Here is a 123,194-nt window from a genome sequence, read left to right as displayed (position 1 = left end):
TGCCAGCAATGATGAAGTTTTCAATTAGAAATTTCCTAAGGAGTCTAAAACTTAAATTGTTTACATATTTTAAAAAATTTGTTTTAATGTTTTTATTTTGAGAGAGAGAGAGAGAAAGATTGTGAGTGGGGGAGGAACAGAGAGAGAGAGGGAGACACAGAATCCAAAGCAGGCTCCAGGCTCTGAGCTGTCAGCACAGAGCTCGAACTCACAAATTGTGAGATCGTGATCTGAGCTGAAGTTGGACGCTCAACCAACGGAGCCACCCAGGCGCCCCTGATTGTTTACATTTTTTTTTAAAGTTTATTTTATTTATTTTGAGAAAGAGGTGGGGGGCAGGCAGAGGGAGAGAGAGAATCCCAAGCAGGCTCTGCACTGTCAGCACAGAACCTGATGCTGGGCTCAATCCTATGAACTGCAAGATCATGACCTGAGCTGAAACCAAGAGGCAGATTAACTGACTGAACCACCCTGTTTACAGGGCATCCCTTTTTACCTATTTTTTTAATTAGAGCTAATTAACTTATCCTTTCCACTTGTACCTCTAGACTCTGGGAATTTAACACCCTTTACCATAAAGTATCAGCCTGCAGCGGATTTCATTAGGAGCCGTCTCTGAGAGGCCACTACATTCCACAGCATCCTCCACGATGTGCTCTCAATGGAATATGAAAATCAAAGTAAAAAATTATGCTCTCTGAAAATATTTGAGAACTTGACGATCTTTTCTCTGAAAGCATTAAACATTTAAATAAAGTTTTATATATTAGCACAAAAGATGCCAAATATATAACACCTATCACTTCCTCCCCAAATTTTAACCACACAATTAAACAATTTTTTCAATGGGGACCAATAGAACTCTAAGTTGAAGGCTGAGAGCAAGCTATTCTACCAGGTGACAGGTGACGTGAAGCTGGATGCGATTTCATCCTGTGAAGCCATAGGGACCAGTAAGTAGTGCAACTAAACAGCCAGTGGAACTAAGCAAGGATGTCAATGGACTCTTGAGCAGGTTTTTGAAAGAGGGAAGTAAAGGGGAAAAGAATGATAAGGATAAAGATAATAGGAAGAGTAAACAAATGAGGCCTAAGAAAGGGTTAGGGGGGTGCCTTGGTGGCTCAGTTGGTTAAGCATCTGACTTCAGCTCAGGTCATGATCTTGAGGTCTGTGGGTTCAAGCCCCACCCCCACATCAGGCTCTCTGCTTGTCAGCAGGGAGCTCACTTCAGATTCTGTCCCCCCCCACCTCAAAAATGGATAAATATTAAAAAAAAAAAAAAAAAAAAAAAAAAAAAAGGCCGAAAAGTGCATGGCCAGGAACTTCCCTTATGCTACCCATGCTGGAGGTTGCCTACCCCTAATTGCATTTTCTATTCAGTTATCTATTCACGTAAGCACAAAAGTCATTTGGACATAAAGTGGTTTGTAAATAACAATGGTACAAATTAAAATATTCTTAAATGCAGTTGAAAGGATTAGAAGTACCATAAGTAAAGACAAACCTATGTTTATTTACAATTAGGTGTACATTTACTTTAAAAGTGTGGAAAGTTGAAGCCAACAGAGTTAAGGTTTTCTTCATACTTGGGAGGGGATCTTCTGCAAACATGTATAAACAGATACAATGGATCAGGAAGTACAAATGAAGTCTTGTTTCTATTTACGGATAGAATTTGAAGCTTAATGCAAGCATGATGCAATTTCCAGTGGATATTACAAGTCTTGTCGTAGGACTGTAGACTAAGGATTTTAACTGGGATCAAAGAAATTTATAAATTTTGAATAAAGTATCGATCTGGGTGGTTTATTACTACTGAAATGGATGGATCCTAATAATGTCTACTGCAGTAAAATTTAACTGCAATGTTTCTGGAAGATCCATAGGCAATAGTACCTGATCCAGAGTCTCTGTAAAGGGAGAAAATAGTTGCTCCCTTTATGTTGTTGGCCTCAAATACCAGAACCTTTGAATTTGAGAATTTGCTGAGTTTTATCAGAATTAGGATGATGAGATAGAAAGCAGAGTTCTGACTCTATTCTTTTCCTCTCAAAAAAGTGTCTGGATTGAACCAAAAAATTTAGGCCCATCGAGTCACTTTATTGCAATAGTAACACTCTGTTCAGAGATTACAAAGGATTTACTTTGAAAGATTATGGTACTCTTTCTTGTCTAAAACACAAATCCTTATGAATATTAGTATTTTTCATTTTATCCTTAAACTTCAGACTTCTAGAACTTTTTGTACCAAACAACATATGTTATGAAATATGCATTTTATAGAATTCAGCATCGTTTATACTTTTTAACTTTATATTATTACAGCACAGACCTCCCCATAACAGTCTATTATAGTGGAGCTCTTTTAGTATCATAGATCCCATTTAATTCATTCCATTAGACTGAAAGCTGCATATGTGTAATATTGTACACAAAATATTCTGAGATCTAAATACTATACTAAATACTATTAATACTTCAGTCACTTTGCTCTTTTATTATGGAAACTAACCAAGCAAGAGCAAGTCAGATTGTTACTTTTTTTTCTTTCTAAAATCAGCCAAATTTTGAAAGGGAAAACATTTTGGAGGTCTTTACAGAGCAAATTTTCTCTTTTAGAATTCTTTCTGTAAAAAGCGGATTTTCTTTCTGTAAAAAAGGCAGTCTTAGGAGTCTATGCTAAAACTATCAAAAAAAATTTTTTATAATGGCAAGTTTGATGATTGATCTTAGTTGTATGTTCTCAAAAGTACTGATAATAATCAGGAAATAATGTTTTATGTAATTGGGTGTGAATAAATGAATCCGATAATATCTTACCTTATCATTTCTAAGTCATTTTCTAAAAGCTTTAAAATAAGAATATGAAAGGGCAGTATGGTCAAAATATAGTTGTTCTTTTAAGCAACAGAACCTTCCAAAAAACAAATTACCCAAGTTTCCTAAATATGAAATATAGAAGTACTGGAAGTTGCAACCATATGTATGTAGTAGATGGCTAAGTGATGTCTTCACAATAAAAAAACCACTTAAAATCCTATTAAAAATAAATTCCGCATTCAGCATTCCTACTTTGAACTTTTGGGTTTTTCTAGCTGTTTAATTAACTGCCTCGCTTCCCTCCAGCCCCCTGTGTGCCCTGCCCCACCCTCGTCAACAACTACAAATTCATATGCTCTTCAGGTACCTATATCCTCAGCTAGAGGCAAGGAAACAATAGAAGCTGAAAAGAAAAGCAGGGAGATAATAGATTAAGTTTCTGTCCATCCAGAGAAGTTAGAAACCTATGGATCCTGAAGGTGCTTTAGAAAAAGACAGCATTCTTCCCAAGCAAACAAGCTACGTTTGAGGAAGCTCTAATACACATTTATACTTAGGAATTAAATATACTTTGCATATTATTAATTTTCAAAGACATAAATAAGAAACATGTAGTACTAAAGTATAGTTTCAGGATGAGGAAATTGTTCTTAGTTTTTTGTAGACGAGTATAGGTCATGGCATGACTTCGGTTTTAATGTTTAGGTCCTTAAAACTTTAATAGCTTTCATACAAGTGTTTTTGTATAAATAGAAAAAATATTGGGAATGTTAATGGGGGAGCATGCTAGGATAAATACTGATGAGTGCAAATTTTTGCCAGAAAGTTTGAGAAATACAGAAGTTATTTCTCTTTATAAGTGCTTTTAACCTTTCAAGACCCATTAATTTTATAAACCAATTTGAGCAATTATTTCCATCAGAAATACCTTCTGCATGATTAAAAGATTTTTTTCGCCATTTGCACCTGAAACTGCATCTTGATAACATGCTCGGTAAGACTCTGCTGAAATGTCAAGTCTAGTGCCAACAAAGTCAGAAGCCAGAAAAATTCTATGTTAAAACTGCCAGAATCTCTTTCATTCGTTCTATTTTACTTTATTGTTAAAATTTAAACAACTTCAGAAATTTGGGGTGTTTCTGGCTACCTGAGTAAAACATACTGCAAACCAAAAGAGAACAAAAAGTAAGTGGAAGAAGCGCCTGATTTCCAAATTGCTCTGCCCTAATGAACAGGATCCTTTTCATCTCACATATACTGAATCTGAACACAGTGTTACCATCAGCACCAAGAAGTTCCCTTGACACTGAAGCAAGTCAGGATAACTTAATTTCATATCTTACTTAACAGCAGGCAAGCAACTTTAACATAGACTTGAGGTTTAGGTAGGTCTGACATTATCTAGAATCCAGGCTTAAAGGTAAAAATTTCCAAATAGCAGAAGAAATTAAAACGGAGATACCAGAACTAAAAACACCATGTGAGACGATAAACGTTATTTCCAGTCCTAACCAAATTGCAACCCTTTCAGTATAGCGTGAGGTATTTTTTTTTATTATTTTTTTTTAAAAACATTTATTTTTGTGTGAGAGAGAGAGAGAGAGAGAGAGAGAGAGCAAGCAGGGAAGGGGCAGAGAGAGGGAGACACAGAATCCGAAGCAGGCTCCAGGCTCCAAGCTGTCAGCACAGAGCCTGATGCGGGGCTTGAACCCACGAACAGCAAGAACACGACCTGAGCCGAACGAAGTCGGACGCTCAACCAACTGAGCCACCCAGGCGCCCCGAGGTATTTTTAAATATTTGTATAAGCTTATTAGCATTCACAGTTTCCAAAGTTGCTTTGGAATAGCTTCAATTCTCTTAATATTTGACTTCCAGACATGTTTTCATATACCATAGTCTCTGCCCCCAAACTCATGGAAATATCAAACAGCTAGCTATTCTGTGGCAGAAATGGTTCTTGCAGTAATAAGGGTTCTATTTCCCAATTATTGTGCTATTCTTAAGATGTAATTAAAAAAATAGGAAATTTGCAATTCATATAAAAGGGAAACTTGCTTAAACTTCCGAAAGCAAGTCCAGTCTGGTGGAGGTATATAAGACATTAAATAACAGAGTCAGATTCTTTCTTAAAGATTCCAGGTGAGCTTGACAGCAGAGAGTTCTGGTTCTCCAACATTTTCTCCATCTTTTCTCCTCCAGTGGTTTTACCAATCTCTCTTTGCTTCTTACTGTGGATCCATGGGATAAAACAAAGGACAGCACCTCCAATAAGGGGAGGAATTCCAGCGAGGTAGAATGCCACATCGTAGGAGCCCAGCTTGTCACGAAGTAACCCTGGGAAGGGAAAAAACTGTCACCAAGAGAGAACCAAGTGTGGCTTTTAGGGGTCTCGGATCAATCACACTGATGGCCTCCTCCTAAGCTAACAACTTCATCTCAGCAGGACTAGTTCAACCATCTCAAATATCAGACATTGCCTAGGAAATGGGTCTGAGGTAAAAACCTTTCCTGATAGGAGGAAGGAAAAGATCTTAGATCTTTAATCTCGTCACAGACTACAAGCCTATGGGTTTTCATACCAAGTTATCACATGGAAAAAAATATTTGCAACCAAGCTTTGGCTTTCTCGAAACCATTCAAAGGCCATTTGGGGTATTCTGACCTTTGGTGTAATGGTCCTTACAACGTCTACATTTCACATCTTTCTTAGGCCTATTTGTTTATGAAATAACATGAAACTATATTTAAAATTATGATCCGAAATCGTAACAAAAATTATAGATCTAAGAGGATGAAAAAGTTAGACTGTTACATACATTTATCAGCACGTGGGAGTAAAACATAAGAATATATGTTTGCACTTTAATAGATCCTTGGGCTCTGCTTCTAAAAACGGTTATTTTGAATACTCCTTATTTCTAATTTCTCTAACAAAATCCAGTTTTTTTTTAAAAGATTTTATTCTTGCGGGGCACCTGGGTGGCGCAGTCGGTTAAGCGTCCGACTTCAGCCAGGTCACGATCTCGCGCTCGGTGAGTTCGAGCCCCGCGTCGGGCTCTGGGCTGATGGCTCAGAGCCTGGAGCCTGTTTCCGATTCTGTGTCTCCCTCTCTCTCTGCCCCTCCCCCGTTCATGCTCTGTCTCTCTCTGTCCCAAAAATAAATAAACGTTGAAAAAATAAATTAAAAAAAAAAAAAAAGATTTTATTCTTGGGGTGCCTGGGTGGCTCAGTTGGTAAAATGTCTGACTTCAGCTCAAGTCATGATCTCGTAGTTCATTAGTTCCAGCCCCCCATCGGGCTCTGTGCTGACAGCTTAGAGCCTGGAGCCTGCTTCAGATTCTGCCTCCCGCTCTCTCTACTCCTCTCCCACATGTGCTCTGTCTCTCTCTGTCAAAAATAAATAAAAACATTAAAAAAAAATTTTTTTAAGATTTTATTTTTTAAGTAACCTTTACACCCAACATGGGGCTCGAACTTATAACCCCAAGATCAAGAGTCACATACTCTACCAACTGAGCCAGCCAGACACCCCACAAAATCCAGATTTTAAAAGTTATCCTAGTGGTTTTTTTTTTTAACGTTTATTTATTTATTTTCGAGAGAGATAGAGCGCGCACACGCACGCAGGGGAGGGGCAGAGAGAGAGAATCCCAAGCAGGCTCCTCAGTGTCAGTGCAGAACCCAGTGGGGCTTGAACCCACAAACCGCGAGACCATGACCCAAGCCAAAACCAAGAGTCGGACACTTAAGCAAATGAGTCACCCAGGTGCCCCTATCTTAGTGTTTTTAAACTTTTGTAACTTTTACCATAAGACCTAAGTTATCAGAAATGTCCAGGGAACAAACCGTATGGAGTATCTGACTTTTCTAAATAAACAGCTGAGAATCTGTCAAGTACCGACACATGAAGTGTGCATTTATTCTAGATAGAAACATAAAATATACAATATATCTAAATCTACAATTTTCTTATCTTCTGAGTCAGAATATTCCTTATATACTGACCCTTTCCTTCCTTATGAACACCAGTCATCATGTTTGGACTGTAATACTATGATCCGTCAGAAGCTCCTGAGGAGTCAAGAGCTTTCTGCTGCCAGTTGCTGGGTGCTGTTCTGCCAACTTAGGAAGTTTCCAGTTATCTCCTTATTCTTGGTCTGTTATCAGTTATTTCTAGTTGCAAACACCATTCCTACCAAAGTGCTGCTTATTATCTGCTTTTGACTTGGAAACCCTAGAAACCTACGTTTGTAAGGTGTAAAAATAGTGTGAATAGTCTATTACCTGCAAGCAGGGGAAGAAGGGCTGGAGGGTTCTCCTCCTACAGGGAGACTGTGACCTTTAGTGACTCTGTGTGCTTGATTCGTGACTAGGTTCCCAGCAGGAAAAGTTGCTAGATATGTGCAATTCTGGACACGAGAATGAACTTTCTCTGAGCCCCTTACATGCCAAACACCAACGATAATAAATACATTTGAATTTTATCCTAATTTTATCAAATTCTAATCTAATAATTCACTGGCACCCCAGTGATATTGAACATGAGACAATTTTACGCTATTGAGAAGATTTCTAAAGGTGAAATGCATCATAACATAAATTAACCATTTCTGTGGCACTTACCACATTCACAGTGTTGTATAACCGCCACCTCTATCTAGTCCCCAGATATTTTTATCACACCAGAAGGAAATGCCATACCCGTTAAGCAGTTATTCCCTACTCCCCCTTCCCTCCAGCCCCTGGAAACCACCAATCTGCTCTCTGCCTCTGTGGATTTACCTATTCTGGATATTTCATATCAATAAAATCATACAGTGTGTGACCTTTTGTATTTGTGCTTCTTTCACTTAGCATAATGTTCTCAAGGTTCATCACCTGGTAGCATGTATTGGTACAATACTTCATTCCTTTTTATGGCCGAATAATATCCCGTTATGGCTGCACCACATTTTGTTTGTCCATTCATCCACTGATGGACATTTGTTTCCACTAAATGGTATTTTTCATTAATTATTTCTAGGGGGGATACAATCTCTTGCCCAAAGCATACATATTTAGAAATCTTTTAGAATCTTCACCTCTTTTTTTAAAGAAACTATGTTCCCATTTCTCCAAAACACATACTAAGTGAAATACAGGAATTGTAAAAGCTTAAAGCCCAGAAGATTGCAATTACACATTTTACTGAGTGTGTCAGATTATCAATAAGGATAAGAGAGACTCCTCAGCAAACTTTTTCAACATGCCATTTACAGCTGGTCTTATTAAAAATGTTATCAATAAGGCACATACAAAAGCAAAAGACCACCAACCAATAAATCATAATATATTTTACATATAATTACTGGAGAACCATTACATTTACCTGCAATAGGTGGGCCCACAGTCATGGGTATAGACATGAATCCAAGTAGAAATCCAATTGCTTGAGAAACATCCCGGGCACCAACTAACTCAAAGGCAATGGGAGCCATAATGGAAATGAAGCATCCATCGAAGAGACCCATGATGAGACAGACAGCAATGAGGGCCCCAAAGACACCACACAGAGGAATCATCATGGACATCAGACCAATGAAGAAAAAGGAGAGTACCTAGAATAAGACACCACCACAATGTCAACTCTGCTCTCAGGAAAAGTATATGTTGCAATATACTGAGCAACATGCATGCCTAGGAATATTAACTGACTCCTCCCTGGAAGAGTTGCCTCCCTGGCCCAATTCACCTTGATTTTATGTAGTCAATCCCCATAATCATCTCCCCTAAGTTCCCCTAGCACTTTCTTAAAATTTCCATTAAGAATAAAGTATTTTTACATATTTACGTTCCCCTCCAGTCTGTAAGTTCTTTGAGGTCAGAATCTGTACAAGTCCTCTTTGGACTAGATATTCTAAGGATTAAGAATCTTGCACCTGGTCAGCGCTCAATAAATATCTGTTCTTTGAGTATTGGCTCAAATGCATTCATCAAAAATCTGATTTTGAAATTATATATACTCTACTGGTGTTAGTCCTTTGCAAAAGGAAAATATGCCAGCAAGATCAGATCAGATCACAAAGCTTCCCATTCGGGGAATGCAATGATGTAAGGTTTAGATATTTAAATAATTTAGAATACACTGCCTGCCAATATTCCAGACATATTCCAGATATTCAGACCAAGTGAGAGATTAAAATAAGTAACTATGATTTGATAGGTATTATACAAATATGTACTGAATTTTGATTATTCAAATTCTAATTAAATTCTGACGGTCATAGGAAATATGTATAACATGCAATGAAAAACAAATTATTCTGCTATAACATTGAGGAACTAAATTTTCTAATCCTATTTTACTTGACAGTGTAAATCAATAAGATTAACAAATGATACTTTCAAACACTGTTTTCTGGTGATACAGCATAGGTATATCCTATTTAAGCCTCCAGAGTTAAGGTTTGGAAATACTTTGAGCCATGGAATACTTTCATTTTAACGTTAGAGTAGTTAATAGAACCGAACACTTAATTTTGCCTGCCATTTGGTAGCTCTGTGCTGTGTGCTATGTGAATAATACCTGGTCCCTACCCTTGGGCTGTGGGGAGATGAACGCGTGAAACAAGTGCACATCAAGTGTTCTAGATGTTGCCATAGTTGTATACTCCAAGTATGGTGAATACAAAAAAAGAAGCAAACAATTCAATAACTTTCTTTAGGCAAAGAACGAATTAAAACTGGACAAGTCACTAGGCAGCAGAAGAAATGTTTCAAAAATGCATCAAGCTTTTGAAAAATATGCATATAATAGCAGCTATCATTTATTGTTTATTAAATGCCAGGCACTGTTCTAGGCACTTTAATAATCTCCTAACAACTTTATGACGTGGATACTAATATTGTGCCCATTTTACAGATGCAGATAGTGATTCTGGAAGAGGGGTAGTAATGCGCCCAAACGTGCCCATCCTGGAACCCTTGGTCTACACAGGTAGTAGTAGAGAGCAGAAGGAACTACTGTTCCTAGAGGATACGCTTCAATGACAGGGAGGTGGGGGGGAAGGGAAAGACCATGAAGCAGCCATCTGGATCACCATCTTTGCCTATCCTGTTTTTCCTAGGACCCACTAGGCACACCTACAGCGTACCAAGCTCGGTAGCTCACCTCAGGGCAGCCCCTCACAACCTAGTACACATCAGGATTACCTGAGGAGTTCCTGAAGCTGCAGACTGAGTGAAGGGATACAGGAATAGCAGTCTGGCCAAGCTCTCCAGATGACTTTAATACAAGTGGTCCACTGACCCCACAATAAGAAACATGCTCTTGAAAAAAGTTTCAAACTCCAGGTTAGATCTCTTTTCGACACCATCACACCATGCAACTGAAAACTTTTCTTCATGGTTAAAACATGGCTTTATGGTATAATGATTAGTATAAGACTCCGAGTTGGTTGTTGAAAAATAAGCCTGGCACTCACATTTCCCAAAGAACACAATCTCCCATTCTCCTGATTTTTTATTTTCTACTTAAACATCTTCGTCTCTACCCCAACTTCAATGAAACCACATACAGAATTTCTTGCATGGATATTATTGGGCTTGCAGCCTGATAGGTTGGAAAGAACTAAAGGCCCAGAGGAACAAGACCAGGTTCCAGCATTCTGTGACCTTGAGCCAGTAAAAAGGCTTCCTGATGCTTCCCATCTATACAAACAGATCTAAAAATAAATCAAAATGTAGAAAGTGGGTTGAAATTCATAAGTAGGTAAAGATTTCAGGAGTTATTGATAAAATAACCATACTTTAAATAGTCTTAATTGTATATACATTTTTTAACTCTACCTGCAAAACATAAAAGGAGATAAACATGGAAAGTCATTTGAATCTTAGAAACTTATCTCTATTATCACAAACTCCAGAGGATCTACAATAAAACTTCAGGACACTGTGGGGCCACATTGCCACAGACCAAACATTCACAACCATGCCACTGTAACTATGCTATGTGTTAGCTTTCAAGAATATTCTTTTCTTTGAATGTTTCCTATTCTTTTACTATTTTGTTTAGTACAAATCTCTTCCAAGATAAGAGAACCAGAGTGAATTAGTGAAACCCTAGCATACTACTTGGCACAAAGTCAACTGTGCTCAATAAATGAATGTTTTTCTTGGACAAACTTATGTAACATGAGACCCAGGTGCTTTACTTTCGGTGGTTATCCTGATTTTTCTATACATCGTTGGCCCCTTGCAATTTTTGTTCTTTGGTTAGTTTTGTAAAAAATCATTCACTTAAGAGTTTCGAATTTATTACTATATATTTGAACCATATCATTTCTTAATACTTTACCTGACTACAAGTTCTCCTCAATCCAAACTATATTATCTTCTTTTTTAATTACTTGGCAGTAATTGTTAGTTATTATTTGAAACTGTTAATTTTAATAACTTAAATAGAAATTCTTATTTAAAAGTAAACTTTCTCAGTTTTTCTTTAAGAATGGAATTCACAGGAATTTACACATTTATTCCTTAGCATTTCTCAGAAAATAGCTTGCAAACTGTTCATATGAGAGGTTCCATACTTCATCACTTCCCCAAATAAGTACTGATCCAGGGGTACCTGCCTGGCCCAGTCAGAAGAGCGTGAAACTCTTGATCTCAGGGTCGTGAGTTTGAGCCCCATGTTAGGTGTAGAGATTGCTAAATAAATTAAACCTGTTAAAAAATATATTGATCCATACATCAAATATTGATTTGTAGATGCCCCATTTTGAAAGATGAATACATTTAGTATTACTACAGTCTGTTTTCCTCTCCTCAAACACAGCAACTCTGGTTAGATTTAAATAAGGTATTCAGAGGCTCCTAATTCTCCTCTAATCTCTGGCAATGACATTTAATTTAATAAGGCATTGACTGTTGAGATGTATTTCTTGCTTTTGTTTTCTTAAAACCATCCAAGGAAATACCTTCTGTCATAATATTATAGGCTTTAGAAGAATAACCCCTTGCTTGAGTTAGTTTACATACTTTAAGAACAAAAAAAAATTGTTTTTTTTTTTATATTACCCTTCCCTATTTCTATCACAAAGAGAACATTCTTGGAGAAATGTCAGTTTAAGTTCTGCTCAGGAATCTAAGTATAGCTCAAGAGGAAGAATGAGCTGCACCTGAATAAGCAGGAGGCATTTTCAGAGGCAGGCATGAAGCTGGCCAGAGTTAGGTTCAAGTGTTGCTCCTACAAATTTATTCAATATAAAGTTTCCAGACTTTCAGGGCCTCTGGCTAGGAACCCAGAGCAGAAAGCCTTTCACCATTATAATTCCATATAATGCAATTCAGTCATCTCTTCAGCATTTAAAACTGTTAGGCTGGGGGCGCCTGGGTGGCTCAGTTAAGTGTCTGACTCTTGATTTCAGCTCAGGTCATGATCTCACGGTTCATGAGTCTGAGCCCCACATTGGGCTCTGTGCTGACAGTGTGGATTTTCTCTCTCTCTCCCTCTCTCTCTGTTCCTCCCCCCCGCCTTGTGCTCTCTGTCCCTCTCTCTCAAAAGAAATAATAAACTTAAAAAACAAAATGTTAGCTGAAAATACCTGGAAACCAGGACCTTGATAGAGTTTAAATTCAGAACTCTTAAGCAAAATGTGAGTATCTATAAGCTAAGTGATCTATAAGCAAAGATCTCTAGTTCAGGATAACCAAAGTCTCCTTTCTTAAGATCTGTTCCAAATCAGGATTTGCTTCAGTATTTGATGAAATAAAAAGGGGACGCCTGGGTTGCTTAGTTGGTTAAGCATCTGACTCTTGATTTTGGCTCAGGTCATGATCTCACGGTTTCGTGAGTTCGAGCCCTGCGTTGGGCTCTGTGCTGGCAGCTTGGAGCCTGCTTGGGATTCTCCCCCTGTCTGCCCCTCGCCAACCACACAATAAAAGGAAGGATGCATTAATCCTCCACTCTGGGCTGGCACTTTACATAAGTTGTCACCATGAATCCTTACCACAGCCCTCTGCCAGTTCTGAACACGGCTGGTGCAAGGACTGGGCTGAACTCGTGTCTCCAGAGCCTGTGTGCTTTTCTGCTGCGCAGCCTCCCAAACCCAAGATGCCTGTGACCAGAAATTAGACCATGTGGGAGGCTGTGAGGTGTGATCTGTGCCCAGCTGCTAGGAGACAGGGAGGAGTTGGGCTATAACAGACAAAAGCAGGCAGTGGGCATGTCTGCACCACCAACGACAGCAAGGTAAGGAGTGGGAGCATTCCAACTTTTAAAGGCTAGGCCAAAAGGCAGCCAGCCATTGAGGGAAAGAGAAAGAGGAGGAAGCAAACAGAGCTGGAGCTGGCAACAGCAGAGAACAGCCAAGAATCAAAAGCCACACCGAATGGTTGGCAGGTGGGCAGGGAAGCCAGGAAAAAGGAGAGACAGAGGAGGGGAGTGATACAAAGGAGTGAGTCCAGTAGCCACACGGGCAAGGCCTGTGTTGGCTCCTGTGCCACTGTGTTCACAGGAGGAGCGCACTCCCAGCAGCCACAGGACACGCAGGACACACTGAAGGCCTTTTTTCTCCTTCACAGGCTCTCTGAAATGCAGTCATGTCACTCGTGACTCAGCATATGCTGCTGTGGAGAATGGATTATTGCTTCCACCCCAGTAATCTATCCTCCAGAGACAGAACAACCACAGTGACTTAAAATGTGAAATCAGACCACTTCATTCTCCAACAAAGACCCACAACACTTAAAGCAAAATCTCTTCAATTTGACTTTCAAGGCCCTGTATAATCTGGCCCCTCCTAGCTTTCCAACTTCTTCCCTTGTCACTCTCCCTGTCTTCCTGAGTTCTTCATTTTTCCTGCCTCCAGTATTGCTCCAGGAACTCAGGGACCACGTGTGTCTTGTTTGTATCACCCCACCAAGGTCTAGGCTGGAGCACAGTAGACACAATCCTTTGCATGAATGAAAGGAAGCTGAAAGTCTGTAATACAAGGGCGCCTGGGTGGCTGCACTGACAGCGTAGAGCCTACTTGGGATTCTCTCTCTCTCCCTCTCTCTCTTTGCCCCTCCCCTCCCTGCTTGTGTGCTCTCTTTCTCAAAATAAGGATTTTTAAGTCTGTAATGCATCGAATGTCCATTAGAGGGTTCTCTTGACACTTGAGAACAAAACCAAATGTTCCACAAGAATACCCACAGTTAGGTTCTAAAAAAGGGGGGAACGATCATAATACAGTAAATACTTGTAAAAGTAGCACTCTACCAGCTGTCTACTCTCCCTTCTGCTATGTGACCAGACTCCTTTCTGCAGCTGGCTGCCGGGACCTCTACACAGACACCCACAGTGAGTCAGCCTCTGTTCCTTAGGGTTTGTACCTCTGAGTGGAAATAACAACGATACTTTCCTCTTAGGGCTGGTGCAAGGAACAAGGGAGATTGCATGTGGGGCACTTAGTTCATTGTGTGGCACATGGAAGTACTCAATAAATGGCGGCTGGGTGATTTCAGATCATCTAATGGAAGCTTCTTTATCTGTAATGAATGCCTTTTCCAATCATTTTCCTGCACCTAAATCCCAGCTCTACTTCAAAGCCCAGCTCAAATACTGCCTCCCATCTATACAGTGAGCTGGCACGCTCAATTCCCCAATCCCAAATTGCCCCCTTCCCCGGGCTCCTCTTCACTCTCCTCCCACAGCCAAGGTGTTGGGCAAAGTAGTCTACGTTTCCGTTTTTTCAGCTAATCATGATCAGTCTTTAGCACCTGCCATGCCACTGAAACTCTGTTGCTAAATGCAATGAAAGCCTTTTAGCCTTTAATGTGCTTGCCCTGTCACTAGCTACCGACACTGTTGACCACTGCTGTCCCTGAAACACTCTGTGCCCTGCTTCTTTCCCACTAAGCTGGCCACTCCCTTCAGTCTTCATGCACATCCCTCGTCCTCCGCTTACCCATACAGCCCACAAATGCCGAAGTCCCACAGGTCCCTCGGGCTCTCTCAGGAGCTCCAGACACAACATGGCTCTCCCATGAGCACCAAAAATTTAACATGGCAAAAGTGAACTCCACATCTTACTCCGATTTACTGAAATGACTCATCTTAAACGCAATAGCACAACCATCCATTCTGTTACCAGAGCCACAAATCTCAGACCCAGCTTTGGTGGCTCCATCAAACTCTTACTCCCATATCCCTATTTTACTGCTGTTTGATTCCAGTGTTTCTGCCTTGGTTCCTCCTGCTTAGACTGCTTCAATGGTCTCCAGCTAGTACCCCTGCTTCCACTCTGTTGTTGTTGTTGTTGTTGTTGTTGCTGTTTTTAATAACAGCTTGATAGAGATAAATTCACATACCATAAAATTCACCCATTTAAAGTAAATAATTCAGTACGTTTTACTGAATTTACAAAGTTGTACAACTATCACTACTGCCTAACTTTGGAATATATCACCCCAGGAAGAACCCCCATAGCCTGTAGCAGTTACTCCCCATGGCACCCCCCCCCCCCCCCCCGCCAGCCCCGGGCCACCAGGAATCCACTCTGTCTCCGTGGCACTGCCTATTCTGGCCACTCCACCAAAACAGAGCTGCACAACATGTAGCCTTTTGTGACTGCCTGAGCTCCTGCCCTCCCACGTCATCCACCCTTCATAGCCACTGCATTAAGCTTAATAAGATACAACTCCTGTCATGTCACTCCCTCGGTTAAAACCCTCTAGTGGCTCCTGGTAGATTTCAGGATAGTGTCATCCTTCTCCTAACCCAGCTCCTGCCTCTCCCCCCCCTCCCCCCCCCCCAGCCAGTCAGTTTATCGCTCTCCCTTTATTCCATTCAAACACTCAGTTTCGCAGACATAATATACTATGTCACACCTCCACCTCTTTGCCCATGTGGTTTCCTCTGCTTGCAACACACTTCTCTATCTTCCTTCTCTTTCTGACTGCCACTCACCTCTTAATACCACACCAGCCCAGGAAGCCTGCTCAGAGCCTCACTAGTGATTCAGATAGTCCGTGCCTATGTTTCTAGCACCCGTCTAGCATAGCCATTATTCCACTTTGCTGCAACACTGTCTCCCCATGAGACCATTAGCGACTAACTGAGGGCACAGACCATGTTTCATGCTTCATCCGCAGCATTTAGCACAGTGTCTAGCACGGAGGAGTCATTTAAGTGCTTGTCAAGTGAGTGTCCGTGTGAGCTTGGAATTAGCATTTGCGTAGTGCACAGCCCTCAAAACCCAGGAGGCAATCTGCAGTAAAAAAGTTCAAAAGAAACAGGCCCCTGAATTTCACAAGGAGGTGCAAAAGGCACATGACTATGAGAACTGTGCCAGAAATAAAACATTCTTCTTAGAAAAAGCAGTGGGCAAAAACCATCTCGATTTGGTGGAGTGCCGTGACAAAACAAGTAAGCTTGTTGTGTGATCGCCAATTTCTCATGTTGAAAACCCAAAATTCATAACTGAGTTTGGCCTTGAAAAACTGCTGGTAGAAGTTAGGTTCTAGAAAACATTTGTAATTTTTACGGAAGAATTTAAGCAAACACATACATACGTATAATGAGACATGAAGTGACAAAGATAATTCTGCTGGGGGAAAAGCAGCTTAAGAAAGTACCTGAAGATAAACCTTCTTCACACCAGGCATATAATCTGCGATCCGGCCAAAGAGCAGCCGTCCGACTCCTGAAGTGATGCCAATGCACATGAGAACCACCTCTTTATTTTTTCCATCTTGAAATCTTTCATTCACATATTTCATCTGTGGACCATCAAGACAGAAGCAACACTAAATACGGTAGGAAAAACTGACAAGTTTTGACACAAAATGCCTTTGTGTCTCCACAATGTTATGGATTCTCACCCCCTTCCAATTCCAAATATTTATACAATTTCTTCTGTGATAATTGTTCGTCAGAACATACGAAGACAAAGCTAACATGATTTAGCTTGCACAAAAGAAGAATTGTTAGGAGAGGTCCTATTTCAAAAAATGACGAATGTACATTTTATAAGTTAACCTTGAGCCATTAGCTAAAGGAAGAGAACATACTTTGAACACACCATACGGCCTTCTCCTCTCAAGGTCCCAATTATCTGTTCTCCTTACAGGCTATTTAAGGCAGTTTTATCTCTTGTAGGAGGACCTGAACCAAACTGACACCCCTGAAACAGCTGGAGTGGAGCTTCCAGGATAAAGCAGAAGTTAGGTTCCCTACCTGTGAATTTGCCTATCTGTGCGACATCAGAACAGACAGATACACAGTTTAACACAGCGGTTAAGAGAAAAGCCTCTTAGACTGCATGGGTTCAAGTCTTGGTTCCATCCCTTATCAGCCTTGTGACCTTGAGTAATTTCTTAACCTCTAGGTCCTCAGTTGCCTTGTCTGTAAAATGGAGATAGCAACAGTACCTCAAGTATTTAAAATATACAACCTATCACTGATACACATATCCATTGTAAAAAAGATCCCCCCCCATCAAATTAGTTAACACATCTATCACCTAACGTATTTACCTTTTTGGGGGGAGGGGGGTGAGAACACTTTCTATTCTCTTGCAAATTTCAGTTATACAATACCCTGTTGCCAACTATAATCAACAATGTAATTAGATCCTCAGACCTTATTTATAACTGAAAATTTTAATTTTAGCCTTCTTTTAAAGTTTATTTATTTTGAGAGAGTGTACATGCAAGCAGGGGAGGGGCAGGGAGGGAGGGAGAGAGACAATTCCAGGCAGGCTCCACGCTCAATGCAGAACTCGACACAGGGCTTGATGTCATGACCAACCAACCAACCAGGTGATCATGACCTGGGCTGAAATCAAGAATCAGTTGGTTGGGGCACCTGACCTGGGTGGCTCAGTTAAGTGTCCGACTTCAGCTCAGGTCATGATCTCACGGTTCGTGAGTGCAAGCCCTGCATCAGGCTCTGTGCTGTCAGCTCAGAGCCTGGAGCCTGCTTTGGATTCTGGGTCTCCCTCTTTCTGTCTCTGTCTCTCTCAAAAATAAATAAACATTAAAAAAAAAAAAAAAAAAAAAAAAGAATCAGTTGGTTAAATGACTGAGCCACCCAGGCATCAGGCACCCAATTTTAGCCTATCTTTTTTCAAGGACCTTTTCCCTCTATTTGCAGTGTACTTAATGACTGTAAAACAACAACCTGACTATGTTTTAAAAGGAAGTGTGGCCAGGCAGTTGTTATACTGGGTGAAAGAAAAATACACAGCAACTCAGCACCCACTAACATAAGCTTTGCTCCCACAGCCCCAAGTTTCATCCCTATCTTAGGGATCTTATCTTATCCCTTTTCTCAATGATCATTTATCTGTGCTCACAAGGAAAAAAAGCATGTCTCTACTCCCACTGTTTTCTCTGCAATCGCAGAGATGTTTTAACTAACCCCAACAGTTGTTTCAAACAATCAGACTTGCCGTTCCCTATACCAAACTTTGGCCTGAATTCTAGAAGCCTGCAAAGCAAATTACTCAGCAAACTCAACGGCCCATTGATTCCCAAGTGTTCCTAGTAGCCTGTAGGGATGACGTCTTCTTAAGAGACTTCCATTTCACATTTTTAGGCCCACTTGGATATGCCAACACCATCACTCTGTCTTTTCCCTTCCCAAACTGGTAACTCTCCTCCCTAACTTCTCTATTTCCGCACTGCTCCGGAATAATTCTCCTAAATAGGACTTTAATCTGATCAATCCCTCATCCATTAGTTACCCACCACTGACATTTATATTCGGTTTGGTATTAAAAGCCCTTCATAACCTGTCACCAGTCGTCTTTGTGCCTTTATTACCTATTGATCCTTGACTCAAAAGCAGAAAACTCAAATATCTACAGGACTCAGGCAAGTGGCATGAAGGAGTGAAAGAGACTTCCTGGAAAGAGGGAACACATACTCCAAGCCCCCTTTTATTTTAAAGGGAAGTCAGAAATTTTTTGTGGAAATGTTGGCACCTACCTTAAATTTACAACACAGCAGGATCCAACCCCATGCCAGTCTGCAAACTGCATTAGGCTGGCTTTGATCTCAGCCCTAATCCCATCTGGCCCAGCGGGACAGGTTTATTCAAATAGTGTTGCTTAAACACATCTCATACTTTCTTACCTCTCTACATTTCTGCTGTCTCTTCTTTGACTTTCTGAATCCTACCCATTCTTTAAGACTCTGCTCAAATCCCACCTTTTCTATAAAGCTGTCCTTGATGACCTCCACCTTATATCCCATTCTTGTTATTGCCTAAAGTTTTCATTGGCACCTTAAGTATTGATTGTTCCTACCCAGCCTTTCTAGCTTCTAAGGCTACACATTCTGTTGTATAAACTCTTGCATGTCACCCTAGGCCTATCTACCCGTCTGTTCCAAAGACACCTCATGACTCATGCTGAACTCCTCTCCCCCTCACAACCTGCCTTCCCTCCACTACTACTTTTGGCCCAACTCTCCAAGGGAGAAACCTGAAAAGCATCCTAGATTGCAGATCCAGGAGTCACCGCCACATTCTGATGATTTTACCTCCTCCCCCCTCTCAGACACACTTCCTTTGGTCTGTGTTCCCTGTGTTTCAGTTCGGGCTCCCATCACGCACTTAGACAACAACAGCCTCCTAGCATGCTTCTGGCTTGAGCCCCCCACTCCTGCATCTTTAAATTCTCTGAGACCACCAGATTAAGTTCAAAACGAAAAACACTTCTCTGAGATCCTTTGACGGTTCCCACAGCCTTCAGGATAAAGCTCCCGCTCCTGCTTCAATAGATAAAAGCTTTGCTACTGCAGCCTCACTTCCAGCTGCCTCCTTACACACACGCTGTTAACACTGTGCTGTTCAATGTGGTAGCTGCTAGCCACACAGAGGCTACTGAGCACTTAAAAAGTAGCTACTTCAAATTGAGATGCGCTCGAAGTGCAAAGTACAGAAAATTTAGAAGACTTAGTGGAAAAACATGCAAAATATCTCAATAATTTAAAAATTGATTCCATGTTGAAATAATATTTTGGCTACATTAAATAAAATATATTGTATATATCATGAAACTAGTTTCATTTGTTGTTAATTTTTTTAATGTTTATTTAGTTTTGAGAGAGAGAGAGAGAGAGAGAGAGAGAGAAACAGGATGAGCAGGGTAGGGGCAGAGAGAGGCAGAGACCCAGAATTTGAAGCAGGCTCCAGGCTCTGAGCTGTCAGCACAGAGCCCGACGTAGGGCTTGAGCTCACGAGCTGTGAGATCATGACCTGAACTGAAGTCAAGGCTTAACCGAATGAGCTGCCCGGACGCCCCGGTTTTTAATTCTTTTAAATATGGGAAGTAGAGGGACGCCTGCATGGCTCAGTAGGTTGGGTGTCCGACTTCGGCTCAGGTCATGACCTCGCGGTTGGTGGGTTTGAGGCCCGCATCGGGCTCTGTGCTGACAGCTCGGAGGCTGGAAGCCCTGCTTCGGATACTGTGTCTCCCTCTCTCTCTGCCCCTCTCCCCACTCACACTCTGTCTCTCTCAAAAATAAATGGACATAAAAAAAATTTTTTTTAACTATGGAAAGTAGAACATTATAAATTATATGGCTTACATTACATTTCTATTGAACAGTGCTGGTCTAAGAAATCCACTTGTGGCTGCAAAGATAAGGTAGCTGTTGATAAAGGTGACCTCAAACTGGCTTATTCCTCCAGGCCTTTATCACTCTTGGTAAGTGAAATTAGACAAAGTGGAAAGATGGATTCCAGCTCAATTCCGAAGAAAATGAATAACATGATTTAAGGCACGTAGAATATAATTATGTGTATTCATCAACTTATTTAGAATTTGAATCCAGACTTAATGTATTAATCTACTTCAGTAAGTACCCAAAGGATCTAACTTTTTAAAAGATATTGTTCAGTATTAAAAACAAAAAAAAAAACCCAAAAAAACAAACAAAAAAACTAAACTAAACTTACCAGTCATTCTTTTGATGAAACTAAGAACACTTGCCTGCCAAACTGCTATTTTCATTAGTGGTTTAGTTTAGTTTTCCCCCTGCTCTACTTTAAGATCCTTAAAATGGATAATAAGGTGAATTGTTTTGGGCCTTTTGAAAGTGGGTGAGTTTGTTAAGTCCAAATTATGCTTAAGTGGAAACTTAGTTCTTCAACTATAAGGGGTGTTATTTCATTGAAATGTGTTGCTGTTGTTGCTGTTGAAATAAAACAAGGACTTCAGCTTCCAATACACCTCCTCACCCTCGGCCCAAATCTGCAAGCTCAAAAACAGTCGGTAAGTATGGGAATCTAGGGGGTGGGGGTGGGGGGGGGTCGGAGAACAGAGTCTAGGGATGCTAGTCTCTGGGTCCTAGAGATCCTTCCTTAATTGAGGTAGCAGTTCCCTGGAGATCTGGTGCGTTCTACTTCAGCCTGGTCTCCCATGATTGCTGCAGACTATTTGATGAATCTCTGCCAATGTCTCATCCTCTGGAGACTGCCATGCACTTTAATTTAGCGGAGCGCATGACTATTAGGCCAAATTCGTATCTCTCAAAAAGCGTTACATGGATAAGGACGTAAAAATGTTGGGTAGATGTTTCCCTATTTAACCTAACTTTATAAACGAACACAGAACTTACAACAGAGGCCACTATCTACGTAAAAAATAACCTCATTTTATAGAGCAGTTGTTTCAAGTTGACTTTATCTGAATGTATTTTCAGGGTAGGAATTAGTCCTTTATTTAGGTCCTCAAACATTGATTTACTCCAGGGCTGCACGCCTGTCAGGGATTACCAAAACCTTGCTGACAACTTGAATGCTGCCTGCTCCTAAAACATTTTTTATCATTCAAGCAACATTTGCTACCCATAGAAGCCATTTGTGGGTTGTGTGAAACCCTTTTATTGTTTTGTCATCCAAGAACTCATATCCAAAAATATCTGTTCATTCTACGTCATGCATGAAAGAAAGAAAAAAAAAAAAGAACAGTTCACAGTTTCCCCTTCCTCCCAACCATCCCCACTTCCAAGTAAACGGCAGTTCAACCGTTCATTCATCTATGGATGACATGTTTCTTTTTTTTTTTTTTTCAACGTTTATTTATTTTTGGGACAGAGAGAGACAGAGCATGAACGGGGGAGGGGCAGAGAGAGAGGGAGACACAGAATCGGAAGCAGGCTCCAGGCTCTGAGCCATCAGCCCAGAGCCCGACGCGGGGCTCGAACTCACGGACCGCGAGATCGTGACCTGGCTGAAGTCGGACCCTTAACCGACTGCGCCACCCAGGCGCCCCTGGATGACATGTTTCTGACCAGCCAGAGGGAGTGGTTCCTCTCCCCTCACTAGAGCCTAGATGCGGATTCCCTTTTGAGAGGTTGAGGTAGGAGCCTGACAAAGTCACCTTGTGGGACGCCTGGGTGGCTCAGTCAGTTAAGCGTCCTAAGCATCCAACTCTTGGTTCCAGCTCAGGTCATGACCTTATGGTTCATGGGTTCAAGACTCACAGTGGACTCTGTGCTGACAGCACAGAGCCTGCTTGGGATTCTTTCTTTTTCCCTCTCTCTCTGCCCCTTCCCTGCTTTCTCTCTCTCTCTCTCAAAAACAAACATTAAAAAAGAGAAAAAGTCATCTTGCTGGGTTGGCTTCTTTCCTCTCTACCTCTTCCTCTTCAGAGGAGTGACAGTGCCAGACACAGGGAGACATCAGACAGTGTTTTTCCATGGAGAACCCAGCCCAAGTCCTCTGGCTTTTAGTCAACCATGAAGAAAATTAAATGGGTGACCACAGAATAAAAACAGCTCCTATAAAACTGATGTAAGTGCAGCAGAAACTCAAGTTTCTCCTTGACAAATAGTTGCACGATAGAATACCCAACAGAAGGGAACCCTACATAACTTTACTTACAGAAACCCTTAAAACCCAGTGGTGGCACACACCAGCAAAACAAGGAGGTCACTGGCCAAAAAAGGTCCAATAATGATCCACAGTATTTTATAAAATTGTGGTATTAGCCATTACTATGATGGTCTTCAGCCTCAACTGCCCTTGCCTCCAGCGTTTTAAGGGGATGGGTGGTTTTAGCTTAGTGTCTTTTATGTAACGTGTATAATTTATTACATAAAGAATATGATAGGGGCGCCTGGGTGGCTCAGTCGGTTAAGCGTCCGACTTCGGCTCAGGTCACGATCTCGTGGTCCGTGAGTTCGAGCCCCGCGTCGGGCTCTGGGCTGATGGCTCAGAGCCTGGAGCCTGCTTCCGATTCTGTGTCTCCCTCTCTCTCTGCTCCTCCCCCGTTCATGCTGTCTCTCTCTGTCTCAAAAATAAACATTAAAAAAAAAAAAAAGAATATGATAGAACTTTTGTACATAGAAGTTAAACTATATATCTTTGGGGAATAATTAATTAAACAAGAGGGACTACAGGCTACTTAAAGATGTGGACTTGAAGTAACAGCTGCTGACTCCACTATGGAGTGCTTAAAAAAAAAAAAAAAAAGGCAGTAACTTCGGGAGGCCAGGAAAGCAAGACAAAAACAGCTTCACCAGAGCATTGCAGGCTCTGGAACTGGTAGAACTTCAACTACCTTTGCAGAACTGAGCAGGAAAAAATCAACAACAGTTATCATCCACGGCTGTTGCAGTTACTGTGCCCTCTGAGAGATAAACAGATTCCCATAATGCAGTCATCAACTGTCCTTGCCTGTGAAGATTTTGATTTCCTGATCTCCTGCCCTTCCTCTTCAGATACACATCGTCAAGCTGGACACCAGGTAAACATCAGCACCCATTTTGTCGCTAGAAGAATAAACTCTGCTGGGCAGGTCAGGGGACCTGTAACTTTTACGTTTACATGCTATATCCCAAAACGGAGTAACAAATGCGACACGGTATTTTCAGTGGTTCTGTAATAAAGAATGATTTCTGCAGCTCCCTACTCTCCAGCAGGGATATGGAGTTCAGAGCAGTTTCACTCACTTGCTATTCACTCCAAAGATCATTAGCAGCTTCAACCTGTTGCCTCTGATTCACCTGCAGGTTAGAGTAGGTTTCTGATACATCCATTCAACATTTGAAAAGCTATTCCATCAACTCTAAAAGATCATTCTGCTTAAAATACATTTTTTAAAAGATAAACTCAAAGAAAAGAGCCTGGCCCCTTTAAAAATTAGATGTACATTTGAAAGGAAGTAGAAAGCTTGCTAGAGTAGTTAATGGATAATCTTAGAATTTGTTGCAAATCAAAACTTTACACTACCCTTTGACTTCCAAGTAAGATGAACAGAACTCTGAATGGAATGAGGGTTTGGTCTGGGTCCTTTTTTTTTTTTTCCTGTCTTTTTTAAACAAGTATGTTTTCTCTACCTCTGTTTTTGCTAAGAAAAAAAAGTAAAACAAGTGAGGCATTCACTTAGAAAGTTTTTTCACAAGTACATTGTACACCAGCAAACCCAGTGAGGCGATCAAATGTGGAAGAAAACTAAACTCCTAGATTTGGGTACATAAAAATCAAGCCCTTTACACCATATAATATTGAAATAGGACTTTATGGCTATTAAGATAGATATTCCTTGATTAGGTCAGCCTCAAATGCCATTTTAGCTTGTTAAATCTGATCAACTGTGCTTTCAGAATAAAGCTCTAAGATGTGCTTGAAATGAAAACATAAAATTCTTTGCCCACTAACATTTTTAAGAACATCTTAAGGCAGCCCAGTGTCTACCTACTAATAAGATGTCTCCATCATGACTAAACTTGTGGAGCAGGTGCCCCCCGGCCTCCAGCAGCTGACCAGGTAGAGAGCAGAGCAGACCTTTGACCTAACAGGGCCATTAGAGGTACAAGGAGCTGACTCTGCATGGTTTCTTAAATGGCCAGTCTTTCCATTTCATGAAGATGGGCTTCCACGTTGCCGGTAATCACACATGGCACTGTTAAGACACGTAAAGGTGGGGACTCAGAAAAAAGAGGGAAGGGTTTCCAGAGTAAAGATTACTTAAAGGCCACCAAGGGACAGAAAAAGAAAAGTTCAGAAGGATGAAAGATGGCTGATGGCTCAAAAAACCCTGGTCTAATTTTAAAAACATTTTCTAAGATTTCTTTAAAAAATTTGTTATTTTTCTGGTTTTTGTTTGTTTGTTTGTTTGTTTTTAATGATTTCCCTTGGGGCACCTGGGTGGCTCAGTTCGTTGAGCATCCTCTGGCTCTTGATTTTGACTCAGGGCATGATCCCACAGTTGATAAGTTCAAGCCTCTACATCGGGCTCACTGCTGTCAGCTCAAAGCCTGGAGCCTGCTTTGAATTCTGTTTCCTCTCCCTCTGCCCCTCCCCGATGTGTGCATGTGCGCGCGCGCGCTCTCTCTCTCTCTCTCTCTCTTAAAAATAAACATTTTTTCAAAAATTTCCATTAGGGGTGCCCGGGTGGTTCAGTCAGGTGAGCATCCAATTTTGGCTCAGGTCATGATCTCATAGTTCTTGAGATCTCATAGTTCTTGAGCCCAGTGTTGGGCTCTGTGCTGACAGCTCAGAGCCTGGAGCCTGCTTAGGATTCTGTGTCTCCTCTCCCTGCCCCTCTCCTGCTCATACTCTGTCTCTCTCTCTCTCTCAAAAATAAACATTAAAAAAAATTTTTTTTCCCCTTAGGTTAAAAAAAAAAGGCAAAACAAAAGTCCATTCTTGACATAGCATTATTTTTAATTAAAAAAATTTTTTTTAATTTTATTTATTTTGAGACAGGGAAGGGGCAGCGAGAGAGGGAGAGAGTGAATCCCAAGCAGGCTCTGAGCTATCGGTACAGAGCTCAACACGGGGTTCCATCTCACAAACTGCGAGACCACGACCTGAGCTGAAATTAAGAGTTGAATGCTTGGGGAGCCTGGGTGGCTCAGTCGGTTAGGCATTGAACTTCAGCTCAGGTCATGATCTCACAGTTCATGGGTTTGAGCCCTGTGTTGGGCTCTGTGCTGACAGCTCAGATCCTAGAGCCTGTTTCCGATTCTGTGTCTCCCTCTCTCTTTGCCCCTTCCCTGCTCGCACTCGTGTGTCTCTCTCAAAACTAAACATAAATTTTTTTTTTAAAAGAGTTGGATGCTTAACCAACTGAGCCACCCAGGCGCCCTTGACATAGCATTATTTAGATCAGATCTAGATTTGGCAAAATGTTCTATTGGAATTATCAAAACCAATTTGGATTTAGATGACAGTTCAAATAATCCTCATTTTAGAAGATGGACTTCAACTTAAAATAGAAAATAAGGGCACTTGGATGGCTCAGTCAGTCAAGCGTTGGACTTCAACTCAGGTCATGATCTTGCGGTTCATGGGTTCAAGCCCCACGTTGGGCTCCATGCTGACAGCCTGGACCCTGGAGCCTGCTTCAGATTCTGTGTCTCCTGCTCTCTCTGTCCCTCTCCCACTCATGCTGTGTCTCTGTCTCTCTCTCAAAAATAAGTAAACTTAAAAAAAATTGTTTAAAAAAATCTCTAGGATTTTGAGGTAACTTGAAATTTAGTGACCCTGACAATTTCAATGCCAGATATTTCACAAATTACCAAAAATTGTTCTAGTCTTTCCTGAACAATGAAAGATGTTTAATCTGTTGGTTTATTTTAATTTTTATTCATTCTACCTAAATCCAAATTTGATTCTGAACAGTTTCCTTCTTGGAGTCTCATTCTTGGCATAGATTCAGCACTCTCTCAGATCCTTGGTTCCTGGCTAGTTTGGATGAACACCATGAACTGTGAATTTAGACAGTATCTGTCTTTGAAGGAGTTAGACTACCACCTCCCTCCCTTCTGGTAAGATGGTTCCAGAGGGCTTAGCCACTGTCCACAGTCTGCATGCATAACCAGTACTTGAAAGAGCACTCTGAAAATACATTGTGGCCACAAAAGCTTTGCAGATGTGGATCCTGTTTGTGATGACTGCTCTTTTTTGGGGCATCATGTTTCCACGTTTGTATTTCTTTAGAAAAGGGAATATGTCTCCTCTCCTTCAGTCTTTGTAAGGCATACAGGGATGAGTCTTCTGTCAATTCTAAGAGTTATCTAATTGCTAACCTTCTCCCTAGTATCACATCAAAGTAAAAAAAAAAAAAAATGTATCTGAATTGTTAGGATTGAGCCTAGGTCAATTTTCTTCCCGCTGTTGTCATTTCCATATACATATTTCTGACTGTCTACCCCCATTTTTTTTTCAATTTTCTTAAGAAATAAGCCTATTTCAGAGTTTTGGGGTAGGTGGAGGGGGTGTGTGATTAACAGTATTTTAAACATGTTCAGCTCTGTCTTGTGATTTTAAAGGTTTCAGGAAGAAAAAAAGCACACCCCTTTAGGAGGATAGGTAAGAAAATGGAGGCCCTGAGTGGTCTGGATTAAGGATGCCAGCATAGCAGTGAGAAAACTTGTGTGACTGAGAATTGGAAGGCTGAGTTAAATTATGAGCACTACTCCTTACTGATTTTAAGATCTTGGCATCAGTTTCCTGATCTGAAACAAATACTGCACATTGGCTCACAGCATCTTTTCATGTGTCTGTTAGCCATCTGGATGTCTTCTTTGGAAAACTGTCTGTTCATGTCTTCTGCCCATTTCTTCACTGGATTATTTGTTTTTTGGGTGTTGAGTTTGATAAGTTCTTTACAGATTCTGGATACTAACCCTTTATCTGATATGTCATTTGCAAATATCTTCTCCCATTCCGTTGGTTGCCTTTTAGTTTTGCTGATTGTTTCCTTTGCTGTGCAGAGGCTTTTTATCTTGATGAGGTCCCAATAGTTCATTTTTGCATTTGTTTCCCTTGCCTCCAGAGACATGTTTAGTAAGAAGTTGCTGAGGCTGAGGTCAAAGAGGTTGCTGCCTGTTTTCTCCTGTAGGATTTTGATGGATTCCTGTCTCACATTTAGGTCTTGCATTGATTTTGAGTTTATTTTTGTGTATGGTGTAAGAAAGTGGCCCAGGTTCATTCCACTGCATGTCACTGTCCAGTTTTCCCAACACCATTTGCTGAAGAGACTTTTTTTCCATTGGATATTTTTTCCTGCTTTGTCAAAGATTAGTTGGCCATCCATTTATAGGTCCATTTCTGCGTTCTCTATTCTGTTCCATTGATCTGTGTGTCTGTTTTTGTGCCAGTACCATCCTGCCATGATGATTACAGCTTTGTAATACAGCTCGAAGTCCAATTGTGATGCCTCCAGCTTTGGTTTTCTTTTTCAGGATTGCTTTGGCTACTCGGGCTCTTTTCTGGTTCCACACAAATTTTAGAATTGCTTATTGTAGCTCTGTGAAGAATGCTAGTGTTACTTTGGTAGGGATTGCACTGAATATGTAGATTGCTTTGGGTAGTATAGACATTTTAACAATATTTGTTCTTCCAATCCATAAGCATGGAATGCTTTTCCATTTTTCTTTGTGTCTTCTTCAATTTCTTTCATAAGCTTTCTATAGTTTTCAGCGTACAGATCTTTTACCTCTTTGGTTAGGTTTATTCATAGTATCTTATGGTTTTTGGTGCAGTTGTAAATGGGACTGATTCCTTGATTTCTTTTTCTGTTGCTTCATTATTGGTGTATAGAAATGCAACCAATTTCTGTACATTGATTTTATATCCTGTGACTTTCCTGAATTCATGGATCAGTTCTAGCAGTTTTTTGGTGGAGTCTTTTGAGTTTTCTACATAGAACAACATGTCATGTGAAATTTGACTTCTTCCTTGCCAATTTGTATGCCTTTTATTTCTTTATGTTGTCTGATTGCTAAGGCTAGGACTTCCAGGACTGTGTTGAACAACAGTACCGTTTTTACTATTTTTTAAGTATACACTTGAGTGGCATTAAATACATTCACCCTCTCTGCAGCCATCACCACCATCCATTTCCAGGACTTCCTCATTTTCCCAGGCTGACACACTATACCCGTTAAACACTAATTCCCCATTTTGTTAAAGCCCTGGCAACCGCCATTCTACTTTGTTTCTATGGATGTGACTACTTTAGGTCCTCATCTAGGTGGAATCATACAGTGTTTGACCTTCTATGGCTTATTTCACTTAGCATAATGTCTTCAGGTTTCATCCATGTTGTAGCATGTGTCCCAAGCATTAACAATAGAGGCTCCTAGTAGGCAACAGGCTTGAGCAATGGCAAAAAGACCCACAGCGACCACCAAGCTGAATGCAAACAGGTTCATTAAGCAACCAACCCTGAAATAGCCATAGGCCCTAACTGACCAATAATAACCAGGCACAGCTCCTAAGATTACCAAAAAAGAGAAAAATCCAGAAGTCCCCATACTTCCTCACTCTGCCCTAGAACTGTGGCCCCTCACCACCACCTCATCACGGACAGTCTCTCCCTTTGCTGTCCTGCCTGCTGCTCCCTTGTGGGGTACTCAGTAAACTCCTATCTTTTTTGTTCTGCCTTGGATAAATTCTTTCACTGCCTGCGCCACTGACCCCCCACCCAATTGGGATGCCCCACATTAGGTGCCCCCCCATCCAATTGGAGCACCCCACATTAACTTTTAAAATACATATGATTTTTAAAAAAAATTACTTCCTTTATTTTTTCTTTATGTTAAAAGTAAGGTATTATTTTTTTAAATTATGTGTATGGGTAGTTTTTATGAACTAGTTATTTTATTTCAGAAGAGAAAAGGAGGTCCTGGGTCTGACATATTACTCTAGATATGTGACAGGGTTGTTGTGAAGGTAAACTTGATATCGAGCTTAGAAAGCACCTCACGAGGAAGAGGTGGGACAGGGACAGAGTAATCCTGATCCCAGGATTGAGAATGTCTTGCAAGCTGAAGAGCATGAGCAAGAGACATGTGGCAAAAACTGTGAAAAATCCCTGAGGCAGCTCCTGAGTAAGAAACATAAAAGAAAAAAACACGTGTTCACGTAAGTAGAAATACAGTTAAGTAGGGACAGGAACACCTGATTTATGTTGAGGCTATTAAAATGCCTCATAAATTCAATAATCAATATATGGTGATATTTTAAACTCCACAGATGTATGTGGGGGTCAAGATTGGCACGGCCATCTGTTAGCCTACTTTCTGGGCTGTTGTTACCCTCAGTCATCCCAATCTTCTGGAAGCAGCTAGAAGGTACAAGGCATAGGAGGTAACGCCTCGCCTCAACACGGTTAACTATGTACTTCTTACCACCCATTTCCAGATCTTCCCATTACTCCACATTGAAACTAGATAAGGGTACTTTTCTATTATATAAACCTCACCCTGTCACTATATGTGTGTGATCAGAGAAAGTCTCTAAACCAGCTAATGCCTTTCCATGTAAGATGGAGATAAAACTGTTGTCACCTTCAAGGTTTATATAGTGAAGACCAAAAGAAAGAAAGAACTTAAAGAACATAAAGTGCTATTAGAAAAAGAAGTAAGCATAAGTAGAGAAATTAGTAGAACTCATACTTTAGCAATTCAACCAATCTATAAGCTCAGGGTGGAAATGGTCAAAAAATATTTTGAGTGCCAGGCACAGGCTAGGTGCTGGGGATGGAGCGGCAAAGAGGGGGGCTCTGTCCCTACCCTTTGAAGTATCCAGTCTACTTTACCCGTTTATTCTTTGCCATTTCCTGAGGTATCAAGACAATTCCCACACAGAACTCCCCAGTGCATTTTGTAGAAAAACTCAGTTTTCATCAATAAAATCAAATATGTTGTATAGTATAAGGGCTTGACAAAAATACACTATTGCTGGTTTTCAGTTAAAGTCATTTAGTTTGGTATTTAAAAATGTCTGTGGATTTTTTTTTTCTCCCCCACAATTTCAAAAGCTCTTAGCAGTTTGGAACCTACATTCTAGGGATAATTTTCGTACTGAATATAAATTATGCATCACTCCTAAAAACTAATTGAATTACCTGTACACACTTGTCTTTGTCTAAATATAATTTGGAATACATGATAACTTATTGTCTTACTAAAAGCAGCAGCTCTGCCTTAGTGTACTTCTTTGTAAATGATCAGTATTCTGTCCTGTCAAGTTCCTATGTTAGTATATTACAGTTTGGAAGAGAAAAAAAACACACACACAAAACAAAACAAAAACTAAAAAGCAGACAAACAAACCAAACCCAACTAGCTTGTTTTGATGAGAGTGTTCTGTAGTTCTTTAACTTCTGCCATTAATGAAGTACAAGCGCCCGAAGTAAAGATCCTTATTCATCTTCAGTAGGAGAATACTGGTGAATACTGCCTAAGGCACAAAACTGATAAGTGAGCAAATTTTCACTAACCTGAGCGGTCAAATTGCAGCAGATGTTGAGATCTGCAGGGAAATAAGTGCAAGGTTAGAAGGGCAAGAAAAGCAGAGACACCATTGGAAAAAATCTGGAAGAGGAGATAAAGTGAAGGAGAGAAGATGTCTCATCGTTAATGTAATAACCACAAGGACTGAGGAAGAGTAGTGTATTTTTAGAAAATATACATAGTGGGTAAAGTATCTGAAGAAAAAGCAATCCTTGGGCCCTGTGCAAGATTTTAAAATTTTCAACATGCAGATTTCAATATAATACACCAGATAAAAAGTAGGCTAAAAGAATCATCAATCATTGGCTGGCCTTAAAGATAGAAACTAGAGGGATTCTATGTCCTAGGCTTCCCAAGGGCAATAGGAAGCAATCTTGCTTTTATATTCTCTACATAGCTAATACCGTCCCTCATCCATAGAATTTACTGTCACCTCAAAGTTGTCGCTGAAGTGACCTTCCACCATTACCTTTCATCTCTTTTTATTTTCCTCAAAGAAAACATCACTATTTGAAAACTACCTTGTTTATGTGTTTATGTGTGTACTTATCTATCAAGCTGTTCTCACCACTGCATCCTCACACCCAGCAGGTACCCAGTATTTGTCAAATGAATGAATGCTTGAATCTGTTCAACTGAGCTGTAATTAGAGGAAGCCACACACATGCAAGGGAAAAATAAAAAAAAAACCTGGCAGAATAATGGGAATAACCCATTCTAATTCTAGTAACACCCCTTCCACTACTGTGCTACCTTGAGCAAATAAAACCTCTGATCCTCAAGGTTCTTAATCTATTCAACATCAGTACTGCTTTCCTCCCAAAAGGTTGCTGTGAGAAATGAATCAAAAAGCGTATGTTTGTGGGGCACCTGGCTGGCTCAGTTGGTAGAGCTTATGACTCTTGATCTCAGGGTCATGAGTTCAAGCCCCATGTTGGGTTGTAGAGATTGCTTAATAAATGGAAATTTTTAAAAAGCCTCTTAAGAGAAAATACATTTACAGTACTATACTGTATTTATTGAAAAACATCTGTGTATAAATGGACCCACACAGTTCAAACCCATGTTGTTCAAGGGTCAAATGTAATTTTTATTTTATTTTTCATTTTAAAACAGCCTTATAAATTTGACACAAGAATATCTCTTTACATTTCTTGTGAGTTTTTTTGTTATGTGGTCTGTTATGTGGCCCTTCTCTTACAATTTTCTTAATATTTACTCTAGCTTATTTTATTGTAAGAATACATTATATAACACATGTAACATATAATATGTCTTAACTGGCTGCTCATTATCAGTAAAGCTTCCTGTCAATGGTGGGCTATTAGTAAAGTTTTGGAGAAGCCAAAAGTTATCTGCAGATTTCTGACCACATGGGGGTCCAGTACCCCTAACCCCTGCATTGGTCAAGTGTCAGCTGTACTTAAATTAGAAAACTTGGGGTTGCCTGGGTGGCTCAGTCAGTTAAGTGTCCAACTTTGGCTCAGGTCATTATCTTGTGGTCAGTGAGTTCGAGCCCCACATCGGGCTCTGTGCCGACAGCTCAGAGCCTGCAGCCTGCTTCTGATTCTGTGTCTCCCTCTCTGTCTGCCACCTCCCCCCACCCAACCCCACGCTCATGCGTGTACTCTCTCTCACAAAAAATAAACATTAAAAAAAATTTTTAAAGGAAAATTTGGTGGAAAAAACAATGTGATTACTTTTTATTCTGAAAAGTACCAAAACATTCTGCATAGCTAATAAATGTCAAAGTAACAATCAACATAAAGATAATTAGAATAAACCAAAACCAAGAATAAAAGAAGGAAGAAAATTAAAATGTTAGCCCCTAGTATTTAGTCTCTATTGTTTTAGCCTCTAGACTAAAAACAGAATTCAAATATTAACTCCATATCAGCAACCTGATTATAGTGCAAGCAAGACTGACAGGGAAACTCTTCAGATTATACAATTCCATCATAAATCAGTTTAAAAATGTTTCCAAAGCACAGCAACCGTCACCCACATGGCTGTAATGAGCCCCAAGGCTTTTCTCCTGTCAGAACCTTACCGTGATCAGTGATCAATGCAGCAGGAGAGATCAGCTCAGCAGCCCAGTCCTGGCCCAAAGCACAATAACCTTTGGTTTATAAGGATCCTACTGTGAAGTCTGCATTCTCTGCACTCTCTGGGCTCAACAACCTCGACCCTGAGCTCCAAATAGATCAGCAAAAGAAAAAATAAAACAAAACCAGGATAACTGCCATTGGCAACTTTGAAGAACTGAAATGTGTCAAAATGGCAAAGGAACCCTGGACTAGGAAATGAATCCTATGAGTTGACTAGGGTTACATTTCGTGAGAAAACTATGTCATTCCTCTAAAAATTCTGTTTCTGGGGTGCCTGGGTGGCTCAGTCGGTTAAGCGTCTGACTTTGGCTCAGGTCATGATCTCACAGTCTGTGAGTTTGAGCACTGCGTCGGGCTCTATGCTGACAGCTCAGAGCCTGGAGCCTGTTTCAGATTCTGTGTCTCCCTCTCTCTCTCCCGCCGCTTACACTCTGTTTCCCTCTCTCAAAAATAAATAAACGTTAAAAAAAAAAAACAACTAAAAAAAATTTTTTAATAAATAAAAATAAATAAAAATTCTATTTCTACTATATACACATTTATATTTTAGGCTATAATAGGCATCCACTTATTTTCTATGGATACTCCTGGATGTTATTACAGTGGTTCTGCAGCTTTATAACGATGTGACTTTTGGCTAGCAACTTAACCTTTCTGTGCTTTAGTTCCTTTTCCTTTTAGTTTCCTTTTTTACTCATTAAAAAAGTGCAACTAAATCACCCATACGATGCCTTTCAACTCGTAAATGACTGTTATATCTTTGCAGGTACATAAATATCTTATTTAAAAGTCACACTCTTCAGAGGAGCCAGGCTCAAGCCCTGGCCATACCAGCTACCAGCCTTGCATGATTGCCTATCTCACAGTGTGGCCCTGAGACTCCAGTGAAAGATAACGTTTGTGGGAACTTCTTGTATGTCAAACGTCAATAAAAAGGTGGGAAATCAGTAAATGTTGCATTTGTTTAAGAAACTGGTGGTTTTAAGCAAATCCTTCCATGGCTGTGAGGACTGGACACGCTGAATCCTAAACCACATGCTCGGAGCTCTGGACGCGGCAGCTGTTCCTGCCGTGTTACTCCAAGAATGAATCTGTTCAATTAGACATGGGTGCAGACACAGCTGGCCTGTGGACCTGCACACCAGCTGTCCATGTTTGCAGTTCTGCCTCCACATGGCAGGCACTGCCTACCAGTAAATGGGCTTTTCTCCAGTTTGTTACAAAGGAATATAAACTTCCTGATTATGAGTGAGCTGTAAAAAACTAGATACAGATAACGGGGACAGAAAGCAGGAAAAGCAAAGGGGAAATGGACAGTGGCATGGGCAGTCCGGGGGCTAATACATAAGAGATGTGCATCCCTCAAACTGGCTTTGGGCACTAAAGACTCTTCCCTTCAGGACAAATATATAACTAAGGCCTATTCTGCTCTGTAATCCTGGAGTTAGTGTCTACAATGGCTTCTCCAAAAGAGATGCTCCAGAATTTGGAGATAAGGATAAATTAGCAGAAATGTACTCTCAATGGATCAGACAACTCTGTCCACCTGCCAGAATCACCCAGTAAATATGGGGTAAAGCCAATGTCCAAGTATAGCCTCACAAAGGGAAGATTCTTCAAACAATATTTTTATTTCTATTCATCGTCTAATTGATATAAAAACCACAATAGGACCCTCACCAGCTAATTTAGGTCCTTCAAACTTCAACAAACTTTAATTTGATACTAATCCAAACAATTGAGGGATAAGCAAATATCCACATAATGGTTAAATTTTGAAATTATTCAAAAGTATATTTTAACAAATAAAACCTGAGATACTTAAAAACAAAACAAAAACCCTGGTGACACTAGACATTAACAAGAGAGAGGGAACAGCTTTCCAACACCAGGACTCTTTAGGGCCTTCTCAGGACACTAATGATCAGTGATGGACGGATACTTTATAACTCTAAAATATAAGCAATTTACTTTTTTTCCATTTTCCTGTAATAGTACTTATGTTAACCAAAAGAGGCTGGATCTTGTAAATTTTTACATTTGTCCATTTTTTTCTTCTGCTATGCTTAATGTTTATTGTAGAACTCAAAACCTAATGCAAAACTGTGTATATTCCCTATTCTGCTTGTCACAGGTTGTGAAAAGCGATTCAGTTTTCTCATATTGACAATGTAGTAGAGATGAGAAGAGTTGACGTACGGCTGGAAATACGCTTACATGACACCCTCTCCTTTACATCACATCAGAACAGAAGCCTGTTTCCTCCACGGTCCTGTCCATGGCTGCACAGCAGGCTCTGAGAGCTGCACTGGCCCAGCAACGCCTCTGTTCTTAGTTCTGAGAATGGAAGGGAAACTTCCAAGGCAAAGGAAACTTGGCCTGATAACAGGCAGCACTCCATCTGTGGGGTGACTTGATGAAGGGACAGCAGACTCTTTCATAAAAAGAACATGAGACTTAGACTCCAACACTTGTGTTCAAATCCCAGCTCTGAGCATAACTCAGTGAGTGACGTTGAACTCAGCACAGTCATTTCCTTAGCCCTAACTTTGATACACTTGATACACTCATCCTTGTGATGGTTATGTGAGATTTTGTGAAAATGCCTGATACATTATGGATTCTCCCTGAATCTCCCTCTGATGAAGCCTCAAACTGATGAAAGCATGTATGCTGTTCTTGTTTGCATGGCTCAGCACCCTGAGGTCTGGTTTACAAAATTCCTGCTTTCACAATATGAAGAGAAGGGCCCTGGCCAGTGAGGTCTAACAGTGACATTTCTGTATTGGCCCATGAGAACATCTGGCATTAATCAAAGCTATAAAATGTCTCTTGAGGTACTATATGCCCTGTTTATTGGCATATTGGTCTTAAATTTTCACTCCTAGTTTAAAAATATAAATTGTTTGTCCCCAATTACCACTGGACTTGGTGTCCACTTAATTGTCCTGTCAGCATGCAAATGACCGTGACCGTGTCTTTGATCACAGTATCAGATACACGGGTCTTTCTACAGATCAAAGTTTCTTTTGAGAACAATTACTTCCTGACACAAAACTGACACATTCCTATCTTATCATGAAGTTTTGAAAACAGGCTAATCAACACATATATTGCAGATTACGACACGAGTCAGTCATCTTCTCCCTGATAGAGAACTATGTGGGTCGAAAGCTTAAACACTAAAACTCAACCCCACTACCATGTTCTAGAGTCAAGGAACACAGGTACTAAATAGCTGCTTTTCAAGATGAGTAGTGGTGGAGAGATGTGAAAGTAATTAAAACTAAATCATGATCCTCGTATTGAGGATGGAGTACTTCATGTTACCTAGAAAAGTTACATTATCATTGTCATTCTTAGGCATTTATCAGTCATCTGACTGACGTGGCCCTGTGTCTTACCAAAGCTACGTAGACCTGTGGTCAGACTATGGCTCCTGCATCCAACCCTGTTCCAACACGCACCACCCAAGGCTCTTTAAGATTTTCAGTCGCTACTCAGTAGGGCAGACACTAACTGTCTAGCTTTCCTAGTTAATGGGGATGGCTACCAAGCGTTCCTATTCTCTCCTTCCACATACTTACAGTAGTGACAAAGACACAGAAATTTCTCCTATTTATCAAGTTATAATTTCAACATAATGCATATAAAGATGTGGGTCAGGGCAAAACACATAAATTACTTTCTCCGTTAAAATATGGCACTTGGAGTGGTGCCTGGGTGGCTCAGTTGGTTGGGTGTCCAATTTCGGCTCAGGTCATGATCTCGCGGTTCGTGAGTTCGAGCCCCGTGTCGGGCCCTGTGTTGACAGCTCAGAGCCTGGAGCCTGCCTCCGATTCTGGGTCTCCTTCCCTCTCTCTCTGCTCCTCCCCCTCTAGCATTCTGTCTCTCTCTCAAAAATAAATAAAAAACATTACAAAAAAAATTTTTTTTAACCAGATAAAAGATGGCACTGGGGTACCTGAGTGGCTCAGTCAGTTGAGCGTCCAAATCTTGATTTTGGCTCAGGTCATGATCTCATGGTTTGTAAGTTCAAGCCCCACTTTCGGCTCTGCGCTGACAGTGTGGAGCCTCCTTGGGATTCTGTCTCTCCCCTTCTCTCTGCCCCTCCCCCCACTTGTTTTCTCTCTCTTTTTCTCTCTCAAATAAATAAACTTTAAAAAAAGATGGCATGAGTGTTGATTATTCTGAAGTTTGCTGAGTTTGAATTATTAACTGTTTAATGAATATGAATACTATCATGTCCTATAAAATGAGAAAAATATATAAACATATGTGGAAAATCATTATGGCATCAAATAGGGAATTTTAAAGATCAAAATGGTGAGAAAATGAATTGCCTATATAATGTCGCTTTAGACTTATATATTCAGTCACTGGACAAATACTTAAGCACCCAATGTGCTTTCTGCTAGGTGTCTAGGATCTATTGCTGAACGAAACAAAAAAAGACCCTTGGCTTCATGAGGTTTATATTCTAGCAGATACATATATACAGATAGCCAAAAATAATCATAATAATTAAATTATGTAATATGTTAGAAGGTATTGGGTGCTATGAAAAAAGGAAAAGCAGTGTGAGGGTGTTTGGAAATGCTGTGGAGGGGAGAAGGAAGGAGGGAGTTGTAACCAGGTGGTCAGGGTATGTCTCGTTAAAAGGTGAAGAGTGGGACGCTGGCTGGCTCAATTGGAGGAACGCGCGGCTCTTGATCTCAGGGTTGTGGGTTCGAGCCCCATGATGGGTATAGAAATTATTTAAAAATAAAATCTTAAAAAAAAGGGTAAATAACAAAAAGGACAGTGTGGCAGGAGCAGAGTGAGCAAGGGGGGCAAAGATACAAGATGAGATCAGAGAGGCAGGAGGGGCCAGATCATGGAGTACCTTGTAGGCCACTATAAGGACATTAGTTTTTACTCTCAAAGAAATGGAGAGCCATTGAAGGATTTTTGAGCAGAGTGAATTATGTATTGAAGGAACCCTGGTGGCTTCTGTGTAGAGTACAGACTGCAGCAGGCAGGGAAGGTAGCAGGGAAACCAGTTGTGAGGCAACCGCAGTGATCCAGGCTGGGGATGATGGCCTGGTCTAAGGTGTAGCAGTGAGGATAATGAAAGGTGGCCAGATCCTGGATATATTTTGAAAGGAGAACCACCAGCATTTCCAGACCGGATCAGGAGTGTAATATGAAAGAAAGAAGAGCCAAGGATGACTCCAAGGTTTGGGGCCCAATCACTTAGAAAGATGAAATTGCCATCTCCTGCGATGGAGACTGCTGGGGGGCAGAGAAGTTTTGTGAGGGGGTAAGATCAGGACTTTAGGGTTGGACATATTAAATCTCAAACAGGTAGCAGTCATTCAGGTGGAGATACTAAGTAGGCAGTTGGTTCTCAAAGCCTGGCAGAGTATTCAGGAAAGAGGTCTGGGTGAGAAATACAAATTTAGAGTCCCCGGCATAGATAAGATGTTTGGACTCTGGAGACTGGAAGAAACCACCAATGGAATGAGTAGATAAAAAGATCAGGGACAGGCCCTGGAACACACTGATATGAAGAGTCAGGGTGGAAAAGGAACCAGCAAAGAAACTAAAGAGTGATGGAGAAGTAGGACAAAAACTAGGAGTGTCATACTTTTGGAAGCTAACGAAGAACTGGATAAGGAGAAACCATAAATGTGTAGCCCAGAAAATAACATAAAACAACTCTCAGGCAAAAGGGGCAAATAATAAAAACTGAAGCAGCTGCCAATAGGAATGTTTATTTAGAAAGTTAGGCCTCACTTAAACTGATCTAGAAGATTTGTACCCTCACAGTGGAGACTGTAAGTGGGTAGGCCTAAAAGAGAAATCATTTCACAGCTTTCAGGAAACAATAGGATTCTTCATCTTTAAAAGTCAACTACTGGGGCACCTGGGTGGCTCAGTCGGTTGGGCGTCTGACCTCAGCTCAGGTCATGATCTCGCTGTCTGTGAGTTCAAGTCCTGCATCGGGCTCTGTGCTGACAGCTGGGGGAGCCTGGAGCCTGTTTCAGATTCTGTGTCTCCCTCTCTCTCTGCCCCTCCCCTGCTTGTGCTCTGTCTCTGTCAAAGATAAACATTAAAAAAATAAAGAAATAAAAGTCAACTACTAAAAGAGAAAACCTCCAACCCTGCTTCAAGAGCAAGACTGACACAGAGCATGCATATTTTCTCTCAAGTCTCATGTACAGCCTAGCAGGTAAAAATCTTAGAGTTTTTAACCTAACCACTTCATTGTACTTCTGGATCTTCAAAGAAGACCTAGATAAATTAATTCCCTGCTTGACTGGGGATCTGAATGTAACACCAACCTCAAGCTCAAGGCTCAACTCCAATCCTGGGAAGCTTTTACTAAGCCCTTTTCCAAATGGGTATCATCTCTCTCCTTTGACTCTTCTATAGCCCTCACTTAAAGCCACTCAATCAGCAATCACATTGTCTTTAATTCTCATTTTTATACCAGGACTGGATAGATGCTTTACATACATTTTTTTCTAATCCTTACAACTCTACACAATTGGGTTTATCCCTATTTTATAGATGAAGAAACTGATGCTCACAAGAATTACTCAAGGTCATGCAACTAGTTAGGGACAAAACCCAGATCTGTCTTACTGCAGAGCCCTTACCTTGACCCAATATACACTACTGCCTCTGGAATAGAAATGCCACACCAGTAATTACCAGTAACTATTTTTGTGACCCTAGACAAGTTTTTAAATCTCTTGGTGCCTCAGTCTTTTTATCAGTGAAATAAAGATGTTGTATCACAAGTACCCCCTGTTGTGAAGATGAAATAAGATAATGTATGTAAAAGTTGTAAACTATACAACAGCTCTTATTATTATATTTACTAGATTTTATCCTCTTTCGACAGGTTCTTATACCTTGTGTGTGTTCCCTTCAATACACAACAAAGGGTTTAATGTGAATTGAATATCATCTACTTGTGTTTGGAAAGATGTAAGACACCTTTTCCTCCTCTAAGGGGAAGGCTGGATCCATGAAGCCTGAATTAAGCAAGCATCCACAATCCAAACCTTAATTTACAACACGAGCAAGCAACTTGGTGCACCCATTAAACACGAGACTCCAACAGCCCGCATGGCAACAGCCCGCAACTGTCTGGTGTTTCGTCTCCAACACAGCTTTTAGTGTTATAACTGTTCGACAATGCGAAAAATCACAAATGAAAAATATCAATACATTTTCTAAGAAAACATGCCTGGAAGGAAGGACAGCAGAAAAAAGACCTGGTTTGTTATTGGAGTTAACAGAGACCCTATTGTTTTGTGTACTATCTGATTTACAGCCTCCTGATGACAATAATATCTAGAATACCATCTAACTCATCACTCACTATGAAATTTGATTTACTTTAAGGTTAGAGAGGGAGGGAGCTAAAACATAAGAGACTCTTAAAAACTGAGAACAAACTGAGGGTTGATGGGGGGGGTGGGAGGGCAAGGAGGGTAGGTGATGGGTTCTGAGGAGGGCACCTGTTGGGATGAGCACTGGGTGTTGTATGGAAACCAATTTGACAATAAATTTCATATAAAAAAAAGAGAAAAAGACCAATAATATATTTATCAAATTTCCTTAGGCATACTCACTTCACTTAACATTTTTGAATATGAAGAAGTCACTTAACATCTTTGCTAATGATGGATCTGTTTTCCAACCTACACAGTAAGGACTAATATTATTTTGCCTATGTCACAGGTTTTTTGTAAAGGTCAGATGAAATAACATATGTAAAATTAATTTACAAATTATAAATGTTACAAGAATAACTAGACAGTCACCCACCACTTGTCCTTTGGTAAATGTCTGGTATTAACAAAACAGGGGCGCCTGGGTGGCTCAGTTGGTTAAACGTCTGACTTCAGCTCAGGTCATGATCTCACAGCTCATGGGTTGGAGCCCTGCATCAGGCTCTGTGCTGACAGCTCAGAGCCTGGAACCTGCTTCAGATTCTGTGTCTCCCTCTTTCTCTGCCCCTTGCCTGCCCACGCTCTGCCTCTTTCTCTCAAAAATAAACATTAAAAAAAAAATCAGTCATAAGTTGCAGAAAACCTTTATTTAAAAAAAAAAACTGAGATACTGATTTCTCTGTGTGCGCTCACTTTGTAGTAGTACCTAAGAGAATTTTTAAGTTTTTTTTAATGTTTATTTATTTGAGAGAGAGAGAAAGAGCGTGAGCAGGGGAGAGGCAGAGAGAGAAGGAGACACAGAATCCAAAGCAGGCTCCAGGCTCTGAGAAGTCAGCACAGAGCCCGACACAGGGCTCGAACTCATGAACCATGAGGTCATGACCTGAGCTGAAGTCGGATGCTTAACTGACTGAGCCACCCAGGCACCCCCCTAAGAGAATTTCTTTAAAAAAATCTATCCATCTATGAAAAGGACACCACAAATGTTTTAACTCTAGAAGCTATAGAAGAGATAGTTGGTAAAGTAGATCCTCCCACAACAGATCTATATTCCAACAACAACAAAAAAGCTTCAGATGGTTCAGATATGCCTTCCTAAAAGGGTAAAAATGGACTGTGAAGTCAGAATGTAGCCACATACTAAAAAAAAAAAAAAAAAAAGATATAGTCACACACTACATATGTGACAGGTGTCACATATGAGGTCATTTTATCTACTACCTCAGTCTCTGCAAAATGCCGAGTGACTCAGAGTACTAAAAACCAGTCCTTTTCCCTGCCTCCCATTGGTTACCCCAGTGCTTCTTCAACACCTCTGGCAAAACAGGAATTAGGAGAATAGAGAAATCAAAATTAGTTCTAGATCCAGGACTGCTTACCATTTCTCTTCCTGTTTCCTTGACTTAATTCTTTTCTGGACTAAGCATAGGAAACCACAAAGGACTGATGTCATAGTTTACAAGCTGACCGCTTGAGCCCAAAAATCCTTGAGCTGTGTTACCAACTTCCACCGAAACTTTAATGAAAAGTTACACAAACATCCAAAAGAAGACTAAGAGCTAGAAAAGATCCAAGTTCTTACACAGTATACATACCACAGAAGGATGTACCTTTGCATCATTTTGCTTGTCACTTATCAACTATGTTGAACTATAAATATATTTTTAGCCACAATAGCAAGAAAAAAGGAAGGGACGTAATAAGCACTTTAGAGCAAATTTTGCCAGGGGAAGATACTTTAGACACTGCCTATTCTTGTTTCAGTATAAAGAGGCTTAAATTTGCCTTTGTGATAGAAATAAACAAAATAAATTGCTTGAGTACTTGAATTCTAAATCTCCTATGAAATCTTTGCTCTCCCCTCATTTGAAATTGCTAACTAACATTTCTCAAATAATCCTCTGAATAAAATCCCCAGTTTCCCAGAAGTATCCCACAAGTAGGTGTAATGCTTCTTTGTGTCAAGACCATTTGGCTTTTACAGCCTACCTAATTTCTGTACCATTCTGTCAAAAAATAATTTATTGATGTGGGCAAAATCATTGCCCCATCTTTGTCCCTGATTATGATTTGTAAGCTACTTAAAGAAAAAGTGACCAACTAAGTTTTTTGTATTGATGACATTTGTTCCTGTATTTTAGCCTTCCTTTTTTTTTTTTTTTTAAGTTTTTTTTCCATTTTTTACGGTTTGGCAATTTTCTAAATTCCAAAAGCACACCACAAAACCTATCCTCTATTTAATGATCTGATGGATGTGTTGACCTCGTCTTAAGGGACCTTGAATTTCAAGAGTCCCTGAATTACAACCAGGATAATGTTTAAGACCAACCTCCACGTGATCTATCTTGCTCTTCTAAGAAATTTTCCTGTATGAAATAACAATACCCGTTACCAGCAAAGCCGGAGAAGCATACTCACCAAGTGAACATAAGGCACAAAGTATCCGAAAAGTGCAAGCGGTATTCCAACTGCCCAAACCGCATAAGCGGTCACCTTGAAGAGGGCAAAATTGAAAAATTTTTTTGGAGGACTAAACTTCCTCCTGGAAAAGAGGGAGAATCTGTTGTTGCCTCCTTTGGTTCCACCCTCTTTATCTTTGGCACTTGGAGCAAGAGGTCGGTACGTAAAGCTAGCCAGAAAGAGAACAAACATGAAGATGCAGAGGACCCTCAGTGTGTGAAAGAGGCCCACGGTGTCGGTCAGAACCCTTAAAAGGAAAGGCAGCAAAATTGTGAAGATGCTGCTGCCCGCGGTGACAATGCCATTCACCAGTCCAAGGCGCTTCTTGAAATAGTGTCCCAAAATGACCAGCGAAGGCTGGTATGCAAAGGAGCAGCCACAAGCAAATATGATTCCATAGGTAAGGTACAGAGGCTCGATGGAGCTGTGGGGAGATGAAACAGAGAGAAAGCAGCTTTCATTATTTTTATCAAGTGCTTGGTAGAATAAAACCTTCTAGTAAGAGTGGGTTTTAGCTCTTCAACCGATTTTACACAAATAAAAATTTAACAGAAAGAGGTGAAAAACTCAATATGCTAAGAATATGACACTAAAAATATTTTCACGTCATCTGAATGGATAATAAAATGCCTCAACTATGTGAAAAATGACCATTAAGGCCATCAGTGATTTTGTTCCTCTTCCTCTTTTCATGGATTCCAGGTGAACCGTGCAGCACTCAGTCAGAACTGTTGTGCTCTCCACAACTCAGAAAGGACAGTGCCAGGAAGGGCTTCAGTAAAATGACAGTGATTAAACTAACGAACAAAAAAACCTAGTCTCAATAAAAGCTTTTGAAAATTATAATTTTACTATAAAAACTCATTATTTTATTGAGACTTCCCAGACACTTACTAAGCAATCTATTCAAGGGAAAAGCTGCATTTGATATTTTCTCCCCAAGGTTATGTCAGAAACACTTGCACAGAGAAGCAGTTGTGTCTCATTTCTGCTGGCCTAACGGCTGTGGACCAACCTTCGCCCCTGTACTGCACGGCTCTCAGCATTGTGCAAGACAGCAAGAGACCATGTTCTGACTGCCGGAAGACGAAGGGAAGTGTGTTATTAGTGATCCCACCTTGTAAGTTTTAAGGCCACGTATGCCTCAAAACAATAATAAAGGATTGAGAATTGTATAGTTTCACCAAATAACTTAATTACATATCTCTTAGGAACATCAAGGATATTATTACATTCTTTGAAACAATTAAGGTAAGGAGTAAAAGAATACTAATTTTTTTTCTTTTTGAAAAGCCCAATTCAAAAGGCTGTATCTCAGTAGCAAAGGCAAATTATTTATTAGAAACTAAGACAGATAAAGTCGGTTAATAATTAAAATTTGAACAATAACACTAGTCTAGCAATATGCTAAGGTAATCATAAGGAACTCTAGAATCTGATAAAATCAAGGCAGGTTGGCAATCTTCTCTGAGATGCCCTTCCCCCATTATTAGTCCACAGCGAGCACAATCTCCAAATGAGGCTCAAGAGTCACTCCTAGGTTTTCCCAGGTTAATTTTACTTCACTCTGATCACCCTCTACTCAATCTCCACTCTATTCCATAAACATATATTCAGCAGCCATAGGTTCCAGGTACTTGACGAAAAAAATATTAAACATGTAAAAAACACCCTACTCATAATCTTTGTGAAACAAGACATCTACCCAAACAATATAGAACAAAATGCTTCATTCATTCTGCCTCAGTGCCTCAGTTTTTCCACATAAGTAGTTTTCAAGATAACTGCAACTTACTACTTAAGGTGCTATTTTTATTTAACAATTTTAAAGGAAAAATCTAAATCCACTGTACATTTCTCTGCCTTTTTCAAAACATATATTAAAAACAGTATTGACAACACGGTACAATCATGGACACCTGTATCTATACAATATGTCACAGTACTGTAAATCTGTCAGTTGGAAAACCTGAGAGCCATGGATATAAACTGGAAACATTCTCTTGGGCACTATTTTAAATACTAAGTGCTGCGTGATATTAAGCTTTGCATGTCTCCTACAGAGTAAAGCACATAAGCACAAATGATGGCATTTTCAATGCTGCTCAGCATCTTTCACTTCTAAGTTTTCACCTCAGTAACAGCTGGTTCAAATCGTTGAAGTTTGACAACTGGAAAAGTGCAGTGTACATCAGTAAATATCAACCATGTGTGTAAAGAGGATCCCGAGAAGGGATGTGATGTGACCTGGAGTTGCTAGAGAAGGCTTTCCTAAGAAAGCTGAACTTGAACTATAGGAAAGTGAGTCCACTGTTCGACACCTGGAATTTATACCACGTGACCCCTCGCTCCCCTTAAAGCTTGATAGCTTTTGATCAGTGGGTTAAAAAAAATGCAACTGAATAAAAAATATGAGAGAGGTGCAAACAAAAGCACTCAAATTATGAAGCTCTCTGACTTGCTGCCATGGATAACACTGTGTAAGTCATAGTGCTTAAAGCTTACGCAATGAAAAGAGGATTTTTTCCTTGTAAACAGCAAAGTTTCTGAAAGCACAACTTTATGGTATCTAACAGTTCTTGAAAAGCAGCATGAAGAACCAAGTCCTTACCGGGGCGCCTGGGTGGCGCAGTCGGTTAAGCATCCGACTTCAGCCAGGTCACGATCTCGCGGTCCGGGAGTTCGAGCCCCGCGTCGGGCTCTGGGCTGATGGCTCGGAGCCTGGAGCCTGTTTCCGATTCTGTGTCTCCCTCTCTCTCTGCCCCTCCCCCGTTCATGCTCTGTCTCTCTCTGTCCCAAAAATAAATAAACGTTGGAAAAAAAAAATTAAAAAAAAAAAAAAGAACCAAGTCCTTACCTTACAAAAGAACTGGACAGGAGTCCAATGAATCCAACAGCAGCACCCACGACAGCTGTCTTCTGACAACCAAACATGTCTGTGAAGACGCTGGCTATTGGGCAGCAAAAGAAAATCATCCCCATGGACAGAGAACTTACCCACGCTGTAAAAGAGGGACAAAAGGGACATTATGTTATGGCAAACTGCATCTGTAGTTATCCCATAGGATATAATATGTATTTAGAATAACATTAGTACAAAAAAGCTACTACTTTTTTGGAATGGGAAGAAATTGGAATAAATTAGAAACAGATCTGAATCACAGCCCAAAGGACTGACCAATACTAATTATAACTGGCACAGCAATTATTTGTGTTTAACTGAATTTTTAGTTTGTTTCCGTAATCAAATCAAACACTCTTCTATGACCCAAACTCTATTAATCTCTAACCTGGTATCTATGGTTTTAAGCAACTTCTAGTCTATGGAAAGAAAGTCATTTAAAAAAATTTAGATACATTTACTAATGCATGCTTAGGTGGTCAAACTGCGAAGAAATGATGACCACTGGAAGTCAGGATAGTGGTTAACGCTTAGGGGGAGGAAACAGAATTATAATCATTTGGAACCAATAGTTAAGAACTGAACATCTGCCTAGAGTCTGGGCTTAGTTCTTGTGCTAAGGCAATCAAGTCATACACAGGTCGACTATCTGTTGACCTGGATAATAGTTACTGGGTATCCCTTTATTGATGAAACCACACACACATTTTATCTTCTTTTCCGAAAGTATGTTATCTGTCACAATTAAAAATAAAAACAAAACTTAAGAATCAGAAGTCATGGGGCACCTGAATGGCTCGGTCAGTTAGGCGTCTGACTTTTGAGTTTGGCTCAGGTCGTGATCTCGCGGTTTGTGGGTTTGAGCCCTGCATAGGGCTCTTCATTGATGGTGTGCAACCTGCTTGTGATTCTCTCTCCCTCTGTCCTTCTCCCACTTGCATGTGCACACTCTCTCAAAAAATATAAACATAAAACATTTTGAATCAAAAGTCATAATTTCCTGTTCTGATTCTGTAAAAGCCAAAACAAAAGGGAACCAATAACAGAGAAATACTGAATATAAATTACAATTTTGTGCAAAAGAAACAAGTGATCTCACAAGATACTAAGTCTATAAATTCTAATTAAAAAGTATAATAAACTAATGGGACCTAAGTGCATGGGCTAATAAACAGACAGATTTGGGTCCAAATCCCTTGGCCCTATAACTACAATACATCCTTAAGCAAGTCACTTCTGCTTAGTCTGTTTTCTTATCTCGAAAGGGGATCTAACACATACCTTTCCAGAATTATTAAGAATTAGGGAAAATATATCTAAACCTCAATATCTAGCACAGAAGACCTTAATGATTTAGAGTTTTAACAACAACAAATTGTCTGTCTTATACATTGGAACAGATGATCTCTAAAGCTCCTTCCTCTAAACCGAAAGTTTACTAGTTAGTATATTTCCTCAGCAAAGGAAGTAAGTCCAGACCCTATGTAAATGATCACTTCTTCATAATGGGGTACAAAAAGAAGACTTTATCAGGCTAACAATTTAATGCTTTGCCTTCTTACATTTTAAATTATGCATATTTTAATCAGTCATATTTTGATCTTCTTCCTAACCTTACCAGAAAGGAGACTATGTTCTTAGAACACAATGAAGAGACTGTACAAACAAAGCAATATTTTTTTAAATTTAACAATAATTAACATACAGTGTTCTATTAATTTCAGGTGTACAACATAATGATTCAATAATTCTATACATTACTCAGGATTCATCATGATAAGTGTATTCTTTTTTTTTAATATGAAATTTATTGTCAAATTGGTTTCCATACAACACCCAGTGCTCATCCCAAAAGGTGCCCTCCTCAATACCCATCATCCACCCCCCCTTGCTCCCACCCCCCATCAACCCTCAGTTTGTTTGCAGATTTTAAGTCTCTTATGCTTTGGCACTCTCCCTCTCTAACCTCTTTTTTTTTTTAATTCCCCTCATGGTCTTCTGTTAAGTTTCTCAGGATCCACATAAGAGTGAAAACGTATGGTATCTGTCTTTTTCTGCCTGAATTATTTCACTTAACACTCTCCAGTTCCATCCACATTGCTACAAAGGGCCATATTTCATTCTTTCTCATTGCCACATAGTATTCCATGTGTATATAAACCACAATTTCTTTATCCATTTGTCAGTTGACGGACATTTAGGCTCTTTCCATAATTTGGCTATTGTTGAGAGTGCTGCTATAAACATTGGGGTACAAGTGCCCCTATGCATCAGTACTCCTGTATCCCTTGGGTAAATTCCTAGCAGTGCTATTGCTAGGTCACAGGGTAGGTCTATTTTTAATTTTCTGAGGAACCTCCACACTGCTTTCCAGAGCGGCTGCACCAATTTGCATTCCCACCAACAGTGCAAGAGGGTTCCGGTTTCTCCACATCCTCTCCAGCATCTATAGTCTCCTGATTTGTTCATTTTAGCCACTCTGACTGGCATCGGGTGATATCTGAGTGTGGTTTGATTTGTATTTCCCTGATGAGGAGTGACGTTGAGCATCTTTTCATGTGCCTGTTGGCCATCTGGATGTCTTCTTTAGAGAAGTGTCTATTCATGTTTTCTGCCCATTTCTTCACTGGATTATTTGTTTTTCGGGTGTGGAGTTTGGTGAGCTCTTTATAGATTTTGGATACTAGCCCTTTGTCCGATATGTCATTTGCAAATATCTTTTCCCATTCCTTTGGTTGCCTTTCAGTTTTGCTGATTGTTTCCTTTGCTGTGCAGAAGTTTTTTATCTTCATGAGGTCCCAATAGTTCATTTTTGCTTTTAATTCCCTTGCCCTTGGGGATGTGTCAAGTAAGAAACTGCTGCGACTGAGGTCAGAGAGGTTTTTTCCTGCTTTCTCCTCTAGGGTTTTGATGGTTTCCTGTCTCACATTAAGGTCCTTCATCCATTTTGAGTTTGTTTTTGTGAATGGTATAACAAAGTGGTCTAGTTTCATTCTTTTGCATGTTGCTGTCCAGTTCTCCCAGCACCATTTGTTAAAGAGACTGTCTTTTTTCCATTGGATATTCTTTCCTGTTTTGTCAAAGATTAGTTGGCCATACTTTTGTGGGTCTAGTTCTGGGGTTTCTATTCTATTCCATTGGTCTATGTGTCTGTTTTTGTGCCAATACCATGCTGTCTTGATGATGACAGCTTTGTAGTAGAGGCTAAAGTCTGGGATTGTGATGCCTCCTGCTTTGGTCTTCTTCAAAATTACTTTGGCTATTCGGGGCCTTTTGTGGTTCCATATGAATTTTAGGATTGTTTGTTCTAGCTTCGAGAAGAATGCTGGTACAATTTTGATTGGGATTGCATTGAATGTGCAGATAGCTTTGGGTAGTATTGACATTTTTACAACATTTATTCTTCCAATCCATGAGCAGGGAATGTCTTTCCATTTCTTTATATCTTCTTCAATTTCCTTCATAAGATTTCTATAGTTTTCAGCATACAGATCTTTTACATCTTTGGTTAGGTTTATTCCTAGGTATTTTATGCTTCTTGGTGCAATTGTGAATGGGATCAGTTTCTTTATTTGTCTTTCTGTTGCTTCATTATTAGTGTATAAGAATGCGACTGATTTCTGTACATTGATTTTGTAGCCTGCAACTTTGCTGAATTCATGTATCAGTTCTAGCAGACTTTTGGTGGAGTCTATCGGATTTTCCATGTATAATATCATGTCATCTGCAAAAAGTGAAAGCTTGACTTCATCTTTGCCAATTTTGATGCCTTTGATTTCCTTTTGTTGTCTGATTGCTGATGCTAGAACTTCCAACACTATGTTAAACAACAGGGGTGAGAGTGGGCATCCCTGTCGTGTTCCTGATCTCAGGGAGAAACCTCTCAGTTTTTCCCCATTGAGGATGATATTAGCTGTGGGCTTTTCATAAATGGCTTTTATGATGTTTAAGTATGTTCCTTCTATCCCGACTTTCTAGAGGGTTTTTATTAAAAAAGGATGCTGAATTTTGTCAAATGCTTTTCAGCATCGATTAACAGGATCATGTGGCTCTTTTATTTTATTAACGTGATGTATCACATTGATTGATTTGCGAATGTTGAACCAGCCCTGAAGCCCAGGAATGAATCCCACTTGATCATGGTGAATAATTCTTTTTACATGCTGTTGAATTCGATTAGCTAGTATCTTATTGAGAATTTTCGCATCCATATTCATCAGGGATATTGGCCTGTAGTTCTCTTTTTTTACTGGGTCTCTGTCTGGTTTAGGAATCAAAGTAATGCTGACTTCATAGAATGAGTCTGGAAGTTTTCCTTCCCTTTCTAATTTTTGGAATAGCTTGAGAAGGATAGGGATTATTTCTGCTTTAAATGTCTGGTAGAATTCTCCTGGGAAGCCATCTGGTCCTGGACTCTTATTTGTTGGGAGATTTTTGATAACTGATTCAATTTCTTCACTGGTTATGGGTCTGTTCAAGCTTTAAATTTCTTCCTGTTTGAGTTTTGGGAGTGTGTGGGTGTTTAGGAATTTGTCCATTTCTTCCAGGTTGTCCAATTTGTTGGCATATAATTTTTCATAGTATTCCCTGATAATTGCTTGTATTTCTGAAGGATTCATTGTAATAATTCCATTTTCATTCATGATTTTATCTATTTGGGTCATCTCCCTTTTCTTTTTGAGAAGCCTGCTAGAGGTTTATCAATTTTGTTTATTTTTTCAAAAAACCAACTCTTGGTTTCATTGATCTGCTCTACAGTTTTTTTTAGATTCTATATTGTTTATTTCTGCTCTGATCTTTATTATTTCTCTTCTGCTGGGTTTGGGGTGTCTTTGCTGTTCTGCTTCTATTTCCTTTAGGTGTGCTGTTAGATTTTGTATTTGGGATTTTTCTTGTTTCTTGAGATAGGCCTGTATTGCAATGTATTTTCCTCTCAGGACTGCCTTCGCTGCATCCCAAACTGTTTGGATTGTTGTATTTTCATTTTCGTTTGTTTCCATATATTTCTTAATTTCTTCTCTAATTGCCTGGTTGACCCATTTATTCTTTAGTAGGGTGTTCTTTAACCTCCATGCTTTTGGAGGTTTTCCAGACTTTTTCCTGTGGTTGATTTCAAGCAGCATAGCACTGTGGTCTGAAAGTATGCATGGTATGATCTCAATTCTTATATACTTATGAAGGGCTGTTTTGTGACCCAGTATATGACCTATCTTGGAGAATGTTCCATGTGCACTGGAGAAGAAAGTATATTCTGTTGCTTTGGGATGCAGAGTTCTAAATATATCTGTCAAGTCCATCTGATGGAGTGTATCATTCAGGGCCCTTGTTTCTTTATTGATCTGTGTCTAGATGATCTATCCATTGTTGTAAGTGGAGTATTAAAGTCCCCTGCAATTACCACATTCTTATCAATAAGGTTGCTTATGTTTGTAATTGTTTTATATATTTGGGGGCTCCCGTATTTGGCGCATAGACATTTATAATTGTTAGCTCTTCCTGATGGATAGACCCTGTAATTATTATATAATGTCCTTCTTCATCTCTTGTTACAGATTTTAATTTAAAGTCTAGTTTGTCTGATATAAGTATGGCTACTCCAGCTTTCTTTTGACTTCCAGTAGCATGATGGATAGTTCTCCATCCCTTCACTTTCAATCTGAAGGTGTCCTCAGGTCTAAAATGAGTCTCTTGTAGACAGCAAATAGATGGGTCCTGTTTTTTTATTCATTCTGATACCCTATGTCTTTTGGTTGGAGCATTTAGTCCATTTATGTTCAATGTTATTATAGAAAGATATGGGTTTAGAGTCATTGTGATGTTTATAGGTTTCATGCTTGTAGTGATGTCTCTGGTACCTTGTCTCACAGGATCTCTTGTAGGGCTGGTTTAGTGGTGATGAATTCCTTCAGTTTTTGTTTGTTTGGGAAGACCTTTATCTCTCCTTCTATTCTAAATGACAGACTTGCTGGATAAAGGATTCTTGGCTGCATATTTTTTTCTGTTCAATACATTGAAGATATCCTGCCATTCCTTTCTAGCCTGCCAAGTCTCAGTAGATAAATCCATCACTAGTCTTATCAGTCTCCCTTTATATGTTAGAGCATGTTCATCCCTAGCTGCTTTCAGAATTTTCTCTTTATCCTTGTATTTTGCCAGTTTGACTATGATATGTCATGCAGAAGATTGATTCAAGTTACATCTGAAGGCAGTTCTCTGTGCCTCTTGGATTTCAATGCCTTTTTCCTTCCCCAGATCAGGGAAGTTCTCAGCTATGATTTCTTCATGTACACCTTCAGCACCTTTCCCTCTCTCTTCCTCCTCTGGATCCCAACTATGCATATGTTATTACGTTTAATTGTGTCACTTAGTTCTCTAATTCTCCCCTCATACTCCTGGATTTTTTTTATCTTTTTCTCAGCTTCCTCTTTTTCCATAATTTTATCTCCTAATTCACCTATTTTCTCTGCCTCTTCAATCCGAGCTGTGGTCACCTCCATTTTATTTTGCAGCTCATTTATAGCATTTAGTTCCTCCTGACTGTTTCTTAGTCCCTTGATCTCTGTAGTAATAGATTCTCTGCTGTCCTCTATACTTTTTTCAAGCCCAATGATTAATCTTGTGACTATTATTTTAAATTCATTTTCTGTTACATTGCTTAAATCGTTTTTGATCAGTTCGTTAGCTGTCGCTACTTCCTGGAGTTTCTTTTGAGGAGAATTCTTCCGTTTCATCATTTTGGATAGTCCCTGGAGTGGTGCAGAACTGCAGGGCACTTCCCCTGTGCTGTCTGGAGTAACTTGCATTGGTGGGCGGGGCGCAGTCAGACCTGATGTCTACCCCCAGCCCACCTCTGGGGCCACAGTCAGACTGGTGTGTACCTTATTGTCCCCTCTCCCAGGGACAGGACTCACTGTGGAGTAGTGTGGGCCCTGTCTGGGCTACTTGCACACTGCCAGGCTTGTGGTGCTACTTCGATGGGATCTGGTGTATTAGCCGGGGTGGATCCGCAAGGTGCACAGGGACGGGAGGGGCAGACTCAGCTTGCTTTGCCTTTGGTGGTCCACTTCGGGAGGGGCCCTGTGGCACTGGGAGGCAGACCCATCGGAGGGATGGATACGCAGAAGCATAGCGTTTGGTGTTTGTGCCGTGCAAGCAAGTTCCCTGATGGGAACTGGTTCCCTTTGGGATTTTGGCTGGGGGATGGGAGAGGGAGATGGTGCTAGTGAGCGCCTTTGTTCCCCACCAAGCTGAACTCTGTCCTCTGGGGCTCAACAACTCTCCCTCCTGTTGTCCTCTAGCCCTCCTGCTCTCGGAGCAGAGCTGTTGACTTATAACATTCCAGATGTTAAGTCCCGCTGACTATCAGAACACACTCCGTCCTGCCCCTCCGCTTTTGCAAGCGAGACTCGGGGGCTCTGCCTTGACGGGCAGGCTGCCCCTCCACCACCCTGGCTCCCTCCCCCCAATCCGTGTAGCACGCACCACCTCTCCGCCTTTTCTACCCTCTTCCATGGGCCCCTCATCTATGCTTGGCTCCGGAGTGTCCGTTCTGCTAGTCTTCTGGTGGTTTTCTGGGTTATTTAGGCAGATATGGGTGGAATCTAAGTGGTCAGCAGGACACGGTGAGCCCAGCATCCTCCTACGCTGTCATCTTCCTCCAGAAAGATGTTAAGTGTATTCTTAATGCCCTTTATTTCACCTATCCCTCCACCCACCTCCTTTCTGGCAACTACCACTGTTTTCTGTATTTAAGAGTCTGGGTTTTGGTCTATCTGTTCATTTGTTGTTGGGGTTTTTTTTCTTAAATTCCACACATTAGTGAAATCATATGGTATTTGTCTTTCTCTATCAGACTTATTTCACTTAGCATAATACCCTCTAGTTCCATTTGTGTTGTTGCAAATGGCAAGATCTTATTCTTTTTTAGGGCTAATATTCCATTGTGTGTGTATACATGTTGTATATGTATTTTTACATGTATGTGTATATATGTTTACACATATAACCTACATCTTCTCTATCCATTCATCTACGGATGGACACTGGGGTTGCTTCCATCTCAAATAATGCAATCTTGACTTAGATGTTGGTAGTGGGGGACTCACAAGTGGAGAGTACAAGGAAGAGACTGGCCAGGTTAGGTCTGTAGGTGGATTAGAAGATAAAATTATGGAAAAAGAGTTAGTGCAACCCCAGCCCAGGTGGGCAGAGCTGTTCAGTATGGGTCTACTTCAGGAGAATTAAGAATTTTTTAATCTACTATCTTATATAAAAATGTCACTGATTAATAATAATCCAATCTAACTTAAAAAGTTCAGTCATCTATCGTGTTTTTTTCATGAAATAATCTAAACAATCTAGGCAAAATAGAAGAATAACATCCTGACATTTATTTTTGGATAAAGGCACTTTTACAACAAAGTAAAATCTCAACACTAAATAGGATCCCACATTAAGAAATCAACACTAAATAGGATCCCACATTAAAAAATCCAAAAGCATACACTTACATTGTGTGTAATGTTCATATAAATCAAAGTGTTTTTAAGAATAAAAACAAGTCTTAGAGCACCTGGGTAGCTCAGTCAGTTAAGTGTCTTGATTTCGGCTTAGGTCATGATCTCATAGTTCATGAGATCGAGCCCCACTGTGGGTCCACACTGACAGCATGGATCCTGCTTGAGATTCTCTCTCCCCCTCTCTCTGCCCCTCCCCTGCTCATACTCTCTCACTTAAAATAAATAAATAAACTTAAAAAAAATACAAGTCTTTACTCATTTAAAAAAAATGCATCATTGTTTAGATTTGGATGCTATACCAAACATGAAAAATTTTACAGATTTTGATGTCCATTGAACAAGCACTAACTGCAGGATATAATCAAATACAACTTTATTTTTGTCCCAACTATCCTCTTAAAACTTATGTGGGGGAAAAATGTTACCTTGCAACTGGATGACCACTTCAGCAGGTCCATATAATTCTTCTAGCCAATGTTAAATAACAGAAAGGCCTAAGTTCGCTTTCGGTAACAAACCAATCTTCACTTGGTTATCAAATCTTTTTCTCCAGCTCCAGCTTTGTCTCTTTTCCATGACCTCTTCTCCACTTTCTAGCTGCCATATTCTCTAAAGTAGGCATGGGAAAGAGGGAAGCTGGGACAAGGAAGGTAAGGAGATTTTTCTCCCTTCCGCTTAAAAGTGCCTATATGTTCTAGGCACTATCCTAGGCTACTGAGAATACAAAAACAACTAAGAGATTTCTCTACCTTTCAATAATTTTCAGTCTAGTAACATATATGCAAATAGAGGTCCAACAAGACCACCACATAGAAGGTGATAAATGCCTTAAGAGATATAGATGTCAAAAAATGCATAATAGGGACGCCTTGGTGGCTCAGTTGGTTGAGCATCCAACTTCGGCTCAGGTCATGATCTCGCGGTCTGTGAGTTCGAGCCCCACATCAGGCTCTGTGCTGACAGCTCAGAGCCTGGAGCCTGTTTCTGATTCTGTGTCTCCCTCTCTCTGCCCCTCCCCCGCTCATGCTCTGTCTCTGTCTCTGTCTCTCTCTGTCAAAAATAAATAAACATTTTTTTAAAATGTATAATAAAGAAACTCTTTAAAATGTGTTTGTATACTCTTATTTGAATATATGTATGTGTATGTGATATTATAGAAGGAAACATCCAAGAAAGGCCATGCTGGGGAATCTTTGCCAAAAAATACTAAGTAGCTTTCCAATTTCCCCATCCAGATCCTTTGTTTCCTCCTCCATATGGAGAACAAATCCTCAGCTTTCAGTATATGGCCAAAGGAGAATGCAAATCACTGAAAGGAAGTGGTTAGGTTTAATATATAAGATTTTCCTGCATATTAAATAAAATAAAGGTGTTATAATAATGCAGACATAAATGATTGCAAGGGCAAAGTGTTTACAAATGAAAATACTCAAAGAGAGAACTACTGTGGTTAGTTTAAGGTTGATATTCTTTTACCCTTTTTTGGTAGTTCCAACCCTCATTTTCACTTGATCTTGGTCTCTTTTCAAGATATCTTTGCTTTCTAATATCTCAACATTGTTTTAATAGCTTCAAGTAAAATGAAATAATACAAAACTGAGATTAGAATGCAAAATATCATTCAACAAAGTTCCCATGACTCTTGGGGCATAGAGCTATCTGGCAAATACACAAAAATTCAAGAATGAGTAGACTGTACTTGACCATTTCCTTGCTACCCTAAATGTTATTTCGGAGTTATACTTCCACTAACGAGGGTTTTTTTTAATTACTTGCTATCAACTTCTGTTAATAGCATCAGAGTGAAATGGTCAAGCAAACCCTCCTGCAGAGAACAATTATGGCATGTGTGCACTGGAAAAAAAAAAGTATTTAAACACACTAGAAAATGTCTAAAGCAGATAGAAGGTGGAGAAGAGTTTACCCTTGAAAAGCTGAAACTGAAACTAAAAACTGTAAGTCTGTGGGCTTTTTTGAGGATCAAGACACAATACAAGTGCTGGATAGACTAGTTAGGGGCCAGACTAAAGACAAGTAACAGCTAGAGAAAAAAGAAAAGCAGCAGCTGAAGGCTGTAAGAACTGAGCAGAGATTATCAGTTGCTGCACATCACAGAGTGACAGTTTGCAGGAGTCCAGGCAAGCTAACTGCCTACTAGGAACAAAAACTCAATAACCTTGGAAGAATACAATAGAATCAGAGTTACTTCAAAATAGTATCTATAATATCCATGTTTCAACCTACGATTATCAGACATTCAAAGAAATAATAATATTAATGGACTCTGAATGTGCTCAGATATTGCATTTAGCAAAGATTTCAAAACCTGTTATAAATGTTAGAAGTATTAGAGGATACCATTTGAAATAATTAAATGTAAATATAATCTTATTCAGTGTGCAGATAGGGAATCTCAACAGTGAAATGCAAACTACAAAAAAATGGAAACTCTATAGTGATGAAAAGTACAATAACTGAAGAATGCATTCATAGGCTCACTAGACTGATAACAAAAGATAAAAAAGTATATGGAAATTTGAAGACAGGAAATACCCAACCTCAAGAACAGAGAGAAAAATATTTTTTAAAAAGGTACAAAGTGTTACAGGTCTGTGAGACAAAAATCCAAAGGACCAACATGTGTATGACTGAAGTCCTAGAAAGGAAAAACAGGGGCAGAAAATATATATGAAGAAATAATGAAACCCCAAAGTCACATATTATGTGAAAAACTAACTTACAGATCTAAGAAGCTCAAAGAACCTCCTTAAGCAAACCACTCCTAAACACACCATAAACTTCAGAATGTCAAAGATAAACAGAAAAATTTGAAAGTAAAGAAAAGGATAACCTATTACATACAAGGAAAACAATGATATCATTATCAGTTGGCTGCTCATAAGAAATAATGAAGGACAGAAAACACTGGACCAGTGTTATTTAATGGGCTGAAAGAGGAAAAAACTGTCTACCATGGATTCTATATCCAGCTAAACTACCCTTCAAAAAATGAAGGCAAAATAAAAACATTTTTAGATAATAAAAACAGAGAATTTGTCACTGGGAGATTTCCACTACAAGAAATATTAAAGAAAGTGTTTCAGGCTAAAGGGAAATGATACCAGCTGGCAACATGGGTGCAAAGGAAGGACTGAAATACACATACACATGCTTTTTCTTTATAATTTCTTTACAAGAACTTATATGACCATTTAAAGCAAATTATAACAGTTAGTATATAATAACAAAAAAACTAAAAATGGAGATAGATGTTACATACTATTGCAAGTTTCCTATATTTCACCTGCAGCAATCCTACATTAATTTAAGATGCATTTGGACAACTTAAAGATGCATATTATAAACCCTAGAGAAAGCATTAAAAAATAATGCAAAGAGATATAGATTAAAAGTCAACAGAGAAACTAGAATTGATTACTCAAATTCTTTGACTAGTGCAAAGGAAGGCAGAAGAGAGGAACAGAAGAACAAAAAATGGATGAGACAAACAGAAAACAAATAGCAAAATGTCAGACCTGAATATGACCATATCAGTAATTACAGTAAATAAAAGTAGACTAAAGACTCTAATCAAATGAGAAAGATTTTCTGACTAGATTTAAAAAATCAAGAACCAATTATATCCTGTTTAAAAAGATGCACTTTAAATACAAATACACAAGCTGAAAATAAAAAGATGGAAAAAGATATGCCACATAAATAACCCTAAGAAGAATGGAGTGGCTCTACTCAGTTTAGACAAAACAGGCTGAAGACAAAAAGTATTACTAGAAACACAGAGGGATATTTTATAATGATAAAAGTATCAATGCATCAGGAAGATATAACAATGATAACTTTATACACATTTCATAACAGAGCTTCACAGATACAGGAAACATTAAAATTTGATCCCTACTTACACCATCTTTAAAAATTACCTCAAAAAGGATCATAAAACTTAAATGTGAAACTGAAAACTTTTAAAACTTCTGGAAGAGAACACTGGAGAAATCTTTGCAACCTTAAATTAGGCAAAGATTTCTCAAATACAATACTAAAAGCAATCTATAAAGTAAACCTCACAAAACTAAGAATTTCTCCTTGAAAGACACTGTTAAGGGGCACCTGGGTGTCTCAGGGAGTTAAGCATCCAAGTTGTTTGTTTTTTTTTTTTACACATTTAGTTTTATTGTAACAAAGCAACTTGTACACTTTTAACATTTGAAACTAAGCATCATCTTTCCTTTCTAGTGAAACAAAAGGAAATTTTTAAAATAAACAGGAACAAAATTACAAGAAGAATGTCCATTCTAAATAAGAACCTACAGATTCTGCTAATTGTCCCATAGAGTGGCAGGGAAGTAGTCATCATTAGGAGGGAATTTCATTTTAAAAGTGTCATCTTCAAGAATGCCCATTAAACATCACAATTAAACATGCCAAAGGAGAAGCCATGTTGTTAAAATGCCCACTTAACCCACCCAAACATTTCGAATCCACCCATAAGCATCCGACTCTTGATCTCAGCTCAGGTCTTGTTCTCAGGGGCATGAGTTCAAGTCCAGTATGGAGCCCACTTAAAAAACAACAACAACAACAAAAAATAAAAGACACTGTTAAGAGGATAAAAAGAAAGTCATACACTAGGCAGAAAGATTTGCAAATGATGTATCTAATAAAAAACCTGTACCCAGATTATATAAAGAATTCTTAAAACTCCACGAAAACCATGCAACCCAATTAGAAACCAGGCAAAATATTTGAAAAATCACTTCACAAAAAAAGATAAGCAAATGGAAAATATGCATATGAAAAGATGCTCAACATCATTAGTCATAAGGGAAATGTAAATTAAAATAATAATTAAAAAACCACACATCTATTAGAAAGGCTAAAAGGAAAAGGACTAATCATATAAGTGCTAATGAGGTCATAGAGCAATTGGAACCATCACACGCTGCTACAGGGAATATAAAATTGTTCAACTACTTTGGAAAACAGTTTAGGAATTTTTTTTTTTTTTTAAGTTAAACATACCCCTACCATATGACCTAGCCATTCCACTCCTAGGTATTTACCTAAGAGAAACTAGTATATGTCCATACAAAAACTTGTAAACAGCCACTTATAGCTGCTTTATTTCTAATAGTCAAAAACTAAAAAGAATCTAAGTGTCCAGAAATAAGTGACTATATAAACAAATTAAGGTGTATTTATATAATGGAATACAACCCAGCCATATATACAGGAGTGAACTCCTGATAAATATATCAGGGATGAATAGCAAAATAATTATACTCAGTGAAAGAAGATCAACAGAGCACATAAAGCATGATTCCATTTATGAAAAATGCAAATTAGGGGCACCTGGGTGGCTCAGTCAGTTGAACATCAGACTCTTGATTTTGGCTCAGGTCATGATCCCAGGGTCAAGGGTCGAGCCCGACATTGGACTCTGTTCTGATGTGGAGGCTGCTTAAGATATTCTCTTTCTCTTTTTCTCTCCCCCCGCCGCCACCCCAGTCACACACTCTCGCTTTAAAATTAAAAAAAAAAAAAAAAAAAATACAAATTAATCTATAGTGACAGGAGGCACATCAGTGTTTACCTAGAAGGTGGGAAGGAGCTGGAAAGAGGGATTACCAAGGGACAAAGAAACCTTTGAGGGTGATGGTTATGTTCATTAGTTTGACGGTAGTAGTGGCTTCACTGGCATATACATCTGACAAAACTCATCAAATTACATACTTTAAACATGCAGCTTATTACATGTCAATTACACCTCAATAACACTGATTAAGAAATGAACTTATATGGAAGATTTCAACAACAACAAAAAAAATAGAGGTCATAAAAAACAAATACACAAAACTAACAAAACTAGACAAATCCACAATCATAGCTGTATATTTAGCATATCTGTCTCAGTAATTAATAGAAATGAAAAGACCAAAAAAAGCATTAAAATATAAAAGTTTGGATGACACTATAAACCATCTTAACCTAATGACATTACAGAACACTATATCCAACAATGACTGCAAAGAATTGTCTGCTCTGCCAGGAAAAATGTTAATCACTGGTGAGGGTGGGGTGGGGACAGACGGGAAAGAGAACATTTCTGGAACGTCTCCTAATCCTTGGAAAGGACCTGCACAGAATTGTCATTAGCTCCTCAGGCAATCTTGTGAGGAATTATCTTCATTTTAAAGATGGGGAAGAAGAGATTACAGGTCCTAGGTAACTTGCCAAGGTTATGCAACATTGGTGGGATTCGAACTAAATATCCAGGGTGGAAACAGGAATAAGAAGACATGTCCAAGAGTCCTTCATTAAAAAACAGACACTGGGCACCCACAGCTAGGTGCCATGTTTGATGTTGTTGATAAAAAAATTTGCCCTTCCTGGGGTGCCTGGGTGGCTCAGTCAGTTGGATGTCATCATGATTTCAACTTAGGTCACGATCTCACGGTTGTGAGACTGGGATCCACGTGGGGCTCTGCACTGGGCTTGAAGCCTGCTTAGGATTCTCTCTCTCCTCCTCTGTCCCTCCCCAGCTTGGGCATTCACACACTCTCTCTCTCTAAAAAAAAAAGAAAAGAAAAAGAAAAAGAAAAAGAACAAGAACAAGAACAAGAACAAGAACAAGAACAAGAACAAGAACAAGAACAAGAAAAAGAAAGAAAAAGAAAAAAAAAAACGTAATTTAAAAAGTTATCCCTTCCTGGAGAAGCTCACAATCTAGGTAAATTAAGACAAAATCCAAATCCCAATCAAGGCGCACAGTGAATTCAAGTTCCATGTATCATCCTCTGTTCCAAACACAAAATAATGATAGAATTAGAATATACATACATATTTTTCAAAAGATACCAAAAAAACCTGTCATGGGCTACAGACTACCTGCAAAAAGGAACGGACTAAGTTGGGCCTGTCTAATGGAGTCCAGGTCTGTAAGCAGATACTAGGCATTGTTAAGAGGACTAAAAGTACTCCCTGTGAAACAGAAAAAAGCCAAGCTCACTGACTGAGCCCAGAGCTGGAACTCCCCCCATACACCTGCAAAAGGAGACTGGAGAAGGCAAGAGTGAGCTAGATGGGATTTTAGTAATGTTTCCTTTTTAAGTTTTTATTTAAATTCTAGTTATTAAGGTATTTTAGTGATTTCTATCCAGATTAAAGATTTAGAACTCTACAAACTTCTAGGGGAAGGAGAATACAGACTCAGCCTCATGACTAGGCCTGAAATAAGGTCCTCACTGGCTCTCTGGCTGGTCTGTGAGATTTTTAGTGCTACTGTGGAACACGAAGCTTAAAAGACCTTATTCTGAAACTGGGAATTCAGGGAGCCTAACAGAAGACCCGTTAGGGAGGGAAGGTGAAGAAGGAGAAAACAAAACAATATACCTCCCACTAAGAATGATTCTGTAAACTCAAAATTCCAAAAAATTGAAGTCAGTCCAATGCTAACAAAGACAGCTAACAAATCACCAATTAGCAAATATAGTCACTCCAGATGAAATTAATTCTGTAGACCAGTGTAACTACCACTCCAAAATGAGTATATTTAGAACTTTCAAAGAAATAAAATGAAAGAATATTTTCATTTAAAAAAAACCTATGAAACAAGCAAAAATAAAACAAGGGCAAGTGTGTTTAAAAAAGAGTATTAACTAGAAATCCTGGGTATTAAAAATTGTCACTGAGATAAAAAAAATTCAATAGAGAAAAATTTTTATCCCCAGAATACAAACCTAAAATATAAAAAAAATTACACATCTTAAAAAAAGAATATCTTGAACTCATGATAGAAAAGTATTTCCAGACATAAGCACAAACCATGAAGAAAAATATGGATAAAATTTACAATTCCTAGGCAAAAAAAGACACTAGAACCAAAGCAAAAAGAGACAAGCCACAGAATGGGAGATCACTGCAGGGCATATAAACAGTAAATTATTATCATCTTGCATTTGTAAAGATAGGCTATAAATCAACAGGACAAAGAAGACAACCCAACCGAAAAATGGACAAAAGAGTTCAGAGGAAATACACAGAAAAAAAAAACCCAATGGCCAAGTGACATTTGGCTCAGATGCTCATTAGTAGAAAAATGCAAATTAAAAGAATAATAAATGACCATAATTTGGCAACAAATAAGAAGTCTGAGTTTTAGTGAGACAATGGGAAAATGGGAATTCCTACGCATACCAGCATAAATAGAAATAACCATTGTGAGTAGCCATTTGGCAGCATCTAGGAAAGCCAAGGATATGCATACTCCATATTCTTGCAATTCCACTCCCAGTTATGTACTCCAGAGAAATTTTATGCAAAAGAACACATGAATAAGAATGTTTACTGACGCATTGTTTGTAATAGTGGTAAAAAAAAAAAAAAAAAAAGCAACAACCTAAATATCCATCAGCATTTGAAAAGAAATGTTGGTATTAACATCCAATGGAATATGGATTCACACATATGTAGTAATAGTATAAAACATGATGGGACTCATATGTGGATCCTGAGAAACTTAACAGAAGACCATGGGGGAGGCGAAGGGGGGGAAAAAGTTACAGAGAGGGAGGGAGGCAAACCATTGGAGACTCTTAAATACTCAGAACAAACTGAGGGTTGATGGGGGCGGTGGAAAGAGGAAAGAGGGTGATGGGCATTGAGGAGGGCACCTGTTGGGATGAACACTGGGTGTTGTATGGAAACCAAACATACAATAAATTATATATAAAAAATAATAAAATAAAATAAAACATGATGGGAATAACAAAAGCCAGTAAGGCATAGTTATTACCTCTAGGAAGGCATGGATGAAGAAGGGGACACAGGTGACTACAACTGAGTCTAATGTTTTGCGTTTTATTTATTTATTTATTTATTTTTAATTCAAATTCAAGTTAGCTAACATATAGTGTAATAATAATTTCAGGAATATAATTTAGTGATTCATCAATTACATATAACACCCCATGCTCATCCCAACAAGTGCACTCCTTAACGCCCCTCACCCACCCAACACCCCACCAGCAATCCTCATTTTGTTCTCTGTATTTCAGAGTCTCTTACAGTTTTTCTCCCTGTTTTTATATTATTTTTGCTTCCATTCCCTTATGATCATCTGTTTTGTATCTTAAATTCCACATATGAGTGAAGTCATATGATATGTCTTTCTCTAACTTATTTTGCTTAACATAATATACTCTAGTTGCATCCACAGTGTTGCAAATGGCAAGATTTCATTCTTTTTCATGGCTGAGTAACATTCCATTATATATATATGCGCCACATCTTCTTTACCCATTCATTAGTTGATGGACATTTGAGCTCTTTCCACATTTCGACTATTGTTGATAGTGTTGCTATAAACATTGGGGTGCATGTGCCCCTTCGAATCAGCATTCCTGTATCCTTTGGATAAATATCTAGTAATGCAATTGCTGGATCATAGGGTGGTTTTATTTTTAATTTTTTGAGGAACCTCCATGCTGCTTTCCAGTGTGGCTGCACCAGTTTACATTCCTACCAGCAGTGCAAAAGAGTTCTTCCCCTTTCTCTGCATTCTCTAATATTCCGTGTTTTAGAAAGAAAATCTTAGAATCTGAGTACTGAGTAGTAGTTATACAGTAACTTATATATAGTAGTTATAGTAGTAACTTATATGGTAGTTATATAAACCATGCATTTGTTATCTTATTTTTGAGAGAAAGACAGAGCGTGAGCAGGGGAGGGGCAGAGAGAGAAAGAGAGGAGACACAGAATCTGAAGCAGGCTCCAGCCTCTGAGCTATCTGCACAGAGCCCAACATGGGGCTTGAACCTATGAACCACAAGATCATGACCTGAGCTGAAGTTAGATGCTTAACTGACCAAACCACCCAGGCGCCCATGTAAACAAAGAACTTTAAAGCAACACTAAGTTCATGCAAATGTAAAGTGAACTAAAGCTTCACTTCCCGGTATCTCCAGGTCCTGGCATACATAGAAAATATTAACACTTGTACAGCTCACTAAAGTAAAATGGACAAGGTTGCTCACGGCTGCAGACAATGGCTCAGAAACTTGGGACTCAGGAGGTGATCAACACTCATGCTCACCTGTAACCATTCACCTCACTTGGGAAGCACTAAAGTGAAGTAACAGCTACAGAGATTTCTGGAATCATGTATCACATACTATTCCAAAAATATGAAAATTAACAAAGTCCAAGGTTTAAAAATTCACAATACATCATACCCATACCAATTGCTGGGGTCTTCAGGGTTCATCTTTAATTTATAGCTCTCAGAAATCCAAAGTAGCATATAGGTAGTTCTGAGTTTGTGTGATTTTTTTTTTTTACTCCTAAACATAGATTCACAGTACCAGTCTCTAATACAAAGCTCCTCACCCCAATTTATTGAAACTCACACTAAGAGTAATGAACATTTTCTAATCTTGCCATTGTTCAAAGTAGAAGATAAAATCCCCCAGCCCACATCCATAATGCAGTGTGCTACTCATACACTAAATGTGAGTCTGCTTAGGCCTCTCAATTTCCATGAGAGGATGCCAACCTGACAGTCTGCTAGTTTGATCTCTAAGGGAGATAAATCCAGTGTAATTCTACAATAAAATACCCACAATACAAGTCCTAAACTCCTGGGCAGCCCTTATCAAACGCCCTGTTGAAAGCAATGATATCTAAAGATGGGGAAATTGTGTATTATAGTCTCCACATTACCCTTGGATTAGGCTACACTTGGAACCTGTAAATTTGGTCAGATCACACTGGCCCCTGATAGAACTGCTTTCAGAGTTGTCTCTTGATGTCATAAACTCAACTGTCATCAACAGACACTTACAGAAACTGTCTAATGAAATCTATTATTACATCTACCATAAGGGTAATGCTAACATTCATTCGTTCATTCATTCATTCCTCAGTGCTCCCTACAAGAAGCTAAGGGTTAGGAAACACTTTACACTTTACTTCCTAGAGTAATGAGTAAATTTCCTCTTTAACCACCTCCATCATGCCTCCCTTTTCACTTTGGTTTCCAGGAAGCTTAGAGTCATTTATGTTATTGTATTATAACAATACAGACCCTTAATGGTTTATGTATTAATTAGGTACTATTTTCCCATACTATTAACCACATACCATATTTCTTCAATGTTCTGATTTCTTATTTTCTGCTCCTATCTTACCATTTTATTTGTATAGTATTCCATGCTTCTGAAAACCACCTCAAATCCTTTGTGGAATGAGGTAACATAAGTTAATACACATTTAATCCTATTGTTACTATATACAGTAATGACAGGATTAATGGCCTATAGTGGGCAACTTAGTTAAAGAGAATTTTTTACATTCTTATAGAAGATATTGAAAAATATTCTCCAAAAGAAAACAAACAACTACTCTTTCCCTGAATATCATTTTCTTATAAGACTCTATGATGTAATTTTAAATTCTAGGCCATCAAGAAAAATAATTTTCAACGTTTTTATTTATTTTTGGGACAGAGAGAGACAGAGCATGAATGGGGGAGGGGCAGAGAGAGAGGGAGACACAGAATCGGAAACAGGCTCCAGGCTCCGAGCCATCAGCCCAGAGCCTGACGCGGGGCTCGAACTCCCGGACCGCGAGATCGTGACCTGGCTGAAGTCGGACGCTTAACCGACTGCGCCACCCAGGCGCCCCAAGAAAAATAATTTTCTAATTAGATCCCCTTCAAACATCCATTCTTTCTATACCCACTTCTGTGTTCCTCTTCTCCACCATGGCGAACTTTTCTCTTTTTTTAGCTGCAAGAACCATATAGATCATAGCTACTAAATCATAATCATACCTAATAACTGTCAGTAGGAACACTAAAAAATTACTCACGACAAGCATCTTATCTTTGTAAGGAGAAAGGAAAACTAACATTCAGTGAGCACTACCATGTGGCAGACAATATGTGGGGCACTTTATATACACCACTTTATTCAATCTTTGAGGCAACCCCACGATTTGGACAATATCCCTGTATTACAGTGTCTGAAATAGCCCAAAGCACAGAGATTAAGTGATTTGCCTAAGGGTGCTCAGCTCTTTAAGTGGAAGCCTCTAGATTTATACCCCATACTGCCTGGTTTAAAGCTCTGTTCTGTCCATTCTTTCACCCCTTAAAAACAACCACACTGCTTTTATAAACTCTTGTCAGTGCACCTAAGCCAGGGAACATTTTTAAGGTGGGAGAACAAGTTAGAAACTTTCAACAGGATGATAAGGACCCAAAAAAGCTACTTAGCATGCTTCTGTGGAGGAATAGGTCAGAACCTAGCTCTTTCAATTGGCCTTTGGTGTTCTTTCCCTCCTCTGCTCTTCTGCAGCAGCTTCTAGTTGGTGCCACTCACTGTCACTGACCCAAGGTTCTTTTACCTTGTCTGTGCATTGTCTACACACACACACACACACACACACACACACACACACACACACACACGTCTCTCCAAGTCTCAATTCCTTAAATACCACCACCAGAAGTGCTGGGTGGCTTAGTCAGTTAAGCAACCAACTTCAGCTCAGGTCATGATCTCATGGTTCATGGGTTTGAGCCCCACATCAGGCTCTGTGCTGACAGCGCAGAGCCTGGAGCTTGCTTCGGATTCTGTGTCTCCCTCTCTTTCTGCCCCTGCCCCGCTTGCCCTCTCTCTCTCAAAAATGAAAATAAACATTTAAAAAAAGCCACCACCATGCCTTACATATGCTTTCCCCTTCCATTCTCCATATTATAGTAGGCAATCAAATAGTTATCAAATAAGTGAATGGGAACATTCAATCGTTGAGAAGGAAGTTATTGCCAGATATGCAATGTTAGTTACCTCAAAGAGGGCTGGATCCAAATCTACCTCCTTTGTCCAGATGAGATGTTCCTCCCTTACTGCAGCAGAATGCTGAGAAGTCAGAAAAGAGTTCTTACAAGTATAGCTGAAACTACTTACAGCCTAGTATCAACAATTTCTATACTACTTTACTTCTCCCGCGATGAAACAGTCCTGATTCATTAACACTTTTCTTGAAAAAGTCTGTTCTGCTGTAAGATTCACAAAACTAAGTCCTACATAATAGTGAAAGAATTTTTTTTGAGTTATCTCTAATAAAAACGTTAAAAAGAACATAATCGAGGTAAGGGCCAAGACATGAAAGGAAACATAAGTTCCATTAATCAGATTTGTAAGTGACACATTCATTCATTCAATATTTATTGAATGCCTATAACATATATATATTGCTGCTGTTTTAGGTGCTGAGGAGATAGAGCAATGATCAAAACAAACCCCTGTCCTCAGAGCCGCTCTTCCACTGGGGGGACAAAAAGGTAGGGAGAATGGTTGATATACTGGTTGGCAAAACGAGGACTTGAAATCAATATAAAGAGAAGACCAAAAGCAACAAAATCAAGTTTAATAGAGAAAAAATATATAGTACTTTACATGTAGAGTCCAGGAAATTAAATGGACAAATACGAATGGGAAGAGGATATACAGCTTTATACTAGGCCCTGGAGACCTCAAGTCCCAATCTCCAGAAGCTCATAACCAGGAGAGACAGACAGACAAGGATTGAGCAGTGTGCAGTGTGATAACTGACCAAGGTATGAACCATGTATTATGGGACCACATAAGACAGGTACCCACACCAGGAGGGAAGGAGCTGTCAGGCACTCTTTCCTCAGGGTAACACCCGAAGTGTCTTACAGGATGAACAGGTCTTAACCAGACAAGGATTGGGGAAAAGAGGCAGGAACACTCCATGCAGAAGGAACGGCATATACAAAATTAGTATCTATAAGTGGTTGTCTAAAGGTACAGCCAGAATCAGTGTACGGCTTTGTCTGCCATTCTAAGAAATGCAGACTCCATCCATTAGATGTTAAGGAGTCATTGTTAGGTTTTAACCTGGGAATTACATGATCAGATGACATTTTAGACACTCCACTCTGTGAACAGAGTGGACTATTGATGGGGGAGATTGGGAGGGAGGCAGCTGAACACTACTACAAGTAGTAAATGACAATGGTCTGAACTCAGAAGTGGCAAGGTAGCCACAGGGACAGATCAGAGATGTGAGTGGTAGAATCAACAGAAGTTATGATTCATTAGTTACAAAGAAATGAAGGGAGTAGCAGTAAGGTCTACTCTTAAGAGATCTGGCTAGGCGACAAAATGAAGGGGAAACAGAGGCAGAGTCTAAGAATAAGGAAAATGAATGGGTTTGGGGAACAGGGAAAGGAGAAGAGCAGTTTGTTTGAAAATGCCAGCAACTAACTCAATATGCAACTTTCTTCTTCCAAAATTGTTCCTTGGAAATAACTGAAATAATAGCCTTACGTTAAAGCAATAATTGCTTTATACTAAATTCTTTCAGGAGTTTCCATATCATGGGGCACTTTCTCAATTTCTATTTTGAACAAATTATTGTTAGGGAAATTACAAATAAGCCTCAAACTACCTCAACGACCTACTGTTGTTGGTTTTAGATACTACTACGGGTCACCTGATGGACAGAACTGGTTAAAAAATAAAAAAGGGGTACCTGGGTGGCTCAGCTGAGCATCTGACTCTTGATTTCAGCTCAGGTCATGATCCCAAGGTCGTGGGATCCGAACTGAGCTCCACACTAAGCATGGAGCCTGCTTGAGATTCTCTCTCTCTCTCTCTCTCTCTCTCTCTCTCTTCCTCTGCCCCTCTCCCCCACTCACATTCTCTCTCTTTAAAAAAAAAAAAAGGAATAAAAAAAATTCACACACATTTATATATTTTCCTGGGAGCACACTTCACACTTGCATGTTTGGATGTTACAAATTTCCAAAAGCAACATAGTGAGTAAGCAGTTATGTTGTAGAGATCACAAATATGCACCCACAGGACAAAACATCTGTCCTAATAAAGCTCCAGTAGAGACTTGCCACAGGAAACCTTCCGCATTCCCTGGCCTCTTGTTTCCATTCAGGGACTTCCCAGTGGAGACAACTCAAAGCCTGTCTCCACCTCCTCGGCAACTTCTCCTGGGGAAGAGGACTGTTTGCTTGGTGCCTTTAGTGGGAGGAACTGAGCATGCTCAGTCAGCCCCTTCTGGGGTTCAGTCCTCAGTCCTGGCCTGTCCTCAAGAGGGCCAAATTCTCTGATCATCCATGATCGGAGCTTACAGGGCAAATCCTGTAGGAAAGATTTACAGCTGACCTGTAACTACAATGCCAGCCCTATTCTTTAAATGCAGGGGGAGATATTAGGTGGCCATAGATCACAATAATACTGATGAGGATGACAACTAGAATTTACTTCAAATTCACCATGTGCCAGACACTCTACATGCTTCACATATATTAAGTCATTTAATATCCACAGCAAACCCATGAGGTAGGTTATTCCTGAGAAAGCTGAGACACCGAGATTTAAAAACTTGTTAAAAATCACATAAATCTAGTAGGTGGAAAGGCTAGAATTTGAGCCCAAAGCCCTCACTCTTAGTCATTATGCTATATTGCCTCTGAAATGATTTAACCAAAATTCATAATATTAAGAGGATAAGAAAAAGGGGTAGTATAAAAGAGTCGTATCTTCAGCCTCCACAGAAAGAAGTCTGCAGGTAAGTTTGAAAATTCAAAATATAGCCATGTAGGCATTTTGTTTAGAAATATGAAGATAACGGGGCGCCTGGGTGGCGCAGTCGGTTAAGCGTCCGACTTCAGCCAGGTCGCGATCTCGCGGTCCATGAGTTCGAGCCCCGCGTCGGGCTCTGGGCTGATGGCTCAGAGCCTGGAGCCTGTTTCCGATTCTGTGTCTCCCTCTCTCTCTGCCCCTCCCCCGTTCATGCTCTGTCTCTCTCTGTCCCAAAGATAAATAAACGTTGAAAAAAAAAATTAAAAAAAAAAAAAGAAATATGAAGATAACCATAAGACACTGCTAAGCAAGTTAAAAGCAATGCCTTTGGGGGCGCCTGGGTGGCTCAGTCGGTTAAGTGTCCAACTTCGGCTCAGGTCATGATCTCACAGTTTGTGGGTCCGAGCCCCGCGTCGGGCTCTGTGCTGACAGCTCAGAGCCTGGAGCCTGCTTCAGATCCTGTGTCTCCCTCTCTCTCTGCCCCTCCCCAGCTCGCACTCTGTCTCTCTCTCTCTCTCTCTCTCTCTCTCTCAAAAATAAACATTAAAAAAAAATTTTTTTAAGCAATGCCTTTGGAACAGGGTACTCAGGATAAGGGGGAGTGGGACAGGGGAATGCTACCTTCTATTATAAGACTCACAGAAGTCTTTTATACTATATACATATAAGCCTGATCATAAAAATTAATTTTAGAAAACTGATACCAAACTTTGTTAGAATTAATCAGGGCATATATCTAGCCTGCTTTTAAAAATCATATGACCCCATTATGATGGAATAACTTCACAAAACTACCCCGCAAACAGCCTAAGCTGAGAAGATACTACTGGGAATAGGAGGGTCATAATGGCGGTGTGGCCTGGCTCACAATTTGAGAACTCTAAGACAAATTCCAAAGGAGAGATGAAATCTGTGGGTCAGATATCAAAGATAAAAGTAGATTCTCTAAGCCCAGTCAAAACACAGCTTGTCCTGATTGGAGGTTGAAGGGGTAACAAGAAATTGTCTTATGCTTGTAACTAGTTTTATCTGAGCTAAAAACCCAGTTCAGTCACTAACTTGCTAGAACATCTAATCCTGGAAAGCATAAAGTCAACCATCCTTCCTTTAACAACAAGAATATTTGTCATGTGAAAGGGAAATGGAGGGCGAAAGTGATTGCCACAAAGCAAACCAGAGAAGAGTCCTGACTATGAATAGGCTGCCTTGCCCAGAAACGTCAATTCTTCAAAGGAAGGTAATAGTAGAGACAATTATTTAAAAAAAGAAAAAAAAGTCCCTTGTGAGATTTGGGAGAATTTGAAATCATAAAGCTTTATTTTGCTATTTAATACTTAATAGCAGCATGTGTTGTCTTAAAAGGTAAAAAGGAATATTATACCTCACAGAGCTGAGTAACCAAGGTCATTCTAGACAGCTACAGTATCTCCATTCCCTGCAAGAGGGAAGAAAGACCTGTTTACTCCTTTCAAATGGGGTTTATCTGAGTACAAGTAGTTTAGGTAAGTCTAGGACAAACTCCAAGGTAAAATTTCCAGTTAATGTCACATCATCACCACTTCAGTGGCCCAGAACTTTGTATACATTTCCTATGGAGTTTGGCACTAAGTAACATTTATTAAGTGCTTACTCTGTGCCAAGAACTTGTACATGCTTTATCCTTACAACAACACTGACTGAGGTCATACTATCCCTGTATAATGGAGGAAACTGAGGCAAAGAATGGTTAAAAAACTTGCCCAAGGCCACAAAGACAGAGAGTGGAGGAAGGGAACCCAGACAGTCTGGATGCCATGTTCTTAGCCACCCCACAGTACCCACTAAGAATCCAAAAAGAGCTATAACAAACCTTTTGAAAACACAGGGAAGCACCTCCTATAACTGTCATGTACAAACAAGCCTTGATATTCTAAGAAAGCATCAACCCACACAAGTAAGTTTGTACCTAACAGATAGATTTCTGTCTTGGTGAATCAAATGCCTCCTTGCCCTGCCCTAAGTACCAACTAAACAAAGATGCTCTGATAAGAGCCTTCCTAGCCACAAGTAATCCTGCCAGGGAGTTATTTACTACTGAAGAGCAGGAAATTAAGAGAGAACTTAAACCGCCAAGATAAACCACAAACTGCATATAGACGCTGGGTTGCAAGCCAAGACTCTCACATTCCTCCCTGACTGGATTTAGGACTTAGATCGTCTTTTACATAAAGGATTTATAAAGACACGTTGAATTGATAAATGATTGAGAAAAAAAATAGCTTAGAAGGATACCAAAACCATTCAGCCTTTGCTCTGTTCTACTATGTTTAGAAATCTTGATCTTGCCATAACATAAAAGGAAAGATTAGTCCTAGCCAAGTCTAAATTATCTCTGCCATTCTGTTTAATCTTAAAATCAAATTTAAATAATAAGCATCTGCTGAAAGTATTAACAGTGAAAAAGCAGACTCATGATCAAGTAAGGCCTAAAGAGGGGTATGATAAGATCAGAAGCAGTCCCTTAGAGCCCCACAAGAGGGACCCCTGCCCTAGACCCCTGCAGATCACACACTCCTGTGTGCATACAAATCTCATTAAAGAATACAGATGCTCAATCCTGACACAGGGAGACTTGTAACTCTAAACATGTGCTCTTGTCCAGGCCTCAGAGAAGCACATCTCTATATCTGTTGTCCTATGCCCACATAACAAAGGGGACCTCATCTAAATGCCATGAAGTTGAAGCTGTGCCACTGCAAAAGCACTTAGATAAGAGAAAAACAAATTAACTTATCAAATCTTCTAAGAGGACATGAATGCAATGAATTCTTGCATAATAAAGTTTCACTTCCAAGTAGAGCTAGTTGCTCATTTTCTTGCTTTTCTTCCTATTCCAATTCATGGTTCTGGTGGTACTCACTAATTAGCACTAAATTCACAGCTATTACACGTGGAGAGAAACATTTTGCAGCATTAAACAATTCCTATTATTCCTAAATACATACATATTTAGTGGATCTAATATGAGTGAAACATGACCCTGATTATTTATGTTGGGAATTAATAGACACTAAATGTTAGAACAATTTTGATTTTACAAAACTATTTAGTAAGACTTTATTAAATTTCAAAAATAAATCAAATTCAACTACAAATACTTTGTATTTAAAATTAAAACTCGTGGGGTGCCAAGGTGGCTCAGTTGGTTGCGCATCTGACTTCAGCTCAGGTCGTGATCTCACAGCTCGTGAGTTCAAGCCCCATGTCAGGCTCTCTGCTGTCAGCGCAGAGCCCATTTTGGACCCTCTGTTTCCTCTCTCTCTGCCACCTCTCTCACTCATGCTCTCTCTCAAAAATAAACAAACATGAAAAGAAAATTAAAACTTGATTTATATTCTGTATTTTGTCTTGATTTTTCTCATGTAACTATTTTAATGAGATATAATTCACATACCATAAAACTTGACCTTTTAAAATATACAACTCAGTGGTGTTTAATATGTTCAAAAAGTTGTGCAGTCATCATTATCTTATTACAGAACATTTTCCTCACCCTAAAAAGAAACTCTGTACCCATTAGCAGTCACTTCTATTCTTTCCTCTACTCAGCCCATCTTCATGGAATTGCCTATTCTGGATATTTTGTATAATGGAAGTACAAAATACACTTCCATTTGTGTCCAGCTTCTTTCATTTAGTATAATGTTTTCAAAGCTCATCCTTGTAGCATGCATGAGTACTTTGTTCCTTTTTGCGTTTAAGTAATATTCCACTTATGGATAAACCACATTTTGTTTACCCATTCATTCACTGATGGACATTTGGGTCGTTTCCACTTTTTGCTTATTATGAATAAAGCTATGCTGAATGCTTCTACACAAAGTTCTGCATTCACATAGCTTTTCAATTCTCCTGGGTAGAATGGCTGTGTCATATAGTAACTTTCTAAGGAACTGCCAGACTGGGGCGCCTGGGTGGCGCAGTCGGTTAAGCGTCCGGCTTCAGCCAGGTCACGATCTCGCGGTCCGTGAGTTCGAGCCCCGCGTCGGGCTCTGGGCTGATGGCTCAGAGCCTGGAGCCTGTTTCCGATTCTGTGTCTCCCTCTCTCTCTGCCCCTCCCCCGTTCATGCTCTGTCTCTCTCTGTCCCAAAAATAAATAAAAACGTTGAAAAAAAAAAAAAAAAAAAAGGAACTGCCAGACTGTTTTCCTAGGTGGCTGCACCATTTTACATTCTTACCAGTAATAAATGAAGGTTCTAATTTTTCCACATCCTTCCCAACATTTGTTATTATTCATCTTTTTTTATGATAGTTAGTCTAATGGGAATGAAATAGTATTTCACTGTGATTTCTATTTGCACGTCCCTAATTATTAGTGATGTTGAGTGTCTTTTCATATGCTCATTGGCCATCTATAGATCTTCTCTGGAGAAATGCCCATTCAAATCTGTTGCTCACTTTTATTATTTTTTTTTAATGTTTATTTATTGATTTTGACAAAGAGAGACAGAGAGAGAGAGAGACAGAGAGCGCGCACATGAGCAGGGGAGGGGCAGAAAGACAGAGAGAGAGAGAGAGAGAGAGAGAGAGAGAGAGAGAGAGAGAATCCCAAGCAGGCTCCACACTGTCAGCACAGAGCCCAATGCAGGGCTCAGTCTCACGAACCGTGAGATCATGACCTGAGCCAAAATCAAGAGTCAGACATTTAACCAGCTGAACTATCCAGGTGCCCCCATTGCCCATTTTTAAATTGTGTCCTCAGGGGTGCCTGGGTGGCTCAGTCAGTTGGGCGGCCAACTAAGGCTCAGGTGATGATCTCGTGGTCTGTGAGTTCGAGCCCCGCATCGGGCTCTGTGCTGACAGCTCAGAACCTGGAGCCTGCTTCCGATTCTGTGTCTCCCTCTCTCTCTCTGCCCCTTCCCTGCTTGCTCTCTCTCGCGCGCTCAAAAATAGTAAACATTAAAAAAAAAATTAAATTGTGTTCCTTGCCTTTTCATCATTGACTTGTAAGAGTTCTTGATATATTCTGGACACAACACTTCCTCCCATTCTGTGGGTTCTTTCTTTTACTGTCTTGATGGTGTCCTTCAAAACAGAAGTTTTTAATTCTAATGAAACTCAATGTATCTATTTTTTCTTTTTGTTGTTTGTGTTTCTGATGTCATATCTAAAAAACCACTACCTAATCTGAGGTCATGAAGATGTATGCCTATGCTTTTTTCTGAGAGTTTTACAATTTTAGCTCTTACATTTAGGTCTTTGATCCATTTTTAATTAATTTTTGTACAGGATGTGAGATAAAGATGAAACTTCATTCTTCCTCATGTAGTTATCTAGTTGTCCCAACATCTTTAGTCAAAAAGACTATTCCGTCTTGGCTTGCTTTTTTATCTCAATAGTTTTTACTATGCAGGAGAAGACGAATAACATTTTCAAAACAAAATTTTCATTTTTTATAATTTTACAGATGAATTGTTATGCAATATACTGCACATAAAGTGCTCAATGGGAAGCTTTGGCAGCTGTACCCACGACTGCTACAATTAAGACAATGAATATTTCTATTCCTTCAAAAGTTTCCTCATTCCCCAGTGTAATTCCTCAGTCCTGCCCCTTCCCAAACAACTGCTGATTCATTTTCTGTCACTATAGATTAGTTTGCATTTTCTAGACTTTTCCATAAATGGAATAATACAGTATGTATTTTGTTTCTTACTTTTACATTTGCTTTAATTTACACCTTTGTTGAAAAGTATTCAAATATTGTGGTTCAAATACAATCACCTTATTTTTTAATCCTTAAATCATCACTGTGACTACATCTTGTTGCCAATACACCAAAATATCTTGATTATACTAGCATGCAATTTTGCTGAAATAAAAGGTAAGTTATTTTATAGAATTATAGTAATTTGTGAATATATTTTACTTTATTAGTTTTATTACTGAACCAAACATTACAGGCCTAGCAAAGTATACAAAATATATGAAATAATAATGGAATTCAGCCATCTTTGGTATTTTGCTAACATTCAATTAAAACCATAACTTTACAGGAGCACCTGGGTGGTTCAGCTGATTAAGCAACCAATTTCGGCTCAGGTCATGATCTCATGGTTTTTGAGTTCAGTGCAGAGCCCGCCTCAGAGCCTCTGCCCACCACCCCCGCGTCTCCCCCGCTCACGTGCGCACTTTCTCTCTCTCAAAAATAAACTTTAAAAAACCATAACTTAAAATATCTCTTAAATCTTTTACTAGGAAGGTTTATCTTTCAAGATACAGAGAATATTTTAACAGTTTTTCGACATAAGGTATATAGGATTCCATTTGCACTTTAGAAGCAGGCTGGGCTGGTAATATTCTGTTTCTTTATAAGGGTGTTCATAATTATCGTTTATGTTTTACACCATTCTATATATAGGTTATATTTCACAGTGAAAGGAAGAGAAAAAGGAACAGGAAAAAGCATTCCAGAAGGTCACTGTATGTGACTCTGATAGATGCTATGAATTTTCCAACCAACTTGGTATAAAGTATGGGTGAAGTGGAGTCAGTTCGCTCACTTTGTTCTTATATGAATTCAGCTTTTGGAGGATCTGAGTCAAGCCATAGAACTCTCCAGGATCCTTGCTCCCTCAGGCAACTAGGGACTTTCGATATGCATCACCTCCAATATGGTCAGAAGAACTGGAAAGGAATCAAGAGAAAAGAACATCCAAATGGTACTCTGGTAGGCCAGGCGTAGGGCCAAGGGCTTTACGTACTCATGTTATTTAATCCTTGGCTTTACATACTCATGTTATTTAATCCTTGCAGTAACTGCCAGACAGCGAGTACTGACTCCATTTCACTGATAGGAAAGTTGAGGCTTACAAAGATTAAGTGATTCTCCAAAGGTCATATAACTAGTTAGTAAGGCATGGGCTCAAGGCCATTTTGCTGAAAATTCATTCATCAAATATACCAAATTTATTAATTCATCAAAGGTGGAAGAAAGATCTAGAAATGAGAGAAACAAGAACACCATCATGATGAATAAGACAACCGGTCTAGGAGTTCAAAGACCAGATCTACACTTCCCTGCCTGAAATACACTCCTGCCATCCTGACTATCCCATTTATTTATTATTCCCACTCTTACTAAGTAATAAAAAATTCTCCAAGTTTTATAATTAGAAAACAAAGTATAGGGGTGCCTGGGTGGTTCAGTCAGTTAAGCTCCCAACTCTTGACTTCAGCTCGTGTCATGATCGCACAGTTCATGAGATCAGGCCCCGAGTCCAGCTCTGAGCTGCTTGGGATTCTCTCTCTCCGCCTCTCCCCAAACCCTTGCACACTCATGTGCTCTCTCTCAAATAAACTTAAAAAAAAAAAAAAAAAGTATCGGGGCACCTGGATGGCTCAGTCAGTTAAGCGTCTGACTTTAGCTCAGGTCATGATCTCACAGTTCATGAGTTTGAGCCCTTTGTCAGGCTCTGTGCTGGCAGCTCAGAACCTGGAGCCTGCTTCGAATTCTGTGTCTCCCTCTCTCTGACACTCCCCCGCTCGCTCTGTCTCCCTCTCTCTCAAGAATAAACAAACATTAAAAAAAAAAAGTATTTCTTTTACTTTGTGTTCATATAATGTTTACCATATGCTAGACACAGTCTTGTTTTATAAATATTAACTCATTTAATCCTCATAACAACCCCATGAGCAGAGCATTATTAGTATACCCTTTTTACCTAAGGAAACCAAGTAACTTATTTGAGATTACATAGCTAGTAAGTAACCCAGACAGGATTCAAATACAGTTTGGATCGTGCTCTTAACTACTACACATTTCTGCCTATTAAAAAAAAACCCAGGTTATTCGTATAGGAAAAAGCTATTTTATTATCTTAATGAATTCCATCAGAACAGAGATGGGCAGGTGGGAGCATGGATGATGGCCAAATGGAACCCAAGTCTGGGGCCCAGGGAGGGAGCAGGTAGTGTGTGCACTCACAGACACAGAGGTACCTGGCAAACGGCAACAGCAAAACATGAGAGGCCTTTCTGCCCGGGAAGGCTGCAGCCTCCCTGAGGGCAGATGTAATGTTTACCAAGCCAAAATGCAGCTCTACACACAACCACACAACAGGATGTCCGGTGCTGAGAGTACAATAGTGGTCATTGAACTAGAGCACTCAAAAACAGGTAGAGACAACAAAAAAAAGAACAGCTCATGAAAAGATGCTTTTTTTCTAGACACCATTAAAATGTAAACACAAAGGAAATGGCCATATGCCAGTGAACAGGTTCACTGAAGACTGTCGCATAAATAAGTTTCTGTAGTAGAGAAGAAAGCCTTTATGTGAATTTAACAGAAAGACCCGCTCCCCCAGAAATTAAACTGTGCTGACTCCACTGTAGTGGCATTTATTTAGAACGCATTCCTCACCCCCCCACACACAACCTATATAGTGCTCCAGTGCCCACACTTCCCTCAAATTCTTGTTATGACAGAAAGGGAGAGATGTCTTAAAGAATATACAAAGAAGTGTTTCAAAGCAAACTATATATTCTGATATAATGATGTGTCCCATAATTAAATATTCCGGTTCATAACTCAAATACAGGCATCCTTACATTGTAATGGCATGAATTTAACATAAAACCTGACTTTGGAATTCTCGTTTGTATAAATTTTTTTCCCAGGGATTTGCTGTGTGAGGTGACTTCAATCAGATCAAACGAAATGTGCCAAAGCCCAAAAATCATGATGATACTTCGAATTTTACTTGTTTTATAAAAGAGAAAAGTGGAAACAAGTATGTATCTCTACCAATTGTCTCAGGCCTTGTCCAAACAGGTTTAACAGGATTTCTACTTTGTCCCATTGCCTTTCACTCAAGTTACCTCTTGTCACATCCAGGAGGCACAAGAGAAAAAGGCCGATTTGGATAGGGGAACTTTCAGGAAAGATCCTGAATATGGGATTTCATCCTTCAGGACATCTGGAGCTTGAACATGGAGGCTTCTGAATGCATGTAGCTGGTCTACAGTTAACACAAATTAGAAAGTTGAAAACCACTTTGAATTAAACTGAATTTACAGAATAACAGCTTTATCACTAAAATAGCATTTATCAAGAACTCTGTTCTTCCACTCTGATGAAACTAGATTTTTGACCAATAAGTAACTATTAAAGCCCCTGCAAAGAGCAAAATATTGATAATTTTGACAAACGATGACGCATTCCCTATCCACTAAGGTTTGGCTGTCATTTAAAGTACCATATCAGGTAGGGACTGTTTTCCCTCTTTCCCAACACGGAACTCAATCAGCTTGTTAGTTTCACATGGGCTCCAAATCACTGTATTTTTCCATCCCCCCCGACTGGCTTTCTTGGAAGCCTGACAGACTACATGGAAAGATGAAGACTTTCCAAGGTCCAACACACAGTTGCTCCTTCCAAGGCCAGCTCCAAAACTGACGTTGCTGGCTTGGTAGGCATGACCCCAATCGATCATTAATGACTTGCAGCCTTTCCTGTTCCAATCTTTTCCTTTTTACTGGAGAGACTTACGGCCTAACTTAATAACACATTATAATATAAAATTAAATGAAAAGCATTCTAGAACTGTGTACAAATTATATACAAATAAACAAGAACTAGAAGTGCATGTGAAAAGATAAAAACAGTTAATCTGTTGAGGTAAAGATTTTTCTTCATTTACAAATTATTTTTTATTATATTGTTTGTGTAATTAAAAGCCACTAAAGAGGTAATAATCACAATCTGTCACTGGTAAGCCCCTTCTTTAAGGGACAATACATCCTCTTTTGAAGAAACAGAGGTACCAGTTCTCTCCTCAATAAACAGCCTTCCTAAATGCATGTCATTTCATGTGGGTGGTATACAGGTGAAATTCTTCAGAATAGAAAGGCTTATAGTATGGCACTATGGAATTGACTTCCATATTTCTTAAAACCAACTGGTATTGTCTTCATTAAGTAGACTACATTTTCCAGTAGAAGAACATCACCTCCCCCCCTTTTCAGACCATTAATAATCAATAAGTAACTATTAAATATGTAACAGTGTGCAGAAGCAACTAAGAGTATCATGTCTACTCTAAAATTAAGCATAGGTTTGAACCCTGGGCTTCAATGACCTGCTCTGGGACCACATGTACATAATTAACCTCTCTGTGCTTCATTTTCCTCATCAGTAACAATGGAAGGTTAGTAGCACCTACCTCAGAGGGTTTCAGGATTAGCAGAATAATGTAGGTAAAAGAGCCTATAACTAACTTTTAGTAAGTATGGTGGCTAAATGTTAGCCAATATAATAACTACATATGACCATTATGTTAATTGATCGATTATCATAGCTAAACTGATGGAATGACTCAAAGAAATAAACTCCCAAGGGAAGAGTACCTTGTTGTAAGAAGAAAACACAAAGGTATCACTGCCCCTTTTGGCCTCAGTGGAGATGAGGAAAACTACTAACAATCTCAGGCTAGAGAATCAAAGCAGCAGCATCTGGGCTGCACTGCCTGGATTCATGATGAACCTGGGAGAGACATGGCCCAGCCCGTACAGACTCACACATGCTACCTCAGGAAGCCACAGGTTAAACAGCATCCCTCACCTCCATGCTTTTTCCTTCACTCCCCTACTTCCTAATCTCTATTTCATATCCATTGTTCAGAAATAGTCTTTTTATCGTTTCCCCCCACTTTGTCGCAACCCCCCCATGCCCTTCAGACTTAGAGAAACAGATTCACCGACAGATAACACAAACCATAATGTCACCTGAGAGGTGACTGCTGTGAGAACACATGATAATAAATAGCATCCATTATCAGATTAGGAGTATACCAGCAGGAATACTGGGTGTGTGCTGCTCTAACTGCTAATCTGCCGTGTGCTAGTTTTATGACACAGAAGACTCTAAAGGACAATAGCTGTGTTTCATCTATACCTCTATTTCTTGGCACCTCCCTACTGTTTGCTCAAAATTGAACATATCCCTCCCCTGCTCAAAAAAACCCAACACTTGGAAGAAACCCAAGCTCTTTTCCCTGGCATACAAACCCTACACAATCCAGCCCTCCACCTCTCCACGCTGGACAATGTCTCTCTGTTCTGTTATGCCCTTACCCTGCCTCTGTTTGCACTGTTTTTCTCCTCCTAGAAAGCTATTTCCCTGGATCTGCACACAGCTATGGCCACTTGGGTCTCAGATCAAATGCCACTTTCTCCAACAAGACCGTCCAACTAAGAATGCCCTCTCAAGCATTGTCCATTTTACTTTCCTCAAAGTTCGTGTCACATCATGAAGTTCTCATTGACTCATTTACCGTTTCTACTACTAAAACATAAATTCTATTGGAGTAAGGACTATATTTGTCTAGTTCACCATCATGTACCTGATGCCTAGCCCAGCGATTGGCACAGAAAAGGGACTCTCAATTTTTGTTGAGTTAAATAAATAATAACCTCTGAAGATGATAATGCTACCTAATATTTATTGATTCTAAATAGTGTCTACCCATTATCTCTTTTAAACCCTCCAGCAAGCTCACAAGGTCCTCCATTCTACAGATTAGAAAACCAAGGCTTAGAAAGAGTCACGTGCTACAAGGCCATGCAGGCAGTAATTGGCAGAGCCAGGGTTCTGGTCTGATTCATAAAAGAATATATAAAAAATATATACTCCTAACCATGGTGCTATACTATCTTTAAGTCCTATTTCTTCATTTGTAATATGATAATAACCATGTCATCTCACTTGACTCAAATTTATTGTGAGGAGTAAATATATAAAAACAGGTTAAAAAGTATATAAAGTGCTATGCAATATATTACAGTATCTTAAAATAATCACAGACTGCCTAACATGAATCTAACTAGGTCAAAAAAAAAATGAGTAAGCAATAAAATTCTTTAATCTCACACTTCATCTCTGGTGCAGCTGGCAGTAGTAGCATGAATCTGACACTTCTAGATATATTTTTTAACCTTTTTTTAAAGGTTTATTTATTTATTGAGAGAGAGAGAGAGAGAGAGAAAGTACACACAAGCGGGGGAGGGGCAGACAGAGAGGGAGACACCTTGAGATCATGACCTGAGCCAAAATTAAGAGTCAGACGCTTAACAGACGGAGCCACCAGGTGCCCCTAGATATATTTTAATGTAAGTCGATTCATGTTCTGTCTACTTATCCTTCAGCTGCAACTGCATAAATATGAAATACGGGAAGAAGCTAACCAAAAGACTGGCATCAGAAAGAGGACATACAAATACCAAGAAAATACTTATCTTTATAACCAAACACCAACACACCAGCTCCTCATTCATCACACGAAAAAAAAAAAAAAAAAAAAAAAGAGATAACACCCAATTTGGAACACTGCTTTGAACAGTCTCCAAAATCTTAATACCTTTTATTCTAAGGATTTCACATAATTCCCACTAAAATAGTAAGTGGTTCTCAACTATAAATCTAAAAATAAGGCACTATTGATTATAATTCTGACATTTATGACAAATATTACATACATATAAACACCTACCATAAAATATGCATGTGCCTGTGTCTGAACAAAGCCACTATTGATTTAAGTTACTAATTTCCTTGACTGTCTTCACTAAGAATTTATAATGTAAATCAGTGTACAACGGTATCCAGTATAGAACAGTAGAAGGAACACGGAGTTTGGAGTCCAGAGATCCATGTTTCAGACACCTCCTGCTTGATCCAGTTAATCTGAGCCTCAGTTTCCTCATCTGTAACCATGAGGATAATAATAATACCACCATCCTACATGTTGGTCATGTTAGGATAAAGGATGTTATTTTTGTAAAAATATATTAGAAAGTGTAAAGCAGTAAACAGATTGACATTTGTTATACGGCAATTGACTGCAATTCTAATAGCAAATATATGCAGTATACATATAAAGTTGTACTGATATTCAGGTTAGAGAGAGTTGTAGGAAATATTAATTTGACCACAGAAATATCTAAGAAATTACATTCTCTTATTCAGACTGTCTAGAAAAACTTAACAGAGGCAAAGGGATTTCAAGGACAGTTTGATGAGATACGGAAAGAATAGTTTTTGGAGAACTCAAGTCAGATGGTTTTTCAATAAGTCTTAATCGTAACATCTTACTGTAAATGTGTCCCAGTTTCCCAGAAATTTCTTGGGAGGTAAGTGATAACCACTCCATGCCCATATATATTTATCAAAACATACTACCATTTCTAGAAAGATTTGCCCCAAACTGCTCCCATTAGCCCTGAAGATGATCTAATAAATTATCTCTAATTTAATAACACTGTTTTTAATGCCAATAATGTGATCTTTAGTGTGGTTAATTATAGAAGCAAAAAGATCTTTGAACTAAAATAAGTCTGCAGATTTCACGATCTACTTGAGGAATTTAGAAACACAAATGAAACCAAGGGTAAAATTAGATTTACTAACAAAACTTAAGATACCTTCATAAAATATTTTTCTAATTGTATTTATCCTTCCAGTATAACAGTACTAAGGTTAAAGGATGACTACCTTTAATGAATTGTGCCATTTAGCCATCAGGACTTAGGATTCAAAGTCTTACTAATTAACAGCGAGGAAAATTTCCATATACTGTGCAATGAACTGAATTTGAACTCTGACAGTCATTAGTGGATAAAATTACAGAGGTAGGAAAAACAAACAGTTGATAAGCAGAGTTTATAAACATTTGTTTTTCCCATAGAGAGTCTATAAAGAACATTTTCTACTTCATGTTTCCAGAGATTTATTTTTACATCATACTAAAGATCACACTAAAAATTATTATACTCTTGCATTCCCACTCAATAACCTAAGCTAGAATTAAATTTTAGGGATTCAGTGAAGGAAAAGCACTCTGTTGGAGAAAACAAAACACTTAAAAATATTTTTTCAGGGGCAGCTAGGTGGCTCCATCAGTTAAGCATCTGCCTCTTGATTTTGGCTCAGGTCATGATCTCACAGTCTGTGAGATCGAGTCCCGTGCCAGGCTCTGTGCTGACAGTGCAGAGCCTGCCTGGGATTCTCTCTCTCCCTCTCTCTGTCCCTCCCCTACCTGTGCTCACTCTCTCTCTCTGTCTCTGTCTCAAAATAAATAAATAAACTTAAAAAATATATTTTTCAAACTGTAAGTACAAAATAAAAGTCCACTTCTTAGCCATCAACCAAACCCAAATAATTAGGATCAGAATGAGCAGATAAAAGGCCCTAACTTAAGAAGAGTTGAAAGCATAGGGTCGTTTGTATTCTATGGCCAATCTCATCACCCAGAGTTTACTTATTTTGTGGCAACTAAAAAGCCCACTGCTAATCAAGAACCCCTTCATCTTGGGGCCCCTAGGTGGCTCAGTCGGTTAAGCATCTGACTTCAGCTCAGGTCATGATCTCAGGTTGGTGAGTTCGAGCCCCCCATCGGGCTCTGTGCTGACAGCTCAGAGCCGGGAGCCTGCTTTAGATTCTGCGTCTCCCTCTCTCTCTCTGCAACCCCCCCCCCCACGCTCTGTCTCTCTCTCTCCCTCTCTCTAAAAAATAAACATAAAAAAAGAAAAAGAAAAGAACCCTTCCATCTTATGTCTTAGAATGAAATTATCTTGGATTCAGGGCAATTTCCTCTTAGGACCTCAGAGTGTTTGGTTTGCTCTTAATGCAGCCTCTGAACACACCCTGGAGTAGATACTGGAGCCTGCGGCCTCTTCCCACCTCTGAGTGGCCTACTTTCCTGCTTCTTCTGATCCAGTCCTGACCCCCCAGTTCTGGGACTTCCTGGAGATTTGAAAGGGAAAAAATGGGGAGAAGGTGGGATTTAAGCCAGTGTCTCCCTAATGGTAATATAATGTAAACCCTACTGCCCTTTGAGGAATATCAGTGCTACTTCAGGAGGGCATTTAGGTAAGAAAAGGCCCCTTGAGCTGAGTGAGGGTCACAAAAGTTAGTATGAAGGACAAAGACTCAAATCCAGGCCCTCTGGGAAACTATCTCTGATGAGGGGCTCCAATTCAGACTTGTATTTGCCCCTTAGACCTATATCAGAATATTCTGGATCTTTTACTAGTTATTAGTCTACTGGAACACAACAGAATCAGACAACGATTACTCCCTGGCTCTAGGGCTCAGACAGGGAACCCTATTTAACTGAGGGAGCAGTGCATCTCAGCCAGCAGGTCTCCCTATTTTAGGCACTAAATTAGACACTGAGGAGGAGGCTAATATCAGGCACTGATCCTTCTCCAGAGGGAGTCACAGTCTCGGAGCTACACTAACACATACCTGAGCATGGACACGAATTACACAAGTAAATAAATAATTGATCCAGTAAGCTATGAGAGGCTGAAATGGAAAGGATTATTTTACACTGTAGTAATCTGAAGAGACTTCCTTGCAAGCATTAAAACATCCTGGGCTGTGGCCTTTACACCAGGATTATCAGGCACAGTTGCTCATGAGAGAATTGTATTTGACAGGGAAGGTAAGAGTAGGTAGGATGAAGAGATAAAACCCCAAAAGCAAAGTTACTAAGGAACCAGGCAGAATCAGCCTGACAGGATGACAAGTAAGAGGTATGGGCTAAAGTCCAAAGAAGCACCTGATGATAAAAACATACACGAGGAGTAATAAGATCCAGATCACACCAGGCTCCAAGATCACGCTGATCTTCTCAGAAGTTAATATGCAACATGTGAGTGAAAAGCAAGTGTAAAAATATTATGCCATGAACAGGTGAGGCAACGTTTATCTTCCAAATGGAATGATTGTCAGTAATGATGAACTGGCAGTAAATAAAATACCAACAGCAGTACCTAGTGATCACACTCAGTGCCCCTCTCCCAGGAGATGGGTGACAGCCGGCAACTGAGGGTGAACTCCAGCCACACAGAACAGCCTGAAACAGAATCCACCAGTTCTCTCCGGGGAAGCAGGAAGCAGGAGCCGTACTGAGTGTGCTAAGAACCTTGATAAAAGCTGGGTAACAAGAGCCCTTGCCTAAACCAGGTGCTAAGTCTGCATGGAAAAGCTGCGCCTAAATGACTGATCTCAATCGTGCCCTGGACACTTTAAAGAAAACAGTGAGAAAAATGCCAGACTTCCTCCCTAGCCAGCCCCCTGTGGAGGAAGAAGTTCTCGTTGGTAGGCAGTTCAAGAATTAAAGCTTCTCTTGCCTGGAAAATCAGTGACCCAGTGCTGCCAGAATCTGAACTCCTTTGTGATAGTATATTGGGTTCCATGTTTAAAATCTCGGGGCGCCTGGGTGGCTCAGTCGGTTAAGCGTCCGACTTCGGCCCAGGTCATGATCTCATGGTCCGTGAGTTCGAGCCCCGCGTCGGGCTCTGTGCTGACAGCTCAGAGCCTGGAGCCTGTTTCGGATTCTGTGTCTCCCTCTCTCTGACCCTCCCCAGTTCATGCTCTGTCTCTCCCTGTCTCAAAAATAAATAAACGTTAAAAAAAAATAAATAAAAAATAAATAAAATAAAATCCCAAAGCATCTCCTTGTGTATGCAGCCAAAGTGAGTTTCTAGGGCATGCTGAGAAGCAAACTAGACTAAAGCCAAAGGGCAGAGTCAGGTCCAAGTTCAGGACACAAAAGAGCAAGACACAGGAGGCTGTCAGTGAGGGGAAGGAATGAATGAAGGGCCATATCTTCAAGGCCAGGGGACTCACAGGCAAAAATAAGGCCAAGCCATAGTCAAAAAACCCACGGGCTCCCAAAGTCAGAAATTAGGAAGCTGACAGACACAGGGACAGGAAAGAAACTCAGTTCAGAGCAGAAATCATCCTTGGCATTACATGCTCACATAAAAACCACATGCTTAGGGGCGCCTGGGTGGCGCAGTCGGTTAAGCGTCCGACTTCAGCCAGGTCACGATCTCGCGGTCCGGGAGTTCGAGCCCCGCGTCAGGCTCTGGGCTGATGGCTCAGAGCCTGGAGCCTGTTTCCGATTCTGTGTCTCCCTCTCTCTCTGCCCCTCCCCCGTTCATGCTCTGTCTCTCTCTGTCCCAAAAATAAATAAACATTGAAAAAAAAAAATTTTTAAAATAAAAAAAAAAAAAAAAAAAAAAACCACATGCTTAATGAAAGATGTGTTCTGTCAGAACATACCATATGTAGTAAAAATACAGTAAATTGAGTAGGATTACTCTTCTGACCAAAAAGCCTCATGGGTCCAGTTTATCACACATCAGATATCATGTATGTTTGTATAATCCAACTTGAAGAGGGCTTATCTTTCTATCTGAAACATTTTAAGAGAGGCTACTGATGCTGTGCAGTCACAGTAAAGAGAACAAAAAGTGCCATTACTAGCATGAATTTCATCATCATTTTTATACCGTGCAGTGCTAGTCTTAAATATAAATTCAAGAGCATTTAGCTCATATGCAGAATCACTGAAATTCCAAAATTTATATTTCATGGCTTGTTCCCAGAGGGTACCTCAAGCCAGGCAGAAGAGACAAATTCAAGCCAGACTCAAGAAGGTTGGAAGGAGGGGGCGCCTGGGTGGCTCAGTCAGTTAAGCAGCCGACTTCGGCTCAGGTCATGATCTCACGGTCCGTGAGTTTGAGCCCCGCGTCGGGCTCTGTGCTGACAGCTCAGAGCCTGGAGCCTGTTTCAGATTCTGTGTCTCCCTCTCTCTCTGATCCTCCCCCTGTTCATGCTCTGTCTCTCTCTGTCTCAAAAATAAATAAACGTTAAAAAAAAAATTAAAAAAAGAAGGTTGGAAGGAGGAAGAAAGGGTGCCTCAGGCTACCCAAAGGAGCACTCCTTCTAGCATAAAAATATTCAAGGGAAAAGTACATACCTTTAAGGGGGGAGGGGGACCGCAAGTATATGCTTAGGCCTGATGGCTGTTGGGTTTTCTCTTCTGACCACCCACTAGACTGAGGGGAAGGAGAGCCAGGCATCTCCCCTATTGGCCAGCCACCAGAATCCATGGCAAGTGATGCCCACGGGTTTTTAAACCTCTGCACCCGGACATACTCGACACCTAGACTGGGGGTAAGCTAAACACTGACCCACTAAACACGCCAGTGTGCTGCCAGCCAGGGGCAGGGCTGGCCACCACCACTCCCCACAACACTATGAGATATAGGTAACCAACCCCAACCATCCCTAAGCCTGCACCCAGGCCAAGCAGAAGCCGGAGAGTAACAGCAGAACATCAGCCTCCTCCTCCCTAACACGACCCACTTACCACCCCAGATGAAGAGCGGAGGCAGACATGGGGCAGTGGCTGGGAAGGGGAAGCATAACAGGGTCTGGGGAGGTAGAAAGGCAAAACTGTAGAGCCAAGGTCCCAAACCCCCAGCACAGGCTCCATTGTCCCATCGGACTTCATGTACCAAACAAGATCAAATACAACAAAATGCTGACAGCAAAGCATTAAACCAAACATGGGATCCTTCTGAGCACAAAGCCCTGTACAACTGCATACGCTACATGCCCAGGAAGCTGAGGCTTGCTTGCCTGGTTCTCTACTATAACATGAAAATCAAAGGTAAAGGAGGTTAGTCTGTAGCTTTCTACAAATGGAAAGCTTCTTGAAATTATGCTTTAAATGGAAATAGAATAACATGGAATTTCTCTAAAAATTATGTTCTTCCAAATACGACGAAATCTTGATAATGCTGGTGTCAAAGAACTAAACTAATCCAGATCTATGGGGTAACCATGCTGCCTCAAATCCTCCAACAGAGGGTGGGAAGCATGTGTGCCATATTATATGTTATTTTTTTTGTTTTTATTAAAAAATTTTTTTAATGTTTTTATTCATTTTTGAGACAGAGAGGTAGAGGTAGAGAGAAAGAGAGAGAGACAGAGAGACAGAGAGACAGAGACAGCACCCGAGAAGGAGAGGGGCAGAGAGTGAGGAAGACACAGAATCAGAAGCAGGCTGCAGTCTCTGAGCTGTCCGCACAGAGCTCGACGCGGGGCTCGAACTCACAAACTGTGAGATCATGACCTGAGGTGAAGTCGGACGCTTAACTGACTGAGCCACCCAAGGCACCCTTTACATGTCATTTTTTGACCCATGACTCATTTAAACCATGTAAGAAGCTGATTGCATTGTATATTCCAAAATCGCTTGGCAATAAACATTCCAAATATACTTTGAATGTATGAGTTAAAAAAACAGATGAACAGAAATATTTCACAGAACACTTCACATTTTTTCATCAGAGAAATAAAATTCCTACCTCCCTCATATCCACACACCACATTTTAAAAATTATTCCCCACAAAACAAGCTTTATTTCAGAGTAGTTCAGTTTACACCAGAAGTTCTAAAGAGTAAAAATAACTCTGACACCTGTCAGACACCTATCAAATAAATTCTTTAAAAAAATCACATTAGCCACTCTGCAGTCACTGAGACAAACCTAATCTCTTGTTCAAATACTAAAAATCAGCACTATGGCATGATGTTCATCCTCTTTGTCAAAGGCTGTCAAATAATCTATACTACCTATTGGTACACAGCATAAGTCACTGAAACTGATGCTTAAGTGGCCCATGGATGGGTGCCAGTCCATAAACTAGCCACCAGTTCACAACAAGACAACTAAAGTAACAAAGTGTTTTAAAATGTTTACAGCAATTTGGGGCACCTGGGTGGCTCAGTCGGTTAAGCGTCTAACTTCGGCTCAGGTCATGATCTCACAGTGCGTGGGTTCAAGCCCCACATTGGGTTGTGCTGACAGCTTGAAGCCTGGAGCCTGCTTCAGATTTTGTGTCTCCCCCTCTCTCTGCCCCTCCCCCGTTTGCCCTCTGTCTCTCTCTCTCTCTCAAAAATAAATAAACATTTAAAAAGTTTTTTTAATAAAAAATAAAAATGTCTACAGCAATTAGAAAGGGTTATTTTATGTCTGATAAATCTAATATAAAATACAAATCCAAAATCATTGCCTTTTTCTTTTTAAATAATTCTAGACTGGAGATATGCATACAATAACAGATTCCAACTGGCATTTTACTTCTATTTAAAGCGTGAAATTTATATTGTGTACAAACTATAGAAAAAGATATTTAGAAAAAGCAAAGGCTGCCAGGTTTATCTGGCCCTATATTAGTCTATAAACTAAGGTAAGTCTCTAAAACAATGTCATATAGGAAAACTGGCATTTATCAACTTCAACCTCTGATTTAGGGGCCCATTTTTGTGTGTTTATGTTTATTTTTAAACAGTATTGGATGAGCACTTTTCACACTGGGCATATGCCTGTGATTTATAAGTAGACCCAGAAAAAAAATGCCTTGATTATTTATCCAAGAATCTGAGAAAGTATTACACACAGAAAAAAGAGAAATGGAAAAAATGCTTCACGGAACCCAAACTAGGGATGCTGGAAGAACAATGTCAGCATGTCAGTCTGAATACCAATGTGATTCTGCAATGTGAAGACATGTGCAAATCAGGTTTTATGGAAATAGATTCAGGCCTTACAGTTATGACCACATTTTTCCTATTTCTAAATATCCTAAATTATTATCTGTGTTGGATGTCCCCATTACTACTACTTAATGTTTGTTTAAACCAACTCCATATCTAAAAATTGCACCTGACCAGCTTTAAAAGAAATTCCTTTATCATAGAAATTATGTATTTGGATACATAAAATATTTGAAAGAAACATCCAAAATGATAAAAGTAAAGAATAGAAATCCTTCCAATACCACAGCTTCCAAACCAGTAGGGTTATAGTGTTCCTCTGCAATGTTGGTTTCCAAAATTCCAAGTCCTAGGTAGGGCCTGGATATGATGAAGCCCCAGACAACATTAAATATATTCACCATTACTGACTTTTGTGTTTTGTTTTGTTTTGTTTGTTTTGTTTTGTTTTGTTTTGTTTTGTGAGAGCCAGAGTTAACAGCCATGGCACAGTGAGGTTAGTAACAATTATTTAAGTATGAAATAAATGTGTCCCATTTTACTTGGTTTACTCACCCCTTATCCTGAGGTGAAAACCTGCCTCTTCCTTTCTTACACTGCTTTCCCAATACCCTAAACACACTTGTGGATTTGATTATGAAATCTAAATATAATACAAAATAGTCACAGTTCATCCCACCAGTACATCACGCTTTCAAAATACCCCAAATACAAACAATCAGGAACAATAACGAATACCATAAACAAAAACAAAAAACAAATGACAAACTGGCAAGAGTACTTGCAACTCATATCACCGACAAATGGCTGAGGTTCTGAACAAATCAGGAATTCCTACTAAGCTATAAAAGAAAGCCAACATCCCAGTAGAAAAATAAACAGTTCACAAAAAAGAAATACAAATAAGTAACACTTTTTACACAAGAGAAGATCCTCAACTTTACTCATTATATAAGAGAAATGCAAGTTGTGACGTAGTACCATTCTTTCCCTGACAGTCAAAATGCATTAAAATAATTGTGTTGGTGAAGTTGAGGGTACATGGCACATTCTCATGTACTACTTTAGGGAAAAAAGTGGCAATATGGAGACAATCTGGTAATTGTTATTAAAATTAGAAGTACAGACCAAAAAGGAGATTATTGGGTCAAATGACAAAATTAGAATATGGGTTTTATATCCTGAAGAAATGTATTGTATCTATGTTCAACTTACTGCAGTTGATAACTTATTGTAGTTATATAAGAGAGTATCCTTATTTTGAGGAAATATACATTTAAGCATTTAGAAGGAAAAGGCCATAAGATATTCGACTTATTTTTTTCAGCTAATTCTTAGATGGTTCAGAAAAAAAAATTTTTCTCAAATATATGTGGATGTATGTGTGTACATATACACAAACACAACACCAGAAAGAGAAAGTGTACAGGTATACACAAATGATAAAGCAAATGGAATAAAATATTAGGAGGTGATAAAGGGTTTACAGGGATTTTGATAGTATTCTTATTCTTGTAACTTTATTGCTGAATAAAGTTTTTAAAAGTGAAAAACTGCACACATACTTTGACCCAGAGCTTTCACTTTTAGGAATGTACCTACAAATGTACTAACATATGTTAATACTTTGTATGTATAAAAATATTCATTATAACATTGTTTGTAAAAGCAAAAGACTGAAAACCACCTACGCTCCAACAGTGGGAATCAGTTAATTATGGGACATCCATACAATGGAACGTTGCAGAGAAGCATACAGAAGGAGCCACTGAGCCCTTAAACCTAATATTCAATTCAGTTACTGGAAAACTTTTAAGTATGTTTGGAACAAATTATGTATGCGAATCTGTTTCTCCCAACTGTACATTTTAAGAAACCTAAATACAAAATCAGTATCAAGCATCCAAATTGGAACGTGCTATAAATGTAAAGAACACAAAGGATTTCAAAGGCTTATTATGGAAAAAAAGAATGCTAAATATCTCACTAATTTTAACATTGATTACATATTAAAATAGTAGCATTGAGCTATGTTAAAATATAATATTAATTTTCCCTGTTTCTACCTTTTAAAATATGGCTACTAGAAGATCTTGATTTACATATATGGCTTGTGTTCTATTTCCACTGGCAGGGCTGCTACAGAGCAGCGGTAAACAAACTACTGCCTGCGGGCCAGATTTGGCCGGCTGCCTGTTTTTACACAGCCCCAAAGCTAAAAATGGTTTTTACATATTCAAATGGTTGAAAAAAGTGAAAAGAAGACTATGTCATAACAAATTATTATATAAAACTCAAACGTCAGTATCCAACAATGCTTTAACCGAAACACAGTCATACCCATTCATTTACATGTTGTGTATGGCTGCTTTTGTGCGACAACAGGAGCACAGCTGAGTAGCTGTGAAAGAGACTGTTTGGCCTACACTAAAATATGTATCATACGGTCCTTTACAGAGATCATTTGCCCACTCTTGCTACGGAATGAAAAAGGATGAGGCATTTCTATATGGTCTGATTGGGCCCACCTCTAAAATATATAATTTAGTTAAAAAGCAACCTTGAATGTTATTTTTACCCTGCTCACTTCCAAATGGGATTTGAGGGGAGCTATTTTTGTGTCAGTAATATTAAAATATTAAGTTCAATCCTCTTATCAGAACTCCTGGGCTGGTTTAGCCCAGATGATAAGGTCTGTTCAGAGATGTGGCACATGGTTGCCAAGGACAGATAACCCACTCAGCCCCCTTACTTGGCTTCAGAAAACCACACTCGGCTTCAGAGTTACAACACAGTCCAACCCCTGTCTTCAGTATGACATCCTCCAATAACTAGACTTTGGTCCCTTTCCTATTTTGATGATTCTCTTTCCTTGGCTTTGTCTTCCTGGGGCTCTGCAGTAATTTTCTGAAGAGGGATGAGGATATCCATTTAGTCAGATATGCGCCAGCTTCTCTATTTGTATAGGGCACGGAAGGAAAGGAAAATTAGGTACGGATACCTAGTCTCAACTGTTTTGAGCCCTTCACAGCTTTCTTCCTAGTGGTTCACGGTCTGCAAACAACACCTGAGTAATTCATCTACAGATGCCAGATAGGATCGAATGAATGAGTAAAAAGAAATTTAAAGCTACCACAACTTTTCATGAAATTCATTGACCAGGTTGTCTTCATCTTTTACCACTTGCACTGCCATTTCCTTCCATTTATTTCCTAAAATTAGAGTAGACTGTCAACAAAAAGCCCTGTAAGGCCAATGGTCTTTTTTTTTCATTTGAGAGAGAGAAAGCACAAGAGTGCAAGTGGGGCAGGGGCAGAGGGAGAGGGAGAGAGAGAGAATCCCAAGCTGGCTCCATGCTCAATGCAGAGTCCATGTGATGCAGGGCTCAATCTCAAGACTGTGAGACATGACCCAAGCTGAAATCAAGAGTCAGATGCTTAACCCGCTGAGCCATCCAGGCACCCTGCCAATGATCTTAATAATAACTTTTGTATGTAAATTGTTTACCTTGAGGTAGCAATATGCATTTATCATTTGCACTTTTTAATTATGGCTGCATGTTTTTTCATTTTTATTATACTCCTTCTTTGATGAATTGTCTAGTCATGTCTTCTACCCATTTTTGTTTTGGGGTGTTTTTGTAAAAACTATAACTAAAATGATAATGACATCAGGTCCAATGTTCTTTCCTTCCTGAAAAAGCAGCCCCTAAAATGTCAATAATTTGGCTCTGCTCTCCCTTTCCCTCCTTGGATAATAGAAAGGGTACTAGATAGATATGAAGTCCTAAGACCTATAGGTTCATTGACGATTCCCTGGTACTCACTTAACTATAAATGAGGATGCTGGATTAATTGCTTAACAAGGCACTGAAGGTCTAAAACTGTTTCAGTCTATTAGTACTATTCTATCCTCTCATCAGTCCCACAGCCCCAATCTACCTATGATGGCAAGATGGTTTAACCATGCATTAATCATGGGACTTTTTTTGGTAACTATAAATCTGTGGTTATGTAAAAATCAAAAACAAGGGGCGCCTGGGTGGCGCAGTCGGTTAAGCGTCCGACTTCAGCCAGGTCACGATCTCGCGGTCTGTGAGTTCGAGCCCTGCGTCAGGCTCTGGGCTGATGGCTCAGAGCCTGGAGCCTGTTTCCGATTCTGTGTCTCCTTCTCTCTCTGCCCCTCCCCCGTTCATGCTCTGTCTCTCTCTGTCCCAAAAATAAATAAACGTTGAAAAAAAAAATTTAAAAAAAAAAAAAATCAAAAACAAGAAGTACAAAGAAAAGAAATGATCCATCGTGTCCTCAAAAGATTCAGTTTCTACCAAAATGATAAAATTAGTTAAGATTCTACCATCTCAGGGGCGCCTGGGTGGCTCAGTCGGTTAAGCGTCCGACTTCAGCTCAGGTCACGGTCTCGCGGTCCGTGAGTTCAAGCCCCGCGTCGGGCTCTGGGCTGATGGCTCAGAGCCTGGAGCCTGCTTCCAACTCTGTGTCTCCCTCTCTCTCTGCCCCTCCCCCGTTCATGCTCTGTCTCTCTCTGTCTCAAAAATAAATAAACGTTAAAAAAAAAAAAAAAGATTCTACCATCTCAGGGTCAGACTATGGCTCTTGTGAGGATGCTAACGACATTATTGCAAACAAATAGCTTCAAAGCAAATAACCAAACATTGACTAAAGCAGACACAGTCCAAAAATTTATTTGGTAGTGCAAAAGAATAAGCCAGTCACATTGGCTTTGATCCTCCCACTTCTTTTTGCCAATCTTCTGCAATATTCTGATTTCCACACAATTGTACTAGGCCAACTTACTTCGAAAAGACAAAATTAAATAATCAATATTTGCGAAAGCAAACCTGGTTTAAAATGTTTTAGTTTTGTCTTCAAAAGGGCTGCTACTTTTAGTTTCCTAGTATCCTCAAACCTACCATCTGCCGTTTTCTTAAAGAGAAATTTAAATTTTTCTTTAAAGGATCTGACCCAGACACACAAAAAAAAGAAGTACAAATATTTTTACAAATGGTGAGAGAAGAAATCCACTCAAAATTCTACCATTTTAATACAACTATTTTGTCGTTGTTGCTTTTTCCGTATTCCCTTCATCTTTGTTCACATTCACATACGTTTCTAGAGTCACATCATGGTACATCTGCTCTTCTCACCATCGAACATTTTCTATGTTGCTACATAGCACTCATTATCATTTACGGTTGCAATATAATCCATCAAACAAGACTGTCATCATTTATTTACCATTTCTAGAATTGGGGACATTTAAATGGACTCTGAAGTTTCACTTTTTTACACTCATGGTATAGTGGAAAGCTTCTGCATGTAGTTTTTTCTATCTTGTGAGTCATTAGGCAAGATTTTAGGGAATGAGATTCTGGGTATCTGGCACTTTTTTATAGATTTTGCCAAATTTTATTTTAATCAAACAGTAAGGACTACTAAATACCTAAGTGTGATAGGAAAATAATATTATGGGATATGAAAAACAGTCCTTCACGGAGGTAGAAGGTTAAGGACCCCGAAGGGTAGTGTGATAACAACACAATGCCCCTTTCGGCCCTACTCTCCTCACCACCGGGGAAATAAACAAACACCCTACTGCAGCCCTTTCAGCTGGTGGCAGCAGGGGAAAACCGAAATACTTCTTAGGTTTCAGTAAAAGGATTATAAAGAGTTCATGAGCTTCAAGGCCCTGTTTTAGAAGTCTCTTTATCAGATTTCTAGGCATGATAGTATTTTTTTGTTAAGTAAGCTCTACCTCCAACGTGGGGCTGGAACTCACAACCCCAAGATCAAGAGTGGCACACTCCAAAGACTGACTCAGCCAAATGCCCTGAGAGTACTAACTGTTGTTCAACTTGTACAATTCTCATTCTTAGGACCTGACCTCGACAGACACCTTACCGCAAAGAAAGAACAAGGGAGCAACCAAAAAAATGGTTTCAAAGAAATGAAAAATGTAAACATTTTCTTGCTCCTTATTAAAACCAAGAAATAATGCCAGCCAAGCCTATTCATTCTGTGACCCTTTTTATCATTATTAAGGCAATACACGGTATGTCTTTTAATTCATACACAAAAATGAAAATGCAGAAAGGCCCAGCCTTCCCACAACAGCAGCAAAAACAACAAAACCTGCTATGGTGTGACAGATGTAGGAAAAAGTCTGAAAAAACACAAAATCAAATACTGCTAGAAGGTAAAATAGGATCCACTATATGTAGAATTTTGCAACTTGCTTTTTTGTAGCTTTTAAGTACATATTTTTCATTATGAAATATCTATAGCATACAGAAAATTACAGAAATTCACCAACCAGCTTTGTCTAATCTTAACTTTTTGCAATATTCTATTTGGATTTTTAAAAATAAATTATTGGGACACCTGGGTGGTTCAGTTGGTTGCATCCAACTTCAGCTCAGGTCATGATACTCATGGTTTGTGAGTTTGAGCCCCACGTTGGGCTCTGTGCTGACAGCTCAGAGCCTGGAGCCTGCGTCAGATTCTGTGTCTCCCTCTCTTTCTGCCCCTCCCCCACTCGCACTCTGTCTTTTGTGTGTGTGTCTCTCTCTCTCAAAAATAAATATTTTTAAAAAATTTTTTAAGAAATTATAGCATTGAAGCCCCTTATGTGGCCCTGTCCTCTACATTCCTCCCTCCCTTCATAGAGATAAACTAGAGATCCTGAATTGGCTATATATATCATTTCTATGCATGTTTTTATATTTTTATTATATAAATACATTTCAATAAGGTGTATCTATCTTACTTCTTCAATTCTAAGATGCTTTTTTTTTCATATTAAAACATCTATAAAGGGGCACCTGGGTGGCTCAGTCAGTTAAGCGTCCGATTTCGGCTCAGGTCATGATATCGTGGTTTGTGAGTTTGAGCCCCGCATCGGGCTCTGTGCTGACGGCTTGGAGCCTGGAGTCTGCTTCGGATTCTGTGTCTCTTTCTCTCTTTGCACTCCCCACTCCTGCCCCCCCCCCCCCCTGCTCACACTCTAGGTTCTCTCAAAAAATAAATAAATGTAAAAAAAATTTTTTTTTAAATCTATAGACTGGGATGCATCTTACAATAAATTCAGTGTATGTAAAATAATGGTGCATCTTAGCATCAATAGCGTTTTAGATTCTAGGGAATGTATTGTTTTACATGTTTTCAAATGAAATGTAAACAGTATCACATTAAACACTCTACAACTTCATATTTTCACTCAATACTATCTTCTGGAGATTTCCCAATGTTACTACATGTATGCAACATCTTTAAATGTCTTAGGTCACCATTGCACACCACAGGAGTAGGAGTCAATCGGGTAAGGAGGAAGTCCTATGCTTGCTAGTGGAAATGGGAAGCGCTATGTTTAAATGCCTGTGCTTGACTAAATTAAAGGAGTAGCAGACAAGATAGAAATAAGAAAAAAGGAAGGAAAGGCGAGCAACAGAAGAAGCTGCCTGCTTCATTCCTAAGTAACTGGCAATACTAGACATCTGAAAAACTAAACATGATGATTCAGAAATAAAAATGATGACAGGAAAGTTTGTTTCCTGGACATTTGTGCCGTTGCTACCCCAGAGCCCAGCCGGAGATGCAACCTGCTTATGTCAGCCTAGCAGGCACTAAGACCCCAGATCCCGCCTTCACACAGCAGACTTCTCTCACTCCCACAAAGCGGGCAGAACACCAGAATAGGATGGGGCAGGCCTCAGTGACGAAGACATTTACACAACCAAACCTGGAGCCTCAGTCTTTGTTTCCTCTGATTCTGCTCCTCCTTCCCCGCCCACCCCTCCCTCACTTCTGCCCTTTCTATTACTTCAGTGGAGGAAATCCATTTCAAAGACCTAGGTCTCTCGTCTATCTGCATGCACACATACCACAATAAAAAGCCATAGTAATCACTCAGGACTAGATTTTGCAGATGATATATAAGAAAATTTCCATTATTGTCTCTAAAACCAAACTCCAGTTTAGCTCACTGAGAGTTTAAAAAGGGTAAAAAAATTCTAGAACTATAGCTCCTAATAGCTTTTCTATTCTCCTTCATTATGATCCAAAAAATATCTTGCTGGAGGCAGATTTTGTTTTTTTAAAAGGGCCTCAGTGGGTTTTTCTACACACACAGAGAGCCCTTACCTTTTGGAATCAGAGGACATACTGTGATTATTCTTATAGGGATGTCATTATATTGCTAATTAATTCTTATATGTGTATTTTGCCCCTTTATATACACTTAAACATAAGCCAGTTGGAAAAAAAGACTTTAATACCAGTTAACACAGAAATGTCTATATTTGCGCATATTTCTTAAAGTTTTACTGAATCCATTAATAAATGGAACTGTAAAAAAATACAATTCCTAATTTATTAATACATTAACTATATATTTTTATCTTTAACAAAGGGAATTATTTTTAAACCCTAGTGTATTTTATTTAATACCAAGTAATAGTACCAAATAGCCCCAAACAATTTTATTGGTTTTTCTTTCTCCAAAACATTACTATAAGCCATAAAATCCACACCGCTATTTTGCCGTTTTGGAGTATTCTGCCACTAAAGTTCCTGTAACCTGCTGATATATTTGAAGTGTGTGTGAACATAAATTATTGGAACATTCTTTCAACTCTCAAATTTGATTAACTCACTTTCTGTCAAGTTATCCTAATTAACCTACAGCCTTCAAGCTTTGGGATTATTGCTGCCAATTCTGTACAACCATTTGTTTAATGCACAATCTACTCTAATACTTCCAAGGTGAAACTGCAAATATAAACCCTTTTTGATTTCTACTAATTAACTAGACATTGGAATGTGGCATGCCCTATAATCTGTATTAATGTGAATACAAGTTTTACTTACTTTATAGGAAGCATGTAGAAAGAACTTATTAAACTAAAGTAAATTCTTTCAGCAAAGGACTTCCAAGTGTTTAAAAACTTCACTGATGGGGCGCCTGGGTGGCTCAGTCGGTTAAGCATCCCACTTTGGCTCAGGTCATGATCTCTCAGTTCGTGGGTTTGAGCCCCACGTCAGGCTCTGTGCTGACAGCTCAGAGTCTGGAGCCCGCTTCAGATTCTGTGTCTTCCTTTCTCTCTGCCCCTCCCCCACTCATGCTCTGTCTCTCAAAAATAAACAAACATTGAAAAAGTGAAAACAAAAAAAACTTCACTGAATGCCTACTATGTGTCAAGCACTATGCCAGACAGTACAGATATCATTGTGAACAAGACAGACATAGATAGCCTCTGCACTCACAGACCTTACAAGCCTAGTAAGGCAGATAGACATTAACAAATAATTACAACTAAATATCAAGAAAGTTAATGCCACAATTTGGGCCTTGCACAGCACCTGCCAAAATTAAGCTCAGTACCTACTGTTGTTAATATCTCAATTTCAAAAATACCAATCGTGTACCCAGTAAAGGACTATGTTGAATTTATAGGTCAGGAGTAACAGAAAGGGAGAAAAGAGATGACAGAGTCATGCCTCAAATTAAAATTGTAGGATAGTGATGGGTGCACAACATTGTAAATGTACTTAATGCCACTCAAGTGTACACTTAATAGTGGTTAAAATGGTAAATTTTATATTATACAGATTTTATCACAATTTAAAAAAATGTAAAAAACTGCATTTGGTTGTCAAATCAACTTTACCAAAAAGATGAGGTGTATAAAAGGTGAAGAGAAGAGGAAGCCACACAGCATAGAGCTGAAAAGAGACAAAAAATGTAAAATCATTTTGCTTCAATTCTCTTCCAACCTTATAGCAATTGTTCAGTTCTCCTTCCCTGTTCACTTATCAGGCTGCAGAGGACGGTAAGTTGGAGGCGGGGGGGGAGGGGGGGGCACAATCTTGGAAACTGATTTCACCACAAATTCACGTTTTCCAATCTTGGTGGAGTTCTCAGAGCTGTTATCAACCCTTCTCCTGCTCACTACTCAGTCCCCAAACCTCTGCCACTCTCTTCATATCTACTACTCCACCCCAATACGTACACTTAACAAATACCTTCCCAGACAAAACAAAGGCCCCCTCCGCTTCCTGATCCTCAGCAATCCCACCTCCCCTTGCTCCTGTTCTTTCTTCTCTCCAGATCCTGAATAGATGGCACCCCTGGCAAACTCCCCTCACCCCGCCCCTGCCACCAGCAGTGCTCTGGATTCCTTATCTGACTTGCTCATGAACCTTATCTATTAATTAGCCACTTGCTGACTTCACCTTCTTCCTCGATACAGGCTCCCTCTCCTCAAGCTACTCCCATCTTTTAGAAAATTAATGATTACTCTCCCTTGATGCTGATCCTCCTCTAGCTACCACCATATTTCTCCTCTTGTCACTTTTTCACTTCTCAGCCTACACCCCCATCTCTACTCCCCATTCACTGCTCCACAAACTAATCAGGCCCCACTTACCTCCACCCACACCAATGAGGTGACTTCTCACGGACTCATTCCAATGGACCCTCTTCAGTCTTTTTTAAAAATAGGAAATATTTGACTCAGCCATATTTGACTCTCTTGATCGGGAGTACCATTCACCCAATCACCCAAGTGAAAAATCTATCTTTCCAGAGTCCTCCACTTACTATTTCACCTCCTCATTCAGTCACAATTTCTTTTAATTAAAAAAAAAGAGGGGCGCCTGGGTGGCGCAGTCGGTTAAGCGTCCGACTTCAGCCAGGTCACGATCTCACGGTCCGTGAGTTCGAGCCCCGCGTCAGGCTCTGGGTTGATGGCTCGGAGCCTGGAGCCTGTTTCCCATTCTGTGTCTCCCTCTCTCTCTGCCCCTCCCCCGTTCATGTGCTGTCTCTCTCTGTCCCAAAAATAAATAAACGTTGAAAAAATAATTTAAAAAAAAAAAAAAGAAAAAATACAGAGGCACCTGGGTGGCTCAGTCGGTGAAGCATCCGACTCTTAATCTCACCTTAGGTCTTGATCTCAGGGTCGTGAGTTCAAGCCCTGTACTGGGCTCCACACTGGGCATGAAACCTACTTAACAAAAAAATGCATAGTATCATCTTCTTATGAAATTTAAAAATATAGATAAGCATATAGAATAAAATTCACATTAAAATAAGGTGCACAGGAGACATGAAAACATAGGTAACTACACACAAATGTTCAAAGCAGCACAATTCATAACAGGCAAAAACTAGAAACAACTCAAATGTCCATCAACATGTAAATGGATAAAAAATTGTAGTATAGGCAATAATGGAATACTATTCAGCAATAAAAAGGAATGAACACTAATATATGAAACATGGGTGAATCTTCAAAATGATCAAGCTGAGTGAAAGCTAGAAACAAGAGAAAAATACTGTATGATTCCATTTATACAAAGTTTTAGAGCAAGCCAAACTATAGGGACAATGCTGATCAATGGTTGCCAGGGGCCAGGGTCTAGGCGAAGATTAACTGCGAAGAGACACAAGAACATCCTGGGGTGATGGAAAGGCTCTATCATGATTGTGATGGTGGTTTAAGACTGTGCATTTGTCAGAATTCATCAAATTGTAGACTTAAAATTGGTGAATTTTATATGAAATTATCTCTCAATAGAGTTGGATTTTAAAAATTAAATTGAGCTTTCTAAAATGTGTCCTAGTTAAGATTTCTAAACCTTCAACTGTTTTCTAAAGTCCAAATTTATATTTAGTTCTAAAGTCAGTCCCATATACAGTATTAGGTTTCTCATAATGACACAAATCTTTCTCTATTGATTGGAAACAATACTTAGCAGAATTCTGCTTTGTTTCCAGAAACCTTAGAAAAGCAATAATTTGTAACATACACAAGTGAATTTTATTATCAAAATGGCATTACTTTGATTGTGATAAATAAGCAATATATCTCTGATTCCACCTACATAACAATCTCATTTACTCTTAAATATAAAGATTCACTGGGAACCTCATGAATGAGGACCTCAAACTCCAAAAGTGAATACTAGTCTGCATTTGAGACACTGTACCCATGCTGAAAACACAAGGCTAGGACTTCCTCCTTTTTTATTCTTTTGGAATTGAAATGTATACCTTTCTTTATTCCTGTCCCCATCCCTAGCATCTAATAAGTACAGTACCTAAACAATGTTGACTCCTTCGAAATATTTATTTAATGCACAAGTAAATGGAATTGCTGTCCCCAAAAGACTTTTTTTTTTTTTTTTTTGGGACAGAGAGAGACAGAGCATGAACGGGGGAGGGGCAGAGAGAGAGGGAGACACAGAATCAGAAACAGGCTCCAGGCTCTGAGCCATCAGCCCAGAGCCGTACGCGGGGCTCGAACTCCCGGACCGCGAGATCGTGACCTGGCTGAAGTCGGACGCTTAACCGACTGCGCCACCCAGGCGCCCCCAAAAGACTTATTCTTAACAACCTATAGTCAAGCCAATTTTATAACATAATTAACTTGCCTAATTCTAAAAACCAAAACCATATACACAGGTCACAAGCCTTTACCTGTTATGGCAACTTTGTTAATCCTGAACTAACAGGCTTTGAAGGCCCACCTGAAAACCACAAGGTAGTATATTAATATATTCTCCCTGTTGGTCCATATACAATGTCCGGAGTTATAGAAGGATCACGCTACAATACAGGGGAGAAAGGGTTGCAGGCAACTAGTTTCTATTCACTTATTATTAGATTTAGAAAAGCTGATTGATTTTGACAGTTCTACTAACTCACTGACTTGCTTTCCAAAAAACTAAGGATATTTCCAGTTAAATAGAGTAATTATCCAAAGATTAGTGACCAGTGATTAATTTATCCTCTTAAGTGACCATAAATAATGAGGATTACATTGCCTTGACATTTTTCCATAACCCATTCTCAGTTGCTCCCAGACACCTGAAGTCATCACAATGAATCAGAGGAAGAAGACAGATTAATTGGATTAAGCATTACTTTTACTAGATTTTTTTCCCAAAAAGAGTAATAGTCTGCCTTTTGATTTAAGTGGCTCATGATTTGTTTCCTAATCAAAGTTAAAAAAACAACTACCACATACACACAAAACTGTAACAGCATACATATAACAAATGAACATTAAATTATAGAAAACAGTGTGTTTTGAAGTCAATACCAAAAACTTACAGTGCTCTTTTGTGATTCCTGACCTTTGCTATTAGCAAGTCTTTTTCTGCCTGTAATGTTGGCATGGGATTTAAAAGATTACATGGCTTCTGTTTATCAAACTCGGAGGAAAAAATGCTTCAGTTGGACTTCCCTTTTCCTCCTCTCTCCATAACTGTTAGATATCAAATTTACTTGTCAGCAAGCCAGGACTTCAATTCATCCCAGCAAGCACAACAGGAGGCAAGCATGGTCAAAAAATACTGCCTTAAATCCTGACATGTGCTTTAATACACAACTTGTAAATGAAGCCAAATGATATGAAAAGATAAAACAGTTACTGCAAAGGTAAGAGTATCTTACAAAAAAAAAAAAAAAAAAAGGGCAGATACCCTCTTCTTACACAACTATCAATTCCCTTTCATCCACCCCCTGCTTTTACAGGTTCTTCCTCCAGGGTCACTGCACTTCCAACACCTTCAACCGGGCTTCGATCACAAGAGAGCAATTCAGGACCTGAGTTCTAAAAGATTACCGCACAGCATGTGAGTCAACACACACCCCCCGCATATAGGCACTATGCCAAGCTGCTCAATAACAACATTGTTTGACATATCTGTGCTGTTTTACGCATCCAAAAGCACTTTGACATTCTATTATCTTGCTTGAGTCTCACTGTTACACTATGTGACAGGAAACTAAGGCAAAATATACCTGAGCATAGCCAGACGTCCAATTATTATCTGAATTACAACCAACTCCATTCCCAGTCAGCAAGCACATGAGGACACCTCCTCCTCCCACTGCCAGACCTCAGATATCTAGTGTGACGAACTTGGAAAAGTCAATCATGTTTCTTAAACAAATGTGCAATATTCCACCCTAGTGCTAGTCAAAGAACTTAAATTCATTTATTCTGATTTCCTAGTTTTCCTAGATAATTTTTTAAAAAGTCAGCCTACACTAAAGAGTTAGCTATTTTCATTATGAATTGTAAATGAAGTAGCTGACTCAGTTACTACACCCTGAAAACTGATCTACAAGATAACATTTGCCTGTAGAACGGGTTTTCCACCACTGTCAATACTTTACATTTCAATTTGAAATACATAAATGAATTAAAACTAAACATCTTGAAAATAAGACTTACAGACTGGCTTAATTACATCATGCTTGAAAGAAAGAGTAAATGTCAATAGCCTTAGAGATTATGCTAAACTACAGGGAAAAAATAATTCTCAGTACTACGTTTTGGAAATACTTAAGACAATGATAGTAAAAAAACAATTCTGACCTTTGGGAAGTTGCAGATCTGAATCAGAGAAATCTAAATGCTAGAAAGACTTTAAGGAACGAAGTTTTGTTAATTTTAAATAAGACGATTTCAAGGGACACTAAACTACCTCGGAGAAGCCCCCAGGTCTGCTTGAGACAGAATTTCTGGGTTTCTTTTATCAACATCATGTTCCTCTTAGAGACGCATGGTCTTTCCAAAGCTCTACCTCTAGCTTCAGCTTCATTCTGAGGCTCCAGGTTTACATTTCCAGTTATCTGATATCCATCCCCTGATGTCCTGCTGGCATTTAACATTCAAATGTCTAACATCTGAGTCAATCTTTCCCTGTCAACTCCTCCTCCTCAAGTCCTGACAATGGCACCATCCAGAACTGTCTACGTAATATGTAGCACTGGTACAGAATGAAAATGTGGGGCTCCCAGTTTAAAAAGTACTAAGACATACTCTTTAACAAATGGTGCTGGGAGAACTGGACAGCAACATGCAAAAGAATGAAACTAGACCACTTTCTTACACCATTCACAAAAATAGACTCAAAATGGATGAAGGACCCAAATATGAGACAGGAAACCATCAAAACCCTGGAGGAGAAAGCAGGAAAAAACCTCTCTGACCTCAGTCGCAGCAGTTTCTTACTTGACACATCCCCAAGGGCAAGGGAATTAAAAGCAAAAATGAACTACTGGGATCTCATCAAGATAAAAAGCTTCTGCACTGCAAAGGAAACAATCAACAAAACTAAAAGGCAACCAACAGAATGGGAAAAGATATTTGCAAATGACATATCAGATAGTATCCAAAATCTATAAAGAACTCACCAAACTCCACACCCAAAAAACAAACAATCCAGTGAAGAATTGGGCAGAAGACATGAACAGACACTTCTCTAAAGAAGACATCCAGGTGGCCAACAGACACATGAAAAGATGCTCAACATCACTCCTCATCAGGGAAATACAAATCAAAACCACACTGAGATACCACCTCATGCCGGTCAGAGTGGCTAAAATGAACAAATCAGGAGACTATAGATGCTGGCGAGGATGTGGAGAAACGGGAACCCTCTTGCACTGTTGGTGGGAATGCAAACTGGTGCAGCCGCTCTGGAAAACAGTGTGGAGGTTCCTCAAAAAATTAAAAATAGAACTACCCAGCAACAGCACTGCTAGGAATCTACCCAAGGGATACAGGAGTGCTGATGCCTAGGGGCTCATGTACCCCAATGTTTATAAGAGCACTTTCAACAATAGCCAAATTATGGAAAGAGCCTAAATGTCCATCAACTGACAAATGGATAAAGAAAATGTGGTTTATATATACAATGGAGTACTACTTGGCAATGAGAAAGAATGAAATCTGGCCATTTGCAGCAACGTGGATGGAATTGAAAGGTATTATGCTAAGTGAAATAAGTTAGGCAGAAAAAGATACTGTATATTTTCACTCATATGTGGATCCTGAGCAACTTAACAGAAGTCCACAGGGGAGGGGAAGGGGGGAAAAAGTTACAGAGAGGGAGGGAGGCAAACCATCAGATACTCTTAAATACTGAGAACAAACTGAAAGTTGATGATGGGGGGTGGGAGAGAGGGGAAAGTGGGTGATGGGCATTGAGGAGGGCACTTGTGATGAGCACTAGGTGTTGTATGGAAACCAATTTGACAATATATTATATTGTCAAAATATATGCATATTCATATTATATATATATATGTAAAGTATTAAGACATAGACTCCAGATATAGGCATCATCTCTGCTTCCATGTCACAGTCTACACCCATCATTTGCTAAAGTTCCCTCAGTCTATCCTTTAAAATGTTTCACATCGGTCCCTTCCTTCCCATTTCAACAACTGTGGCCTCAAATCTCACCCAGCTCTCAGCCAACGATTTTGTAATTGGCGTTCCTCCTAACTATTTCCCTCTGCAACCCAGTCACATCTTTTTAAGGCACACTTCAGACACCTTCAATATCTCCCCATTGCCTATTATCCAAACTTCTTTTTTTTTTCTTTAATTTTTTTTTTTAACGTTTATTTATTTTTGAGACAGAGAGAGACAGAGCACAAACGGGGGAGGGTCAGAGAGAGGGAGACACAGAATCTGAAACAGGCTCCAGGCTCTGAGCTGTCAGCACAGAGCCCGACGCGGGGCTCGAACTCACGGACCGCGAGATCATGACCCAAGCCAAAGTCGGCCGCTTAACCGACTGAGCCACCCAGGCGCCCCTATCCAAACTTCTTAACCTGGCATTCAAACATCCTGTTCCCCAGCTCCCTCATTCTTTTCCAGCCTTATCTTCTGCGACTTTCCTTACATATATACCCTGGCCCTAGGCAAACCAAACACTGTGCATTCACTTAATAAGTCCAGTGTGTACTCAGGTATAAAGAGCCTGGGTCCTAATGCAAGAGACTTAAGTTCAAATGCAGCCCCACTGCTCACTAGCCTTAGCTGCCCATCTAAAGCAGGACAATCATAATAGCAGTTATATCATATGATTATTGGATAGATAAAACAAGATAAAATATAGAGTAAAGCACAAAAAAAATCCCTTATTAGGCTGCCTCCTAGCCCTTGCCTAGGCCTTGCACTCCACCTGAAATACCTTTTTCTGCTAGATCTGCTGAGGAAAAGTCTACCAATACTTCAAAGCCTAACTCAAAAGCTATCGCCATGAAGCCTTCCCTGATCAGCTCAGTTAGAAAACATTTTGCCTTCCTTTAAAATCCTAGATCTTATGTATACTGCACTCAAATAAGTGTAGCATATTGCATTAGAGTTATTTATGTACATGGCATTTTGCTTCAAGAAGTCAAATTTGTTTGTTTCTTGCATGACCCCTAGTACATGGTTTGTATTCAATAAAGGATTTCTAGATCTTTTTAAAACTAAAAGCAAAACAACAACGACAACAACTGTAACACACATACACCCAAATTAATTAACTAAAGCTATTTTTAACCAAACTGGCTGGGTCTGGAGAAGGTTGAGGCAAGACGATAGCACAGAGAAGGAGACAGGGCTGCTCATGGAGACTTGATCCTCTGAAGGATTAGGTGTCACCTGGAAGAGTCAGGAAGTACTTCTGGCTGAGTCTCCAGATGGTTAGTTTCCATCCCCACTTCTAATCCCAAAGAAGGCCCTGATCAACACCTGTGCTGAGAAAAGATGAATGGGAACAAGGGTGTGCCCCACCTACCAAGGTGTGTCAGGTGAGAATAAAAACGAGAATAATCTCAGGCCTTCCTAGCATTCCCACCCGTGGTAACAAAGTTTTACTCTAAGATATTTATTGCTATATGCCCCCTTCTATTTCCAGATATTACACATAGCTGCCAAACCATGTTGCTGCTTCTAAAGAGCTCAAAAACTGGGGAAACCCATAGCCCTAAAAGCAATGAAATATAATCTAAAGCTGCTTTTTAAAAATAGCATTGGCACTTATCAAATTAGCAAATATTAATAAAAATAAAACACTGGTAGGATTTTCAGGTAACCAATATATTGCTAGTACACAGTAAACTGGCTCAAGTTCTCTAAAGAACAACCTGGCAATGTGTAACAAGTGTTATAAAGTTGTTCATACCTTTTGAACCAGGAATCTTACTTTTACATATACCCTAAGGAAGCACTCCACAGGAGAAAAAACAATTTGTTCCAAGATGTATATAGATATGATACTTACACTGCATAACACTGCCTACAATTCAAACATCCAGCCAAAGGGGCTGGTTAGTAATCTAGGATAGACCAGTACAGCAGAAGAACACGCTTACTGAAAGCCTTAAGTAGGTACACTATGTGATACAGAAAAATGTACCTTAAAAAGAATGGTTACTGAGAAACAAAAAAGAGAAGTAAATATTTTTTAATGTTTATTTAATTTGAGAGAGAGAGAGAGCATGAGCAAGAGAGACAGGCAGAGAGAGAGGCAGACACAGAATCCAAAGCAGGTTCCAGGCTCTGAGCTGTCAGCACAGAGCTGGACAGGGGACTGGAACTCACGAACCATGAGATCGTGACCAAAGCAGAAGTCAATCACCCAACCAACTGAGCCACCCAGGTGCCCCAACAAAAGTAAATATTTACATGTAAATCTACAATTCCATATTGGCAATTCTGAAATCCCAAACCCAAAGTTTTTTGTAAGATGATATCAACACTCACTTGGAAGCAAAATATAACCTGGGGGCGCCTGGGTGGCTCAGCTGGTTAAGCGTCTGATTCATCTAGGTCATGATCTCTCAGTTCGTGAGTTCAAGCCCCACATCAGGTTCTGTGCTGACAGCTCAGAGCCTGGATCCTGCTTTGGATTCTGTTGTCTCCCTCTCTCTCTGCCCCTCCGCCGTTCATGCTCTGTCTCTCTCTGTCTCAAAAATAAATAAACACTAAAAGAAAACTTAAAAAAACTGAACTGACATGAAACTATGGCCTTTATTTGTCCCATTTGCTCTGAATACTCATAGATTTTGCTGCAGAACTATCAAGGTATCTGACTATGGGGCCCTGCCTCAAACTCCCCTGTAGGGATTGTGGCTCCATACTAATGACATCTATACACATGTAAGAACACTGGTATATACGCATCCATTATAAATTTGAAGAGTTAAAGTTTAGTATTCATTGGCTTTCCATTTCCAGACTATTCCATAATTAACATTTTTCTCTTGAGTAGGAGAAAAACATAACACCTAAAACTGAAACTCCACACATTATAGGGGCGCCTGGGTGGCTCGGCTGGTTAAGCAGCAGGCTCTTGGTTTCGGCTCAGGTCATGATCTCACAGTTTGTGAGTTCAAGCCTCTTGTGGGGCTCCTCACTGGCAGTACAGAGACTGCTTAGGATTCCCTCTACTCCCTCTCTCTCTGCCCCTCCCCTGCTTACTCTCTCGCTCACTCTCAAAATGAATAAATAAGCTTAAAAAAAAAAAAAAAAAAAACCAGGGACACCTGGGTAGCTCAGTCATTGAGCGTCCAGCTTTGGTCAAGGCCATGATTTCGTGGTTCATGAGTTTGAGCCCTACGTCAGGCTCTGTGCTGACAGCTCAGATCCTGGAACCTGCTTCAGATTCTGTGTCTCCCTCTCTCTCTCTGTCCCTCCCCTGCTCATGTTCTCTCTCTCTCTCAAAACTAAATAAAAACATTTTAAAAAATCAAAAATTATGGGGCGCCTGGGTGGCGCAGTCGGTTAAGCGTCCGACTTCAGCCAGGTCACGATCTCGCGGTCCGTGAGTTCGAGCCCCGCATCAGGCTCTGGGCTGATGGCTCGGAGCCTGGAGCCTGTTTCCGATTCTGTGTCTCCCTCTCTCTCTGCCCCTCCCCCGTTCATGCTCTGTCTCTCTCTGTCCCAAAAATAAATAAACGTTGAAAAAAAAAAATTAAAAAAAAAAAATCAAAAATTAAAAAAGAAACCTTCATACATCTATCATTTATTCCTATAGAACATCTTATTCTTAGCGCAAGTTTACTACTATAGTCATGAAAGTTAGTATTTCTAATGCTAATGGTGAACTATTTTTAATATTAATATTTTTATTATTATAAAAGTAATACTTATTCAACATGGAAAACTTAGAGGCCACAGATAAACTAATAGAAAGTAAGAAATCCAAAATCCTGGCACTGAGGGAGAAGTATGAAGTTAAGGATATTGCTGCCAAAGTTTGAGTGTTGCATTAGTATAGAGCAACAATGCTAACTTTCTGCCCCCGACTGCACTAAAACATCAATTAACTTTGTGGAATGTCGTTTAAACAACTATTGACAAATGTGAATCCTTTGAGATGCTGCCATTTGAAAAAATGGAACATGAAGTCAAAACCAATAAAAAGGATAATTAAGCAAGATGAAAAGGTTTTTACTATTAAAAGGCCACCAGACTAACCCACTTGACTTGGCATTAATACCGATCTACCCAGAAGAGTCAAGAAATACCTCCATTTAATGAATAGTGGTTTACTGCTTTTATAAAGTATATCAGAGAATTGGTTTTGAATCCAGTCTAAGTTTGTCACAAGAATAAATTTTGACTTTCTGAATACACACAGAACACTGCTGATGCAATTTACTTTAGCAAAGGAAAAAAAAAAGTAATAGCTGAACAGCATACCAATGCATAAACTCTAGTCAGTGATTCTCTTCCATATGGGGGAGCAGTGTTTCTGGCCAACTTTGTTCCCTCTTGATAAACACAGAAGTCTCATAATCCTTGATGCACACCTCTAAAGGTAGTTTACCTTTTGAATGAGTAGCCATAATATTCAAAAGATAAAGCCATGCTTCTGTATTTATCCACCAGCTAAGATTTTGTCACTTTTGGTTGTATTATGGAAATAATTAGATTCTTTTGTTTTTCGCATAATCTTGACTATCCTTTTGTAAATTAAATGTGCTTCTCTGGAACTTCTGATATGCTCCTTGTGGTGGTGGGGGGGGGGGGGGTGTGGATCTGTGCTGCCTTCTCAGACTCATATATCTTTCCAGAATTAACTTAAGCAGAAACACTGCTTTGGTCCATATACATTATTTCACATCTGTATTTCATATGTATCCCCATAATTAAAAATTATTGAAATGAAAAAATACTTGCAACTTGGAAATAAGGCATGTCATTGTCTCAGTTCTTTTAGCTCTGGTTCCTATATTCAAGGTAGGGAATTATTTCTGCTGTTAATGAAGATACCTTAGCATTACTTTAGCATTTGGTACATGTACATATACATCTGAAAGCACTGCTTTCCTCCATCACTACAGTCTCAGAGGAACTGGCTATGGTGTGGTGGGTTTGTACAGCTCCCAGGAGTGCTGGAGTTGCTCATTCTGAATCACTGCCAATAAAAACACCATGGTTCATGGGTGGCACCAGGCTAGGCTAATGCTCAGAGCCATGGTGAGCCAACTTTTCAAGTAGTGTTTGGGGTTTAGTTTGTTTTTGTCAAGGTTTGTTTGTTTAATCTGAATATGAGATCAGATCTCTAATTGGATTGTAATAACTCTAAATAGAATTCTATTCCAAAAGCAACTTCCCAGGATTTCTGATATCTTGGGTACAAGACACTATTAAAGTTCTAGAGAATATATAGGGAAATAAGCAGAAAATAGTTTCAAGGAAGAAAACAGGCAAGGTTCTACATTTCAGGACAACTTTAACATAAGCACAAATTTTTACACAGCTGAAAAGATGCTCTTAAATTCAACTTGAAAAATATAAACACTGATATCATGTGCCCCAACCCGAAACTGTGCAAGTTAAAACTTTCTTATCTGTGAATGGAGGTAACAGCACGCTACAAGGCTACTCTAAAAAAATAATGTTAATGTGTATGAAAGCTCTTTATTTATGATAAAGGACTGTGCAAATTGTCACTTAAATATGGATTCTCTTTAAAATACCATTCACAGAATGCTAGATTAGAATAGACTGCAATTACGTTCTCTGTCTTCCACTTTAAGTCCTTTTTAAGAATAATCTCTATCCTCAACATGGGGCTCAAACTCACCACCCAGAGATCCTCCTCCCCCTCCTGCTCCCCCTCCCCTTCCCTTCCCATACTCTACTGACTGAGCCAGCCAGGCACCCGCTCTGTCTTCCACTTTAAATTTAATTCCTAACTCATTTGAATTCATGTTACTCCCAAAACATTCCAATTGCATCAAAAATGTAACAACACTCGCATAAAATCATTGTTTTCTCCCATGGTTGTAACAAAAGGAATAAAATGGCTAACCATTTCATCAGAATCTTACAAGGACTAACAACTACATTGAAGAGAGGAGAGGCACACATAAAGGCATAGAGGCAAAAGATAGCAGGATAAATTTGGAAAAGCACAAGGCTTTCAGCTTGGCCAAAACACAAAGAACAAGAAGGAAGAGAGGTGAGAGACAAGGCTAACGGGTCAGGCAAGGGCCAGAACTTGGAGTCCTTTGGTGTATGGAGCTCAACATTTTCCTAGAAGTAATGAGTTTCACTGCAGGCTTTTAAACAGAAAGATGATATGGCCCTAAGTTTTAGAGAAGTCACTTAAGTGTGTAACTGAGGACAGGTGGACCAGTTAAAGCATTATGACAATAATTGAGGCCAAAATTAATGAAGGCATGAATTAAGACAGTACTAAAGGAAAAGAAGGGGATTGATTTATGAGGCATTAAGGAGGTCAATGCAAAAGGACTGTGTCTGATTTAACAAAATAGGAAAGGAAAAGGCAGAAATAAGAAATTAAGATGAATTCCAGGTTTCTGACTCAAGCAACCAGAGGTGTCATGCACGGAGAATTCAGAAGGAAGGATATGTCTATTTGCAAGTGGGCTATTCTTTTTGGTGGAGATATATTATGTATGTATATATGTATATATATGTATATATATGTATATATGTGTATATATATATGTGTGTGTATATATATGTGTATATATATATATATATATATATATATATATATATATATTATGGGGTGGCTAAAAAATGAGTTCATTTTAGTTGAGTATGATATACCTGTGTATCCACATGGAACTGTCCCAATATAATGAATACGGGTCATGAACAGAGAAAAGAAATTTGGAAATAACAACCCCAAGATAGTGCCTGGAGCCATTGGGTGTATGAGACACACAGGAAGGTAGGAAAAGTGAAGTACATGGCCTAGGATGAAGCCTCAAGGAACTGCAACACAGATTCAACAAGAACCCATCCAAAAGATATAGCAAATCACATCAGGAGCACAGAGTATAATTTATTCAAAAAGATATCTCAAAACCCCTCCTGACATAATTCTGGTATCCATTTATTTTTTATTGATTTTGTTCTTTGAGCAGTTAATTTTTTTTTTAAGTTTACTTATTTTGAGAGAGAAAGAGAGAGCGTGCGCACAAGTTGGGGGGGGGAGGGGGACAGTGAGCGTGGCGGGGACGGGGGTGGCTCAAACTCACAAACCCTGAGATATCATGACCTGAGCTGAAGTCAGTCGCTTAACTGACTGAGCCACCCGGGTGCCTGGAAAACTTTTTTTTTTTTTTTTTTAAACCTTCAGGGGGGCGCCTGGGTGGCTCAGTTGGTTGAGCATCCGACTTCGGCTCAGGTCATGATCTCACGGTCCGTGAGTTCGAGCCCTGTGTCAGGCTCTGTGCTGACAGCTCAGAGCCTGGAGCCTGTTTCAGATTCTGTGTCTCCCTCTCTCTCTGCTCCTCCCCTGTTCATGCTCTGTCTCTCCCTGTCTCAAAAATAAATAAAACGTTAAAAAAAATTAAAAAAAAAAAAACCTTCAGGAACATGAACTGACTTGAAGATTGAGAGGTGCTAGTAGGATTATACTGAAAGATCTAACAAGATGTATTGCTCCTTAAGTGCTATTGAAAATCCTACTTTGTGATTTTAACTGTCTAAAGAGCAATCTACCTCCACACAGAGAAGGCAGAGTTCCATTAAAGATTGTAGACAAAGAGCCTCCCCTTTTGGAACCTTTTTAATAATCTACTTCTCTTTAAAACTACTGAATTTTTAATACCTTGATTTCTACTTTAAATATCCAAGAAAGGAGGATAATGCGCCGTGTTTCCCAAACTTGTTGAACCACAGACCTCCACTTTGAAGAAGGTTATTAAAGAACACATTTTGGGAATTACTGAAAGAAGCCTCCGGAATTCCCAAAGAAGCCTTCGGAATTTACTTGACCAAGCCTCTGGACCACAAAGATATCCTATCTCCAAAAGAATATCATTAACTACTCTGAATACTGATTCTGAAAACATACTTGTTTTAAATAAATATATTTAAAAAGTGAATATGCCATTAAAATATTTATTTCTCCAGGAAGAAAGCAGGGAAGTAAACTAGATTAATACCCTCGTAAGATCCCAGAGTGTCCACAGCACTGCATCTGAAAAGTACCCTTGACTCTTTATCAATTCCATGAAGGAACCAAAAATGGGTTTTCCAATATCCAGCCAAGTAGTGATTTCTAAGGGAAAATAATGTTCCAGTTAGTGGTAGTAATTATTTTCGTGTTCCCAAAAGCATCAGATTTACCTGTGCACATGTGAACCGGTAAAAGTTCAACTGAAAAGAGACCACTCGAGCCCAGCTTGTTTCCTCTGATGTAGCAGGAGGTGTGAGGCAGACCTCTGAGTACCATGTCATCAGCAGCCAGGATAACACAGTGGGGCCGGGATACACTCAACACTTTCCATTAGTTCTACTGCCTAACTTGCAGTTCAGCTTGCTTGCCCTTTCCAAAGTCTCACATTAATAAAGTAAGATTTATTACCATAGAGAAAGAGGCCATCAAATGCCTTTCTCAGCCCTCACCATTCACTGGAATTTCCTTAGAATTGCAGCTTTTTAAAATAAGACTGAGCACGGATATATTGCAAATGCCTCAGGGAAGTATTCTGTTTAGTCATTTGTATCCCACAGAAGATCAAAAAATCCTTGGGAACAGCTGACCTTGTTTCTCTCAATTACCATCTCTAGGGCCCAGCACAGAGTGTCAGAAACTTGGTAAACAGTTGTAGAATGAATAAGGAGTAACATGAAGACGTATAAACTAACTTATATCTTCGTGTGAATGAATTTCTTCAGGGCCTTTCCTGAGAAATTTTGGGTGGATCATCAGTTGCATAGGAAGAGGTTTTTTGGTTGTTGTTTTTTTTTGTTGTTGTTGTTGGGTTTTTTTGTTTTCTTTTTGTTTTGCATAGGAAGAGTTAAGATAGCCTGAAAAGAAGTAAGCCTGAGAAAGGCTCCTTTTCAGTTCTGTCTGGAAACATCATCCTACCGTGTATCAATCTAAAGGAACATGGTTCTTCAAAGGAAACCCCAGATTTTTGCTTAAATGCCATATGAAATTATCTTGTTTCTCCATAGAAGTCCCTCTACAAAAATCTATTTCAATGAGACATTAACAATTGGCAATCGTTTATTGATAGCAAAGTAAGATCAAGAAACAGGCACCCTAATCTTTCAGACTTTTTAAGCCTTTTCTTTATTTTGAAAGAGACAGAGAGTGAGAAATTGCTCCAGTGCACACACAGGAGAGGGGTAGAGACAGACAGAATCCCAAGCAGGCCCTGTGCTGTCAGCAAGGAGCCCGACTTGGGGCTCCAACTCACAAACTGTGAGATCATGACCTTTCAGACTTCTTTTCCAACCCTAGAATGCCTGGAATAGTGCTCAGTCAATTAATGCTTGAATTGATATACAACATAAAGAATACTGAATTAGCAGGGGCGCCTGGGTGGCTCAGTCAGTTAAGCATCTGACTTCTGCTCAGATCATAATCTCATGGTTCACAAGTTCGACCCCTGAATCAGGCTCTGTGCTGACAGCTCAGAGCCTGCTTCATTCAGATCTTGTGTCTCCCTCTCTCTCTCTCTGCCCCTCCCTTGCTTGCATTCTCTCTCTCTCTCTCTCTCTCAAAAATAAATAAACGTTGGGGTGCCTGGGTGGCTCAGTAAGTTAAGCATCCAACTTCAACTCAGGTCACGATCTCACACTCTGTGAGTTCAAGCCCACATCGGGCCCTGTGCTGATGGCTCAAAGCCTGGAGCCTGCTTCAGATTCTGTGTCTCCCCTCTCTCTGCCCCCCCCCCTCATGCTCTGTCTCTCTCACTCTCAAAAATGAGTAAATGTTTAAAAAAATTTTTTAATAAATAAATGTTTTAAAAAAATTTAAGAACACTGAATTAGCAAAAGTTATCTACTCAATGCAATATGATCAATCATTAAAAACCCCATTTCTAGAGACATAAGCCTGAGGCTGAATCCTGGCTCCACTACTTACTTAAACTCTGTAAGCCTGAGTTTCCACATCTGAAAAGAAAGATATTTAATTAAGCCAATATCCTGGACTTGTTGTAATGTTTAAATAGGAATGCAGGCACTGGGCCTGGCACATAGGTAGTTCTCAAGAAAAGTGAACTATCATTTAGAAACCTCAATTTGCATTCCATCACTACCTCCCTATGTGCCCTAGGGCTCATCACTATGAAGAAACCAATGAAAACATGGAGACAGAATTAAATGCTCTCTAATGCTGAGATTATCAATCATGAATAACAGTAATAAAAAATGGACCAAAAGTTTGAAAAATAAAAGCCTTAAACAATTCAGGTATTTTTTTGTATTGTACTTGAAGCTTGCATCTGTTTGATCACAGATGACTCAGCATTAGAATATCAAAATAAAGAAGCCTGAACAGTCAAACTTCAGGTATTCTCAAATACTTTAATACCTGCTGTGAAGGATGGACTATGAAACACCTGCGCGCGCGCGCGTGTGTGTGTGTGTGTGTGTGTGTGTGTGTGTGTGTGTGTGTGTGTGTGTGTGTTGGGCTGGCGCAGGGGGTGGGTAGGTCTCAGTATTAACTGGCTTAAAGAGTATCTTGTTACCATTTTTTCACAGATGAGGTTAAATCTTTGTTCTTCCTTAGACCTTAAATTTTATCAGTTATCAGCTCTGTATCACATAGTATCCAAGTAAAGATTCAATGTAGCTGCTATGTCATACAGGGCCATTACAAGTATATAGGCGGGCACCCAGAGCACAGGCTGGTTTTCAGGCACCACTTACCCTGAGTTGGGCACCTTTGTGCAAGGGCACAACCATACATGGGAGTCATGTGCAGAAGTAAAAAGATTTTCAGTATTTAGCTGGCATATTTGTATAACTATTTATACAATATACACCCACATATACACAAACATGACTGAAAATCGTCAAGGATTCAACTGAGTAAATGGAGAAGGATATTCATCAAAACTGAAAATAGCTTCAAAAAGCTCAAGACAGCAGGTTCCTGTCCCCTCCGTCCCCCCTCAGGTGGCCTGTGTTGGAACATTGTAGTCAACAGGAACTTTGGGGATGGAAGATAGGTCAAGGCTGCGACACAGTAAAACTCTGGCCCTCCTATGGTTTTTCCCCCATAGTTGCTCACTCACACACTCTCACTCTCATAAAATGAAGGAGAAAAAATCCACAGATAGAAAGGACCTACTCACCTGAGTTGGCAGAAACACTGGTAAACAAAAGACTGTTGTCTTGCTATCTTGACTGCATTAAAAATCTGTAATCCTAGTCAAGAATATGCTAAATGCTAAAGGAACCAGTCTTAAAATGTTGACTCTACCATTTCCATCTGCCTCCTTGAGCTTCTCCCTACCAGATACCCATGCTCATATAAAAAAAAATTTTTTTTGTTCAATATTGCACATGCATATCAATTCTGCTAGACTTTCAACAGTTGCCTTCCATAAAAATAAGTATAGGATATTACATTAGCCTATTACTAGCCCTGTGACCTGCGTAACACAGTAGTTCAAGAGCTACTGTTTAAGGAACAGAAATTCCAGATTAAATATGGTACATTATCACATATGCAAAGAGACAGTGTACAAGAATATTCATTGCAGCATTGTTTATATTAAGTTTGGAAGTAATCTAAACGTTTATTAAAGGGAGAATGCATTAGTAAAGTATAATATATTCATACAATGGAAAACCTGGAGCTAAAATGTAAAGAATTTAAGCTACCAGTTCAAGTTGAGATATTATGTGGATAAATTGCAAACAATGCAGAGTAGAAGAAAAGCACACTGCAGAATGATACATACAGTATAATAGTATTTATAAAAGGTTTTAAAACTCCCAACATTACCTCTGCCTTAGAATTTGTTAGAACAGTCTCTTGCATGTTCTTTGTATGCACACTAAAGTCCTAAGGAACAGTCACTAAAAATAGAAAATTAAGGTTTAAAAAAAGACTATTAATCATATAAAGTTCCTCAAATGGCAGGGAGGAGCCTTATTTAGTCATGGAAATCCCTTAGCCCTTTAAGTCATAAGATGTGTGTTCTATCTCCATTCTGCTACTCACGAAGACACTATTTTACCAAGCTTCAGTTTTCTCTCCTAAATAAGGCTGATAACACCTGCCTTGCAGGTTGAAGTACAATAATGTATGTAAAAGAGTTATATACAAAAGGTCTTGGACTTGTTTTTTGCCTGTCAAGAGATCACATTATAAGTCTCTACAGGGAAAAAAAAATGTTGAGTCTGCACTTTTTCATCTAGTCTAGTATATGGTGAAATATGACAACACAGCAGGAAAGGGCAACCCTTCACCTTCCTCCTCCCAGTCCCTGATCTGGCTGCCTCCTATGCTTTCTATATTTAGCACACAGTGCCCCCCCCCCCCCCGCCCCAAACAAGCAAACAAACAAACAAACCACGAAACCAGGGCTCTTGGCAGAGCTCCCTTGGGGAACTCCCCTTGACCTTGGAATAAATCTCTTTAATCTCGCCAACCGTGCCTCCCCTCAGCACACACGCCCCTCTGCAGCCCCGGAGGCACATGAACGAAAACCCAACGGTCACGGTCGCATAAGAGACTGCAAAAATCACAGTGCGGTGTCGTTGGGTTTGGAAGGTTCTGTTTGTTCTCGACAATTAAGAGGAAAGTATACGTAGACTCTTACACCCTACTCTTGCTTACTGGGAAATAAGTTCTGCGGCTTGTTTCCAAACACACTGTGCCCAAATCTGTATTCACTACAAAGCCAGGCACACCGAGGCCCCTGGAGCGATAGGCTGCATTTGCGATGGGACAGACCCACCTCTCTCACGCTCTCCCACACACAGGGACCCACCGAGGCGCACAAGCCGGCGCGGGCACACTCTGCACGCGGGATGCGCTCAGGGGCCCCATGCCCGTTCTCCCCCTACCCCGGGCTGGCCCCGGCCGGCTCCGCGCCTCACCTGTCTTGAAGACCATCTTGTCATCGTCCGTGGACCCAAAGGTCTTCAGCATGGACACGAAGAGCACCCCGCAGGCGTTCTGGATGCCGAACACCGACCCGTTGCACCACATGGCCGCCAGCATCACCAGCCAGCCCCAGCCGCCCTCGGGAGGCTGAGGGGGCTCAGCGCCTGCCGGTCCCGCCAGCTCTACCTCCACCTTCTCGACGACCGCCTCGGGGCCGTCCGAGGGTCCCGGGCCCGGCAGCGGAGCTGCCCCGGTGGGCGCGGGGCCCGGCGGCTGCGCCTCGCTCGTCCCCCGCGCGGCGGCGGGCTCCTCGGGGAAGGGCACCATGGCCCGAGGCGGCCCCCTCGGGAGCCAGGGGAGCGCGAGGGGTGCGAGTTCCCGGCGGGCTCACGGAGGAGCCGCCGAGCGCCCGGCCGGCGGGGTGGTGAGGCCGAGGAGAGGGCGGTGGAGCCCCCGGTGGGACGGCGGCGCAGGGCACCGAGGCTGCCGCGAGGAGGAAGGCGGAGGCGAGCCGGCACCCCAGAGCACAGCACTCAGGCCTCCAGCCCACAGCCCCGCACCCCCTACTGCGTCGGGGGCCCGCCGGCCGGCTCTTAAAGACGCCCCCCGCCCCGCAGGCTGGGGGCGTGGCCGGCGCGGGACGTACCCCAGACTCTCCAGATGATTGGGCTTCGGTAGATCGGAGGCGGGGCCCCCCGCCTGGCTGAGCCCGGAGCCAGGTGTCCGCGGGTGGCGGTCTGTGCGCGCGCGCCTGCGGCAAGGCCTCCTCCAACCTAGTTGGGGGGTCACGGATGTGTGGGTTACCTCGTCTCCAAGTATTAAAGGAAGGGGCGCGAATCTGCCTAAGTACAGTCTGGGTGTGTCATCACAAAGCAGTATGAGATCTTTAGCCTCAGCTGACAGCGTCACAACCAAACTAACATTGTCTCTTTGCTTTGTTTTTGTTTTGCTTTTTGACATGCACCTCTTATTACGAACCATAATATTTGGGGTACATAACGCCCCCTGCTTACTTAAAAGAAAGTCAGAAGTATAAGGGGCCTTATGTAATCGTTTCATTTCTCCTGCTTTCATATACGATTTCCTATAAATACTTGGCACATTAAAATGCCCATTTTGTAAGACACTGTAATACCAAAGCCTTCCAGTAACATTTTTGACAGACAGCTGGAAAACATTACATTTAAACTACAGCACAGTTATTTGCACTTTAAACAAAAACTAGCACCTATATTCAACTCCCTGAAGCATGTAGCAACAACAATATATGTGAAAGAAAGGAAGAATAGCCATGAAATTGAGCACAGTTAAATTTGTCAGTTACTCAGGTTCTTCGCTTCAAAGTCAAAATATACTAGTTATTTTATGGGCTCATCACTGCAATGGAGTACACAGATGAGTGTGATTGATCTCACTTCTTCTTCTGCCCATTAATAAACTACCCAGGAAAAAGTCCTGGGATAAAACAGGAGGCTCAGATGGTGAGTATTATAATACATACACAACAAAGAGAAGTGGGATGGAACCATAAAATTCTCTTCAAAACACTACAGAAGAGCTTCTACAGCAAGATGCCTTGGAGCTGAGCCCTGAATCAAATAGGGAAATTGAGTGGGCAAAGATAGCAGAAGAGCATTCTCGGTAGAGAAAACCGCCTAAGCTACAGAACGCAGTGTATAGTTGAAGAAAGGGAACATAGCTCAGGTATAATGAATGTGTCTTAGAGATGGGGTTAGAATAATACACTAAAAATAGTCACACGAGTGCACAAAAATGAACGCACAAGGATGTTATTTCAGCATTGTTGGAAATAGGAAAAAGTGGCGGGTTGATTAAATACATACTGCATAACCTCTAAATGTTGTCCACCTCTGTTGACTTCGAAAGCTATCCACATTTTACTTAGCCATGAAAGTACATTTTTAAAAAGGCATGGATTAGAACGCAAAATATAAAGTAAATATCCACGAGTCAATATCGATATAAGCAAATGATTAAGTATATTAAGTCTTCCTCTCAAGACCCATAATCCCAGTCTAATCATTAAAAAAAAAAAAAAAAAAAAAAACCAGACAGCGGTGCCTAGATGGCTCAGTCAGTGAAGAGTCTGACTGTGGCTCAGGTCATGATTCCTGATTTGAGACCCTGGGTCTCTGCTGTCAGCACAAAACCTACTTCAGATCCTCTGCCCCATCTTCTCTCTCTGCCCCTCCCCCACTCACTCTCTCTGTCTCTCTCAAAGTAAATAAATAAACTTTAAAAAAAATTTTTTTAAATACTAAACAAATCCCAACTGAGGGACATTCTATAAAACAACTGACAAGTACTTGTCAATACTGTTAAGGTCATGAAAAACAAGGAAAGTCTGCGAAACTGTCACATCCAAGAGGAACTGAAGGCAGCTGAATAACTAAATGTAATGTGGCATCCTAGATGGGATCCTGGAACAAGAAAAGGACATTAGGAAAAAAACTAAGGAAATCTAGGGGAAGGATGGCTCAGTTGGTTGAGTGTCCGACTCTTGATTTCACCTCAGGTCACGATCTCACAATCATGAGATTGCACCCCACATCTGGCTCCATGCTGCACATAGAGTCTGCTTGGGATTCTCTCTCTCCATCTCCCTCTGCCCCTACCCCACTCAGACGCCCTTGTTCTCTCTCCCTCTAAATAAATAAATAAATAAATAAATAAATAAATAAATAAATAAATAAGGAAATCTGAATAAAATACAGACTTCAGTTAATTATTAATATTGGCTTATTAATTGTAATGAGTGTGGAATGTGAATTAAGATGTTAATAATAGGAGAAAATGGGTGAAGAGGGTGAAAAGGGATGGGAACTCTGTACTATCTTTGCAATTTTTCTATAAATCTAAAACACTTCTAAATATAAAATGTATTTTTAAAAAAATCTTTAAGCTCTAGGCTCAGTGTGGAGCTTGAATTCATGACCCTGAGATCAAGAGTCATATGAAAGAAAGAAAGAAAGAAAGAAAGAAAGAAAGAAAGAAAGAAAGAAAGAAAGGGGCGCCTGGGTGGCTCAGTTGGTTAAGCGTCCGACTTCGGCTCAGGTCATGATCTCACGGTCTGTGAGTTCCAGCCCCATGTCGGGCTCTGTGCTGACAGCTCAGAGCCTGGAGTCTGCTTCAGATTCTGTGTCTCCCTCTCTCTCTGACCCTCCCCCATTCATGCTCTGTCTCTCTCTGTCTCAAAAATAAATAAACATTAAGAAAAAAAAAAGAGTCATATGGTATACCGGCTGAGCCAGCCAGGCACCCCTAAAGTTTTTTAAAAGTTTATGTATCATGAACCCATTCTTGTAAAAATACGTACATGAGTACATAGCAATGTATTAAATATGATACAGTTTAAGTTTTACTTTATATATAATTGTTACACATACCATATTTATAACATTATTTCTAAGCATTATATAGTGTACTTTATTTTCAGATTAAAGTTTGACATTTTTCATGCAGATTGATTTAGGAATAGCTCTGA

The 123,194-nt window shown here is 39.8% G+C and overlaps 1 protein-coding gene and 1 long non-coding RNA gene across 2 annotated transcripts; one reads left to right on the top strand and one right to left on the bottom strand.

Moving 5' to 3' along the window:
* Positions 1-4,529: 4,529 nt before the first annotated feature.
* Positions 4,530-120,785, bottom strand: SLC16A10 (solute carrier family 16 member 10). Its single transcript, XM_043592121.1, has 6 exons — positions 119,683-120,785; positions 45,924-46,068; positions 43,025-43,490; positions 16,423-16,566; positions 8,192-8,420; positions 4,530-5,157 (listed from the first exon to the last, which is right to left on the bottom strand). Exons 1-6 carry the CDS (start codon positions 120,014-120,016, stop codon positions 4,925-4,927), a joined length of 1,551 nt encoding a protein of 516 aa, XP_043448056.1. The 5' UTR covers positions 120,017-120,785; the 3' UTR covers positions 4,530-4,924.
* On the top strand, positions 9,652-17,045 carry LOC122489872. Its single transcript, XR_006299026.1, has 3 exons — positions 9,652-10,155; positions 16,449-16,602; positions 16,946-17,045. It is a non-coding gene; the product is annotated as an uncharacterized LOC122489872 (long non-coding RNA).
* Positions 120,786-123,194: the final 2,409 nt, after the last annotated feature.

The sequence above is a fragment of the Prionailurus bengalensis genome, chromosome B2 (assembly GCF_016509475.1).
Source record: "Prionailurus bengalensis isolate Pbe53 chromosome B2, Fcat_Pben_1.1_paternal_pri, whole genome shotgun sequence".
In the NCBI taxonomy this organism is placed as follows: Eukaryota; Metazoa; Chordata; class Mammalia; order Carnivora; family Felidae; genus Prionailurus; species Prionailurus bengalensis.
The sequence above is the reverse complement of the archived record's forward strand: the minus strand, read 5'-3'. Positions and strand labels throughout refer to the sequence as shown.

What these genes read in the sequence shown, in the direction of transcription:
- SLC16A10 (XM_043592121.1), bottom strand. Translation starts at nt 120,016, where the DNA reads ATGGTGCCCTTCCCCGAGGAGCCCGCCGCCGCGCGGGGGACGAGCGAG. An exon ending in CAAGATGGTCTTCAAGACAG is followed by an intron (nt 46,069 to 119,682) that starts GTGAGGCGCGGA and finishes CCTCTTTTACAG; the next exon opens with CGTGGGTAAGTTCTCTGTCC. An exon ending in CTGTCCAGTTCTTTTGTAAG is followed by an intron (nt 43,491 to 45,923) that starts GTAAGGACTTGG and finishes ATCTCCCCACAG; the next exon opens with CTCCATCGAGCCTCTGTACC.